The following is a 121,896-nucleotide window of genomic DNA, read 5'->3' on the forward strand; positions in this document are numbered from 1 at the left end:
GTGCCAGCCTCAGATGTCATACTCAGGTCCATGACAGCGCATGCAGGTCCCTGGAGCAGTTTTAGTGGGTGCAGTGCACTTCAGACAGGTGGACCCAGGCCCATACCCCCCCCTACCTGTTACATTTGTGGAAGAAACAGCGAGCCTTCCAAACCCACCAGAAACCCTCTGTACCCACATATAGGTGCCCCCCTTCACCCGTAAGGGCTATGGTAGTGGTGTACAGTTGGGGGTAGTGGGTTTTGGGGGCTCAGCATACAAGGTAAGGGAGCTATGTACCTGGGAGCAATTTATGAAATCCACTGCAGTGCCCAATTGCTGTCCTGGCATGTCAGGGGGTCCAGTGTACTACAAATGCAGGCTCTTCCCATGTCCAAATGGCTTGCATTTGGACGTTTTAGACTTGGACGTCTTTAGTTTCGAAAATCTCCAAAAATCAAAGACATCCAAATCTAAGGATGTCCAAGTCCAAGGACGTCCTTGGTATTTTCGAAACGAAAGATGGACGTCCATTTTTTTTTAAAATGACGTTTTCCCCGCCTCTGAATTTGAACGTTTTACAAAGACGTCCAAATTCCAACTTAGACGTTTCTTTCGAAAATGCCCCTCTATGTGTCTGCAATGGGCTGGTAGTATAACACAACCTTTATGGCATAAAGAGCAAAGGTGGATTTATCAGTAACAGAGAGTTTCCCCTGGAGGTTTAAACCAAGTTATTGAATGGCTCATAGGCGGTCGGTGGCCCAACTGTTTGGGGAAGCTAAAGGGAGCGGGGTTAGGGGTGGGGCCAGGGGTGGAGCTTAAATCCATAATTGTCTGATAACACACAGAAAAAATAAATAAATAAAAATAAAAGTCACAATTAATACCTTTTATTAAATTTAGATATTAGATGTGTATCATATGTCAAAGAATAAAGTGGTTGCTCAAAGCATATTCTAAGCACAATCGCTCAACTGCAAAACACTATGCACAACTTTGTGCAAAAACACACTCAGAACCTTACTGTACCATAAATATTACACTGGGCAGAACCTAATACACCGATATACCACCCATACGGAAAATGCAGACCGTCAACAATATGAAACCAGGGATCATAATATCACAATTCTCATGTAGAGCCACAAAACACCCTAATTCATGTTTAATGTGGGATAAAATGCCATAAATAAGTAAATTAATATAAACTTTTAATGTTGAGCACCTGATTCTCAAAGTGGACATATTCCAAACACTATAATGAAAATAAAATGATCTTTTCTACCTTTGTTTGGTGACTTTTTGTGATCATGCTGGCCCAGTATCCGATTCTGCTGCTATCTGTCCCCGTTAAATATCTCCCTGGCAACCCAAGACACCTCCAGCCAACCCCCCCCCCCCTGCTCTCCCAGCAGTAAGGTAAACAAATTAAACCATAAACCAATTTCTACAACTGGTTACACAAGGCTAGAGGGCTTTCACTGCAGCTCCTGCTATGAGGATGGAGGTAAATCAACAATTTAAACCCCTCAGAGCACAGCAGGGGAGGCTTAGCCTGTCCAAGCCTCTTATACCGGGCGCCTATGGAATGGCTGTTTTTTGTTTTAAAATTTCATAGGCTCTTTTTTAACATGTGACTTGATTATTTTTGAGCTGAATGAAGGGCTTCTGCTTGAGTCTTTATCGGTTACAATGAATGATGTCATTCTATCTCATTGCTTGATTGGCCAGTGTGGCATGTGATCTGTTTAAGTATGTCTTTTTTCATTGTGATAGTGCTTATAAACTGTTTGCTATGTGCAGTCTTAGGTCTCCCATTCTTTATATTTATATTAAAAAATGTTGTGATTCAATTGCCTTTTTTCAAGTTATTTTTTGTGTGCTCCTTGCACCTTCTGGGAAATGCCTACATTTGAAGACAGCGGTGTTTGAATCTACAATTTTTATGGGTCTCCTGATGTAACCTAATGTGAAACATGGTCTGTGTCGAGACCCAATTTGTGTGGACGAAGGAGCACTTTTGAGATAAGTACTGCAAATTTAAGCACTGAAGTATTTTTAAGATTCACTAAAGATACTTGGTATCACTTAGGGGCATGTTTACTAAGGCACATTAGCGTTTTTAACGTGCCTTTAGTTAAGGCGTGTTAAACACTAATGCGCCAATACCTTCCTTTAGGCGCATTACTGTTTGACACGCGTTAGTGTTTAACACACGTTAAAAACAGTAACGCGCCTTAGTAAACATACCCCTAAGTGATACCAACAGGCTTATTTTCAAAAGAGAAGGGCGCCCATCTTTTGACACAAATCGGAAGATGGGCGTCCTTCTCCCAGGGTTGCCCAAATCGGCATAATCGAAAGCCGATTTTGGGCGTCCTCAACTGCTTTCCGTCATGGGGACGACCAAAGTTCACAGAGGCGTGTCGGAAGCATAGCGAGGCGGGACTGGGGCGTGCATAACACATGGGCGTCCTCAACCAATAATGGGAAAAAAGAAGGGCGTCCCTGACGAGCACTTGGACGACTTTACTTGGTCCCTTTTTTTTACGACCAAGCCTCAAAAAGGTGCCCGAACTGACCAGATGACCACCGGAGGGAATTGGGGATGACCTCCCCTTACTCACCAACCCCCTCCTACCCTAAAAAAAACTTTTTAAATATTTTTTGCCAGCCTCAAATGTAATACCCAGCTCCATCACAGCAGAATGCAGGTCCCTGGAGCAGTTTTAGTGGGTGCAGTGCACTTCAGGCAGGTGGACCCAAGCCCACCCCCCCCCCTACCTGTTACATAGTAACATAGTAGATGACAGCAGAAAAAGACCTGCACGGTCCATCCAGTCTGCCCAACAAGATAACTCATATTTGCCGCTTTTTGTGTATACCCTACTTTGATTTGTACCTGTGCTCTTCAGGGCACAGACCGTATAAGTCTGCCCAGCACTATCCCCGCCTCCCAACCACCAGCCCCTCCTCCCAAGCACCGGCTCTGGCACAGACCGTATAAGTCTGCCCAGCACTATCCTCACCTCCCAACCACCAGCCCTGCCTCCCAACCACCGGCTCTGGCACAGACCGTACAAGTCTGTCCAGCACTATCCCTGCCTCCCAACCACCAGTCCCGCTGCCCAGCACCGGCTCTGGCACAGACCGTATAAGTCTGCCCAGCCCTATCCCCGCCTCCCAACCACCAGCCCCGCCTCCCGATCTTGACTAAGCTCCTGAGGATCCATTCCTTCGGCACAGGATTCCTTTATGCTTATCCCACGCATGTTTGAATTCCGTTACCGTTTTCATTTCCACCACCTCCCGCGGGAGTGCATTCCAAGCATCCACTACTCTCTCCGTGAAAAAATACTTCCTGACATTTTTCTTGAGTCTACCCCCCTTCAATCTCATTTCATGTCCTCTCGTTCTACCACCTTCCCATCTCCGGAAAAGGTTCGTTTGCGGATTAATACCTTTCAAATATTTGAACGTCTGTATCATATCACCCCTGTTTCTCCTTTCCTCCAGAGTATACATGTTTAGTTCAGCAAGTCTCTCCTCATACGTCTTGTAACGCAAATCCCATACCATTCTCGTAGCTTTTCTTTGCACTGCTTCAATTCTTTTTACATCCTTCGCAAGGTACGGCCTCCAAAACTGAACACAATACTCCAGGTGGGGCCTCACCAACGACTTATACAGGGGCATCAACACCCCCTTTCTTCTGCTTGTTACACTTGTGGTGGTAAATGTTAACCCATTCAAAACCCACCAGAAACCCACTGTACTCACATCTAGGTGCCCCCTTCACCCCTTGGGGCTATGGCTGGGTTTGGCAGTTAAAAGAAAGGAATATTACCAATCCGTGGTATCTCTGTCTTTTATGGATTTAGCATCTGTTTATTTTGGAACAACCATTCAACCGCTCACAAACAATATGTTAGCCAGTTCAACAATGAAATGGATACTTACCTGTTTACTTCTTGGGATTCTTGTCCATGTGAAGATATGGTCACAGAGTTTGGTTTTGGCTCCAGCCAGAGAGATAGCATACCTCTTCTAGAGTAGAACAAGCTACAGCAGCTGCTTGTCTGCTTGTAAGCCACACTGAGCCCGCAAAAAGGTGGGAAAATGTGGGATACAAATGAAATAAAATAAATAAATAAATAAATAAATACCTTATCTTTCATCGCTTGGGTGCTATTTTTCCATCTGTTGAATATGCACAAACTCTGGCAGCTAGAGGGCGCTGTAACCCACATGATCGTATATAAATATACTTTCACATAACCAGCTAAATCCTAGTTAGACACTAAAGAGGTGGATAACCATAATTACTCAACTAAAGGTTTGTCTGAAGAGCAAATAAGTATGTAGCCATGTATATTAGAAACATAGAAACATGACGGCAGATAAAGGCCATATGACCCATCCAGTCTGCCCATCCTCTGTAACCCCTAATTTGTACTGTTCCTAAGCGATCCCACATGCTTATCCCATGCCTTTTTAAATTCTAGAACAGTCCTCGACTCCACCACCTCCACCGGGAGGCCATTCCACGCCTCCACCAACCTTTCTGTGAAATAATACTTCCTTAGGTTACTCTTAAGCCTATTCCCTCTTAACCCCTCATTCCAGATCTCTCTTTCATTTGAAAAAGGCTCTCTTCCTGTACATAAATGCCCTTGAGATATTTAAACGTTTCTATCATATCTCCTCTCTCCCTCCTCTCTTCCAGCGTATACATGTTGAGGTTCATAAGCCTGTCCCTATGATTTTTGCATTCAAGACCGCTTACTAATTTCGTAGCCACCCTCTGGACCGACTCCATCCTGTTTATATCTTTCCGTAGGTGCTGTCTCCAGAACTACACGCAGTACTCCAAATGAGGTCTCACCAGAGACTTATACAACGGCACTATCACCTCCTTTTTCCTGCTGGTCATGCCTCTCTTTATGCACCCAAGCATCCTTTTGGCTTTGACCGTCACTTTTTCTACCTGTTTGAAAGCTTTAAGGTCGTCAGACACAATCACCCCCAAGTCCTGCTCTTCCTTCGCACACTTCCTTCTGTTAGCTGGATAAAGATTTGTCCACACATAACAGATATTTAGGAGGAAAGTTGTCAAAGTGGGCTACCTTTAAGAGGTGTTATTTTATTGTTAACCTGACTTATTAGTAACTAGGTCTGATTGCATAAAGTGGAACCAGTGCAAAATAGAACGAGTTAGTGGTAAAATAACACATCTTCATAGCCTCCCTAGCCTCAAATATAACCTTCCACGCTTCCCTCCTGTTGGATTATTTGTAGTAAATAATTAGCAGATTTTAGTACACACAGCTTCAGCTTTAGAAATGTTAATTTCTTTCTTCATCTCTCTCTCATTCACCCCAGAATAATTCACTGCTGAGTCACTTTAAAGTTGAAGTAACAAAACATCTGTTTACTCACAGTTTGTAGTTAGATTATAATCAGACAGGCTTATATATACATATTACTATACATTTGTATTATCAGCTCCTTCCATGTGCTTAGATGGTAATGGATGCTCACACCACCATAGATCCTCTCAGGTTAGGAGAGATCATGAGCTCCATGTGCTCCATGTGCTGCATCTGCTGCATCTAACCCCCACAGGAAGTTGCATAGCTGTGTGACCTCTCTAAGTAATTCACATCAGAGGTCACAGAGTAATCACAGAGAAATAATAGGTGACAGGCAATGCATGTAAAATACAATTACATTCCAACAAACCCCTTCTCATGCATAACTGTCATGCAATTATTTATTCATACAAAGTCCAAGCTTTATACGCAGATTCACAAAATGTTCTCTGGGTAACGGTTTGGTCATGATGTCAGCTGTCATCTCACTGGTGTGACAATAGTGTAGACTGATGACCCCTTCTTTTTCCAACTCTCGCACGTTGTGGTATTTCGTTGCGATGTGCTTGGTGCGTGACTGAACCTTGTCATTCTGTGACAGTCGGATGCAGCTCTGATTATCTTCCATTATCTGGATTGGTCTCTGTTCAGCTATTCCAAAATCCAGCAAAAGTTTTTCAATCCACATCAGTTCTCTGCACGCTTCCGATACGGCCACATATTCAGCTTCTGTAGAAGACAAACTCACAATACTTTGTTTATGACTGGCCCATGAAATGTGTACATTTCCATACATAAACACATATCCACTTGTGGATTTATAATCAGAATGATCCCCTGCCCAATCTGAATCACAGTAACATATTAGTTTTGGATTACTATTGGCTGAAATCTTTAATTTACAATCAATGGTACCCTTTAAATACCTTACCATCCTTTTAACTGCAGTCCAATCTGATTTGGTAGGTGAGCTGACCCTTCTGCTCAAAATTCCTACTGCATTTGCTATATCAGCCCTGTATGTGGTAGCTAGATATAAAAGCTTACCTATGGCTGATCTATATTGGATGTTATCTGGTAAAGGTTCTCTTACTGTTTCATCCTTCAGAAAATCAGTGATCATGGGAGTGCTTACAACTTGGGCATCTTGCATACCTAAACTTTCAATAAGCTCATTTATTTTCTGCTTCTGGCTTAGAAGATAAGAACCATCATTTTGTTTCTCAATTTCTATACCAAGATAGTATGACACATTTCCAAGTTCTTTTATCTCAACATTCTGGTTTAAACACTTTACAATGTCCTTGTACTCTTGCTCACTTTTGCTTGCAATGAGCAGATCATCAACAAAAGCTAAAATGTATGCATATTGTCCATTTGTGCACCTAGTGTACAAATATTTATCTGCTTCACCTTGCTTAAATCCTAAATTTGTCAATATTTCATGCAATTTGTCATTCCAACATTCTGCACTTTGCTTTAATCCATAAAGACCTTTGTTTAATTTACACACTAGCTGTCTTTGTTTTGTATTTATGAAACCTGTTGGTTGTTCCATGTACAAGTCTTCAGTTATATCTTCATGAAGAAACGCTGTTTTCACATCAATGTGTTTGACTTGCATGCCTTTTGAGACTGCAATGCTCAGAAGTGTTCTAATTGTCGTGTGTTTCACTACAGGTGCAAACACTTCATCAAAATCTTCTCCATATTTTTGAAGATATCCCTTTGCCACTAATCTGGCTTTATACCTTTCCACTTTTCCTTGTGCATTCCTTTTTAACTTGAATACCCATTTGCATCCTATAGCTTTCTTGCCAGGAGGTAATTTTGTAAGAATCCAAGTATTATTTTTATCCAATGCATCAATTTCTTCTTGTGCAGCTTTATGCCATTCAGCAGCTTCTTCTGCTGGCATTTTCTCAATCTCATCCCATGTTAAGGGCTCTTGAGCTTCTGCTGACTTTGTTAGGTAAGACAGTCTTGGGGGTGGAACACCTTTGTTTTCCCTGGATGAGCGTCTGACTACAGGTTGGTCCGACCTTTCCGCATCCTCTAAATCTGAGAGTCCTTCTCCAATTGATTCCCCTTCTCCAACTGTACTGTCTTCTTCAATGATCCTTTCTGTGTCTGTTTCCTCTGCCTGTTCCTCGTTAGATACAGATGAGTTGCTTTCAGACATCTGCCTTGGTATGGCATTTATATACACTGGCATGTCTATTATGGTTCTAGTTTCATATTCTGGATGATAAGGCTCATCTGGGATAATCCAGCCTTTATCAACCCTTTTGTTTTCATCAAAATATGTAACATGTCTTATGCCAACAATGCCAGTTTTCAGATTCAAAATTCTATATCCTTTGTATCCTGGAGCATAGCCAACTAAAATGCCCCTTTCTGTTATGGAATCCAGCTTATGCCTTCTTTGCTTTGGTACATGAGCATATGCTGTACTTCCAAATGTTCTTATGTGTGACAGGTTTGGCTTCCTACCATGCCATGTCTCATGTGGTGTGCGCTCAGCGCCTTTAGTTGGCATTCTGTTTTGTAGGTACACTGCTGTGAGAATGGTTTCCCCCCATAGTCTTTTAGGGAGATTGCTATCTGACAGCATACATCTGGTCATTTCCACAAGTGACCTAAATTTTCTCTCTGCAACAGAATTTTGCTCTGGTGTATAAGCTACTGTTGTGATATGCTGAATGCCTTCTTGTTCTAGAAATGTGCGCATGCTTTGTGAAGTGAACTCACCACCATTGTCGGTCTGAAGAACCTTTGGTTTTCTTTCAAATTTATTGCTCACCATGGCTACGTATTTCTTCAGCATGTCTGTGACTTGACTTTTCTCTTTCAGCAAATAGGCCACACAGTATCTAGAGAAATCATCCAAGAATATTAGCACAAATCTGTTATTTCCCAATGATGGGATATTAAACGGTCCACATAAGTCACTGTGTATTAAGTCCAGCACTTTATTACTCCTATTTCCTGTGTATGCAGGAAATGAGGGTCTCACACCTTTTTGAGTAACACAGTCTATGCATTTCTCCATATTACCAGCATCTGCACTTATCTGAATGCCGGTGGCCAGTTGCTTACTGTAAAGATCCTGGATCACCTTAGAATCACGATGTCCCAGGCGGCGATGCCAGATTTCCAGACTACATTTACCATCATTCTTCCTTACTTGCGCCATATGTGAGGCTTCACCTGAAATGTTCAGCTTATAAACATCATTATGCATAAAAGCTTCAGCATACACTTCATCATTTTTAGAGATTGTGCACTTACTATTTTCAAAATGAATCACAAATCCCTTCTTATCTAATGTAGATACACTAAGCATATTGCAAACTGCTTGGGGAATATACAAGACATCACTTACAGGAATTTCTTTAACTTCATTAGACACTTTGCATTTTAAGAATCCAATACCTTTTGCTTGGATCTTAGCAGTCCCTGCGTTTGCAGTTTTAAGAATACCTTCCTCTGGACACATTTCCTGAAAGAAATTCTTACAATTGGTTAAATGGCATGTGCTCCCTGAATCCAAAATCCAAGTACTTTCATTTGAATTATTATTTACCATAGTCAAAGATTTTTCTGCCATTAGAAAGCCCTTGTGTTTATCTTTGTCCTTCATACATTTCCTGGTTTGAAAATTCTTTAGTTCCATTGGCTTAGGTGAGCTAGAGGGAGTGTTTTGTGTTTCCTTACACCATTTAGATACATGTCCCTCCTTTCCACATGAGTAGCAAATCAGCTTGCCCTTGGGTGGAGTTTTCCCATAGCTCCGCCTTCCTCTGTTCTTTGCCAAGAAATTTGTTTCATTTCTCTCTGACTTGCTTTGAGAACACATCTCCTCAGAATCATTTATTATGCATTCCTGCCTTAGTTTTGATGTTGCCTGTTCAAAAGATTGCCCTTCAATGGCCTCATTTACAGACCTAAAAACATCAAACTTCTTTGATAGTGAGGTAAAAAGAAATGCTCTTTTCAATGCATCACACATGGGAATTCCAGAAAGTTCTAGCTTTTGAAATGAAGACATAAGATGCATAATGTGATCATTACATTTACTTTTATCCCTTAATTTGGTTTCATTCAACTCTGCTAACCAAATTGGTTGCTGCTTTGCATATGTAGTTGCATACATAGTTCTCAGTTTATATAAAATGTCCTTTGGTGTATCTTTTCCCTCCACTAATATGGCTTGTTTCTCTGAGAGAGCTTCCAAAAGCATGCACTTCACATAATAGTTTGCATTGTCCCATTCAGCCATATTTTCAGCTGTTCTGTCTTGGTCTAAGCATATATTTAATCCTTTTGCTCGAAGGAGACATATGAATCTTAGTTCCCACTGCTGATAATTAAACTCAGTTAATTTAGGCACCTTGAGAGAATAGAACAATGGTGAATTTCTTCCCTCAGCCATTTTCTTAGCCTTCTGTCTGCTGTGTGGGGGGAGAGAGAGACAGACTGAATCTTTCCTTTAAAACTTAAGAGAAAAATGTGGCCTTTTTTTCTGCCTGGTAATATTTCTCTTCTTTTTCAATTCCTGGACCCTGGGCCCATAACCCTTTTGTTGGATTATTTGTAGTAAATAATTAGCAGATTTTAGTACACACAGCTTCAGCTTTAGAAATGTTAATTTCTTTCTTCATCTCTCTCTCATTCACCCCAGAATAATTCACTGCTGAGTCACTTTAAAGTTGAAGTAACAAAACATCTGTTTACTCACAGTTTGTAGTTAGATTATAATCAGACAGGCTTATATATACATATTACTATACATTTGTATTATCAGCTCCTTCCATGTGCTTAGATGGTAATGGATGCTCACACCACCATAGATCCTCTCAGGTTAGGAGAGATCATGAGCTCCATGTGCTCCATGTGCTGCATCTGCTGCATCTGCTGTGTCTGACCCCCACAGGAAGTTGCATAGCTGTGTGACCTCTCTAAGTAATTCACATCAGAGGTCACAGAGTAATCACAGAGAAATAATAGGTGACAGGCAATGCATGTAAAATACAATTACATTCCAACACCTCCCACATCCGCTGCTGCTTCTTCTGACCTTCAGGAGCAGTGACAGCAAAACAAGAAGAAGCAGGCACAGGGCCACAGTTTTAGGCATGAGCTGACAGCTCTGCCAGTTCTCTGGCCCTCTGACATCAACTTTCTGTTCTGGGACAGAGGGCCAGCAGAGCCAACAGTGGGTTCCTGAAGACCATGGCCCTTTGCTTCCTTCTTCTTATTTTGTCATTGCTGCTGGTCAGAATAAGCAGCAGTGGTGGCTGCAGGAACAGAAGATGCTGAAGGTAGACCCAGGAACAAAGAGAAAAGACACCACATGGAAGAGGGGAGAAAGAGGTGGGAGATGCTGAGTGGAAGGGGAGGAGAAAAGGATGCATAGAAGAGGGGAGATGCTGGATAGAAGAGCGGTAAAGAAAGAGATGAGTGGAAAGATGGAGATAGAAAGAAGGGATATGTCAGATAGAAGGATGAAAGAAAGAGGGAACACAATGGGCAGAAAAGGGGGGGGGGACAGAATGCTGGCCATAAGGATGGTGAAAGAAAGGGGTGACCCTGGATAGGAGAAGAGAAAGACGCAGGCTGCAAGGATGGGCAGAGAAAGAGGGGACATGCTGGATTGAAAAGGAGAGTGAGAGAGGGAGGGAAGATGCTGGGTAGAAGGATGGGGAAAGAGAGAGAAGATCCTGGATAGAAGGGGGAGGAGAAAAAGAGGAGATGCTGGCTGGGTGGAGAGAAAAAGGGAGAAGATGCTGGCTAGAAGGGTGGAGATAGAAGAAAGATGCTGGCTGAAAGGATAAGGAGAGAAAGAGAGGAGATGCTGGATGGAAGGGAAGGGAGAGAAAGAGGGGACAAGCTGGTTGGATAGGGAGAGAAAGAGGGAAGACGCTGGCTGGAAGGGTGGAGAGAGAAAGAGGGGAAAGGCAGGCTTGAAAGATGTGAAGAGAGAGCGAGAGGAAACAAGATGGATGGAAAATGGGTAGAGAAAGAAAGAAAGACAGAGAGAGAGAAGATGCTTGGCGGAAGGATGGAGAAAGAGGTGGAGATGATATTTTGAAGTGTGAGGACAGAAAGTGGGGAGACACAAGATAGAAGGATGGGGAGAAAAAGAGAGGAAATGCTAGATGGAAGGGTGGAGAAGAAAAAGAGAAGATGCTGGATGGAAAGGGGAAGAGGACAAAGTTAGTGAAAGACTGGAGAATAAGATGAAGGGGGATAGGGCAGAACCATGGTGAGGGAAAGAGAAGGAAAGCTATAGGTAGGCAAAGTAAAATAAAAGGGAACAGGGCTCTATCAGACCTGAGAGGGGCAAGGATGGAGGAGTGGCCTAGTGGTTAGGGTGGTGGACTTTGGTCCTGGGGAACTGAGGAACTGAGTTCGATTCCCACTTCAGGCACAGGCAGCTCCTTGTGACTCTGGGCAAGTCACTTAACCCTCCATTGCCCCATGTAAGCCGCATTGAGCCTGCCGTGAGTGGGAAAGTGCAGGGTACAAATGTAACAAAAATAAAATAGATACTATTGGAGATTCTACATGGAATGTTGCTATTCCACTAGCAACATTCCATGTAGAAGCCTGCGCGGCCACATTGGTGATCTGCAAGGGCCGACTTCTACATGGAATGTTGCTAGTGGAATAGCAACATTCCATGTAGAATCTCAAATAGTAGCAACAGTGGAGGAGTGGCCTAGTGGTTAGTGGTGGACTTTGGTCCTGAGGAACTGAGTTCGATTCCCACTTCAGGCACAGGCAGCTCCTTGTGAGTCTGGGCAAGTCACTTAACCCTCCATTGCCTGCTGCATTGAACCTGCCATGAGTGGGAAAAAGCACGGGGTACAAATGTAACAAAAATAAAAATAAATAGCAAGGGGATGTGTTTGGGCAGGACTAGGAAGGGCCCAAATGGCCAACAGGGATTTTTGAATGGGAAGAAACGTCCATGGGAGCTGAACTGCCCAGGTTAAAAAAAAGAAAATTTTAGATTTAATATTATTGGGTTTCTCTTCTGGGTGGGAGCGGTCTCTGCACTGCCCAGGTTAAAAAAAAAAGTTTTAGATTTAATATTGGTGAGCTGCTCTTCTGAGTGGGAGTGGTCTCTGCACTGCCCAGGTTAAAAAAAGAAAATGTTAGATTTAATGTTATTGGGTTTCTCTTCTGGGTGGGAGTGGTCTCTGCACTGCCCAGGTAAAAAAAAAAAAAAAAAAAGCTTTAGATTTAATATTGGTGGGTCTCTGGGTGGGAGTGTGCTCTGCAGCACCCAGATTAAAAAAAAAAATGTTTTATATTTAATGCTGATTAATTTACTGTGTTCACTGCTGTGATACAACTGCCATTAGCGGTATGTCAAATTTACCCCCGTTTACAGCGCTAGTGAATGCCAGTGCGCTAATGCTGACACGGTCCATTCATTCTGAATGGGCTGTGTTCGCATTGCAGTACAGCTTTGTATGCGCGGGGGGGGGGGGGGGGGGGGTAATAAACATACACAGTAGCATAAATATTTGTAGCAGTACTTTTTTACTCAAAAATTAGTATATTAGGCACTTTTTTAAACTTTGAGTAAAATTTAAATGTGTTTTTAATTGTACTTTTTTTGACTTTAAGTATAAAAATATGCATTTATCTTTACTTTTACTTAAGTACTTTGACTTAGTACTTTAAACAACACTGCCCATTTCTCCTTCATCCTGTTCCCCACATTCTAGAACTTTCTTTCAATTGACAGAGATTTGTCTCCTGTGCATTCCACAGAAGTACTTAAATGTCTCTATCATATTTCCCCTCTTCCGCCTAGCTGGTGAGATCTGTTTGATAAGAAATTGGTCAGACATCACAGTTATATCCCTAAGTAATTCAAAACAGGTAAAACCCAGTTCAAACCTTTCAAGAAAATCACACATGATGCTTTTTGAATCTTACATTTTCATTTCAGCAATACATTTTTATCTCGCCAGTAAAGACATAAATGAACTAGAGTTCAGTCATTTGTAACAATAGTAAAGTAATGTAAGATGGACCGACTCCATCCTGTTTATTTTCATAGGTGCGGTCTCCAGAACTGCACACAGTACTCTAAATGGGGCCTCACCAGAGATTTATACAAAGGCACAATCACCTCCTTTGACATGTCTCCCCATCCTTGACCAGCAGAAGAAGAGAGGTTTTAATGCCCCTGTATAAGTCGTTGGTGAGGCCCCACCTGGAGTATTGTGTTCAGTTTTGGAGGCGGTATCTTGTGAAGGATGTTAAAAAAATGGAAGCGGTGCAAAGAAAAGCTACGAGAATGGTATGGGATTTGCGTTACAAGACGTATGAGGAGAGACTTGCTGACCTGAACATGTATACCCTGGAGGAAAGGAGAAACAGGGGTGATATGATACAGATGTTCAAATATTTGAAAGGTATTAATCCGCAAACGAACCTTTTCCGTAGATGGGAAGGCGGTAGACCCAGAGGACATGATATGAGATTGAAGGGGGGACAGACTCAAGAAAAATGTCAGGAAGTATTTTTTCATGGAGAGAGTGGTAGATACTTGGAATGCCCTCCCGCGGGAGGTGGCGGAGATGAAAATGGTAGCGGAATTCAAGCATGCGTGGGATAAACATAAAGGAAATCTGTTCAGAAGGAATGGATCCTCAGAAGCTTAGCCGAGATTGGGAGGCAGGGCTGGTGTTTGGGAGGCGGGGCTAGTGCTGGGCAAGACTTCTACGGTCTGTGCCCTGAAAATGGCAGATACAAATCAAGGTAAGGTATACACAAGAAGTCACACATATGAGTTTATCTTGTTGGGCAGACTAGATGGACCGTGCCAGTCTTTTTCTGCTGTCATCTACTATGTTACTATATCCTTGTTTTCCCCTCCCTCCATTTATGATTATTGGTGTGATTATTATGTGATTATTATGGTGTGATCAATATATGGTCACCCTGGAAACCAGATTGCAGAGTACCGCAAGGATCACCACTATCACCGATCCTTTTCAACCTCATGATGGTCCCACTAGCCAAAGCCTTATCCACCCAAGGCCTTAATCCATTTATTTACGCTGATGACGTTACATTATACATCCCCTACAAACATGATCTGGCAAAAATCACCAACAAAATCATTCTCAGCCTAAACATCATGAACTCATGGGCAAATGCATTCCAACTAAAATTCAATACAGAAAAAACACACTGTCTTGTAATCACCCCTCTGTGTTCCGTTGGGAAGGTGTGAAACCCCGAACCCTGATGGTTGTAGTCGCGCCAGGTAAGGGTCTTGCACCACAGAACACGGGGAGTGATACAGGTTCACTAACCTCGCTGTTCGCCCTGAAAGGGTGAACAGGGAAAAAAAAAACTAAAATTGGATTCAGTTTATGTTGGAAAGACACAAATTCAATTCAGTAGGTTCAGTAAGATTAACATTTATCTCATAAGCAACAAATGAAAAATTATTTAAAATATCTTTTAACAGTGAATAATTTTCTGCCTGTCTCCTCCTTTTACAGATACTGCACCAGAACTCAACTAATTATGCATTTCAGATAAGTATTTTTCCCTTCCCGAAATTCTACGCATCAAAAATATTCTTTTCTAAGTTTAAACTTCAACCTTTTATCACAAGAAATTGATTCTTTGTGTGCACTTTTTGTGTCTTGCAGGAGCCTCTGAACAGTGATCGCAACAGGTAAGTATAGATATTATTGTCTGTGCAATATAGTCACCACTCAGCTGCAGCCACCACCTCCGGTTGATTTTGCTCGAAATCTGTCTTGCGTTGGGGCCCAAGATGTTTCCAGGAACTCTCTTGCGACCGTCGCTCTGTACCCTACACCTCTCACTTAAACAAATAAACAGGAAGGAAAACCCTATCTACCTATCAATGTTCCCCCGCTTAGAACTAAATGTCATTAATTAGAATTGATTTTAAAACACTGGGCATCAACTAACTAGCAAAATTAAAATAACTATACCCTCGCTAACACCCCCTAGTCTTACTTATATAATCCCTAAACTAATGTGCACTACCATATATACACTACTTCTCTCACCAAACTCACCATTAACACCCACCTATTTCCTTTCATATAAGATTTCTTTGTTTTAGCCTGTGCTCTTCTCTCCTAGTCAGAGCGGTATAGAAAGTTCTGGAATAAATTCTCCGCAACAGGCAGTTTAAAATCCTTTCAGGCTTAAATCAAATCAGTTTGTAATCCAACTTAATATCAGATGCAAACAAATCAGAGCCAAACTCACGGATATGGTGTATCTTCTCCATTCAGTATTTTATAGACCTCTATCATATCTCCCCTCAGCTGCCTCTTCTCCAAGCTGAAGAGTCCTAGCCACTTTAACCTTTCTTCTTAGGTAAGTCATCCCATCCCCTTTATCATTTTCGCCACCCTTCTCTGTACCTTTTCTAATTCCGCTATATCTTTTGTGAGATGAGGTGACCAGAATTGCATACAGTATTCAAGATGCGGTCGCACCATAGAGTGATACAAAGGCATTATAACGTCCCCATTTTTGTTTTCCATTCCTTTCCTAATAATACCTAACATTCTATTTGCTTTCTTAGCCGCTGCTGCAAACTGAGAAGAGGGTTTCATTGTAGCATCAACGATGACACCTAGATCCTTTTCCTGGGCGGCGGCGACTCCTAATGTGCAACCTTGCATTACATAGCTATAGTTTGGGTTCTTCTTTACCACATGCATCACTTTGTACTTGCTCACATTAAAAGATATCTGCCATTTGGATGCCCAGTCTCATAAGGTCATCTTATAATTTTCATAATCCTCTTGCGATTTAACAACTTTGAATAACTTTGTGTCATCAGCAAATTTAATTACCTCACTAGTTATTCCCATCTCTAGATCTTTTATAAATATGTTAAAAAGTGGCGGTCTGTGCACAACCCCCTGGGGAGTCCCACTATCTACCCTTCTCCATTGAGAATACTGTCCATTTAACCCTACTCTCTGTTTTTCTATTTTTTTTAACCAGTTTTTAATCTACAATAGGACAGTATTTCCTATCCCATGACTTGCTAATTTCCTCAGGAGTCTTTCATGAGGTACTTTGTCAAATGCCTCCTGCCTGAAGTTACTGAGAATGTAAAAACATAAGAATTGCCAAACTAGGCCAGACCTCCAATCATCTAGCCCAGTATCCTGCTTCCACCAGGTCACAAGTACCTGGCAGAATCTCAAAGAGTAGCAAGATTTCATGCTACCAATCCCAATGTGTTGGAGGCAAAAACACATAGCAAAACTTTTTTTAGGTATATTAAAAGCAGGAAGCCGGCAAAAGAATCAGTTGGACCGCTACATGACCGAGGGGTAAAAGGGATGATCAGAGAAGACAAAGCCACAGCAGAGAGATTAAATGAATTCTTTGTTCAGTCTTCATCAAGGAAGATTTGGGAGAGATACCGGTGCCAGAAATGGTATTTGAAGCTGACAAGTCGGAGAAACTGAATTAAATCTCTATAGACATAGAGGATGTAATAGAGAAATTGCATGGAAATACTTTTAAAACAAATAGGAGGAAATATATATTTTACTCAAAGAATAGTTAAGTTCTGAGAGTTAAAGCAATTGGTGGTGGTCAGTGCTGTGACTCCAGAAGTGGTCTGGAGCTTTCTGTGTGGAGCCACACTGTGCATGGCTTGCCCCAATGCTTTGAGCTTTGGGTTTGGTGGGCCTCGCTCAGGTATGTGTGTGGGTGATGCAGAATTTAATTAGAGTGACCATCTCTAGTTTTATAGAAATTTATGATAAAAATCTGTAAATGTCTTTAAATGTGTGTTTAAAGTTATTTAAAAAAATGCACTTTATGTGTAGTTCGATGGCACTAATGATTATAGGATATTTTGATCAAATTGTATCGAGTGTAATACCGGAAGACTGGAGGGTAGCCAATGTTACTCCGATTTTTAAGAAGGGTTCCAGAGGAGATCCGGGAAATTATAGACCGGTGAGTCTGACGTCGGTGCCGGGCAAGATGGTGGAGGCTATTATTAAGAATAAAATTGCAGAGCATATACAAAAACATGGACTGATGAGACAAAGTCAGCACGGATTTAGTGAAGGGAAGTCTTGCCTCACCAATCTAATGCATTTTTTTGAGGGGGTAAGCAAACATGTGGACAATGGGGAGCCGGTTGATATTGTATATCTGGATTTTCAGAAGGCGTTTGACAAAGTGCCGCACGAAAGACTCCTGAAGAAATTGCAGAGTCATGGAATCGGAGGTAGGGTATTATTATGGATTAAGAACTGGTTGAAAGATAGGAAGCAGAGAGTAGGATTGCGTGGCCAGTATTCTCAGTGGAGGAGGGTAGTTAGTGGGGTCCCGCAGGGGTCTGTGCTGGGTCCGTTGCTTTTTAATGTATTTATAAATGACCTAGAGATGGGAGTAACTAGCGAGGTAATTAAATTCGCCGATGACACAAAATTATTCAGGGTCGTCAAGTCGCAGGAGGAATGTGAACGATTACAGGAGGACCTTGCGAGACTGGGAGAATGGGCGTGCAAGTGGCAGATGAAGTTCAATGTTGACAAGTGCAAAGTGATGCATGTGGGTAAGAGGAACCCGAATTATAGCTACGTCTTGCAAGGTTCCACGTTAGGAGTTACGGATCAAGAAAGGGATCTGGGTGTCGTCGTCGATGATACGCTGAAACCTTCTGCTCAGTGTGCTGCTGCGGCTAGGAAAGCGAATAGAATGTTGGGTGTTATTAGGAAGGGTATGGAGTCCAGGTGTGCGGATGTTATAATGCCGTTGTATCGCTCCATGGTGCGACCGCACCTGGAGTATTGTGTTCAGTACTGGTCTCCGTATCTCAAAAAAGATATAGTAGAATTGGAAAAGGTACAGCGAAGGGCGACGAAAATGATAGTGGGGATGGGACGACTTTCCTATGAAGAGAGGCTGAGAAGGCTAGGGCTTTTCAGCTTGGAGAAGAGACGGCTGAGGGGAGATATGATAGAAGTGTATAAAATAATGAGTGGAATGGATCGGGTGGATGTGAAGCGACTGTTCACGCTATCCAAAAATACTAGGACTAGAGGGCATGAGTTGAAGCTACAGTGTGGTAAATTTAAAACGAATCGGAGAAAATTTTTCTTCACCCAACGTGTAATTAGACTCTGGAATTCGTTGCCGGAGAACATGGTACGGGCGGTTAGCTTGACGGAGTTTAAAAAGGGGTTAGATAGATTCCTAAAGGACAAGTCCATAGACCGCTATTAAATGGACTTGGAAAAATTCCGCATTTTTAGGTATAACTTGTCTGGAATGTTTTTACGTTTGGGGAGCGTGCCAGGTGCCCTTGACCTGGATTGGCCACTGTCGGTGACAGGATGCTGGGCTAGATGGACCTTTGGTCTTTCCCAGTATGGCACTACTTATGTACTTATGTACTTATGTACTTATGAAATCTTATGTTTTTTTTCTAAAAATGTAACTTTTCTGCTATTTTCTATGGGAAATTATTTACAAAATGGAGACTGTGAAAAAAATGCTAATTAGGGTCCATTAGGCAAACACCCTGTGTTCTGAAACCTGATTGGCTGGCAGAGGCCAGCTGGTGATTCAGAGTCGCTGTCTCCCTTGACAACAGCTTGCCTGGAAGTGGGGAGATGTGTATGGGCACTCTTGACTGCATGACAGGATTTCTGAGACAGAAAGTATGTGAAAGTAAGTTTTTCTGCAAGTGTTTGAGCACTGAGTGCAGGTGAAGTGAGCTGGAGGTGAAAGGTGCTAGATTTGAGCAGAAAAAAAGTTCTAAAACGAATTTTTTTGATTGTGAGCTGTTTAAGTACAGTGGGGGAAATAAGTATTTGATCCCTTGCTGATTTTGTAAGTTTGCCCACTGACAAAGACATGAGCAGCCCATAATTGAAGGGTAGGTTATTGGTAACAGTGAGAGATAGCACATCACAAATTAAATCCGGAAAATCACATTGTGGAAAGTATATGAATTTATTTGCATTCTGCAGAGGGAAATAAGTATTTAATCCCTCTGGCAAACAAGACCTAATACTTGGTGGCAAAACCCTTGTTGGCAAGCACAGCGGTCAGACGTCTTCTGTAGTTGATGATGAGGTTTGCACACATGTCAGGAGGAATTTTGGTCCACTCCTCTTTGCAGATCATCTCTAAATCATTAAGAGTTCTGGGCTGTCGCTTGGCAACTCGCAGCTTCAGCTCCCTCCATAAGTTTTCAATGGGATTAAGGTCTGGTGACTGGCTAGGCCACTCCATGACCCTAATGTGCTTCTTCCTGAGCCACTCCTTTGTTGCCTTGGCTGTATGTTTTGGGTCATTGTCGTGCTGGAAGACCCAGCCACGACCCATTTTTAAGGCCCTGGCGGAGGGAAGGAGGTTGTCACTCAGAATTGTACGGTACATGGCCCCATCCATTCTCCCATTGATGCGGTGAAGTAGTCCTGTGCCCTTAGCAGAGAAACACCCCCAAAACATAACATTTCCACCTCCATGCTTGACAGTGGGGACGGTGTTCTTTGGGTCATAGGCAGCATTTCTCTTCCTCCAAACACGGCGAGTTGAGTTCATGCCAAAGAGCTCAATTTTTGTCTCATCTGACCACAGCACCTTCTCCCAATCACTCTCGGCATCATCCAGGTGTTCACTGGCAAACTTCAGACGGGCCGTCACATGTGCCTTCCGGAGCAGGGGGACCTTGCGGGCACTGCAGGATTGCAATCCGTTATGTCGTAATGTGTTACCAATGGTTTTCGTGGTGACAGTGGTCCCAGCTGCCTTGAGATCATTGACAAGTTCCCCCCTTGTAGTTGTAGGCTGATTTCTAACCTTCCTCATGATCAAGGATACCCCACGAGGTGAGATTTTGCGTGGAGCCCCAGATCTTTGTCGATTGACAGTCATTTTGTACTTCTTCCATTTTCTTACTATGGCACCAACAGTTGTCTCCTTCTCGCCCAGCGTCTTACTGATGGTTTTGTAGCCCATTCCAGCCTTGTGCAGGTGTATGATCTTGTCCCTGACATCCTTAGACAGCTCCTTGCTCTTGGCCATTTTGTAGAGGTTAGAGTCTGACTGATTCACTGAGTCTGTGGACAGGTGTCTTTCATACAGGTGACCATTGCCGACAGCTGTCTGTCATGCAGGTAACGAGTTGATTTGGAGCATCTACCTGGTCTGTAGGGGCCAGATCTCTTACTGGTTGGTGGGGGATCAAATACTTATTTCCCTCTGCAGAATGCAAATAAATTCATATACTTTCCACAATGTGATTTTCCGGATTTAATTTGTGATGTGCTATCTCTCACTGTTACCAATAACCTACCCTTCAATTATGGGCTGCTCATGTCTTTGTCAGTGGGCAAACTTACAAAATCAGCAAGGGATCAAATACTTATTTCCCCCACTGTATGTGAAAGTAAGTTTTTCTGCATGTGTTTGAGAACTGAGTGCAGGTGAAGTGAGCTTGAGGAGAAAGGTGTTGGATTTGAGCAGTGAAAAGAAGTTCTAAAACTGATTTTTTCTGTTTAAAAGTTTTGCACTTAAGACTGAGGTAGAGAGACCAAGTGTATAATTGTGTAAAACAAATTTGTGCAAGTGAATTAATCCCAGTTAAGCCACTAGGAAACCGGGTCTCCAGACTTAACGTTGGGCTTGCAGCATGTGTGTTCTGCATGGTCTGCTGGTGTGCTAGTGTGAAAGATTGCATGATTTTGAAGATACCAAGTTGCTGTGGGCAGTGTGACTACAGGATCCAATGAAGAGTGCCCTTCCTTGGTTAGGGTACTCAGTAAAAGAATAGAAAAACTGTTTAAGGTTACAAAATGATTATTTATTTTGTTAGTTAGAAAGCCAGCATTATCCCTGTATCCCAGCTAGGGCTGTTCCTGCTGTTAGTCAGGAAGGAAGGTTTTTTTTTTGTTGATTTTCTTTAAAGTGTAAGGCAGTAGGTTCCTGAACTGGAAGAGAAGAACCTGAGCTTCAACGTACAAGCAAGGAGAAGAAAGAAGCTCCAAGAAAGACTAAAGATAAGTCTGCACTCCCATGCACAGCTAAAGAAAGGACACTGAAAGATCACCGAGTTTAATCTGACTTACCTGTTCTAGAGACTGGATCTGGGTGTTCGCACCTGAAAGACATAAATTAGTTCAAAAAGAATCAATTCTTGAGATAATACACTATAAAGGAAAGCTATAACTATAGAGTAAGAGAGAGCAAATAAGATACTTTGGTTAATACTTATCTGATGGTTTCACTGTTTGTTCTTAAGCTATACTACTGCACCCGTTAGAAAATTTCTGTTGTTAATTTATGTTTTGATGTATATTTATGCAACAAAATAACCTAATGTGTTAACACCACATTTTCCATACTCCAAATTGGGTTTAAATAAACAACTAGTAACTTGTACTTACCATCTGTCTGGTTACTGGGTCTTAAAATCCTTTTAGTTTTCTTTCCCTAGTTTAGGACTTTGGAGACGAGGTTAGTTTAATTGTCTCTGAGCTCAGAGGTGAACTGCAAGCTTGAGGTATTTGGCTACGGGTAATAGTAAGCTTGCAGGGCCTTCTTATTAGAGATCCTCTGTGTTCATCCCACGCCATTTTGAATTCCGCCACAGTTTTTTTTCTCCACCACCTCCCTCAGGAGGTCAATCCAGGCATGAACCACCTTCTCCATGAAAAAGAATTTTATGACATTACTCCTAAATCTACTTCTCCGCAGCCATCTTTTTACATCTTTAGCAAGATATAGCCTCCAAAACTGAACACAATACTCCAGGAGGCATCAACACCTCCTTTCTTCTGCTGGTTACACCTCTCTGTGTATAGCCTAGCATCCTTCTGGCTAAAACTACCGCCTTGTCAAATTATTTCATTGCCTTTAGATCCTCAGATACTATCACTCCAAGGTCCCTCTCCTTGTCTGTGCATATCAGCCTCTCACTGCCTAACACTTGTGTCTCTCTTGGATTTCTACTCCCTAGGCGCATCATTCTGCACTTCTTTGCATTGAATTTTAATTGCCAAACATTAGACCATTCTTCTAACTTTTGCAGATCCTTTTTCATGTTTTCCACTCCCTCCAGGTGGCCATTGTGTTACAAATCTTGGTATCATCCACAAAAAGGAAAACCTTACCTTCTAACCCTTCAGCAATGTCGCTCACAAATATATTGAACAGAATCTGCCCCTCCACTGATTCTTGAGGCACTCCACTACTCACCTTTCGTTCCTCCGGGTGAATTCCATTAACCACCACCCTCTGGCATCTGTCCGTCAACCAGTTCCTAATTCAGTTCATCACTTTGGGTCCTAACTTCAACCTGTCAAGTTTATTCAAGAGCCTCCTATGAGGAACCGTGTCAAAGGCTTTGCTGAAATCTAAGTAGATTACGCACATCCTATATCAAATTCTCTGGTCACCCCATCAAAGAATTCAATCAGATTTGTTTGGCATGATTTACCTTTGGTAAAACCATGTTGTCTCTATTGGATTCCAGGAAATTCACTAGCCTTTCTTTCAGCATCGCTTCCATTACTTTTCCAATAGCCAAAGTGAGGCTTACCAGCCTGTAGTTTCCAGGTTCCTCTCTGTCACCTCTTTTGTGAATAGGGACCACATCCGCTCTTCTCCAATCCCATGGAACCTCTCCTGTTTCCAAGTATTTATTAAACAAATCTTTTTTAGAGGACCCGCAAGAACCTCTCTGAGCTCCTTGTGGTTAGAGTACACGTACTTGAACATTGCAATCATTTACGTACTCAATCAGTGACATCTCTTATGGTACTTCATTGAATTGCCCTGGGACACATTCTCTGAGTTGCAATGGCTCATCATTGAACAAGTTTCTGACAACTACCAGGGCAATAGAGAGTCCTTTCTACAGTTCTGAGAGCAACGGTGGAATTTTGAATTACAGGCTGTGAAACCTCAAGGACTGAATGGCATACACTGTTGTAGATGTTTGAGCTGCAATAAAGTTTGTTTAGTGAAGTTTATGACATCATGGAGTGTATCATTTTTCCACAGGCACACAGGACGACATCCTTGCTTGGACCACCATTTTGCATTGAAGTTTGTGCTCACATTGGCAGTTGCTGCTTGTGGTGTAGCCCCTGAAGAAGGGTGTTTTCCGAAATAGAGCTCTGTAGAACCCTTCTGCTGTATGGAGATAATGCGACTTGATCAAGATAACTGTTTAATTGATTAGTTGTTACGGATAATGTAGAGACCGAGGATATCATGACTTTTTTGAAATTTTGTCGCAATTATTTAAGGACCTGTTTGGTTTCAGCACATGTTTTTCTAAATAATCTGATAAAGCACATTTATTTTCATTGTTTCAAACACATCACATTATTATTTAGTGTAGGGAGCCATATGACGGTTTGTGAGCATGAATGATTTGCCTATGTATCAGGCTGTATTCGTTAGCAATTTATGCTCATACCACCAAGTGCTGCTTCCCACAGTGTATGAATTGAAGGCTCCCACGCTACATACAATAAGTTTTAATATAGAGTGATATGGGAGTATTTTTTGATTATTCATTGGACCTTTAGAGTTAGTTGGCATGACATGTGATGAATACCTTTTTTTAGGGAAATTCTTATCTTTATTGAGAGTCTTCCTTAAAGCACAACTTCCCACCAATACCGAAAAGAAGAGATAAACAATCTTGAGCATTCTTTTTTTTTAATTGAATTTCAATTTTTTTTTAATTTAAATCATTTATTTATAATTTTCCATTTTACAAGGGTCACTTGCAAACAGTAATACAGAGATGATTGCACATTAATACAATATAAGAAGAAAACAATCCCAACTAGATATATGGATTATATACAATCTTTCTCTTTCTTAGACCACAAAGTGAAGAAAAATAGGGAGCGTGAAATAAGACAAGGAGATCAATTAAACAGTAAAAGAAAACATGGTATTAACTTGATTATCCCCAGATATTACTCATCTAATTCATTATTCCACATTGATCATCTGGTTGGCTTCATCAAGAACAAATAAGGTGTATAGTCAATTCATTTCATTGAGAACATACTTATTGTCCAGACTTTAGTTAGAAATAAAACATCTGATTACATTCTCTCTCTTTTAAAAACCAGAAATTATTTAACGATACATATACTTAAGTCTCTAATTCAAATCCCACTGATTAAAGCAATCCCAGTCTTCACAGGCTTCATTCGTTTCAAAGTAATAATTAAGGAAATATTTCTGAGGAAAACTTTTGGAGTCATACCTGGAACTCTGGGAAAAACAATAATCTCGACATCAATCATCCACAAAAACATCCACCTTATTATTCAAAGTTTCTGGTCCATTATCATTTTCAAGATCATAACCACTTCTTGCTTGTACAAAATTTTTCCACTCTCAGAGGGTTCAGCCAAATTGTCCATGCAACTCTCCAATAAGATCATATCTGAAACAAAGTTATTTACTACCGCCGTTAGGTCCCGAAGCGCCTTCCAGATGGTATTCAATATAACCTCCACGGAAGCCGAAAACTCCAAGATGATTTCTCTTGAGGTGTTTAGGAGTGGTTCCGCCGATTCGGGTTCTGCTGTAAACGTCCTTCGTTTCAGCATATGCCTCTAACTCACTCCTCCACTCCTTTGGACATGGTGGTTGAATAATTCGGGAGCGATGGAGTTATTTTTCCAGGTCCAAGATCGTCGACGCTCCTTCACTGGCGCTGAATTTCAAATTTTAATGTATACATAAATATATCATGCAAAAGACACATAACAGAAAAAAAAGATTAAAAAAAAAAGGGAAGCAGAAAATTTATTCTCAAGATATCCAAAAGTCCACATCACGAGGAGAGATCAGGAATCCAACTGGAACATTTCCCCATAAGAAACCTAAATCACTTTAAATCTAAGCCTATATCTACTCTTTTAAACCCCTTAGATCTCCCTCTCCAAAACAGATTTCTTCAGCTGTGAAGGATCAAAAAATATGAACTTCTTATCCTTGTAGTGCACAAAGCATCTACATGCAAAACTCAGAAAATAAGAAGCTTCCAGAGCTAGAACTCTGGATTTCAAAAGTAAACATTTTCTCTGACGATCTTAAGTGACTCTCATCACATCTGGTAAAACCTGCATGAATTGCCCACAAATCACTTTTACTTTACAGTATAATTTCAATATCATTAATTGCTTTCAGTAGCAAATGTCACTAATAATGTAGCTCTAGCGGTAATTATATAGCAGGCTAACATTTGCCACTGAAGTTTGTAAAGTTTTAACCTGAACTTGCATTGCATTTTTTTTTTGTTACATTTGTACTCCACACTTTCCCACTCATGGCAGGCTCAATGCAGATTACATGGGGCAATGGAGGGTTAAGTGACTTGCCCAGAGTCACAAGGAGCTGCCTGTGCCTGAAGTGGGAATTGAACTCAGTTCCTCAGGACCAAAGTCTACCACCCTAACCACTAGGCCACTCATCGTATTTAAATTAATGATCTTACTTTGCATATCTGAAATATAAGAGACAACATTTGAAGAAAAGGAACATAATTGAACTATGGCCATTAGGGAATCACCAGTACGCTGAATGGTTTGTCAGTAACCCTGCTTGATCTTGTTTCACTTTGTCACATGAAGACTGAAAAATCTCCAGTGAAGTGTTTGATCTGGCAGAGTCAGTTGAAGTACACAGCCAAATTGTACAGTTGAAAGTTACTAGGCAGCAGCAGAAACTATGGTGCAAGAGTTAGTCTGTAAATATCATTATCAGTACAATTATTATTATTTATTACTTGGATTTTGCTCACACCTTTTTCAGTAGCCGCTCAAGGTGGATTACATTCAGGTACACTGGATACTTCTCTGTCCCAGGAGGGCTCACAATCTAAGCTTGTACCTGAGACAATGGAGGGTTAAGTGACTTGCCCAAGGTCACAAGGAGCAGCAGTGGGATTTGAACCAACCACCTCTGGATTGCAAGACCGGTGCTCTAACCACTAGCCCACTCCTCATGGATGGAGGGGTGGGAAGAAAGAAGAAAGAGATGCATATTGATGTAGATGAGGGCAAGGGAAGAGAGGAGAAAAACTGCACATGGATGGAGAAAATAGGCAAAAGCTGGATCCACTCTATACCTCCTTCAGTCAAGTCCGTGGAGGACCCAGCTTTTACTTATGGATGTAGGGCAAGAAATGAAGAAGAAAGGAGGAGAGTAAAATAAATTATATACTGCATAACTCCCATAAAGGGGTCCGGTGCGGTTTACATCACATAAAAACATACAATTAAATTATAATAAACCTACTATCATAATACAATATGAAAATTAGAACTCACTAATCAATAAAAAAAAGAGAAACAATCATCCATAATATGCATTTAGGCAAACAGTAGGAACAGCTGTGGCCAGAAGGATGCTAGGCTGCGTAGAGAGGGGCGTAACCAGCAGAAGAAAGGAGGTGTTGATACCCCCCTACAAGTCATTGGTGAGGCCTCACTTGGAGTATGGTGTTCAGTTTTGGAGGCCGTATCTTGCTAAAGATGTAAAAACACTGGAAGCGGTGCAAAGAAAAGCTACAAAAATGGTATGAGATTTGCGTTGCAAACTGTATGAGGACAGACTTGCTGACCTGAACGTGTATACCTTGGAGGAAAGGAGAAACAGGGGTGACATGATACAGACGTTCAAATATTTGAAAGGTATTAATCCGCAAATGAACCTTTTTTGGAGCCGGGAAGGCGGTAGAACTAGAGGACATGAATTCAGGTTGAAGGGGGGCAGACTCGGGACTAATGTCGGGAAGTATTTTTTCAAAGAGAGGATAGTGGATATGTGGAATGCCCTCCCACGGGAGGTGGTGGAGATGAAAATGGTAATGGAATTCAAGCATGCGTGGGATACATACAAAGGAATCCTGTTTAGAAGGAATGGTTCCATGGAATCTTAGCGGAGATTGGGTGGCAACGCCAGTAATTGGGAAACAAAATGGGAGCTGGGCAGACTTCTACAGTCTATGCCCTGATTGTGTCTGAATAGATAGGGATGGGCTGGAGTGTAAATTTTAAGGGGCTTCAACGTTAGCTCCAGTATTTAGTACAAGAACAGTACTGTGCAGACTTCTACGGTCTGTGCCCTGAGGAAGGTGAGGACAAATCAAACTTGGGTATACATATAAAGTATCACATACCATGTAAAATGAGTTTATCTTGTTCGGCAGACTGGATGGACCATACAGGTCTTTATCTGCCGTCATTTACTATGTTACTATGTTACTCTTTGGGGTTCTACATGGAATGTTGCTACTCATATTGGATTGCGGAATCTTGTAACTCTTTAGGATTCTAGAATCTTCAGAACTTTTAGTACAAGAACAGTGCTGGGCAGACTTCTACGGTCTGTGCCCTGAGAAAGGCAAGGACAAATCAAACTTGGGTATACATATAAAGTATCACATACCATGTAAATGAGTTTATCTTGTTCGGCAGACTGGATGGACCATACAGGTCTTTATCTGCCGTCATTTACTATGTTACTATGAATTCCAATAAGGAATCATGAAAATAGTATTGGATATTTTAAAGAACCAAACCCCATTCAGAGCCACAGATGGTAAAATCAATAGATTATTCAACCGCCTAGAAAGCCTGTTCATAGAAATACCGACTAAATAACTAACTAAAGATGATGAAAGACCAGGTAAAGTAAAAGTTTCCCATCCCTGTGCCTTTTATTTTTTCATGGTTAGGGAGTAGTAGGCTGACCCTCAATCTGTCAAGAGTAAGGAGAGAGAAATCTTACTGAGGAACTGGACAACAGAGGAGGTACAACATACAAGATTATTCCTCTTGGGAAGAATCTGTGTGAAAGTGAATCCCAGGGAGGAAAGACTGTGTGGTTGACTCAAGAGGGGATAGGTTGCCTCAGAAACTAGGAGCCAGTTATCCAAAAGACTGCTTACAAAAAGGAGAACACAGAGGAAGAGTGTGGAGTACTAAAAAATAATTCTACGCATGCCCAAAACACGAGTCTACACTACCGCGGGCCTTTTTCAGCGCACCTTAGTAAAAGGACCCCTTAATGCTGTACAACCCCAAATACTAAAATACTACCTCAGAATTGTATTGTTTTGTACTTAAGTTTTTATTTATTTATTTATAACATTTGTACCCCACATTTTCCCACCTGTTTGCAGGCTCAATGTGGCTTACATAGTACCGTAGAGGCATTTGCCAATTCGGTTGATAACAAATACAAGTTATGTTGTGTTCAGATGAGGTAGGTGTGGATCAGGCGTCACAGGGTTGAAGGAAGTGAAGATTATAAGTTGTCTAGTACGATCATTAGTTATGCTGTGTTGCAGGGTGTGAGGATTTACGTTGGATCTGTGGGATAGGCCTTTTTGAAGAGGTCAGATTTTAGTGATTTCCTGAAATTTAAGTGGTGGTGGATTGTTCTCACAGCATTTGGGAGTCCATTCCATAGTTGTGTGCTTATGTAAGAGAAGCTAGATGTGTAAGTTGTTTTATATCTTAGTCCTTTACAGTTTGGGTAACATAGGCAGGGCCGTGCTGATGCAGTAAGTGAGGTAAGCGCTTGCCTTTGAGGGGCGCCACTGCCCTGCCGTCCGTCTGCTCACTTGCAAAACCTTTCACCTGAACGTGTGATTCTCCTGTCTCCGCTGCCCTCCCTTTTTCATACAAAGGAGCAGTATTAATTGAGGCAGGCACTCTCTTCAAGTTACGTGAGAATACAACCAGATTGCTATTTATGCTTCAGTTTGGGGCTAGCTCCTCAGTCAGGGTGAGTTTCAGAGCTTGAAACAGCATTCAAATTAAAGAGAACCTGAAATTTTAAAAGTGCTAAAAATAAGTTTTAAAAGTATTTGCCTTAAATCTAATTGCAGAATTCAGGTGCTGGGAGTCTGTACTTGGTTGTCATATGCTCAGATTTGTTTAAATCATATGCAAATTAGTCCGGTGTTTTTCACTAAACATTCCCATGAGTGTCTGTATGTTAATCTGCATTCAAATAGAGCTCTCTGATTGGATGATCAGCTTCTGTTAAGAAATCTGCCCGGGAAGTGAACAGAGTGAGAGCTGTCCTTTGCCAAGAGAGACATCCAGCTGTGACTTCCTGTGTTTGTTGACTGAAGTTATAAAAGAGTGCCTGATTGTGGTAAATGAGAAAATATAAGTGAAAAGAGATTGGTGGCGATTGAAGTTTCTCTAGTGAGAAAAGGATCTGAATATTTCAGGATTACTTGAAGTTTATGAAGAATAGAAAAGGGTGAATTTCAGTTTAAGAGTGTTTAAATCCTATAAGCTATATAAAGGCTAGGTAGATTTAAGTGACTGTAAGCAAGGAAACCTTAATATTTGATCTGAAATAAATATTTGATCTGAGATAGTTGATCAGAGATAAATGTTTGATCTGAATTATATCATTTGGTGCAAAGGAGATTAGAATGCAATAGAGTATTTCTTTCTGTTTACCAGTACAGTCAAATAATTCCATTCCACTTAAATAATTTTTTGTTATATACAGTGGTGGAAATAAGTATTTGATCCCTTGCTGATTTTGTAAGTTTGCCCACTGACAAAGACATGAGCAGCCCATAATTGAAGGGTAGGTTATTGGTAACAGTGAGAGATAGCACATCACAAATTAAATCCGGAAAATCACATTGTGGAAAGTATATGAATTTATTTGCATTCTGCAGAGGGAAATAAGTATTTGATCCCCCACCAACCAGTAAGAGATCTGGCCCCTACAGACCAGGTAGATGCTCCAAATCAACTCGTTACCTGCATGACAGACAGCTGTCGGCAATGGTCACCTGTATGAAAGACACCTGTCCACAGACTCAGTGAATCAGTCAGACTCTAACCTCTACAAAATGGCCAAGAGCAAGGAGCTGTCTAAGGATGTCAGGGACAAGATCATACACCTGCACAAGGCTGGAATGGGCTACAAAACCATCAGTAAGACGCTGGGCGAGAAGGAGACAACTGTTGGTGCCATAGTAAGAAAATGGAAGAAGTACAAAATGACTGTCAATCGACAAAGATCTGGGGCTCCACGCAAAATCTCACCTCGTGGGGTATCCTTGATCATGAGGAAGGTTAGAAATCAGCCTACAACTACAAGGGGGGAACTTGTCAATGATCTCAAGGCAGCTGGGACCACTGTCACCACGAAAACCATTGGTAACACATTACGACATAACGGATTGCAATCCTGCAGTGCCCGCAAGGTCCCCCTGCTCCGGAAGGCACATGTGACGGCCCGTCTGAAGTTTGCCAGTGAACACCTGGATGATGCCGAGAGTGATTGGGAGAAGGTGCTGTGGTCAGATGAGACAAAAATTGAGCTCTTTGGCATGAACTCAACTCGCCGTGTTTGGAGGAAGAGAAATGCTGCCTATGACCCAAAGAACACCGTCCCCACTGTCAAGCATGGAGGTGGAAATGTTATGTTTTGGGGGTGTTTCTCTGCTAAGGGCACAGGACTACTTCACCGCATCAATGGGAGAATGGATGGGGCCATGTACCGTACAATTCTGAGTGACAACCTCCTTCCCTCCGCCAGGGCCTTAAAAATGGGTCGTGGCTGGGTCTTCCAGCACGACAATGACCCAAAACATACAGCCAAGGCAACAAAGGAGTGGCTCAGGAAGAAGCACATTAGGGTCATGGAGTGGCCTAGCCAGTCACCAGACCTTAATCCCATTGAAAACTTATGGAGGGAGCTGAAGCTGCGAGTTGCCAAGCGACAGCCCAGAACTCTTAATGATTTAGAGATGATCTGCAAAGAGGAGTGGACCAAAATTCCTCCTGACATGTGTGCAAACCTCATCATCAACTACAGAAGACGTCTGACCGCTGTGCTTGCCAACAAGGGTTTTGCCACCAAGTATTAGGTCTTGTTTGCCAGAGGGATTAAATACTTATTTCCCTCTGCAGAATGCAAATAAATTCATATACTTTCCACAATGTGATTTTCCGGATTTAATTTGTGATGTGCTATCTCTCACTGTTACCAATAACCTACCCTTCAATTATGGGCTGCTCATGTCTTTGTCAGTGGGCAAACTTACAAAATCAGCAAGGGATCAAATACTTATTTCCACCACTGTATATAGTTATAGTAAATCAAATTGATTCCATTCACAGGAATTCATATTCACCTTCATGCATTCATCCGATATTATCTTTTAAGGATGAAGTTTTATTTTATGTTCACTCTGTCTCTTGTGAGCTGAGCACAGTTAGTTTCCTCGGCTGGCACGATTACATATTAGAGGTATTTTGATACTGTGTGAAGTTTTACCACAGACGGGTGACATATATAAAACATTCTCCTTGGATAGGATGTGATATGTGAAAATACATTTTGCTTTAATGAAATTGCTAAACTTTAGAGTCAGAGACTTATCAATGAGGGATACATACAGTGCTATTTTTTCCTGAGGTCCGGCTTACTTGCCTGCTCCCTTCTGTTCCTGCTCTGCTGGACGGGGGGGCGCCAACCGATAGTCTGCAGGGGGGCACCAGAGACCCTAGGCACGGCCCTGAATGTAGGTTTAAGTATGATAGTGATGATCCGATTCTATTTCTGGTTGGTAGATCTATGAGGTCCATCATGTAACCTGGGACTATGCCGTAGATATTTTGTGGACCAAAGTGCAGATTTTGAAGCTGATCCGTTCTTTGATTGGGAGCCAGTGCAGCTTTTCTCGCAGGGGTTTAGCACTTTCGAATCGTGTTTTACCATATATCAATCTGGCTGCTGTATTTTGGGCAGTCTGGAGTTTTTTTGTGAGTTGTAGTTTACATCCCGCGTAGATTCCATTACAGTAATCTGCATGGCTTAGGACCATTGATTGTATTAGGTTTCAGAAAGTTTCCCTCGGGAAGAAAGGTTTTATTCGCTTGAGTTTCTACATTGTATACAACATTTTCTTTATTACGGTATTTACTTGTTCAGTAAAAAAGTTGGAGCACCTCATACCTGCCTCTGATGGAACTTCTATACCAAGCACAACAACACAGTGGACAAAGTACTAAAACCAGGCCGTAGTTGGTGCCAGTTATGCCCTGTTTTCACTTTCTCTGCAGTGTTGTGCTTTGCGCTCCTGGTGAAGATTTGTTCTTCTGTGTTGTGTGTGGGGTTTTTTTTTTTTACTTCTATACCAGGGCCTTGAAGGGAAATCCGTTTCCCCCAGAGAAAGCCTGCTCCCTAGAAGAAGTAGGGAGAGGACCAGGAAGAAAGAAGTGTTCTGTGGGAATCCTGGAGTGCAAATCCAGTAATGTACATAAGTACGTAAGTATTGCCACACTGGGACAGACCAAAGGTCCATCAAGCGCAGCATCCTGTTTCCAACAGTGGCCAATCCAGGTCACAAATACCTGGCAAGATCCCAAAAATGTTCCATACATTTTATGCTGCTTATCCCAGAAATAAGCAGTGGATTTTCCCCAAGTCAGTTTAATAATGGTCTAGGGAATTTTCCATTAGGAAGATGTCTAGACCTTTTTTAAACCTCATTAAACTAACTGCCTTTACCACATTCTCTGGCAATGAATTCCAGAGTTTAATTACACGTTGAGTGAAGAAATATTTTCTCTCATTTGTATTAAATTTACTACTTTGTAGCTTCATCGCATGCCCCCTAGTCCTAGTATTTTTAGAAAGAATAAACAAACGATTCATGTCTACCTGTTCCACTCTACTCATTATTTTATTTATTTATTTATTGCATTTGTACCCCACATTTTCCCACCTATTTGCAGGCTCAATGTGGCTTACATAGTACCAGAGAAGCGTTTGCAGACTCCGGTGTAAACAAATACAGATAATAGCAACATTCCATGTAGAACCTCATATAGTAGCAACATTCCATTTTCCACTGCACTAACCACTAGGCTACCCCTCCACTAGCAACATTCCATGTAGAACCTCAAATAGTAGCAACATTCCATGTAGAATCTCAGATAGTAGCAACGTTCCATGTAGAATCTCAGATTGATTTATTTATTTGTTACATTTGTACCCCACATTTTCCCACCTATTTGCAGGCTCAATGTGGCTTACATAGTACTGTGAGGTGTTAGCCACCTCCGGTGATGAAACAAATACAAAGTGATGTAATTGCCAATAAGATAAATATGTTACAGACACATTAGGGAATCGTAGAGAAAGGAGTTATATAGTGATCATAGTGTTCATTATAAGTTTTGGTTTCCTTTTGTTGCTGGGTTTAGGCATTTAAGTTGGGTCAGTAGGGTATGCCTTTTCGAACGGATTGGTCTTTAGTGATTTCCAGAATTTGAGGTGGTCATACGTTGTTTTTACGGTTTTTGGTAGTGCATTCCAGAGTTGCGTGCTTATATAGGAGAAGTTGGATCTATAAATTGATTTGTACTTGAGTCCTTTGCAGCTAGGGTAGTGAAGATTTAAGTATGTTCGTGATGATTTGGTTGAGTTTCTGGTTGGCAGGTCTATGAGGTCAATCATATATCCGTGGACGTTGCCATAGATAATTTTGTGGACCAGGGTGCAGATTTTGAAAGTAATACATTCTTTGATTGGGAGCCAATGTAGTTTCTCTCGAAGGAGTTTGGCACTTTAGAATTGCAATTTTCCAAATATAAGCCTGGCTACTGTGTTTTGAGCGTTCTGTAGCTTCTTTATGAGTTGCTCTTTGCATCCCGCATAAATTCTGTTGCTTTAGTCGGCATGGCTTAGTACCATTGATTGTATCAGGTTGCGGATGTTGCCCTCGGGAAGAATGGTTTCACACGTTTAAGTTTCCACAGTGAGTGGAACATTTTCTTGATTGTAGAGTTAACTTGGTTCTCGAGTGTAAGGTTCCTGTCGATTGTGACACCAAGGATTTTTAGGTTATCTGAGATACGGAGGGTGTAATCTGGGGTGATTAAATTTGTGGGTATGTTCGTATTCTATTGGGAAGAGAGGATGAGGCAGTGTGTTTTTTCTATATTGAGTTTTAGTTGGAATGCATTTGCCCATGAGTTCATGGTATGCAAGCTGAGATTGATTTCGCTGGTGATTTCTGTCAAATCATGTTTGAAAGGGATGTATATAGTAACATTGTCTGCATAGATGAACGGGTTGAGGCCCTAGGTGCATAAGGACTTGACTAATGTGGTCATCATTAAGTTGAAAAGGATCGGTGATAATGGTGATCCTTGAGGTACTCCACAGTCTGCTTTCCACGGCGATGATATATTTGAGTTTGATTTCACTTGGTATGTTCTGGTCGTTAGGAAACCCTTGATCTAACTGAGTATATTTCCACCGATCCCAAAGTAGTCTCGGAGTCTTAGTAGTATATTATGGTTGACCATGTAGAATGCTCTAGCCATGTCGAATTGGAGGACAAGTATGCTATTGCCTGTAGCTATTTCCTGCTTGAATTTGGCCAGAAGGGTGATTAACACAGTTTTGGTGCTGTGGCGGGGTCGAAATCCTGATTGTGATTCATGTAGTATAGAGAACTTGTGTATGTAATCGGTAAGCTTTTGGTTACCATACTTTCCATCAGCTTGACTGCTAATGGAATAGATGCTACTGGGCGGTAATTGGTGAGTTCATTTGTTTTTTTCTTGGTGTCTTTTGGTATGGGGGTGAGTAGGATGTTGCCATTTTCCTTGGGGAAGAGACCTTGTTGGAGCATGAAGTTTAAGTGGGAAGTGAAATCTGTTGTGAAGCGATCGGGGGCAGATTTTAGTAGGTAGCTGGGACAGGTGTCCAATTTGCAGTGAGTGTCAGAGGCTTTGTTAATCGCCTGGATAATTGTTTCGGCAGTGAGGAGAGAGAATTTTGACCAGGTTTGATCCACTGGGTATTCTCCTGAGGTTGGGTCCAGGCCATTGATGAAGTTTTCGATATCAGTGGTGTTCTGAGGAAGATTGTTTCGTAGTTTTACAATTTTTTCATTGAAGTAATTGGCAAGTTCGACTGCCGATGGGATGTCTGATTTGGTTGTGGTGACTGAAGTAGTGTCCAGTAATTTATGTACGAGTTGGTATAGTTTCTTTGTGTCTTTGTGATTTGGTCCTGTTTTGGTTTTATAGTATGACCTTTTGGTTTGTCTTATTGCATATTTATATTTCCTTTGTATTTGATTCCAAGCATTGAGTGTGTGATCGTCTTTTATTTTTGTCCGTGCTCGATATGATAGACCTCTGTCATATCTCCCCTCAGCCGTCTCTTCTTCAAGCTGAAGAGCCCTAGACGCCTTTCCTCATAGGGAAGTCGTCCCATCCCTTTATCATTTCTGTCGCCCTTTTCTGTACCTTTTCTAATTCCACTATATCTTTTTTGAGATGCGGTGACCAGAATTGATCACAATATTCGAGGTGCGGTCGCACCATGGACCGATACAAAGGCATTATGACGTCCTCACTTTTGTTTTCCATTCCTTTCCTAATAATACCTAACATTCTATTTTCTAATGGACCATCCCGAAACCAGCACAGCCCTTTTTACAGCTGTCTAGATAGCTCAGTAACCGCATCAGGGAAAGTAAAGCAGAAAATCTAGGTTCTTCTTTGAACTCAGATCCTGAACCTCAGGCAGGTGAGGAACACCAGGGGGCTTAGTTGATTACTGCTCTTACAGTCATATCTGCTGGCTGGCATTGAATATCCAGGTTTATGTGGTCAGCTTTCTCTTATGCAGTTAAGTGCAATATTCAGCACTTAATTGCATAAGCGGCACCACATAAAGATACGACTGATTTTATATGTTCCTACTTGCCTTGAGTGTAACTAACCATCAAATTATCCCAACTCACTCTGTACCATGCATCTTGTTTCCATCACATATCTGCTCTTGATCCCTCAGCTATATGGTAAACCATATTGTAGAAAATCTTTAGCATCATATCTATATTAGTTGAATGCTCTAATGCATGCTTATTAGGTGTATCATTAGTATTATGCTAACATTGTATTATATCTCTGGTATTTGAATTCTAGTGCTGTTAGATGTGTATATTTTTGACACTCATGGTAGTTCTATTGTTAGGTTTCAGTTTACTATTTTCAAGTTTTCTTCATTTATTGCATTTATGTTTATACGTGGTCATTTTACTATTGTTATGCTGTTAACAAAATTGTAAGTTTTATGTTAAACTGCTGTACACTGCCTTGGGTGAATCTCTTCATAAAGGCGGTTCATAAATCCCAGTCAGCCAATCAATCAATAATTAAAAATGTGACCGCTCATCTTAGGCTGTTAAGTGCTGAATATTGGCGCTTAACTGCGTAAGTGCTGACTCTATCCACAGACCGCCCACAAAATAGCCAGCTTTGAGTTTAGCGGTCTGTGGTGATATTCAGTGGTACTAAGCAGTTCAGTGCCACTGACTATCAGTAGGTAGCCCAAACAAGTGATTTAACTGGTCAAGAGCCATTTCTGGCTGGTTAAATCAGTTTGAATATCAACTCCCTGGAAGATTCTGCAGTAGGCTGCAGCTGAGATCGGGAAGATAGCAAAAAGTGGAAAAGGTCTTTCCTAGGACGATGAAAATTAAGCAACCTCAGGACCTCTCTTCTCCCATCTGTGATCAACTAGGTTTGCTTACTCAGTGTTAGGTAGCCTGGTTCTCAAGAAACGAAGGTGAAATGGGTATTGGGCTCCCCTATTTTATGGGCACAAATTAAGCTTTATCCCCTGTTTTTGTCATGGAGATTTCTGCTTTATGGTTAATAAATGATGGTGGGAGGAGGGGTGGATTCTAAAAATGGCCTCGGAACAGTTTGTCCTCTGGACTCTTCTTCATACTTTTATCTGGTAACATAAGCTGAATTTAAGGGCCCCAAGTGATAATTTCTGAGAGGGCCACAGGAGCTAGGGAATGTCCCCCTCAGAAAATCTGGGATCAAGAAAACTAGCTCTTCCCCTCTTGAAGCTGCAGCAGTGGGTGAAAAAGCAATCAGATATTTTTTCCAGATTGGCATTTTCCAATCGCAGTTCTACCATGTGCTAATGTGCAACCTTGAGCAAGCAATACGTCAACTTAATTAGTGCACTGATACAGGGCAGGGGACTTTGCAACCACCTGAATAATCTTGTATAGTATGGCTGATAATGACATTTATGTTTCAATCATTTTTTTTTATTAAGTTGACACAATCAGCTATAACATTTCACATTACACAAGTAAGTACCATAACAGCAGTTGGCATATCTTCACATTTTGTATTTTTATTAATATTAGTAGTTTCCCCCCCTAAACTACTCCCCCTCTCCTCCCCGTTCCTACCCCCTTCCCCCCCCCCCCCCAAAGCCTCCCCCCCTTTTTCCCTCTATGCCCCATAACAAGCAGAGGTTACAGGAACAGCAGCAGCAGGGATTATAAGTTCAATATCTGGCTCCGGACCATTGGGGTCAAGGTTTCCCAAAGGGGCGCCCAGCTGCATTCAAATTGTTGTTGTCTTATCGGTGGCTGGTTCCGCATTGCCAGATGCTCTGTACGTAAAAATATAAGCATTTGAGTTCGCCAATATTGCAGTGATGGTGGTCTGTTCCCCAGCCACTCCTGCAGGATTGCTTTTTTCGCAACTACTGTGGCTCTTTTTACAAAGTCTGTGAATCCCTTCGGCGTTGGCTTGCTTAGCCTTGGGTGTCCAAAAAGCAACTTTGGATCATATGTCCATCTTCGAGACCAGTGTTCTGTTACTTGTCGCAGTATACTTTTCCAAAACTAATGACATTTATGTGAATGATAAGTACTGTATTTCATGGTACCTTGTCTTCTCCTCCAGGTCTATCCTTTTAGAGAGCTTCCTACTGAGCATGTGGAATGGGAAGAGCTCAACTCAGCCATAAAACACCTTTGCTGCTTCTTTCAGGAAAACTCCCAGAGTTGTTAAAGCAGCAACAAGATGAGAACTGACAAAGTGACTGAATCACTTCAAGTGTTAGCATGCCAAGGTAAAGAGGAGACGAAAAAGTCAGCTGTAAAAAAAAATATATATACAAGCAGATTGCCACGGTGATTACTATGTCAGGCATATTGTATTTATCTATGTTTAAATTACAGCTCTCACTTATTATCTTTTAAATAACTCACACCCTGGGTGGATGAAGACTGATGTAGCCTAGGACTGACCGAGTGGGCGGCTTACAGCTGCATAACCCACAAGCTGACAAGGATAATAGGTGAAGTACATCATTTTAACTTCCTTCTGACTCTGCACTGAGCTATCCCGGACAATTAAATTCTTTAAACTTAGAAGTCAAGGAGCTGTGTAAAATCTCACTATACCAGCAGAGAGTTTGTTTACAGCTCTGCTTTGCTAGCAATAGAGAGTACACATTGGACCTTGGAGTCATCAAGACGTGGAAGACACTTTACAATAGAAAATTACAGCCTGATATTTCATTTCATTAATACTTGTCTGCAATTGCCAAGGTTGTTTTTTTTTTTTTCTCTCTCTCTCTCTTTTAAACAAAGAAAACTAACATTGTAAGGGGCTGTTTCTTTCTCCCTTGGATTTGTCAGCCTTTAACCAATGGCATCAGCTGGGACACAGTGCTGAAGGCATGCCCAGGTCGAAGCGTAACTTGGATCTCCTGCAAATACACCATCTTGTGTAAAGTGCCAACTGACCTCGCCTCCCTAGAATGAAGACAGAAAAGAAACAGCTCATGAAAATGAAGAAGAAATGTATCATCAAGAACGGAACGGTCAGGGAGATGCTGGCCGAGGCCCTGGGGACCTTTGTAATGATGGTAAGAGAATTCCTTCCCCCCAAACACTTTGCTGATTCAGTGATCTGCCCTTTCTGGACTGATCACCTGTTCAGTTAATGCACCATGTGTACCTGTCAATGGTTAAGCTGTGTACACACTCGTCTCAGACAGGCATGGTGTCGACTGCGCCTCTGACAAAGCTGCTGAAATAACACATAGAAAGTGTATCGACAGGAAAGCACAATGGCAGAGAAAAATGGACCTCTTTAGATGAACTTTCTGTTTCTTATCTTTCTGCTTATAGTTACTGAGTTTGCACTTATACAGAAACATAGTATTTTCAGACTCCGTTAACTGCACAGGGAAAAAAATAAAAAAAGAGAGTATGAAGCTTGCTCCGAGTTCTTTCCTGAGCAGATATAATGGTCTGGGAATGGCAAGTGGTTCTCTGCTCTCTAGGCAAATCAAAGGTCTAATGGCTTCTCTCCAAGGGCCACATGAGCGGGACAAACATTATTATGTATTTTCTTAAATGTGCTGTTGGAGGCTGGTGAATGACGGCTGCAGTCTGATTGGTTGGTAAGATTATTTTATGATGATCATAATCAGTGTGTTGTAATAGTCAGCTAGTGGAACTGGTGCTACATTGAACACATGTCAGCTCATATAAGACTTTTAAAAATCTATATGCTAGAAGGATTGTGTGGATGCTTATAATGGGCATTACATATAAGGTTAAAAGTGCTTTATAAAGTGATCATTTTGCTATAAATGTAAAGCCCAAAACAGAGCAAAAACAAATCTATGCAGCGGCCGTTGTAAAAATGACTGCTCTTGGGCTAATTTCTGCAAAATCAGTTCATTTTGCGTATACCACGAGAGGAATAAATGTCACCCTTTTGCAGGATATGTTGGAGATGATTTGAGTTTCTCTAATTTACTGCTAGTGCTCGTCTCAGCACTTGAATTGTGCCATAAGGAGTTTCCTTCTATTTTATTTATTTGTTACATTTGTGTCCCATAGTTTCCCACCTATTTGTAGGCTCAATGTGGCTTACATAGTACCAGAGAGGCATTTGCAGACTCCGGTGTAAACAAATACAAAGTGGTCCATAAAATCATTCACGGAGATGCCCCAGCCTACATGTTAGACCTTATTGACTTGCCACCCAGAAATGCTAAAAGATCAGCACGCACATTCCTGGATCTTCACTTCCCCAGCTGTAAGGGACTAAAATACAGATTAACACATGCGTCCAGCTTTCCCTACATGAGCACGCAGCTATGGAACACATTGCCACTTAACCTGAAAACAATTTACGACCTAATCAACTTTCTTAAATCACTGAAGACTTATCTCTTCAACAAGGCATACCACAATGATCCATAATAGGAACTGTATCGCATCTCCACTTTCCTATTATTCTGAATGTTTTCTTTACATATCTGATTGCTTAATTCTATTATGTTATCCATGTTCTTTATGTAATACCAATTGTATCTTTTAATCTGGAATGGCGAATGCCATAACGAAACACTGTAAGCCACATTGAGCCTGCAAATAGGTGGGAAAATGTGGGTTACAAATGCAACAAATAAATAAATAAATAAATAAATATTGTGGTAAGATAAAGTTCATGTGGCTCAGCCACATTAGGGAATCGTACAACGGAAGAGTTGTGTTACGTCCATTACGTACTTTAGTTTTGTTGTGTTGCAGAGATCTGGCATTTATGTACGGTTGGTAGGGTAGAGTTCTAGAGTTCACGAGGTGTAGTATGCACTAGCAACATAACAAAATGTACTTGAAAATTATTTTTAGTCCAGCCAGTGACAGCTTATACAATTGAAACAATCGTCTGTATCCTTTCTTGGCCTCCGCACCAGTTTAGTATCTGCATTCTTGAGCTTTTCTCTTTTGCTACTGTGTCCAGTTTTCTTGCTTCAAGCCTTGTATCACCCGGTCTGCACTGACCTAGGAATCTTTTCTCCAAACTATGGGAGAGAGAGAAAGATACTGAGTGCCGTCCTAGGGCTCTTCTGTGTGGGTTATGGAAGAAAAGAGATAAAACACTGAGCATGGGACCAGGGGACTCCTTTCTTGAGGCACCTGACAGATAACAGAAGTGAAACAAGGTCTGGGATCCCTGTTTCTGGGGCTTGACTAGGTGTAGGCATTAGCACAGACATTGCAAAACAAAATCAGAGCAATGTACATTAAAAAACAAAAAACAAAGTCTAAAAGGCAGAAAGGAACTCCATTAAAAATATAGGACAGAGACCATCATTCATCACAGTCATTCAGAAAGAGAGAGGAGAAAACATAGTAACACAGTAGATGATGGCAGAAAAAGACCTGCACGGTCCATCCAGTCTGCCCAACAAGACAACTCATGTGTGCTACTTTTTGTGTATACCCTACTTTGATTTGTACCTGTGCTCTTCAGGGCACAGACAGTCTGCCCAGCACTATCCCTGCCTTCCACCACCGGCTCTGGCACAGACCGTATAAGTCTGCCCAGCACTATCCCCACCTCCCAACCACCAGCCCCGCCTCCCAACCACCGGCTCTGGCACAGACCGTATAAGTCTGCCCAGCACTATCCCCGCCTCCCAACCACCAGCCCCGCCTCCCAACCACCGGCTCTGGCACAGACCGTATAAGTCTGCCCAGCACTATCCCCGCCTCCCAACCACCAGCCCCGCCTCCCAACCACTGGCTCTGGCACAGACCATATAAGTCTGCCCAGCACTATCCCTGCCTCCTAACCACCAGCCCCGCCTCCCAACCACCGGCTCTGGCACAGACCATATACGTCTGCCCAGCACTATCCCCGCCTCCCAACCACCGGCTCTGGCACAGACCGTATAAGTCTGCCCAGCACTATCCCTGCCTCCTAACCACCAGCCCCGCCTCCCAACCACCGGCTCTGGCACAGACCGTATAAGTCTGCCCAGCACTATCCCCGCCTCCCAACCACCAGCCCCGCCTCCCAACCACCGGCTCTGGCACAGACCGTATAAGTCTGCCCAGCACTATCCCCGCCTCCCAACCACCAGCCCCGCCTCTCACCACCGGCTCTGGCACAGACCATATAAGTCTGCCCAGCACTATCCCTGCCTCCCAACCACTAGCCCCACCTCACAGCCTTGTCAGTTCCGCTAGCTAACCGCTACATTCTCTTTAAAGCTAAAATTAATCAAAAAAGCTGTTGCAAAAAGATGAGTTTTTCGGCCCATCTTGAAATCTCCAAACTCTGGAGTAGATCACAGTGAAAGAGGGAGGCTATTCCATAGAAATGGAGCTAAAAAAAACAACCCAGAAAGCACTCTTGCAAGTCAACTACCAGTGCACTTGAAATGGATTAGGGAGGACAAGTCAGTCTGTCTCTTCCCCAGTGGCTGTGAGAGGAGAAATATTAAGAATGGGACTGGGGATCCCCCTCAGAGGATCCTAGGAACAGACAGTAATAAACACAGGAAAGATATTACAAAAAATCACTTTCACTTGTCATATCTATTAGAATAACTAAGGGCCTGATATTTAACAGATTTATGCTTCTTTTTATTTAAGTTTTAGAGGTCTTTTTATTAATATTATCCAGCTTATTTTCGAACGAGATCGCCGCGTCGATCTCCAGAAATTGGCCAAATCGGCATAATTGAAAGCCGATTTTGGCCGGCTTCAAGTGCTTTCCGTCACGGGGCCGGTGAAAGTTCAAAGGGGGCTTGTGGCATGGTAGCGAAGGCGGGACGGGGCATGCGTTTAGATGGCCGGCTTCGCCCGATAATGGAAAAAAGAGCCGGCTGTCATGAGAATTTGGTCCGCTTTATATGGACCCTTTTTTTTCAGGTCCAAGTCCCTAAAAAGGGCTCCAACTGACCAGATGACCACCGGAGGGAATCGGGGATGACCTCCCCTGACTCCCCCAGTGGTCACTAACCCCCTCCCACCCTCAAAACAACAACTTTAAAAACTTTTTTTGCCAGCCTGTATGCTGTATGTCATACTCAGCTCCCTGACAGCAATATGCAGATCCCTGGAGCAGTTTGTAGTGGGTGCAGTGCACTTCAGGCAAGAGGACCCAGGCCCATCCCCCCTACCTGTTCCACTTGTGGTGGTAAATGTGAGCCCTCCAAAACCCCCCAAAACCCTCTGTACCCACATGTAGGTGCCCCCCTTCAGCCCTTAGGGCTATGGTAATGCTGTAGAGTTGTGGCCAGTGGGTTTTGGGGGGGGATTTGGGGGGCTCAGCACCCAAGGGAAGGGTGCTATGCACCTGGAAGCTAATTGTTTTATTTTTTTTTAATTTTTTAAAAGTGCCCCCTAGGGTGCCCGGTTGGTGTCCTGGCATGTCAGAGGGACCAGTGCACTAGAAATGCTGGCTCCTCCCAATCCCAAATGCCTTACATTTCACCAGGTTTGAGATGGCCGGCTCCGGTTTCCATTATGGCTGAAAATCGGAGTCGGCCATATCATCTAACCCCGGCGAGCAATTTGGCCGGCGCCAAACGTATTTCGAAAATACGCTTGGTTCCACCCCTTCGCGGAGCCGGCCCCGAAGATGGCCGCCCATCGATTTGGCCGGCACCGTTCGATTATGCCCCTCCACGACAAATAAACAAATGACAGCACACGAACAAGATATGTCAAGTACAAAGTTGTAATCAGAATCACAAACTCAAACCGCCCCAACAAGTCAGTGACTCTATTGATAGCAAAAATGTCACCAGACTGTGGGAATACAGGTCTGTTACCCTTAATTATTTTAAATCTTTACATTGTTTACCCTTAAAATACAAGATTTAATAACTAACAGATACAGACTGAACAACAGGAGGAAAAGGAAATGATGACAATAATAATATAACTAAAACCCTACCCCCCCCCCCCTCCCCCAAAGCCGGATAAGGCAGAGAATTACCAATCAAAACAATCTAACTCTGATAAGAAAAAGGGATTAAGTTATGGGGGGCAATTCTAGAACTAGGTGCCTCCATTTAGGCACCCCCGGATGCGTGGTAGAGTCCTATTCTATACTGGGGAGCCCAAGCTCCATTATAGAATACTAGTAAAACAGGCCCGTTTCTGACACAAATGAAACGGGCGCTAGCAAGGTTTTACTCGGAGTGTGTACATTTGAGAGAGTGTGTGTGAGAGTGACTGTGTGTGTGAGAGAGAGTGAATGTGCGAGTGTGTGTGTGTGACAGAGAGAGAGTGAGACTGGGTGCGAGTGTGTCTGTGAGAGAGAGAGTGTGTGTGTGAGAATGAGAGTGTGTGCCATGGGCACCCCCTCCCTCCCTTCCTCCGAGTTCCAGGGTCGTCCCCCTCCCTCCCTCCGAGTTCCAGGGTCATCCCCCCTCCCTCTCTCCCTCCGAGTTCCAGGGTTGTCCCCTCCCTCCGAGTTCCAGGGTCATCCGTCCCCTCCCTCCCTCCGAGTGCCAAGGTCATCCCCTACGTCCATCCCCTCCCTCCCTTCAAGTGCCAGGGTCGTCCCCTACCTCCCTCTGAGTTCCAAGGTCGTCCCCCCTCCCTCCCTCCGAGTTCCAGGCTCGTCCCCCCTCCCTCCTTCACTCTGAGTTCCAGGGTCATCCCCTCCCTCCTTCACTCTGAGTTCCAGGGTCGTCCTCCCCCTTCCTCCCTCCCTCCCTGCCGAGTTTCAGGTTCCCCCCTCCCTCTGAGTTTCACGGTCCCCCTCCTTCCCTCCCTCCCTCCCAGTTCCAGGATTCCCCCCCATCCCTCCCTCCTTCCTCCCTCCCAGTTCAAGGATTCCCCCCTCCCTCCCAGTTCCAGGATCATCGTCCCTCCCTCCCTCCCTTCCTCCCTCCCTCCGAATTTTAGAAGTCATCTTCACTTACTAAGTCAGGGTTACGACGGCCGTCAGCAGCGGTAAAAGGCATGCAGGCTCGGCCCTTCTCTCTCTCTCAGCTCTGGTCCCGCCCTCATTTCCTGTTTCTGCAAGGGCTGAGAGAAGGGCTGAGCCTACAAACCTTTTACCGCTGCTGACGGCCACCGTAAACCCGATTTGGTAAGTGAAGATGACTTTTAAAATTTGGAGGGAGGGGGCCTGGAACTGGAAGGGAGGAAGGGAGGGACGACAACACCCTCATGCGTGTGACGTCGCGTTCCGTGGCCTTGCAGCTCTGCAGCGTTTCCTTCCAGTGATTGGTCACTGCTGTTTGTGACGAACCCGGAAGTACGTGACGTCAATTTAGGAGATGGATACAGCAGGAGCACGAATGCTTCAAGGCTTCACTTTCACGGAGTCAGCTTCAGAACGTTGGAGGTGCTTTTTATTATATAGGATTAGCATAAGTTGATACCAATGCACCTAACATTGCCAGAAGGATGCTAGGCTGCATAGAGAGGGGCATAACCAGCAGGAGGTGTTGATGCCCCTCTACAAGTTATTAATTAGGCCCCACTTGGAGTATTGTGTTCAGTTTTGGAGGCCGTATCTTGCTAAAGATGTAAAAAGACTGGAAGGGCTGCAAAGAAAAGCTACAAAAATGGTACGGGATTTGCGTTGCAAACTGTACGAGGACAGACTTGCTGACCTGAGCATGTATACCCTGGAGGAAAGGAGAAACAGGGGTGACATGATACAGATGTTCAAATATTTGAAAGGTATTAATCCGCAAATGAACCTTTTCCGGAGACGGGAAGGCAGTAGAACTAGAGGACATGAATTGAGGTTGAAGGGGGGCAGACTCAGGACTAATGTCAGGAAGTATTTTTTCACAGAGAGGGTGGTGGATATGTGGAATGCCCTCCTGCGGGAGGTGGTGGAGATGAAAACGGTAATGGATTTCAAACATGCGTGGGATAAACACAAAGGAATCCTGTTTAGAAGGAATTGTTCCATGGAATCTTAGTGGAGATTGGGTGGCGACGTCGGTAATTGGGAAACAAAATGGGAGCTGGGCAGACTTCTACAGTCTACGCCCTGATCGTGACTAAATAGATAGGGATGGGCTGGAGTGTAAATTTTAAGGGGCTTCAACGTTAGCTTCAGAACTTTGTACAAGAACAGTACTGGGCAGACTTCTACGGTCTGTGCCCTGAGAAAGGCAAGGACAAATCAAACTCAGGTATACATATAAAGTATCACATACCGTGTAAAATGAGTTTATCTTGTTGGGCAGACTGGATGGACCATACAGTTCTTTATCTGCCGTCATTTACTATGTTACTATGTAACATTATGCACCCACAGTTACATCAGCCATGGCTCTGGAGTCACTGTGGAGATGTAAATATGGCATGGACACATATTGTTATGTATGTAATTGTCGGCTCCGCCCACGCTTCATCCATGTATACACCCCCCTGCATTAAGTGCTTTGTTAATGTTTAAGTGCTCTGCTGGTACTTTCACATGTAAACTGGCCTCTTTGAAAATTTACTAAGGCTGAGTGCTTAAGTTTATACTCAAATTTTCTTTGAACTCTTTGAGCATCAAAAGTGGGTGGAAACAGGGGTGGATTTAGGGTGGGGAAAGAAAGTTAGAAGCTTAGCACTGGTTTTCATCACTAGGGTCATAAATTAGGCAAATGAATGGAAGGCCTAGATTTATAAGCATCATTTTTATAACCCTTTGAGTAGTTTTAGTCATCTAATTCATTAAAATGTAGACAATTAGATTAGAAAACCGGAGAGTCATTGAGACCAACCCTTGTTTGCTTGCTTTACAACCAGGACGGGATTAAGGCATAGGCAAATCAGGAAGGAGCCTAGGGCAGAAAGGTTTAGGGAGGCCCTGTTAGAGAAGCTAAAAAGTGGTTCCCAGGTTGAGTTTTGATCTTGTGAGTGAGCTGTCAGTAGACAGAGCAGGAACAGGTCAGAATCAGCACTGCCTGCAAAAATCTGTCTACCTTCCCCACTGAGAGCAATTGTATAACTTTAGTGATAACATTTATATACCCATTACATACATAAATATTTAGAATAATGTATTTACACATGTATGAGTGCACATACATGCATAACTGTTAAAATTCCACCTAAGCACTATAGTGTAAATACCCACCTAACTTACATAGCATGTATTTGCAAGGGGGCAGTAGTGTAGCCAGAAATTTTTTACAGGGGATGTGTCTTGCTGCATCCCCTGTGCCACCCCCCCCCCTCCCGTAACACCACTGCTGCTGCTGTTCCCTGTCTCCCCTCCATTCTGCCACCGCCCCCCCCCCACCTTAAAATTCTCTCTGCTTAAGTCTTCACCCAGGTTGGAGCAGCGGCACTCATAGGCTGCCTGCGGCCTGCTGTGGGACTTCCTCTCTGAATCATCCCACCCCTTCTGATGCAACTTCCTGTTTTGTGAAGGGTAGGATGGTTCAGGGAGGAAGTCCCGAAGCAGGCCGCCTATGAGTGCCGCTGCTCAGGAGAAGACTAACACCGAGAGGATTTTAAGGAGGGGGGCTGGGTCTGACCACAGATCTGTGACTTCAGTTTCAGCATCCTCTCCTTGGTTAGAAACACCTTGTCCAAACAAGTGTTGAACTGAGCCCCCAAGTACTCCAGTGACTGGAATGGAATCAAACTGCTCTTGGCAAAAATGATGACCCATCCCAACTCCTGAAGCTATAGCACCGCCTGTGCCATGGTCTCCTCACTTTCCTGGAAAGACTTTGAATTAACCAGTCATCGAAATAGGGGTGGACCAACACTCCCTGCATCCTCAAGATGGCCGCAACTATAGCCATCACTTTAGTAGAGGTACTCAGGGTTGTGGCTAGACCAAACACAAAGGTTGAGAACTGAAAAGTGCTTCCCCAGAGCCATCAAACATAAGAACCTCTGGTATTGTGAATGAATAGTGATATGCAGATAGGCTTCTGTGAGATTCATGGAGCTCAGAAGTTCTCTTTACTGCACTGCCACAATCACCGCCCTTAAGATCTCCATTCTAAATTTCAGAGCCTTCAAGTTCTTGTTGACGTGCTTTAAGTCCAAAATTGAACAAAATGATCATTCCTTCTTGGGAAACTCAAAATAAATGGAGTACCTGTCAAGACCCCATTTTCCTGATAGAACTGGGACTATGGCCTCCATCAGAAGCAATCTTTCTAGAGTTGATCTGACTACCTCTACCTTCTGAGGAGACTTTCAGGGGAATTCCATAAAAGTATCAGAAAGGGGACTGGTATGAAGTGATTTGGACCCATCTCCAGAAAAAGAGCCACAGGTACTCACCCACCTGAGACACAAAACTAGAGCTTCCAAGGCTTCATTGGGAATTACAGGCACCTCCTGTGTCCTCCTTTTCAATTTCCCTTCTTATAACCCTGAAAAGACTTTCCTCTGGATAAAAATCTACTCTGCTGGGACACTGCTGACTTCCCTGGATGATACTTATGAGTGTCTCTAAAGTGTTCTTTAATAGCCAAAAAGCTACCGGTTCCTTGTGGGTTTTTTTTTAATGGAAGCCTTAGCACTGTTATGATTCTGTTAGAATTCTGCTAGTCAGACAGGGGAATGCTTGGAACCACTCCTGATTGGTCCGTCAGGGGCTGAGCTGATGTCAGTCTGATCTACTTAAGCTCACCTCTCCCGCCAACCCCTGCTTTGGCGTTTTCTCCAATTCTGCTGAAGCCTTACCTTTGCTCTGTCTGAGCTATTAGCTCTGTGCTTGTGTGGAGTTGTTACTCCTTTCCTGGCTTGCAGTTTTCTATTGCTCTGACTCTGTCTGCTGGCTGCTGCCTGCGTGTGTCTAATTACCTCTCTCACTACACCTGTGTTTGCTCTGGTACTGTGTGGTGAGTTCCTCCTCATTCTTTTCCAGTTCTTTTGTTTTGCTTCCCTTCCTCCAGAGTTCCCTTCCTGATTTGTTTATTTTCTGTTTGGCAGGTCCTGCCCTTTGTTTCTCTCAGTGGGGGTTGTTTGTTTGTTTTTCATTGTACTCCAGATTAACCGGTTGTCTGCAGTGTTCCCTGCCTCTGGTTGCTGTCTTTGTGCTGAGCTTGGTTTAACCCTTTGTCTGTAGAGCTTCTCTGCTTCTGGCAGTTGTCTGTTTACTGCAGTCTTCCCTTTGTGACTGTTTCAGTCCTTTCTTTGCTGTACTACCTCCTGTATTACAGAGCACTGTCCCTTTCTGTGCTGGTTTGTGTGTTAGGCTCCGCACTCCGTTTTGTGGACTTTTCCCTTCCCTGTTTGCTGAGGGTCTCTGCCTACAGTATCTTATATTACAGTCCCTCACTTTCTTTGTGTGTGGTGGGCTACGGCTTGACGTGTTTCTGTGTATGCTTCCCTTTCTCCTTGATTACCAGCACCGAGGGTGTTGCTGATGCTTCAGTCCGCGTGGGGGACCCCTCATTTATTCTCTTTCTCCCCTCCCTAAGTATGAGTCAGTTCCAGTTAGGCCGTGAGGCCCGCATGCTTGAATTCTGAGTGAATCGGTTCCAGATAGGCCGTGAGGCCCACCTGATTGCCCTATCTTCCCTTTTCTGAGGTGCAAGTTGGTTGCTGCATGTGTGTGTACAGGGCTTGGTAGCTGGGGTAGTGTGTAGTGCCTACTCGACCTACCCTCGGCCTAACCCCTATACTAGGCCTCGGCCGGGGCCCAAGGGCTCACAACCAGACTAACAAGCACCTTGTACTCCCCCCAAATCCTTTACCAATGTATCTAGCTCGTCAACAAATGAGCAGCTTCCTTTTATAGGGAAGTTTACTGAGCTGTGTCTTGAACACTACATAGACTGACCAATTCCTGAGTCAGAGCAGATGGCAAGCTTCCACCACAATTTCTATATTCTTTGCTAATGCTTGAATCAAGTCATACAAGGCCAGAAAGGCTATACCTGCCTCCAAACATGATACCTCTGAGAGTCCCTCTGAAAAACCTGCAAGACATCCTTAAGGCAACTGCAGATCTAGTTAAAACTACATAACCACCACAGATCAACACTTGCAAGGCCAACATGGATATTTCAAATGACTGTTTCAATAAGGCCTTCTTCCAACTGTCCTGAGGGTTTTTGAGTGCTGTTCCACCTTCCATTGGGATGGTCATTTTCTTGGCCTCTGCAGACACCATAGCAATTACTTTAGGAAGGCATAATCCCTTTTTCTTCTGACCATGAATCTACTCACCTTTGCACTGGCATTATGCATGTCCCACTCCTCCAGTATGATCTTAATCACCTTGTGGACCAAAAATGCATTGATAGGCTTCTAGATACCTCCAGCAAATAGTCCTCTGTAGCTCCAGTATCGATTGGCCATTCCTCTGAGATCTTCAATTTTACTAGCACCTCTGTAGTTAGGAAAATGAACTAATCCCAGCAAAAGATCCTAACCATTGATGTGTCCTCTTCTGGGATATCCCCTTCTTCCAGCGCTCTTCCCCAGGGTCCATCAGGGCCCCTGAACTCCCTCCAGGAAATTAAAGAATCTGCTGATGCTGAGAGGCCATATCATCCAGCTTATTCTTCAGGTCCCTTCTGGGCTTCTTAGTTGATGGGAGCCTGACTTTCAGCTGCCCTGCAGAGGAGGGGTCCTTTTCTGAGGGACCAATGCCATCCCCTTCCTGAGGCAGTAGACATTTGACAAGCTGTGGTGCTCCAAGTCCAACAACTAAGAGGGACCCTGCCTCTAATCTCCCATTGGATTCAGTAGTGGGGCCCTCCATTTGATTATGCCCAGCTTCCAATACAATCGACATGGCAATGGTTCCCTCCAAAAATATTTTCTACATGCCCCCAGGCACTTCACTTGCCTTCCCCGCTCCTCTTGATATATTGCCACAGATGATCTCTCTCCTAATGCTGTCAAAGTAATCCATCCAACATTGCAATAGTGATTACTGTTGATCACACAACACTTGCTACACTTGGCCTATGCTGACATGCATTGTGCTCTGTTTTCACACCCAGAGCACTCCAGATCTGTTAGTTGGAGGCCAACCCACAAAACAGCTCACCTCTGCCTTTCATTGCTTTAGCAGCCCCAGAGATCTTTCTGTGCCCCTTCACTTCCTCTCTGGGCTCACAGCCTAGACTCCTCCCAAAACTAGGAGAGAAGAACAGAAGGCCCAGCAATAATCTCCCTTGATTTATTTTTATTTATTTATTTATTTATTGCATTTGTATCCCACATTATCCCACCTCTTTGCAGGCTCAATGTGGCTTACAATACATCATGGATAGTGGAAATAAGAAGAGAATCGACATTTGGTATTACAGAAGGATTTTGGGTTGCAAGGTAATGGAATACATGATAGTAATATAACAGAAGGCATTATTAAACATTTCTGGATATATGTGGGGAGTTTCAGATGTGTTGATCTTTGTGGTATATCTTGTCAAAGAGATGGGTCTTCAGTAGTTTGCGGAAGTTGGTCAGTTCATAGATCGCTTTTAGGTTGCGTGGCAGCACGTTCCAGAATTGCGTGCTCATATAGGAAAAGGTTGATGCGTGCATTAGTTTGTATTTTAGACCTTTGCAATTGGGGAAATGAAGATTAAGGAATGTGCGAGATGATTTTTTTTAGCATTCCTGGGTGGATGAGCATGAAAAAGGGGAAGGGGGTAGGAACCTGGCACCACCTAGGCTGTCAGACCAGCCCCAACCAATTGTAGCCCTCTTGTTACTCCTCTCTCTCTCTCTCTTTAACACAGACCTTTATTGAAAGGACCTTGGTCTCAACACTTGTTACCTCCTCAGACCAGATCCACACCACATAGGTCTATGTCAGAAAGAAATGCAAAAAACAATCCTCCCGCACATTCCTCAATCTTCATCCTCCCAAATGTAAAGGCTTGAAATACAAATCAATGCATGCATCAACCTTTTCCTGTACAAGCACACAGCTCTGCAACTCACTGCCACGTAACCTGAAATCGGTCTACGAAATGACCAATTTCCGCAAACTCCTGAAAACTTATCTCTTCGACAAAATATATCATAAAGAACAACACGCGTAACTCTACTTTCTTTAAGAGACCCAGGAATGTTCTTTAATGTCTTCTGCTTTCACACTATCATGTACCTAATGTCTATGGCTTTAACACTATCATGTATTTCACCATCATGTACCCAAAACGTCTGCAAAAACCAATGTACATTCTTTTCTATTTCCAGTATCCACGATGAATTATAAGCCACATTGAGCCTGCAAAAAGGTGGGATAATGTGGGATACAAATGTAATAATCTATATATATAAAAGGCACTTTGAAGCCTCAAGCCGGAAACTTGAGGCGCCCGAGATATCCGGTTTGGCCTGCAGGCTCCAGTCACTGTAGCTCCGACCCTCGCGTCAAAACGCGATGATGTTGAGGGCGGGGCGGCCCTCGCGTCACAACGCGATGACGTTGAGGGCGGGGCGGCCCTCGCAACCACGTCTCTGAGGGACGAAGGGACGAAGAGGAGAGCTCTGCAACTCGGAACGGAGGCACGGAGGGGGTGTCTGCAACTCGGGAGGGAGGGAGGACGGGGGGGGGGATTACCCTGCTAGCGCCCGTTTCATTTTTGCCAGAAACGGGCATTTCTTATTAGTAATAATAATAATTATCTGCTGGAAACAGAAATACTGACTAGTTGTGGACTGCACAGGACCCTATATAGGGGTAACATTATTTAACCAGACTCTCAGTCCATAACTACTACTACTACTTAACATTTCTAAAGCGCTACTAGGGTTACGCAGCGCTGTACAATTTAACATGGAAAGACAGTCCCTGCTCGAAGAGCTTACAATCTGGCAGAGGAGCGTAAACCCGCATGTCTAGAGTGAAAAAGAGAAAAATGTAAATGAGATCCTGGAGGATTTAGGAGAAAACCAACAAGAAGAAGTAGCAGCAGCAAAGAGAGATCAGGACCAACCAGACAAATGAAGGGATGAACAAAAAGTGTATTTCAGTTTTTAGAGAATGAAATATGTCAGTTTCATGTCCAGAAACTAAGTAAAGCAATGACATCTAAGCTACAACACCAGCTTCCTTCTGTGTGGGGCTGTTCTCATGCTATGAGCACGGTTCATGCTTATAAGACTGTCCATCCAGTCTGCCCAACAAGATACACTGATTACGTATGGTATGTGATACTTCATATGTATAATCTAACAATTACTGGAGAATTCAAACTCAAAATAAAATATTCCAACCTGGTAAGTGGAGTTTGATATACAAATGTAATTAGTTTAGAGGTGTCCCTTTAAAATAAAGGAAAAAACTCAAACCGTTGCAGAATTTATCTAACAAATGGAACCTCAAACCTCCAAACAAGGGACCATACCAAAGTACTCACCACACCTTGTATACACAGGAGTAGGTTACTATCATAGGTTCCTACTAAGAAGGAAGTAGAGAAAAAAAGCCCAAGCGCAAAAACTCATTATAAATGAGAACATCGCGTGGGATGAAAAACTCTCCTTCCCTCTTATAAAAATATATTAAAGGAACACCAAAAACCCAAATTGACCCCAGCCCAGAACCAGACTGCCTATAAGGAGACCCCTCGAGAGAAGAGAGCCCAAAGTAACCAACTAGAGAATTATAACAGTAAGGGTAAACCTACACCTACCCACTCTTACTTAGTAAACTTGGTAACCCCCTTCGCCAAGCATCCAAATATAAAGTTTTTTACTTAGCTTAATCCCAGCATGGAAGCTTCCAACGGAACCTGTGTTCTTGATTTGTTAAGAATGCTGGCAATCTACAATCCCCCAAGGGCTCCAGAGCCTTACAAAAATTATTAATCCGACGAAAAAACGCCAGCGTCGGGTCGGCGTTTTTTCGTCGGATTTTTATCCCACGCGATGTTCTCATTTATGAGTTTTTGCGCTTGGGCTTTTTTTCTCTACTTCCTTCTTAGTAGGAACCTATGATAGTAACCTACTCCTGTGTATACAAGGTGTGGTGAGTACTTTGGTATGGTCCCTTGTTTGGAGGTTTGAGGTTCCATTTGTTAGATAAATTCTGCAAAGGTTTGAGTTTTTTTCCTTTATTTTAAAGGGACACCTTTAAACTAATTACATTTGTATATCAAACTCCACTTACCAGGTTGGAATACTTCATATGTATACCATGTATCTGAATTTGACATCAAAGCCCCTGGACAGCTCCACTTCATCACATCCAAATCTATTCAGCCACAATTAGGGCACAGACCTTAGAAGTCTGCCCAGCGCTGGCCTTGTTCTCCAACTTCTGAAGCTGAATCTGTCTAACCACAATCAGAGCACAGACCATAGAAGTCTGCCCAGTATTGGCTTTGCTTCCCAATTACCGTTTTACTTCTTGATCTCCACTAATCTTCTTTGAATCCATTCCTTCTAAACCAGATTTCTTTATGTTTATCCCATGCTTTTTTGAATTCCGTTACCCTTTTCCTCTCTACCACCTCTCGCAGGACCACATGAGCTGGAGCTTGGAGAAGTGATCTATGTGGTTTTGAAATCTCATATATTACTATAGATTTTCTGTTGGTCCATTGCAAGGTAATGAAGCCAATTAATCCATTATACTGTAGATTTTTTATACACAAAAACAAGTGAGAAGTGGACCAATGACTTCAGGACGTAGAGACTATGATGGTGTGTAAAAGAGTAAACTTTATTGAAGACTCGACACAGTACCATGTTTCGGCCACAGGCCTGCCTCAGGAGTCTTAATTGGAGTAAAAAGTGTTTGGATACTTATCCGTCTTAAACGATACACAAAGAAGTATGCCAAGGAAGTGTCCAATACTTTCAGGTCTCAGCAATCATCAAACTCAAGTATAGTGAAACGACAAAATTAAAAAAATATGTTTACAAAACAATATATCAGATATAACATGCATTGCAAATCTTAAGCTACATAGTTGATATAACGACTGACAAGATTCATTATACTACATTACTTTTCAACTCATATGCTGCCCTCCCCCAAAATGAACCCAGAGCAATTTATACCTAGAAAAATGCAATAAAAATAAATCAAAACATACAATAGTATACTTCAAAAACCAAACAAAGCAAAAGTTACATTACTATACCTGCAATTCAGGATAAAATGGCAGTGAATACTAGTGAGAAATAATGCACTTTTTCAGTTTTTAGGCAGGTAAAAAAGAAAGCTAGAACACTAACCCTGGACCCTGTTCTCAGTTATTGTTGTTTTAGTGTGTGATATTTATAGTAAGGAGGAATGTAGCTTAACCTCAGTGTGTAGATTGTTTTGCTTCCAAAACCCTTCCAAAAATGAGGCATCCATTCATGATCCCTAATGTAACACCACTTGTATCTCTCGCTCCGGAAATGGCGATCGCCATGACGGAACATTGTAAGCCACATTGAGCCTGCAAATAGGTGGGAAAATGCGGGATACAAATGCAACAAATAAATACATAAATTTACAAATTGAAATGCTGTGTCTCCTACCCCAAAACATAAAAGGATCTAGGTTTGGACATGTGGGATTTTATTTTTTGACTCCTCATAATTTTGCATGTAAACAAACCTCAGCTGAGCAAACCAGAGTAATTTTGTAAGGCTGAAAGTGCTTTACAGTTGTGCAGGGGAGTGATTAAATTTAAGGGTGTAACCTCTTGCAGAAGAGTGAATAGAGAGGAACCCTACAAGGTTATAAAAGCATCAACTAATCCGGGTCAGTGGTGTTGCCGCATTAGTCAGATATATTTGGCAATGACTGCAATAAGAAGAGCTTGGAATAATGACTCATCTTGAGCCCAGAGTCCAAAGATTGCACCATATTGCCTTACTGTAATAGGATGCAACCAGCTTTCACTAATAAGACATTCAAAGCAGGAAATACAACAACATTTAACAACTCACAGTAACACAGAAACAAAAAGACCATTATCATATTCTACGGTATTAAAGCAAGGTGTTCCTATTAGTGATAAAAGTGATATATTTTTGTAAGATTAAACTTCTTTGGTCATGGAGTTCATAAGGATAGTCACCAAAACTGGTGCAGAGTGAAGGCTGCAAGAAATTCATCTGCAAATGTGAAATATTTATTTATTTATTTAGATTTTGCTCACACCTTTTTCAGTAGTAGCTCAAGGTGAGTTACATTCAGGTACTCTGGCTATTTCTCTGTCCCAGGAGGACTCACAATCTAAGTTTGTACCTGAGGCAATGAAGGGTTAAGTGACTTGCCCAAGATCACAAGGAGCAGCAGCAGAACCGGCCACCTCTGGATTGCAAGACTGGTGCTCTAACCACTAGGCCACTCCTCCACTCCAATCATTTTCTGCTCCAGTTCATACTATTATTGTAGGGGAATGGCTTCTGCAAGAGAATCCTGCTGTTTTGCTCATGCACAGATCCATCTACCCACCATTATAGAGCAGCTGACATGACTGGCCGGGCACAAACCATATTATCGAAAAAAAAGATGGGCGTCCATTTTTTTTTGAAAATACGATCTGTCCCGCCCCTTCACGTACCCGTTCTCGGACATAGATGCCCATGGAAATGGGCGCTCACCTTCGATTATGCCCCTCCATGTAAACCACTTTGAATGTAGTTGCAAAAACCACAGAAAGGCAGTATAACAAGTCCCATTTCCCTTCCCTTTCCCTTAAATCACTTTTGATAGGTGGTTAGGGGCCCATGACCCTTATTGCCTGAAGGCCCAGATCGCCATCAGTCCACCCCTGCTTGTCCTAATTTAAAAAAAAAACGCTATCGACAACAACTCACTCAGAGTGTAATATTTTTTCCAAATTCTATATGCCCACAGCTATGAAACAAAACATCTGGAACGTGAAACTAAGTGTTGATAAACGGACTTTAGAATATGGAATATAATGAAGTTTCATGTTATTGCTTTATAATCTTTGGAAAGTCCTCAGTTTAATCATTGGTCCACAATTTTACAATGTCTCAAAAAGAGTTCATAGATTTGTTTTGCGTTATCTTGCACATAAAAATAGTTTCTAAAAGCATCAAATTACTTATCTTGATCAAAGGCCCCATAGGCGCCCGGTATAAGATGCTTGGAGAGGCTAAGCCTCCCCTGCTGTGCTCTGAGGGGTTTAAATTGTTGATTTACCTCCATCCTCACAACAGGAGCTGCAGTGAAAGCCCTCTAGCCTTGTGTAACCAGTTGTAGAAATTGGGTTAGGGTTTGTGTACCTTACTGCTGAGAGAGCAGGGGGGATTGGCTGGAGGTGTCCTGGGTTGCCAGGGAGATATTTAACAAGGATGACTTCCTGACCTGCACTGAGGACAGATAGCAGCAGAACGGATACTGGGCCAGCATGATCAGAAAAAGTCACCAGACAACAAAGGTAGAAAAGATCATTTTATTTTCATTATAGTGTTTGGAATATGTCCACTTTGAGAATCAGGTGCTCAACATTGTTTATATTTATTTACTTATTTATGGCATTTTATCCCACATTAATTAGGGTGTTTTGTGGCTCTACATGAGAATTGTGATGATATGATCTCTTGTTTCATATTGTTGACGGTCTGCATTTTCCGTATGGGTGGTATATTGGTGTATTAGGTTCTACCCAGTGTAATATTTATGGTACAGTAAGGTTCTGAGTGTGTTTTTGCACAAAGTTGTGCTTAGTGTTTTGTAGTTGAGCGATTGTGGTTAGAATATGCTTTGAGCAACCACTTTATTCTTTGACATATGATACATATCTAATATCTAAATTTAATAAAAGGTATTCATTGTGATTATTTTATTTTTATTTATTTTTTCTGTGTTATCGGACAATTATGTATATAAGCTCCACCCCTGGCCCCACCCCTAACCCTGCCCCCTTTAGCCTCCCCAAACAGTTGGGCCACCGACCGCCTATGAAAGGCCCCAGATGTTAGTGCTAATGCTGTTCCTTTCCTTCTACTGGACTCCAGTTTAATCAAATTGCAAACTGCAGCAGCTACTGAAGACGCCGATAATGAAGGCACTGTCGTAGGATACCAGTAGGGATTTTTGCATGAGCATTGGTTAGATTGGGCATGGGGGATGGCACACCATCCTCCCTCCCCCCAAAAATGTTACAGTTGCTAATGCAAACTTGGTCCCTCTCCCCTCACTGCCAATATCACTTCCTTGCCCTTTGCTTAAGGTCATAAGAATAGCCATACTGGGTCAGACCGATGGTCCATCTAGCCCAGTGTTCTGCTTCCAACAGTGGTCAATCCAGGTCACAAGTACCTGGCAGAAGCCCAATTATTTATTTATTTATTTGAGATCATTTATACCCCGCCTTTTGCCACATGTTTGCAGCCCCAAAGCGGCTTACAATGAGCTAATAAAATAAATACAATTACAGGTACATTACATTAGTGAGGGGCGGGAAGACAGGGTGAGAAGGGAGAGGGAATGGGAAGGGAGACAAAGATGGACGGCAGGAGGCCAAAGGAAAGATGGAGATCCAGGCAGAGGTGATTGACACGAACAGGGCCAGCAAGGCGATCCTCACACGGGAGCTGCAACAGTGCCCTGCTGCAACACATGAAGCACAGAAGAAACAGCAACAGAGTCAGCTGTGCAGGAATCAAAATGGTGGAACAAACGGTCGTCCTCCGCGGCTCCAACCGTCGGGCTCTCCAGACCAAGGACCTCCTCCACTGTCCCTCCATCAGGCCGACAGAAGAGGAAAACTCCAACACGACGGGCAGAAGAGCGAGAAGGCAGCAGACTCCCAACGAAAAATATGAAGAACGAGGGAGAGGCAACAGTGCAGCAACCAGCGGTCAATGGTTGGCAGGCCGTACGACAGGAGGCTCGGGCAGAGCACGCCGAGGACGGTCCTGTAGAGCGATGGAGACCGACAGCAACGACGAACCGAAGAAAGCCCGTGCCAGGAAACACCGGCCCGAGCAAGCACCCCATACTGACCTGGCACCCGCTACCGCACCGACAGAGCAAAACAGGCCACCCGCTGGCACCGAAACACCGACTGCAGCCAGCCGCTCCCCGAATCAACTTGCTCCAAAGCAGATGGCAAAAGGAGCCACAGATCACCACGGACCCCGAAGATCAAAATTGGGCCAGATCCCTGGCAAACAGCGGGCCACTCCGAGATGGTGACAGGAGCCGATGGATCGTCAGCCCGTTAAGCAGCGGCCATTTTGCATTCCATTCTACCAATCCCGGGGCAAGCAGTGGCTTCCCCATGTCCACCTCTATAGCAGACTATGGACTTTTCCTCCAGGAACTATTGCTGTTACCACATCCTCCGGCAACGAGTTCCAGAGCTTGACTATTCTTTGAGTGAAAAATATTTCCTCCTATTTGTTTTTAAAGTATTTCCATGTATAGGGTGGAAGTGTTACTGTATGTATACAGCATCAAGATAACAGGTACAGTACTGGGCGCTAGTGAAAAGGAAGTGCCAGAAATATATCTGAAGAGAAAACGCTCCAAATGACAACATAAATTGTGAATTTTTGATCTCTTATGAGTGAGGGAGAGAGACAGAATTTGAGCACATAAACAGTCAGGTAGAAACAAATTCATTATAATTCTTCAAATGTACTACCCCGTTTCCCCGAAAGTAAGACATCCCCCGAAAATAAGACCTAGTAGAGGTTTTCCTGAATTGGTAGATATAAGGCCTCCCCCGAAAGTAAGACCTAGCAAATTTTTGTTTGAAAGCAGGGCCACCGAGAGCCAGACAAGGCCGCCCCCGGGCCGCCCCCCCCCCCCACCCGAGGTCGCCGGGCCCCCCCCCCTCCACCCACCCTCCGTCGCTCCTGGAACTAACCTTAAACGCCTCCTTTCACCTTCGCAGCAGCAGGGCAGACCTCTTCTTCCTTCCGTGCCCTGCCCTTGCGGACGTTACGTCAGGCGAGGGCAGGACACGGAAGGAAGGAGTGGCCTGCCCTGCTGCTGCGAAGGTGAAAGGAGGCGTTTAAGGTTAGTTCCGGGAGCGACGGAGGGCGGGCGGGCCAACACCGATGTTTCCCCTGAAAAATAAGACAGCCCCTGAAAATAAGACCTAGCGCATTTTGGGGGGCAAAAATTAATGTAAGACAGTGTCTTATTTTCGGGGAAACACGGTATCTACAAGGTACAGCATTAATAGTAAACTGGTAAATTTTGGCAAAATGAGTAGCAGCCACAGCAGAAAGCAAGCAATACATATTGAGAAAAAATAAAGATTCTGAGAGTAAAAAAAAAAAGAATCTGAAGCTGACTGCATGGCTGAGGCATTCCTGCTCTCTGTATCCATCTCCTGAATTGACATCACGTACTTCCGGGTTCATCACAAGCAGAAGTGACCAACCACACGAGGTTTCTCGGCTTCAGAATGTTGGAGGTGCATTCTATTAAATAGGATTGGTCAGTTCCTTTCCTATATAATAAAACGCACCTCCAACATTCTGAAGCTGACTGCATGGCTGAGGCATTCCTGCTCTCTGTATCCATCTCCTGAATTGACATCACATACTTCCGGGTTCGTCACAAGCAGAAGTGACCAACCACACGATGTTTCTCGGCTTCAGAATGTTGGAGGTGCATTCCATTAAATAGGATTGGTCAGTTCCTTGAAGCACAGCCAGAGCTCAGCGTCCTGCACAGTAACGCTCAGACACCAGAGAGAGAGAGTGGGGGGGGGGGGGGGGGGGGGGCTGACACCAGAGAGAGGGAGGGAGGGGAGCCTGACACCAGAGGGGGGGCATCTCTGTCACACACACACTCTCTCTCTCTCTCACACACTCTCTCTCTCTCTCTCTCATAGTCAATGTCTTTCTCTCTCTCACTCTCACACACTGTCTCTCACACACTCTATGTCTCACACTGTATCACGTTCACTCTCTATGTGCCACACAGTCACTCACACACTCTCTTGGTCTCATACACTCAGTCTCACAGAGAGTCTGTGTCTCACACACACTCTCTCTCTCGCACACACTGTATCTGTGTGAAACACACTCTCTCTCACTGTGTCTCACATACGCACTTGAACACACTCTCATTCTCACACACACACTCTCTCTCTCAAACACACACTCGCACCCAGACTCACTCTCTCTCTCTCTGTCACACACACACACACTCGCACATTCACTCTCTCTCTCACACACAGTCACTCTCACATACACTCTCTCAAACATACACACTCCGAGGAAAACCTTGCTAGCGCCCGTTTCATTTGTGTCAGAAACGGGCCTTTTTTACTAGTAAGTAGAATAAGATGTGGCTTAACTCACAGCTGCTGTGTTGCAATAGGTAATTCTCCAAAATGTCCAACAAAAATCTTAGAGGTCCTTTTACTAAGGTGCGCTGAAAAATTGCCTGCGCTAGTGTAGGCACATGTTTTGGACATGCGCAGATCCATTTTTCAGCATGCCTGTAAAAATGCCTTATTGGGGGGGGGGGGCAGAAAATGGATGTGCAGCAAAATAAAAATTGGCGTTCATCCATTTTGGGTCTGAGAACTTACCACCACCCATTCACTTAGTGGTAAGGTTTCATGAGTTAACCGTATGGTAATCGACTACGTGCGTACAGTACGATTACCACCCGGTTAGCACTTTCGCGCCAGAAAATAAAATATATTTTCCGGCGCACATAGCGGATTCACGTAAAAAATGGGCTTGAACCAACGCGGCTTAGTAAAAGGGCCTCTTAGTCTTCCCATGTCTCCTGGGGCTGGGGCGGGACAGGAGGAGAGTGAGGCATCCCACAGTTCCTTGGGGCCAAACAGGGAGGGAAGAAGCCTTCAATGATTTCTCAGAGCTGAATGCGAAGGGACACAAGCCTTTTCTTGGCTTCTCAGGTCAGGGTGGGGAGAGGCACAGATCTTCCAATTAGTTTGACAGGGTCGGTAGGGACAGGCCTTCCCATGGCTACTTGGGCCTAGACTGACAGAGTTACAAATCTTCCTGCAGCTTGTTGAAGTCAAGAGGGATGGGAGGCAGACTATTCCCAGTTCTTCAGGGCTAAATAAGGAGGGAAGCAGACCATCTATTTTTCCTTAGGGGTGGATGGAGAGGGAGGGAGGTAGACCTGCTGGTAGCTCTCGTTTTGTACACCAAGAGGCTTTAAACATTTTTTTAAAATGCTATATTCCTGGATACAATGGACAGGATACACTAAACCAGGGCTTTTTTTTGAGGGGGTACTCGGGGATACTGAGTACCGGCACCTTTTCCAGTGTCTGCTAAAATTGACCCATGGACCCCACGTTTTAATGAAAGAGCTCAGGCTCTACACACAAATTCTGCCTTGCCATAGATTCTGTGACTGGTTGCAGGGGGCCTGGCTATTGTGGGGTGGGTCGCTCGGTGATCACCCCACCCCTGAAGGGTGGTCTGGCATTTGAGTACCGGCACCTTTTTTGCTAAGTATGCTTAAATTATGTTACTATTTCTATTATGTTTTGAAATGTGTTCCTTGTTTAGAGCTTTATAATGGAAGATATGTCTTTTAAATAAACATAACCCAATAGTGATACTTTCCAATTAGTTTAGTGCAGTGCAATTTTTCTAGCAAAAAAGGTGCCGGTACTCAAATGCCAGACCACCCTTCAGGGGTGGGGTGATCACCGAGGGACCCACCCCACAATAGCCAGGCCCCCTGCAACCAGTCACAGAATCTCTGACAAGGTAGAATTGGTGTGTAGAGCCTTTAAACTTGAGGTCCATGGGTCAATTTTAACAGACAACGGAAAAGGTGCCGGTACTCAGTACCCCCTCAAACAAAAGCCCTGGATACAGAAGGCAGGTAGTAAGGCTGGAGAAAAGAGAAATGGGGGAACAGAGGGGAACCCTAGGTACTGAACAAGTTGTAGTGGTGAATGAGCTGCAGACTGCCTTGGTTACACTTCACAGCTAAAGGGAAGGGGGAAGGGAAATGGGACTTGACATACCGCCTTTCTGAGGTTTTTGCAACTACATTCAAAGCGGTTTACATATATTCAGGTACTTATTCTAAAGAGAGGGAATGGAGACATCCTCTGCTAGGAGCAATGTTGATAAGGGTAACTGGGCAGACTACCTGGGAGATGTGGTTCTTATCTGCTTATTTCTATTATGATACTATGATTGCTTTGGTTGCTAAGGGGTGGGGGGGGGAAGAGAATGCCAGTTTTTGAAGAAAAGGTCCATACTTATCACTAATGTACAGTGCTGAGTTTATTTATTTATTACATTTGTACCTCGCGCTTTCCCACACGTGGCAGGCTCAATGCGGCTTACATAGAGGGGCATAATTGAATGAAAACGTCTATCTCCATGGGCGTTTATCTCCGAGAACGGGTCCGTGAAGGGGCGGACCGAACCGTATTTTCGAAAAAAAATAGACGTCCATGTTTTATTCGACAATTTGTGAGCTGGGCGTTTTTGTTTTTCAACGATAATAGAAAATGAAAGCGCCCAGCTCAAAAACGAATAAATGCAAGGCATTTGTTCGTGGGAGGGGCCAGGATTCGTAGTGCACTGGTCCCCCTCACATGCCAGGACACCAACCGGGCACCCTAGGGGGCACTTTTACAAAAACAAAAAAAAAGGTCAAAGAGCTCCCAGGTGCATAGTACCCTTCCCTTGTGTGTTGAGCCACCCAAATCCCCCTCAAAACCCACTGCCCACAAGTCTACACCATTACTATAGCCCTAAGGAGTGAAGGGGGGCACCTACATGTGGGTACAGTGGGTTTGGGGGGGTTGGACGACTAAGCATTAAGCAGCACAATTGTAACAGGTAGGGGGGGATGGGCCTGGGTCCACCTGCCTGAAGTCCACTGCACCCCCTAACAACTGCTCCAGGGACCTGCATACTGCTGCCAGGGAGGTGGGTATGACATTTGAGGGTGAAAATAAAAAGTTGTGAAACATCATTTTTTGTGGTGGGAGGGGGTTAGTGACCACTGGGGGAGTCAGGGGAGGTCATCCCCGATTCCCTCTGGGGGTAATCTGGTCATTTAGGGCACTTTTTGGGGCCTTATTCGTGAAAAAACAGGGTCCAGGAAAAGTGCCCTAAATTCTAGCTACAAGCGCATACGTTTTTTCCATTATCGGCAAAAGGCGCCCATCTCTGTTTGGGTGATAACCACGCCCCAGTCCCGCCTTCACCACGCCTCCGACACGCCCCCGTCAACTTTGTACGCTTCCGCGATGGAGTGCAGTTGAAAACGTCCAAGTTCGGCTTTCGATTATACCGCGTTATTCGTTTTTGGGAGATAAACGCCTATCTCCAGATTTAGGTCGCAATATAGGCGTTTTTGTCTTTCGATTATAAACTGGATAGTAACAAGTAAAAAAGAAAAAGAAATAACAAGGTATTTAAGAAGATTGTACAAATTGTAGAAAACATAATAATAATGTGGTTAATGAATAAGTAAGAAGTAATAGGAGGGATTAAGTGTAGTAAGGAATGAATATAGGGAGATGGGCGTAGGAAGGATGGAGAGGAAAACGATGGGGGATGAACATAAGGAGAATAGAAGGTATGGTCGATGCATAACAGTCATCGGTACAGAATCATGTGGGTGGACTTTAGTTAAGTTGGATCATTGAGGTAGGCTTTTCTAAAGAGATGGGTCTTCAACGCTTTTCTGAAGGGTAAATGGCCGTCGATTGTTCGGATGGGTCTTGGTAAAGCGTTCCAAAGCTGGCTTCCCAAAAAGGAAAAATTGGATGCATAGGAGGATCTGTACTTGATACCTTTGCAGTTGGGAAGGTGTAAGTTGAGGTAAGTACGGGAAGACGCCAAACTGTTTCTGGTTGGGAGGTCGATGAGGTTCTTTATGTAGCTAGGGGCTTCTCCATGTATTATCTTGTGGATCAGTGTATAAACTTTAAAATTTATTCTCTCTCTGATGGGGAGCCAGTGAAGCTTCTCTCGAAGAGGTGTTGCGCCATCGAATCTTGACCTGCCAAAAATAAGTCTGGCTGCCTTGTTTTGGGTAGTCTGGAGTTTTTTCAATATTAGGGACTTACATCCTAAAAAAACACTGTTGCAGTAATCTGCAAGAGTAAGTACTGTGGATTGTACTAGGTTTCGGAAGGTGTCCAAGGGAAGATACGATTTTACTCGCTTCAAAATCCATATTGTGTTAAACATTTTTTTTAGTAATGGATTTAGCATGATAAATGGCTATCAATCGTTATTCTAAGGATTTTCAGGTTATCTGATATGGGGAGTTTAACTTAGAGTTCATTCTCTAGCACCATAAAAATGATAAATAGTAAGTTATAAGAAAATGTATCTTTCACCATTACCTCCATATGCTTTCTACTTCATTCAGATCTTAACCATTTTTTCATGTCATTATCTTTGACTGCTCTCTCCTTTCCTCTACCATATCCTGCAGTTTTTAATTAGTTACCTTACTAGTGACACTGCTGCTAATTTGTTACCACTGAGGCGTGGGAGCAAGTTCTGCCAGACAAGTTTTCTGCTTGTTTTTTTTAGCAACTTCGGGTGCTTCTATGATCTTAGCTATCGAGGCATGGGACAAGCTCCACCCAGTTTGTGCTCATGTCAGATGCTACAGGCTTTAAAATCCAGCCTGAATCTACCACTTCATCATGACGTTTGATTATACCAGTGACACTGCTGCTAATTTGTTACCATTGAGGCGTGGGAGCAAGCTCCACCAGACAAATTTTCTACTTGTTTTTTAGGAACTTCAGGTGCTTCTATGATCTTAGCTATCGAGGCGTGGGAGCAAGCTCCGCCTAATTTAAGTTGTCATCAGATGTTGAGGGATTATCCTGTGGAACCTAGCGATGCCAGTAGCATACACAATTGTGCAGTGTCTTTACTTAGTTCTTTTTGTTGATTAAGTCATTGTCTTATTTTATAGTTTGTTGTTTTTATTTTAGTAGGGCATCTTACCCTTATGATAGCGTGAGTAGAAGTCTATTGATGATAAATGGCCACAACTTTAAGCTTATTCGAACAGCCGTTCAGCCCTCAGTTGATAAGCCCTCAGTAGACTCTGAGCTGTTGATTGGTTCTGCTAATCGTCGTTCTCAATTACAATTTGCTATTGATCCACTTCAACCTTCTAATACACATAGTACATCTCAACGTCATAAAAAAAACAGGGACTAGAACCACAACACATAATAAGTTTAATCTTAGATATATTAACCATGAAACATTTGAAACTACTTATTCATCACTTTCCTACCACTACATAAATATTTGTTCAGTAGGCAATAAAACCCGCCTACATGTTAAACCTCATAGACCTACCAACTAGAAACACAAGATCAACACGCTCGTACCTAAACCTTCACCACCCAAGCTGCAAAGGACTCAAATACAAATCAACCTATGCATCCAGCTTTTCCGATATTTATTTATTTATTTGTTGCATTTGCATCCCACATTTTCCCACCTTTTTGCAGGCTCAATATAAGCACACAACTTTGGAACGCACTACCAAACGTCGCGAAAACAACGTATGACCTACCAAACTTCCAGAAATCACTAAAGACTATCTTGTTCAAAAAGGCATACCCTAACGATCCAACTTAAATGCCTGAATCCTGCAACACAACGATACTAATACTTGAACTGGACATAACTTAACGCTTCCTCCTTTCTATTCCCTTATGTGATTGTCACACACGCACCTTATTATACCATAATATCATTCTGTATTTGTCATACCGGAAAGGCGATCACCTCACGGTACTACACGTAAGCCACATTGAGCCTGCAAATAGGCGGCAAAATGTGGGATACAAATGCAACAAATAAATAAATACTTAAAGATTGGCTCAATGATCATCAACCCGAATGTCTATTCTTAACTGAGACTTGGTTTTTTTCAGAGGAAGATTCTCGTATTAAAGAAATTTGTCCAGTAGGTTACAAAGTATTATCCTTATCAAGAAGTGGGAAGAAAAGAGGTGGAATAGTGAAGATACTGTATATAAAACCACATTAGAAGTGACCTTAATTGATGCATTTTCTTCCTCTTATCGTAAAATCTTTTCGTATCAGTTGAAAGGTTCTTTGTTAACTAATAACTTAGGCTGTATTCTATGTTACTGGCCTCCTGGTAATTGGCCCAAAGCTTGTCCTTTTTTATGATTTCGTAACTATTATTAATTCTTACAATTTGTTATTAGATGATCTTAATCTACATTTAGAACAAGCAAAAGATAAACAAACAACTGATTTTTACTCATTTTTGTCTTCTTTAAATTATTCTAAACCCACTGCTTTAGCAACACATGAGAAGGGTCACCAACTGGACATTATTTCCTTTTCTGATACTACTTCAAATTCATCAAAACATGTTATACTAATGGATATAGATTGGAAACAATCGTTGTGGTCAGATCACTACCTTTGCTCATTTAAAATCTATTGGGAAAAATTTAAGGGTTTTTTGAAACCTCAATCAATAGTTTCTACTGTGGAGGAGTGGCCTAGTGGTTAGGGTGGTGGACTTTGATCCTGAGGAACTGAGTTTGATTCCCACTTCAGGCACAGGCAGCTCCTTGTGACTCTGGGCAAGTCACTTAACCCTCCATTGCCCCATGTAAGCCGCATTGAGCCTGCCATGAGTGGGAAAGCGCAGGGTACAAATGTAACAAAAATAAAATAGATACTATTGGAGATTCTACATGGAATGTTGCTATTCCACTAGCAACATTCCATGTAGAAGGCTGCGCAGGCTTCTGTTTCTGTGAGTCTGACGTCCTGCACGTATGTGCAGGACGTCAGACTCGCAGAAGCCTGCGCAGCCACATTGGTGATCTGCAAGGGCCGACTTCTACATGGAATGTTGCTAGTGGAATAGCAACATTCCATGTAGAATCTCTCAAAGAGTAGCAACAGTGGAGGAGTGGCCTAGTGGTTAGGGTGGTGGACTTTGATCCTGGGGAACTGAGGAACTGAGTTTGATTCCCACTTCAGGCACAGGCAGCTCCTTGTGACTCTGGGCAAGTCACTTAACCCTCCATTGCCCCATGTAAGCCGCATTGAGCCTGCCATGAGTGGGAAAGCGCAGGGTACAAATGTAACAAAAATAAAATAGATACTATTGGAGATTCTACATGGAATGTTGCTATTCCACTAGCAACATTCCATGTAGAAGGCTGCGCAGGCTTCTGTTTCTGTGAGTCTGACGTCCTGCACGTATGTGCAGGACGTCAGACTCGCAGAAGCCTGCGCAGCCACATTGGTGATCTGCAAGGGCCGACTTCTACATGGAATGTTGCTAGTGGAATAGCAACATTCCATGTAGAATCTCTCAAAGAGTAGCAACAGTGGAGGAGTGGCCTAGTGGTTAGGGTGGTGGACTTTGATCCTGGGGAACTGAGGAACTGAGTTTGATTCCCACTTCAGGCACAGGCAGCTCCTTGTGACTCTGGGCAAGTCACTTAACCCTCCATTGCCCCATGTAAGCCGCATTGAGCCTGCCATGAGTGGGAAAGCGCAGGGTACAAATGTAACAAAAATAAAATAGATACTATTGGAGATTCTACATGGAATGTTGCTATTCCACTAGCAACATTCCATGTAGAAGGCTGCGCAGGCTTCTGTTTCTGTGAGTCTGACGTCCTGCACGTATGTGCAGGACGTCAGACTCGCAGAAGCCTGCGCAGCCACATTGGTGATCTGCAAGGGCCGACTTCTACATGGAATGTTGCTAGTGGAATAGCAACATTCCATGTAGAATCTCTCAAAGAGTAGCAACAGTGGAGGAGTGGCCTAGTGGTTAGGGTGGTGGACTTTGATCCTGGGGAACTGAGGAACTGAGTTTGATTCCCACTTCAGGCACAGGCAGCTCCTTGTGACTCTGGGCAAGTCACTTAACCCTCCATTGCCCCATGTAAGCCGCATTGAGCTTGCCATGAGTGGGAAAGCGCAGGGTACAAATGTAACAAAAAAAATAATAAATACTTTTAGGAGTAAAATTGAACCTTGTAATTTCTGGAATCAAATGTCAACATCTTGCTCTCAGAATAATCATAATTATATTAATGATTGGACCCAGGTTAGCACTAATATTTTAGACAATATAGCTCCCCTTCATACGAAAGCAAGATTAGTAAGACAAAGTGACAAATGGTATACACCAGAATTAAGGAAAATAAAATGTATTTGTAGAAAATGGGAATGTAAGTGGCATAAATTAAAAACTGCCCAATCAAAGGAAAATTGAAAAATGGGTAGGAAAATTTATTTATTTATTTATTTTAGCACATTTATACCCCACTTTATCCCACACAAGTGTAGGCTCAAAGTGGCTTACAATGCACCGAAAAGGCTATTCCCTGACCAGTGGTTACACAAATACAATAAAATTTGTAGCAATCAGATAGGACAGAAGGAACAGGGTAAGAAAGAAAAAGGGAAAACGGTAAAGATGGAGAGTCCAAAATGGTCCGCGAAGGACTACAGGATGAATGATGAGGCCTGGGTACGAGTGGTGTTAACAGCTTTCGGCAAGGCAATCCATAAGTGGGTGCTGTTGAAATACCCATCCTGAACAGGTGAGAAAAGTTTGCCGCGAGTAAAACCTTGAGTGAATAAAGATGATTTCTGGCAGGAAGTGATGGGAATCGTCTTAACAGTCCATGTTGATTTTGTAAGGAAGGAAAGAAGGGGAAATCTGCTCTTGCCATCCGTCTACACCAGCCCCCGAGACAACTGTTGCAGTGATCAGGCCACTCTCTGGTAGTTAACGATAAACAGCTGGTTGAAAGATGGAAGCCAACAAACAGTAGCATTAAAATCCGGCTGCTTGCGTCAGTTGGGATCAGCAAGGTAGGAGGCAGTGAGGCTCCCATCTATGAGACGTAGTGTCGAAGAGGTCCCAGCGGCGCTGCCGCAAAGATCAACGAGTGGAGATCGGGGGGCAGGAGGCCCAAGCGATCAAGCGGCAAGGCTGAGTGGCAGTAGGCGCAGATGGAGACCGTCGGGAGGAGACCCGCAGTGCAAAGAGGCTAGCGGCCAGGAGGATCAAATGGTTGCCAGCGGTCATTGGCCCGAAAAAGTTTCCTGAAATGTGTTAGACCCGGCTGGGTGAACGAGAGCCGGCCCATGCGCCCTGACACCTATCACAACACCTTCAACGCAAGTGCGCCAATCCACTGTCAGATGCTGGTGGTGAGGAAGGTCGGATGATTGTGAAATGAATGAGAGACAGGGGCACAGGTGATGGTTGTAGGTCCGCGGCACCTAACGAGGCATCAAACGAAAAGATTGGGCCAGTTTACAGCCAAACAATGGTCGGTTTCTTTGATGGTGTCAGGAGCTAACGGCTCTTGAGTCCTCTATTTGGCGGCCATTTTAATCATTTTACTCTAATCTAATTAGTAAAGACCAGCCTAATACAAGGCAATTATTTCAGATAATTAATTGTCTCATTAAAGTACCTTCTCAAAATGATTTATTACCATCTCCAAACCAATTAGCTGATTATTTTCAGAATAAGGTCAAAATCTACAAATAGAGTTGAATTACAGGATGAGCCCTTATTGTCTATTTCTGAAGGGATTCCAGGTGATAGAATTTGGAGCAATTTTCTCCCTATAAAGTGGAACAATTTTATTAGGAACTGGTTGACGGACAGACGCCAGAGGGTGGTGGTAAATGGAGTTCGCTCGGAGGAGAGAAAGGTGAGTAGTGGAGTGCCTCAGGGATCGGTGCTGGGGCCCATTCTGTTCAATATATTTGTGAGTGACATTGCCGAAGGGTTACAAGGTAAAGTTTGCCTTTTTGCGGATGACACCAAGATTTCCAACAGAGTGGACACCCCGGAGGGAGTGGAAAACATGAAAAAAGATCTGAAGAAGCTAGAAGAATGGTCTAACGTTTGGCAATTAAAATTCAATGTGAAGAAATGCAAAGTGATGCACTTAGGGAGTAGAAATCCAAGGGAGACGTATGTGTTAGGTGGGGAGAGTCTGATAGGCACGGACGGGGAGAGGGATCTTGGGGTGATAGTATCTGAGGACCTGAAGGCGATGAAACAGTGCGACAAGGCGGTGGCAGTAGCTAGAAGATTGCTAGGCTGTATAGAGAGAGGAGTGACCAGTAGAAGAAAGGAGGTTTTAATGCCCCTGTATAAGACATTGGTGAGGCCCCACCTGGAGTATTGTGTACAGTTTTGGAGGCCGTATCTTGCGAAGGATGTTAAAAAAATGGAAGCGGTGCAAAGAAAAGCTACGAGGATGTATGGGATTTACGTTCCAAGACGTATGAAGAGAGGCTTGCTGACCTGAACATGTACACCCTGGAGGAAAGGAGGAACAGGGGTGATATGATACAGACGTTCAAATATTTGAAAGGTATTAATCCGCAAACGAATCTTTTCCGGAGATGGGAAGGCGGTAGAACGAGAGGACATGAAATGAGATTGAAGGGAGGCAGACTCAGGAAAGATGTCAGGAAGTATTTTTTCACGGAGAGGGTGGTGGACGTTTGGAATGCCCTCCCACGGGAGGTGGTGGAGATGAAAACGGTAACGGAGTTCAAACATGCGTGGGGTATGCATAGAGGAATCCTGTGCAGAAGGAATGGATCCTCAGAAGCTTAGCTGAAATTGGGTGGCAGAGCAGTTGGGGGGAAGAGGGGGTGGTGGTTGGGAGGCGAGGATAGGGGAGGGCAGACTTATACGGTCTGTACCAAAGTCGCTGATGGGAGGCGGAACTGGTGGTTGGGAGACGGGAAATACTGCTGGGCAGACTTATATGGTCTGTGCACTGAAAAGGACAGGTACAAATTTAAGGTAAGGTATACACATATGAGTTTGTCATGGGCAGACTGGATGGACCATGCAGGTCTTTTTCTGCCGTCATCTACTATGTTACTGTATTAGTCTGTTTCATAAATATGATGCTTCCTATTGTCCTCTGGATAGTTGTTACCCTTATTTAATAAAAGCATCACCACCTTTCTTTCAATTAGCACTATACGATTGGATTCAAGAACAATTGTTTCTAGGCATTTTTCCCAAAACATTATGTCGAATAATCATTACTCCACTCCTGAAAGACTCAAAACTGCCTGCTAACAACAGCTCGAATTATAGACCTGTAGCCTCAATTCCTTTCTTTGCTAAACTGATGGAGGGTCTTGTTGCTTGACAAATAACACATTATCTAGAAAATAATTCGATTTTATGTTCTTCTCAATCGGGATTTCGATCTTTTCATAGTAGAGAAACGGTAGTGGGTTCAATGATTGATAAAGTCAGAGGTATGCTGAGTGAAGGAAAGTGTGCAGCATTGTTGCAATACGATCTTTCGTTGGCATTTGACCTGGTGGACCATGAAATTCTGCAGCAGTTACTTGAAAATATTGGAATTGTTGGTAAAGTGCTACATCTTCCAGGTTTATAGAGATTTCATTCAGTTTCTAAGACAGCAGTTAGTGTATCTGGGTTTAAAGGAAGTTTGGAATGTTGCTACTAATTAGGTTTCTGCCAGGTACTTGTGACCTGGATTGGCCACTAATGGAAGCAGGATACTGGGCTAGATTCTACATGGAATGTTGCTACTATTGGAGATTCTACATGGAATGTTGCTATTCCACTAGCAACATTCCATGTAGAAGGCTGCACAGGCTTCTGTTTCTGTGAGTCTGTCAGACTCACAGAAGCAGAAGCCTGCGTGGCCACATTGGTGATCTGCAAGGGCCGACTTCAAATAGTAGCAACAGTGGAGGAGTGGCCTAGTGGTTAGGGTGGTGGACTGTATATGTAAGCCGCATTGAGCCTGCCATGAGTGGGAAAGCGCGGGGTAAAAATGTAGCAAAATAAAAAAATAATAAATATGTTCTTTCATGCAGATCTCTCATTTGTTTAAATGGGCTATAAGCCCCTAAAGCAGTCCACTGATTTTCTTATATTTTATCCTTGTGATGACGTACACTGTGCCAAAACTGGAAATGTAATGATACAGAATTCAGTAACATCCAAATGACACACTGATTACGATTTATAACACATTTTTACTCTACCTATGAAAAGTTATTGTTATTATACTTCCTTTGTGTACATCTGTACGCTGCACAAGCCGGCACGTTTAAAAATATAAGTGAGATTAAATAAAAATGCTACCAGCAATGAGAAACGACAACATGGGTGCAGCAGCTCGTCTCCTGTTTTTATTCAGCCTCCTTGGGTTCCTGCAGCCGGCAGCGTTTCAGTCAGACTGTCAGAGGCCGTCTTCGTGGCTTTCCTTCTGCCACGTCTTGCCCTCTCTACTGCAGCTTCCTTTTTGACGCTAAACTGGAAATTGCAGTAGAGAGCAGGACAAGGCAGGAGGAAGGCCACGGAGACAGTCTCTTACTGTGAATCGCTGCCGGGCTGGCCGCAGGATCCTACAAGAACTGCGGGGATGAAGACGGGAAGGGAGGAAAGGATTTCTTTACTGCGGTAGCAAAACCTTTTACCGTTCCCACGGAGTGGCAAAATGTTTTGTTACCGCATCCCTCTGAAGTGAGCACACATTGATCTTAAGTGAGCGACATGCCTTAGAGGAAACACTGGTAGTGGTGTGAGGGAGAGAAATGATATTTTTTTTTGTTACATTTGTACCCCGCGCTTTCCCACTCATGGCAGGCTCAATGCGGCTTACATGGGGCAATGGAGGGTTAAGTGACTTGCCCAGAGTCACAAGGAGCTGCCTGTGCCTGAAGTGGGAATCCAACTCAGTTCCTCAGTTCCCCAGGACCAAAGTCCACCACCCTATATGGGGTGGGGAGCTGGTACTGGTTTGCTTTGGTGACTCTATGCTCACCTATCAAGAACAGGGCTGTGCAAGAGTATTAAGCACCCTAGGCGATTCTTCAAACTTGTCACCTCACCTCCCCAATTAAGTTAATGGCTATGTCGCTTCCCTGAGATTTTAATAATTATAACCCCACCACTGCTCCTCCCAGAATAATCCTGTAAAAATACATAATTGGACACAAGAATGACTATTCTCAAACTGCTCCCCCTAAAAGCATCTAAAAGTTTGCAGTGTTTAAATGAAAAATATGTTTATATTTTCCCTTTCACACACACACACATATATATATATATATATATATATATATATATATATATATATATTTGAACTTTTTTGAAGCAGCAGTGTTCTCAAGATTTTTTTCAGAGGGTGCAATATTTGCAAAAAAAGATTTTAGGCTTTTATAGGCCTACATAATTTAATTGTGATCATATGAGGATCTAATTTTTTCCTATTATGGTATCATTTAAGGGCCTACCTACTAACCTGTGTTAGTTATTTAAGGAGTGTCACGAAATGCCTAGCCACCCACCTGGGGTTACCTCGTGGCCACTTGGTCTATCCCCAGCACAGCTCAGGTCTGCCTGAACCTGCCACTTGTGCTCTACACTAGTACCCTCCTCCCACCCACTGTGTCACAACACAACCGCCTATGGGCGAGTCTCCTGCTCTCCAGCTATCCCCAGTGATATCTAGGTTATCAGAGCCACACTCCCAGTGGTCCCACAGTTCCAAGAAAACATTCACAGAACCAACACACAAACCACCAGGATTCTTTATCAGTCCAGACAAACGGGGCAAACAAACAATTATGTTTATTCTCTTAAAAAATATTGAACAGTGAAACAAAATAGTGCAATTGGCAAACAATAACAGGTAACTGAAATATGGATACATTGGATAAATTATAACTAACTAAATACTTGCATACTTCCTACAATGTGTCTGGGGAGATCAGGGCATACATCTTTTCATTGAGCTTCAGCAAAGAGATCTCTCTCTTCTTCTCCTGGACTGAAACTGAAGCAACAGTCAGTTACTGCTGGGTAATTTCAAAACGCCAAGCCACTCAGAGCCCAGAACAGTCAAGTTTCAAATAAAAACTGGTTACATCACTACAGGCACTTTCAATTATCTGTGTGCCAAATAAAAGAAAGAGAAGACAGTCCTCTGTAACAATTTTAAGCATAAATATACATCATCTACTGGCCAAACAGGAGAAATGCACTTCAGACATATTTAAGACAGGAAAATATCCAATATATTTTACAGGCTTAAAACACACAGTTACTTCACAAGGAGTAATTTTATAAGGAGCCACCTAGTTATAGGGGCTAAAAAACATATAAATAACAATATTTTGGCCACTTATGTATGTAAATAACTGCTTATGAAATACCAACTACCGACTGGCTAAAGCACTAAAGAGGGTTTTAAACTAAATGTTCTAGGGATGGGTCATTAATAACCCTCAGGAAGATAAGACATCAAATACCCTTATAGCAAGCGGAAAAAAGAGTAACATCTGGAGAGCTTTGTATGACAATGCCCGTAGTATGGGAAATCCATTTCTACATCTAGAGTCTGCAATGAAAGAAGAAGACTTGGATTTAGTGGCAGTCATTGGGAGAACCATGACTGGGATATAATTATATCCGGCTATAATCTATTCAGGAAGGACAGCTAGGAAAGGGAAAGTACTACTGACAGGTGATTTTAATATGCCGGATGTTGACTGGGGTGTCCCTGCTAAAGGGTCGTCTAGAAGCAAAGGAATCTTGGATTCTCTACAGGAAGAATCGTTTGAGCAGTGGGTAACGGAACCGACGTGGGATGGAGCTATTCTAGATCTGGTGCTTACAAACGGAGAAAATGGTGGGAGATCATTTGTCATCTAGTGATCACCGAATGGTGTGGTTCGATATTAAAACAAAGGAGGAGAGGGCTTACTCAAGATTGAAGGTCCTAGATTTAAAAAAAAACAAACTAACTTTGCCAAGATGATGGAATTTCTCAAAGAAGAGTTGGTTGGATGGGAGAAGCTGAAGGAAGTAGAACAGCAGTGGGCAAAACTGAAAGGAGCTATTTTAAAGGCGACAAACCTTTATGTTAGAAAATTACATAAAAGTAAGAGGAAACGAAGGCCGCTCTGGTTCTCAAACGTAGTAGCTGAAAAGGTAAGGGAAAGAAGGTTAGTTTCTCATGTTACAAGATGACTCAGAAAGAGGGAGACAGGCAAAAATACCTGGAAAAGCTAAGGGAAGCTGGAAAAGTTGTTAGGAAAGCGAAGAGGCAAATGCAAGAAAAGATACTCGATATGGTAAAATTGGGCGACAAAACCATTTTCAGATATGTAAGTGACAAGAGGAAGTGCCATAGTAGCATTGTGAGGCTCAAAGCTGAGGGGGAAGAATATGTAAAAACTGATAAGGATAAAGCTGAACTGCTTAACAATTATTTCCGTTCTGTGTTCACGGATGATAAGCGGGAAGGACCGCAGAAAACAAATGCAAATGGGGAAAAATGTATGGTAGACCAGGACCGATTCACAGAAGACTGTGTTCATGAGCAGCTAGCTAAACTAAAAGTAGATAAAAGCAATGGGGCCTGATAGGATACATCCGAGGGTATTCAAGGAACTTGGAGAAGTCCTGGCAGCTCCGCTGTCTGACCTCTTCTTCAATAGTTCCTTAGTGGCTGGAGTGGTCCCGGAGGAATGAAGAAGGGCATATATGATCCCCCTGCACAAGAGCGGAAATAAAGAGGAGTTTGGGAATTACAGACCTGTCAGTCAGACCTCGGTGGTGAGTAAACTAATAGAAATGTTTCTAAAGCGGAGGATTGTGAGGTTTCTCAAATTGAATGGACTGTAGAACCTGAGGCAGCATGGCTTAAACTAGAGGCAGGCCATGTCAGACAAATCTGATTGATATCTTTGACTGGGTGACCAAACAGCTGAACGTGGGAGGGGCGCTAGATGTGGTGTACTTAGATCATCTTGGTCCGTGACTCCTAACGTGGAACCTTCCATGACGTAGCTATAATTCGGGTTCCTCTTTCCCACATGCATCACTTTGCACTTGCTCACATTAAATGTCATCTGCCATTTAGACGCCCAGTCTCGTAAGTCCTCTTGTAATTTTTCACAATCCTCCCGCAATTTAACCACTTTGAATAACTTTGTGTCATCAGCAAATTTAATTACCTCACTAGTTACTCCCATCTCTAGGTCATCTATAAATATGTTAAAAAGCAGCGGTCCCAAGCACAGACCCCTGGGGAACCCCACTAACTACCCTTCTCCATTGAGAATACTGACCATTTAACCCTACTCTCTGTTTTCTTTCTTTTAACCAGTTTTTAATCCACAATAGAACACTACCTCCTATCCCATGACTCTCCAATTGTCTCTGGAGTCTTTCATGAGGTACTTTATCAAACGCCTTCTGAAAATCCAGATACACAATATCAACCGGCTCACCTTTATCCACATGTTTGTTCACACCTTCAAAGAAATGTAGTAGATTGGTGAGGCAAGATTTCCCTTCACTAAATCCATGTTGACTTTGTCTCATTAATCCATGCTTTTGAATATGCTCTGTAATTTTGTTCTTAATAATAGTTTCTATCATTTTGCCCGGTACTGACGTCAGACTCACCGGTCTATAATTTCCCGGATCTCCTCTGGAACCTTTTTTTAAAATCGGCGTTACATTGGTCACCCTCCAATCTTCCGGTACCACGCTCGATTTTAAGGATAAATTACATATTACTAATAATAGCTCCGCAAGCTCATTTTTCAGTTCTATCATTATTCTGGGATGAATACCATCCGGTCCAGGAGATTTGCTACTCTGCAGTTTGTAGAACTGCCCCATTACATCCGCCAGGTTTACAGAGAATTCATTAAGTTTCTCCGACTCGTCAGCTTCGAATACCATTTCTGGCACCGGTATCCCACCCAAATCTTCCTCGGTGAAGACTAAAGCAAAGTATTCATTTAATCTCTCCTCTACGGCTTTTTCTTCCCTGATCGCCCCTTTTACTCCTCGGTCATCTAGCGGTCCAACCGATTCTTTTGCCGGCTTCCTGCTTTTAATATACCTAAAAAAATTTTAGTATGTGTTTTTGCCTCCAACGCAATCTTTTTTTCGAAGTCCCTCTTAGCCTTCCTTATCAGCGCTTTGCATTTGAATTGACATTCCTTATGCTGTTTATTATTATTTTCAGTTGGTTCCTTCTTCCATTTTCTGAAGGATATTCTTTTAGCTCTAATAGCTTCCTTCACCTCACTTTTTAACCTCGCTGGCTGTCGTTTGGTCTTCCGTTCTCCTTTTTTAATGCACGGAATATATTTGGTCTGGGCTTCCAGGATGGTGTTTTTGAACAGCATCCACGCCTGATGTAAATTTTTGACCTTCGCAGTTGCTCCTCTAAGTTTTTTTTTCCCCCGTTCTTCTCATTTTATCATAGTCTCCTTTTTTGAAGTTAAACACTAACGTATTTGATTTCCTATGTATACTTACTTCAAAGCTAATATCAAATCTGATCATATTATGATCACTGTTACCAAGCGGCCCCAGCACCATTACCTCCCGCACCAGATCATGCGCTCCACTAAGGACTAGGTCTAGAATTTTTCCTTCTCTCGTCGGCTCCTGTACCAGCTGCTCCATAAAGCTGTCCTTGATTTCATCAAGGAATTTTACCTCCCTAGCGTGCCCCGATGTTACATTTACCCAGTCAATATCGGGGTAATTGAAATCACCCATTATTATTGTGTTGCCCAGTTTGTTTGCGTCCCTAATTTCCTTTAACATTTCTGCATCCGTCTGTTCATCCTGGCCAGGCGGACGTTAGTAGCAGAATGTTGCTGCTAATCGGGTTTATGCCGGACGCTTGTGGCCTGGATTGGCCACTGTTGGAGGCAGGGTGCTGGGCTAGATGGACCATTGGTCTGACACAGTATGACTGTTCTTAGAGAGTGGAGCAGAGTATCAGTCCTGAGCCCTACTGATCTGTGTGGTAAGACTTGTGGAAATTGTGAGCTTGGGGGGAGCAGCTGGCAGTCATACTGTAAGTCCAACTAAAGTTTGACTTGGAACCACTTGGAGGGCTATATGCTGCACAAGTGACAGGGTGAATGGTGACTCTCACGGAGGCAGTTAAGCGGTGTTCCCACTGTGGGACTCACCAGCTAGTGTCGGGATGTTGCAGTGCCTGCAAGCCAGGAATCCCATGGCTTTTAAACCAGGCCTATTTACTGAAGCAGGGACAGTCAGAGTTGCTGCAAGGTGCTTCACTTTCTCACCTTGCTGCCCCTCCAGCACCTAAGAGATCTTGTTTAGACCTCCAGGAGTGGGCACATGAAGCCATCCCTGCTTCTCCCTCCTTATCTGATGTGGCCTCTGTCTGTTCAGGGGCACCATCATTGAAGGAGCCATTAGAGGAGGGAGAGCTCCCTCCTGAGGAGAGGGATGACCCAAAAGTACTGAGATTGTTTCATAAAGGACTCAAAATACAAATCAACTTACGCGTCCAGTTTTTCCTACATAAGCACACAACTGTGGAACGCATTACCAAAAGCCTTGAAAACTACGGACGACCACCTAAACTTCCGGAAAACACTAAAAACTAACCTGTTTGAAAAGGCAATCCCTACCGATCCAACATACTTACTGCTACTACTACTTAACATTTCTAAAGCGCTACTAGGGTTACGCAGCGCTGTACAATTTAACATGGAAAGACAGTCCTTGCTCGAAGAGCTTACAATCTAAAAGACAAATGTACAGTTAATCTGAAAGGTCAGACAGATTGGGGCAACCTATATGTTCGAAAGGTTAGGTTCCGAAAGCAGCATTGAAGAGGTGAGCTTTAAGCAAGGATTTGAAGATGGGTAGGGAGGGGGCTTGGCGTAGGGATTCAGGAAGACTGTTCCAGGCATAGGGTGAGGCAAGGCAAAATGAGTGGAGCCTGGAGTTGGCAGTGGTGGAGAAGGGTACTGAGAGGAGCGATTTGTCGTGTGAGCAGAGGTTACGGGCAGGAACGTAGGGGGAGATGAGGGTAGAGAGGTAGTGAGGAGCAGCAGACCGGGTGCATTTGTAAGTAAGGAGGAGAAGCTTGAATTGGATAAATGCCTGATCTCTGCAATACAACAAAACTAAAGTACGTAATGGACATAACACAACTCTTCCGTTGTATGATTCCCTAAGTGTGGCTGTGCCACATGAACTTTATCTTACCACACCATCACTTTGTATTTGTTTACACCGGAGTCTGCAAACGCCTCTCCAGTACTATGTAAGCCACATTGAGCCTACAAATAGGTGGGAAAATGTGGGATACAAATAAATAAATAAATAAATAAATAGGCGACTGATAAATAAATTGAGTGCCCTTGATATGGGACCTAAAGTGACTGACTGGGTCAAAAACTGGTTAAGTAAGAGAAGATAGAGGGTAGTAGTAAATTGAGTTTGCTCTGAGGAAAGGGATGTTATTAGTGGTGTGCCGCAGGAATTGGTCCTCAGGCCAGCTCTCTAACATCTTTGTGAGCAGAGGGACTGTCTGGTAAGGTCTGTCTCTTTACGGATAATACCAAACTCTGTAATAGGGTTGACACACCGGAGGGTGTGGATGGCATGAGGAAGGAATTGTCAACTCAGATTTAGTGCTAAGAAATGCAGGGTCATGCACTTAGGTTACAAGAATCCAAGGGAACGGTACAATACAGGGTGTGAAGTGTTTCTGTGTACGGAAGAAGAAGGAGACTTGGGAGTGATTGTGTCTGATGACCTTAAGGTAATAGCCAAACAGAGAGGGTAACCAGCATACATAAAAAGCACACAAACAAAAAAAACAACACTGGGCCTTCAAGAATGAGATAACAGGAGTACTTATTTGACAAATAACCCGACCCGACGAGGCTAACACAGGAGCTTTTCTACTTCGCGGCTGTCCTTTCTGACAGCCTCGCTCGGTTTTAAAGATTTTTTCCATCTCCTTTCTCGGAGGCATTAGATACATATAAATTTCATACTATTTACACCCAAACCTTGACCCCCGAGGCAGGCGATATTTAACGCCGAAACACAGTCCGTGTCAGGTCATTTATCAAATAAATACTCCTGCTGTCTCATTCTTGAAGGCCCAGTGTTGCTTTTTTTGTTTGTGACCTTAAAGTAACCAAACAGGTAGAAAACATATAAGGACAGGCTTATGAACCTCAACATGTCTACGCTGGAAGAGAGGGGGCAGCAGAGAGGGGTTATGATAGAGAGGTTTAAATACCTCAGTGGCGTTAATGTACAGGAGGAGAGCCCTTTTCTAATGAAGCAAAAACTCTGGAATTAGTAAGCATAGGACGAAATTAAGAGGAAATAGGTTTAGGAGGAATCTAAGAAAATACTCATTCACAGAAAGGGTGGTGGATGCATGGAATGGCCTCCTGGTGGAGGTTGTGGAGACAAGGACTGTGTCAGAATTTAAGAAAGCATAGGACAGATACATGGGATCTTTTAGGAAAAGGAGGAGTTCTGGATGAGCCATTTGGCCCTTATCTGCTGTCATGTTTCTATGAAAGTATGCATGTACTCCGCAGAAGCCCGGCAGTAGTTACCATCCCTAGCGCGAACCATTTCCAGAGCTAGAAAAATGTCCTATTTTTGTAGTGCCGCAACTTAATTGGCGGTAATGGTGCTGTCCGGCTACCACCAGGTTAGCGAGGGAGCCCTTAGCACCATCGAAATGGCCGTGCAGTAAGTGCTTCACTTACCACATGCCTTTTACCTGCTGCGGTAAAAGGAGACCTCAGCTTGTGTCAAAAACACGCGCTGACACTAGCCCAGGCCCTCTTTTACCGCACTTAGTAAAAGGACCCCTTAGCATGCAGTAATGTAGCTATACTGATTAGGGCATGAATGCCCACTCTTTGTCCCAGACACGCCCCCTCAAAAAAAATTAAATGAATTTTTTAGCGCATGGATCATGGACGTACATTTCACTCTCACAGCAGAACGCCTGAACATGTCCCATGGTACGCCATTTTAAGCTGCATAAGGCATGCATTAATGCCTATGTATACACAGAAGAAACAAATCTCTGCAGAACACCATGTGTAGCAAAAACAGCGAAGATGACCAAGAAAGGGTGGACAACGAGTTCACTCTTAGTGTTACGCTGCTCATAAGCCTTTGCACTTCTTGAGCGCACGGAGCACATGATTTATTATTCCTATACATCTGCAATGTCCAATTTATCAAGTGGATGACCTTATTTTATCTAAGAGACTCCTGATGCAGGCCTTGTCGGCCGAAACACAGCTGTGTCGAGTCTCGATTCTCTTTTAATAAAATGTTTTATCGACTGGAGTGTTGTCCACCCTTTCTTGGTCGTCTTCACTGTTTTTGCTGTACGTTAATGCCTAATCAAGGTGCCTTAGTTAAAAGGGCACCTTGATTAGCTCCACACCAGACGACCCTCTTTCAAAATCTTCTCGTGGGCTACATTAATGCCAGATCGGTGGTTAACAAAGCAACTATTATCTCTGACTGGATCTCAGTGGAACGCCTTGACTTGCTTTTTATCAGTGAAACATGGATTCCTATCCAACAAGATCCCATTCTTCTCGATTTATGTCCTCCAGGTTACAAACTAACACATTGGTCTCGTCAGGGAAGAAGAGGAGGTGGCATTGCTTTGATCTATCGCTCCCTGTCAAACATCGTATCACCTTTAAACTCTTCTTTCATACAAATTAGCCTATGATAATAATTTTTGCATAAAAAAATTAAAATGGACAGAAACTCCGTGGTCCGATCACTACAAGTTAAACATAACCCTTTCATGGCGAAAAAAGGGTCCCCAACCCTCACCAGGACATATACCTTACAGTTTTAGAAATAAGATTGACCCAAGGGACTTTTGGAAAATAGTTTATGACATTCAATGGACAGCTAGTACGGATTCTAACTCCTTCCACTTTGACTGGGATGCTAGGTGCAGAACCGTCTTAGATGTTTTAGCTCCTGTACACACTCGCACGACTCACCGACTGAACTTGACACCTTGGTATAATGAAGAACTTCGAACACTTAAAATACTTACTCGACGTGCTGAGCGGTCCTGGAGAAAAAATAAAAATGAGCATACTCTTCACACGTGGAAACAAGTGCAGCGAAAGTATAAATATTCAATACGACAGTCTAAACGGCAGTACTACAAAACCAAAATAGGTCCAAACTTTAAAAACTTAAGGAAACTATTTTACTTTGTTAATAAATTAACAGATTCTAATTCACTGACCACCACTTGCACAGATATTCCACCTGCTGACGATCTTGCAACATACTTTCAGGAAAAGATTACTAATTTGCAGAAAACAATCCCACAGACCACTGCTGACATTGATTCCTTTCTCCAATGTCTCACACCTATCCCTAGTGAACATCCTGCAGACCGTTTCTTGTCAAACTTTGCCCCACTCACCTTGGAGGCTGTCACCCAGGGGTTTCACAAATTTTCCAAGAAGTACTGTCGACTAGACCGTTGCCCTAATTACTTGCTCAAATCGGCACCATCATGCTTTCTTGCAGACCTTACTACCTACCTCAACTTTATGCTCGAGCACGGTCTATTCCCTGTAACCCATGGCAACATATTACTTACGCCAATTCCAAAGGATTCCAAGCAAAAAAGTGACCTTACCAACTATCGCCCTATTGCTTCAATACCACTTTTTGTAAAACTGATGGAGAGCATGGTGATGAAACAACTTACAGACTATCTTGAAAAGTTTTCTGTTTTTCACGAATCTCAGTCTGGGTTTCGTTCCCTTCACAGCACCGAAACCGTGCTCATCACTTTACTTAACAGCTTTTGGCAGGAACTAGCTCACGGCAAAAGTCTATTGTTATTACAGTTCGATATGTCAAGTGCTTTTGACATGGTTGATCATACCATACTGCTGAACCTTCTTGACAGCCTAGGAATCTGCGGATATGTTCATAACTGGATCAAGGGCTTTCTCTCTTCCAGAACTTACCAAGTAATCGCTAATTCAGATTTATCGCAGTCGTGGAAAGCAACTTGTGGAGTCCCTCAAGGCTCTCCGCCATCACCAACTCTCTTCAATGTTATGATGATTCCACTGGCCAAGACCTTAAGTAACTTAGGACTTAGCCCGCATACTTATGCTGATGATATTACTATTTCTATTCCCTTCAAAAATGACTTGTCCGAGATCTCTAGAGAAGTTAACCACTGTTTAAATATGATGTACTTTTGGGCATCTTCTTTCAAATTCAAGCTGAATGCTGACAAAACACACTGCCTACTATTATCATCTCAGCACAACAAGTACAGACCTCCCACATTAATTACCCCCACCTTACGCCTTCCCATACTGGATAGCCTCAAAATTTTAGGAGTCATCCTTGACCGCTCACTTTCACTCGAACAACACGTTAATGCCACCACAAAGAAGATGTTCTTCTCGCTGTGGAAACTAAAAAGAATAAAACCATTTTCCCCCTGAGAGGTCTTTCGCAACCTCATACAGTCCGTCGTATTATGCCATCTGGATTACTGTAACGGAGTGTATGCTGGATGTAAACAGCAGCTAATTAAGAAACTGCAGAAGGCCCAAAATACAGCAGCCAGATTGGTTTGTGGAAAGTCCAAGTTTGAGAGTGCCACGCTCCTCTGAAAGACACTGCATTGGCTCCCTGTCAAACATCGTATCATCTTTAAACTTTGCTCTCTAGTTCACCAAATCCTATATGGTGAAGTACCTGGCTATATGATAGATCTCATCATCCTACCGCTTCGGAATACGTTCCGACTCTCCCGTTCATATCTTACCCTTCATTATCCAAACTGCTACCTCCTTCTCTTTCATTAGCACTCAGCTTTGGAATTCTTTGCTGAAGACCATAAAAACCATCACAGATCATCTAACTTTCAGGAAATCTCTAAAGACCATGTTGTTCAGCAGTGCTTATCCCATGACCTCTTCCAGTGTCTCCACTGCTGGAAGCGCATCGATCTAGAGACACTTGGACACATCCCCCTTCCCTCAAAGTTTCCCTTCACCTTCTGTCCATTCCTGCTCGTCCCCATTATCTCTTGTAGGTTTTCTGCTGTATTAGCTTCGTTTTACTGCATTGGTGTCTGCCTCTGTGGTGCATTGTAAGCCACATTGAGCCTGACGCTGTTGGGAAACTGTGGGGTACAAATGAGATAATAAATAAAAATAATGCACGATGCAGTTAACTAGACCTCTCAAGGTGATGTTAACTGCTAGGCCGGGTTAGATAAGGGCATACTTACGCTATTTTTTACTACAGCATCATATTTATTTTGATATACCACTTTAATAAATATCTGAGCAATTTACAATATAATAAAATTAAAATGTGGTTTACAATAAAGTTAAAATTATGATGCAACTAAAAATAAAGAATAGAGTAAAACAACAGGAGTGCATTTTTCCTAAATGGGACCAGTGTAACTGTTTAATGTAGAATTCTTATGGCTTCTTAAATGCTCAGTCTACAAATGAATGCAGAAAACATATCACTGTGTAAATACCGAAATATCTGAATGCCATCCTTTTTTCTGTTTTCTAAAAGCCAGCCTTCAGCAGACTGTGTTAAGACTACATAAATCCTGAAAGTCCGATACTTTTTGGATACTTTTGCTTTGGCTGCTTTTGAAAGCCTAAAACCCTGCTAAACGTGAAGTCTGCGTATTGGACTATATAAGAAGTCTGCAAACCATGATACCTGAGGCTACAGAGACTTACCTCTGGATTCCATATATGGTGCCAAGATTTCTGCACCAAAATCTGGGCATGCTCCCAAGATGTGCATGCAAATTAATTGGTTAATAAGCCAATTTACATTAACAATTGGGTGCTAACAACCAATTACTGATGTTAATTGGCACCCATTAAAATTTGTGCACACATCTGGCTGTATGCTATTCTATAAGGCATGGCGCCTAATTCTAATAGAGGACAACTCAAAAGGGGGCGTGGCCACAGACATTCCGAAAAGTTACACACAGAGGAGCATAATTGAATGGGGTGCCCAAGTTGTCATGAGGGCGTCCTTGCAGGACGGCCACATAAAGGGGCGGGGCAACCCGTATTATCGAAACAAGATGGGCGTCCATCTTTTGTTTCGATAATACGGTCGGGGACGCCCAAATCATGAAATTTAGGTTGACCTTAGAGATGGTCGTCCCCGGTTTTCGGCGATAATGGAAACCGAGGACGCCCATCTCAGAAACGACCAAATCCAAGCTATTTGGTCGTGGGATTTGCCAGCATTCGTAGTGCATTGGTCCCCCTCACATGCCAGGACACCAACCGGGCACCCTAGGGGGCACTGCATTGGACTTCACAAATTGCTCCCAGGTGCATAGCTTCCTTACCTTTGGTGCTGAGCCCCCCAAACTCCACTCCCCACAACTGTACACCACTACCATAGTCCTAAGGGGTGAAGGGGGCGGGGCACCTACATGTGGGTACAGTGGGTTTTGGGGGGGGGTTGGAGGGCTCAACATTTACCACCACAAGTGTAACAGGTAGGGGGGTGATGGGCCTGGGTCCGCCTGCCTGAAGTGCACTGCACCCACTAAAAACTGCTCCAGGGACCTGCATACTGCTGTCATGAAGCTGGGTATGACATTTGAGGCTGGCATAGAGGCTGGCAAGAAATGTTTTTAATATTTTTTTTTGTGTGGGAGGGGGTTGGTGACCACTGGGGGAGTAAGGGGAGGTCATCCCCAATTCTCTCCGGTGGTCATCTGGTCAGTTCGGGCACCTTTTCGAGCCTTGGTCGTGAAAAAAAAAAGGACCAAGTAAAGTTGGCCAAATGCTCGTCAGGGACGCCCTTCTTTTTTCCATTATCGGCCGAGGACGCCCATCTCTAAATCACGCCCCAGTCCCGCCTTTCAGACGATGCCGACACGCCCCCGTGAATTTTGGTCGTCCCCGCAATGGAAAGCAGTTGAAGATGCCTAAAATCAGCTTTCCATTATGCCGATTTTTGCGACCGAGAGGACGCCCATCTCCCGATTTGTGTCGGAAGATGGGCGTCCTTCTCTTTCGAAAATTCACCTGACATTCTTACAGAATACTGCCTCAGTGTACCTAACTCGGGAACCAGGATTTACACTGGGTTTCAGCAGGGGCGTGTGCCCTTTATGGAATTGCATTTCATGCTGATTTTTGCTGGCACAGATTATTGAGTGCCATTTTTAGAAGTCCCCACCCCCCCGTAATGTGTGGTGACAAATTTTTTTATTCTCTGTGTTAACTGCTCAACAGCCCTCCCAAAGATGCTGTGAAATCCCCAAACAGTTATTGCAGGTGCTTTTAGTTACCAGGTGTTCATTTTGGCAACCGCTGTATAGTAACAACTAAAGCCATCCAGTCTGCAGATTTACACTTCCTGAGGATATAACCCAGTTGCCAGTCACTGAAGCTTGATTGAGGGTATTACTTCTTATCTAAGTCACTTCTTGTCTTCCTACTACTGCCACTTATCATTTCTGTAGCGCTACTAGACATACGCAGCGCTGTACATTGGACATAACTACTACTACTACTAGTTAACATTTCTAAAGCGCTACCAGGGTTACGCAGCGCTGTACAATCTAACAAAGAAGGCCAGTGTCTGCTCAAAGGAGCTTACAATCTAAAGGACAAAAAGTGCAGTCAATCAAATTGGGGGGGCAGTCTAGATTTCCTGGATAGAGGTACAATGGTGAGGTGCCAAAAGCGACATTGAAGAGGTGGGCTTTGAGCAAGGATTTGAAGATGGGCAGGGAGTTTACAATTTAATCAGGACAGACAAACAGGACTTCCCTCACCCGTAGCTGTCTTGTCTGTCTGTATTATTTAGATTGTAAGCTCTTTTGAGCAGGGACTGTCTCTTTGTATCAGGTGTTCAGCGCTGCGTGCGTCTGGGTAGCACTATACAAATGCTAATAATACTAAGGTGGGTTTGGTTGTCTATCATCTTGGGAAAATGATCATACAGGTTTTCATACTTAATCTAATAACTAGGCCCTGACAACCCCTTTGTTATCATCCTTAACATAGTAAATGACGGCAGATAAAGACCCGAATGGTCCATCCAGTCTGCCCAACAAGGTAAATTCATTTTACATGGTATGTGATACTTTATATGTATACCCGAGTTTGATTTGTCCTTGCCTTTCTCAGGGCACAGAGCATAGATGTCTGCCCAATACTGTTCTTGTACTAAGTTCTGAAGCTAACATCGAAGCCCCTTAAAATTTACACTCCAGCCCATCCATATCTATTCAGTTACGATCAGGGCATAGACCGTAGAAGTCTGCCCAGCACCGGTTTTGCTTCCCAATTACCGGCGTTGCCACCCAATCTCCGATAAGATTCCATAGATCCATTCCTTCTAAACAGGATTCCTTTGTGTGTATCCCACGCGTGATTGAATTCCATTACTGTTTTCATCTCCACCACCTCCCACGGGAGGGCATTCCACGTATCTACCAGCCTTTCTGTGAAAAAATACTTCCTGACATTGTTGCTGAGTCTTTCCCCCTTCAACCTCAATTCATGCCCTCTAGTTCTACTACCTTCCCGTCTCCAGAAAAGGTTTATTTGCGGATTAATACGTTTCAAATATTTGAATGTCTGTATCATATCACCCCTGTTTCTCCTTTCCTCCAAGGTATACCTGTTCAGGTCAGCAAGTCTCTCCTCGTACGGTTTGCAACGTAAATCCCATACCATTTTTGTAGCTTTTCTTTGCACTGCTTCCAGTCTTTTTACATCTTTAGCAAGTTACGGCCTCCAAAACTGAACACAATACTCCAAGTTTTGTAATAATTTAAACAGCAAAATTAGTGCATTTTGGGATTCTTTTACTAAAGTGCGGTACAGTTTTGCAATTATCACATGGTAGGTGCAAAATTGTGTGTGTGTGTGTGATGGTGGTGGTGGTGGGAGGGAGGGTCCCAACACACACACAGAACAAAAATCATTTCCATATGGTACATATATTGACAGTGTGGATACCCTTACTGCCTTTTTCGGAGGTGGTAAGTGCACTTGCGCAATGTGCACCAGTGACAGAGTGCCAAAAGTTACCATGCACTAAGTGCAGTGCACAGCTCATGTCCATTTCCTTCCTCCTAATAATTAAGGCATGAATTAGTGCACAACAAGGGCTACATTCAGTAAATAGCACCTAAAGTTAGGCTCTTTTAAGATCCAAGTTAAGCAACAATTCTATAAAGGTCTTTAGTGTTAAACAACCTTTATAGAAAAGCACTTAGCATGGATTCCCACACCCAATTTTGGGTGCGAGGAGTTAGGCTTGGTGTAACCTGGTGTAAATACTAGTACGCAACCAATGGCAATTGGGCGCATAAATGTCCCTATCAGGGGCGTAGCCAGACTTCAGCGGGAGGGGGGGTCCAGAGCCCGAGGTGATGGGGCACATTTTAGCCCCCCCCAGCACTGCCGACCCCCCCCCGCCATTGCCGACCCCCTCCGTCGCCGCCGCCGCCGCCACCAACAACAACAACTTTGACCATCCCTTGCCGACAACCCTCTTGACCCCCCCTCCTGCTGCCAACCCGCCGTCGCCTACCTTTGCTGGCAGGGGACCCCAACCCCCGCCAGCCGAGGTCCTCTTCTTCCTGCGCAAAGCTTCATTGTACGTGCAGGACGTCAGAAACAGTCAGAACGAAGCCTTGCGTGGGAAGAAGAGGACCTCGGCTGGTGGGGGTTGGGGTTCTCCACCAGCAAAGGTAGGCAACGGCGGGTTGGCAGCGGGAGGGGGGTCGAGAGGGTTGTCGGCAGGGGGGTCCAGGGCCAAATCTACAGGTGCCCAGGCCCCACGTGGCTACGCCACTGATCCCTATTCTATAACACTGCGCCTAAATTTTAGGAACGCCCCAAGCCACCCATGCTCCTTTCCTGTCTGCGCTTCCTTTTGAATTGCGCACTAGACAATTTAGGTGCACAGTTTTCTTGAATAGCGTATAGGCAGGTCCGTGTATAAGTCCTAATTACTGCCAGTTAACACCAATAATAGGCTCATCGATTCATTAGTTTGCATGCAGATCTGGGATCCATGCCCAAATGTGTGCGCCCAAATTTGTGCGACCTTTACAGAATCCGGGGTAACTGCCATGCCAGCACAATAATGGTTACCATGTCTGTGTACTAAGAGTTTATTTTGCACTCACCATGCACTCTTGAGAGTGCACTAGTAAAATGGCCCCTTTATTTTCAAGGGTTTTGAAGCCACGGTTTTGGCAGCACCGGAAACTGGTTTCCAGAGCCATAGAACTGGGATTGGGATGATCTCCAAAATTTGTAGTCTTATGTGTTTTTAACCCAGCGTAGTTTATTTATGTGCTTCCTGATACATATCTGGAAGGATGCTAGGAAGCATAGGGGAAAAGATTACTACTACTACTTAACATTTCTAAAGCGCTACTAGGGTTACGCAGCGCTGTACAATTTAACATAGAGGGACGGTCCCTACTCAAGGAGCTTACAATCTAAGAGACAAGTGAACGGACAGTCCGATAGGGGCGGTCAAATTGGGGCAGTCTGGATTTAGTGAACGGTAAGAGTTAGGTGCCGAATGCAGCATTGAAGAGGTGGGCTTTAAGCAAAGACTTGAAGATGGGCAGGGAGGGGGCTTGGCGTAAGGGCTCAGGAAGGTTGTTCCAAGCATAGGGTGAGGCGAGGCAGAATGAGCGGAGCCTGGAGTTGGCGGTGTTGGAGAAGGGTACAGAGTGGACATTTCTAAAGCGCTACTAGGGTTACGCAGTGCTGTACAATTTAACATAGAGGGACGGTCCCTGCTCAAGGAGCTTACAATCTAAGAGACAAGTGAACGGACAGTCCGATAGGGGCGGTCAAATTGGGGCAGTCTGGATTTAGTGAACGGTAAGAGTTAGGTGCCGAATGCAGCATTGAAGAGGTGGGTTTTAACTAAGCAAAGACTTGAAGATGGGCAGGGAGGGGGCTTGGCGTAAGGGCTCAGGAAGGTTGTTCCAAGCATAGGGTGAGGCGAGGCAGAATGAGCGGAGCCTGGAGTTGGCGGTGTTGGAGAAGGGTACAGAGTGGACATTTCTAAAGCGCTACTAGGGTTACGCAGTGCTGTACAATTTAACATAGAGGGACGGTCCCTGCTCAAGGAGCTTACAATCTAAGAGACAAGTGAACGGACAGTCCGATAGGGGCGGTCAAATTGGGGCAGTCTGGATTTAGTGAACGGTAAGAGTTAGGTGCCGAATGCAGCATTGAAGAGGTGGGTTTTAACTAAGCAAAGACTTGAAGATGGGCAGGGAGGGGGCTTGGCGTAAGGGCTCAGGAAGGTTGTTCCAAGCATAGGGTGAGGCGAGGCAGAATGAGCGGAGCCTGGAGTTGGCGGTGTTGGAGAAGGGTACAGAGTGGACATTTCTAAAGCACTACTAGGGTTACGCAGTGCTGTACAATTTAACATAGAGGGACGGTCCCTGCTCAAGGAGCTTACAATCTAAGAGACAAGTGAACGGACAGTCCGATAGGGGCGGTCAAATTGGGGCAGTCTGGATTTACTGAACGGTAAGAGTTAGGTGCCGAATGCAGCATTGAAGAGGTGAGTTTTAAGCAAAGACTTGAAGATGGGCAGGGAGGGGGCTTGGCGTAAGGGCTCAGGAAGGTTGTTCCAAGCATAGGGTGAGGCGAGGCAGAATGAGCGGAGCCTGGAGTTGGCGGTGTTGGAGAGAGGAGGGATTTGTCCTGTGAACGGAGGTTACGGGCGGGAACATAGGGGGAGATGAGGGAGGAGAGGTAGTGAGGGGTGGCAGACTGAATGCATTTGTAGGTAAGAAGGAGAAGCTTGAATTGAATGCGGTATCCGATTGGAAGCCAGTAGAAAAAGAGAGAGATGACAGTCCATATCTCTGAAAGGATACAGATGAAGGAGAAGCAGAGTCTGCATCCAAAGCCCAGTAAAATGAGAATTAAAGATTTAAATATGTATTGTTGGGCAGACTGGATGGACCGTGCAGGTCTTTTTCTGCCGTCATCTACTATGTTACTATGTTACTATCATAGAAAAGAGGAGGGCAAGGCGAGATACAGTAGAGCCGTTCAAATATCTTAAAGATATAAATAACTCACAAGAAACAAGCACTGTCCAGTAGGAAGGAAATTCTAAAATCAGAAAGAGGTCATGATGTGAAACTGAAAGGGGGAGGGGTAGACTCTAAAGTAACATTAGAAAACATCTCTTCAAGTAAACATGGTGGATGCATAGAACAACCTTCCAGGAGATGTGGAATAATCACAGAGGATGCTGGGATGTGAGGTTAAAAGTTCCTAGTATAGCATTGCATCAGGAATGGACAGACTAGATGGGCCCTTGTGGGTCCTGTCTGCCATTAGTCTCTACATCTTTCTTGAGTAGAGAGATGTGGTAGCCGTGTTAGTCCACTTTTAAAGGTAATCAATAGAAAAAGAACATTTGCTTATTTCCGATCTGACGAAGAAGGGCTACCTTCGAAAGCTAATCAAAAAGTGTATTAAGTTATGTCGAAGCGGCAGATGCAGTCCCCGGTCTCACCTGCCTGCCTCCATGGCTCCAGGCCCCCTGCATTCAAAGCGGCAGTCGCAGATTGCCTCTCTTGAGTCGCAGATCACCTCTCTTCTGGCCTTACCTCCCTGTGTCCCGCCCTCATCTGATGTAACTTCTGGTTTCCGTGAGGGCGGGACACAGGGAGGGAAGCTCTTTGAGCAGGGACTGTCTTTTATGTTTGTGCAGGGCTGCGTACGCCTTGTAGCGCTATAGCAATGCTAAATAGTAGTAGTAGTAAGGCCCGAAGGGAGACGATCTGTGACTGCCGCTTCAAATGCAGGGGGCCTGGAGCCAAGAAGACAGGCAGGTGAGACCGGGAATTGCAGCGTCGGCGGCCTGACCCCGGCAATTAAAAAAAGATATCGTCTTATTTTCTTTTCCATGTTTTATTTTGTTCTGTTTCTATTGATTACGTCTTTCTTGAAACATGCACACATTATAGAAGCTCAGGAATAGCAGCTTGCAGCTGGTTAGTAGTTGCGTGCAAAGCGCATTTGATTAGATGAGTATGCTTGAGCTCTTGCGGTAGCCATTCGGCTCAATTAAAAGATGATAATGAAGCTCTGTTTGAAGTCTGTCCAGCTTCTCTGCCTAAAGGAAATTCAGTGCCATCATCCATGTCGGAAAGGGTGAGGTTTCCTTAGAAGTAAATTATGCTGTCTGGCTGGTCAATGTAATGTCATGTTATTATTCCAGGCGTGCACTATGATGGCATGGCTGTAAAGTGAAGAGTCCTGAGGGAAACTGAATTTGGAGACGTCATGCTTGTCAATAAAAATGTTGTACCTTCCGTAAATGAATAACTGACTCTTTTCTTTTCCTTGATTAGAGTTTTGGTTTAGGTTCTGTTGCACAGGTTGTCCTTGGAAAAAAGGAATATGGACAGTATTTGAGCATTAATCTCTCGTTTGGATTTGGTGTCACCATGGGGATTCATGTAGCTGGAGGAATTTCCGGTATGTACAATAGTAGCTGCTGTATCTGTATGAGAAAAAAACTAGGTCAATGCGTACTGCAAAATCAAGAGGCCTGGTCTCTGAGCTTCAGAAGAACCATGAACAAAGGTAAGGGACTCTTTTACTAAAGGGCATTAACCCCGGGATTCTGTATAGATTCCCCCAAATTTGGGCATGGATCCAGGGGTGTGCTGGTAAATTTTTAACAACAGGCTGTTTCTTCGGACGTAGCCAGCTCTGCAGTTGGAAGGGCCAGGGGTGGCCAGGGGGGGAGCAACACTGGCCTCTCTCTCCTCCCTCCTTTCGTGTGGGCACACTAGGCATACCTTTGCTAGCAGCCAATAAATGGACTGCCACCACTCCCAACATCTTGCTCTGAGCAGCATGCTGGAACTTCTCTCACATGCTCGAGAAGTCCCAGCCTGCTGCCCAGAGCTGGAAACAAGGAGTGGGGAGCAGCAGTAGTCTATTTACTTGGCTGGCAGGGCTCAGCATCCCCACCAGCAAAATAAAAGATAATTCAGCAGGGGGCCCAAGCCCACATGTTGGGAGCCAGTTGTTAAAGTAGCCATGGAGGGCCCCACTTTAACAACCGGCTCCCAAAATTCTTAAAAACTTAACAACCGGCTCTTGCGAGCCTGTGAGAGCCTGCTCCAGCATACCACTGCATGGATCCCAGATTCACACATACACTAATCAGGCAATTAAGCGCTAACAATCAGTTCCTGGAGTTAACAAGAACGTAATTGACAGTAATTAGGAGTTATGAGTGGATCCCCCTGTGCCCTATTCTATAACATGCGTCCCTAAATTTCATAGTGCACAACTCAAAAGGGGGCATGAGCAGGTCAGGTGTGTTCCCAGAAATTATATGTGATGTTATAGAATACTTGTATTTGCACATCTTACTGCCATCAGTTGGGCGCCAGCTTTTACACCAGCCTTTGGGAGGCGTAAATGTTCATGGCCAGGGCTGCTGAGAGACTAGGCCAGGCCCGGGGCAAGGCCGCCCCCATCGCTCCCCCCGCCACTGCCACCCCCCGTCGCACCCCCGCCAAGTATGGTGGACTTCTCATGTCTAACTTTGGGCATGAGCAGGGCCACCGAGAGGGGGACGGGGGGGGGGCAAAATTCCCTGGGCCTGGGCCTCCAAGGGGGGCCCGGTGCCGGGGTCAAGCCGCCGGCGCTGCAGTCCCCGGTCTCACCTGCCTGCCTCCATGGCTCCAGGCCCCCTGCATTCAAAGCAGCAGTCGCAGATCGCCTCTCTTCTGGCCTTACCTCCCTGTGTCCCGCCCTCATCTGATGTAACTTCTGGTTTCCACGAGGGCGGGACACAGGGAGGGAAGGCCCAAAGGGAGGCGATCTGTGACTGCCGCTTCGAAAGCAGGGGGCCTGGAGTTGTGCGCATAAGTTCTAATTATTGCCAATTAGTGCTCATTACTGGTTGTTAAGTGCTGCTATCAATGCTGATTAGCTTGTTAAGCCAATTAAATTATGCATATTGTTATAGAATACGCCTGGATTTCGGCACGGATCTCGAGGCGCACTATACAGAAACTTACTTAAAGCCAGGTCCAGGGATTGAATCTAGTTTCCCTCAGACTTTCATACCGCACTGGTGTTGAGCCATGGTCTGAGTAGCAGTGAGTAATGCAATTGTTGGAATCTATATAAACTCTGAAAAATAAGGGCCCAGTATTAAAAAAAAAAAGCTGAGGTCCTAAATTTAGTATTCTAAGGGGTCCTTTTACTAAGCCGCGGTAAAAGGTGGCCTGCGGTAGTGTAGGCAAGTGCATCGGTCGCGCACTGGGCCAGTTTTTACCCCATCTACAAAAAATGTTGTGCTTTTTTTAATGGGACGGGAAAAGGGTCTGAGGTAAAACTGAAATCAGTGCACGCCCAAAACTGGCCTGAGCCCTTAACACCACCCATTGATCTAGTGGTAAAGGGTGCGTAAAATTTAGGCATGGCTACTGCACCTAAATTTACATGCATAAGTTCTAATTCCATCTAATTACTGCTAATAATTGTTTGTTAGAAAGCCAATTATTGGCACTAATTAGCTTGTTATTCAAACAAATTGAGCTTGCAAATTAGGCACCTGCCCAAATTTGCACGCTCAATTTTTGGCAATTTTATAGAATTAGGTGGTGTCTGGATAAGTCCTTTTGATTATCAAGTCCTATGTTTTCAGTTGAAAATGCTCCTAAATTTAGGCCTGGCATTCATTTGCCTAAATTTAAGAGCCTAGTGTAAGCGCCTAGTAGTGAAAATGAGTGCTAAGCTCCTAACTTCTTTAACCTGCCCTAAATCCCCCTCTGTTTCCAGCCACTTTGTGTGCTCCTAAATTTAAGGTATAGTGAAATTTTGAGGATAAATTTGGCACTCAACCCTAGAAATTTTTCTCAGAGGCTAATTTAGGAGCCTAATCCTTTGAATAATTGTTGTCACAGAGCTGTAGATCTGTTTACAGTTGAACTGAAACTTTATTCACCTTTCCTTTGAATTGTACTAGAGAAAACGTTGTTAGGCAATCAGAAGAATGCTGGACTTAATGGATTTCCTTGTAATTGTTCAGCCTAACCCACTAGGTAATTACATAATTACTGAAATTAACGATACAGTAGAAGATACTTAGTACTGTAACTGGAGTGGATGAATAGTTTAGACGTTAGAGTAATGGGGCCGAAAGCCAGAGTTCAAATCCCACTAATGCTCCTTGTGACCTTGACTAAATCCCTTGCCTCACATACAAACTTAAGAACCCTTTTACTAAAATGTTGTTAAGCCCTAATGCGATCGTAAGTGTGTGAAAAACAGGCTACCGCAAAATGTGTTTTTTTTCTCAGCACACACTACCTATTTTTAAAAAAATATTTTGGGGAGGGGGTGCGCCATAGCTGAAGAGTGGCCATGGAAGCGTAAACCAGTAGTGAATTAGCTTGTTACAGGTATGGAGCCAGTTTCTGTATATAGTGTCTAAAAAATCTGCGTGGAAAACATTTCTGATTAAGTGTATTCTAAAAGTAGTTGGCCAGATTTAGGTGGAATATATGGAATACGCTTAGTTGATATCCCAGGGTCGAAAACCACATGCCTCCATTTACACCAACGAAAACATGGCACACATAGATTTAGGAACAAAAGGGGTTCGCAGTTTCCACAAAAATTCAACAAAAGAAGGAAGTGGAAAACACAACTTCAAGAGATCAATCCGAGACACCAGGGTGAGATGCTCCAGGAAAGCTTTATTAGGACCCTACACGGTCCGTGTTTCGGCTTTTAAAAAAGCCTTCATCAGGGGTCGATCAGTGGATGCACAAAGTATATACTGATTGACAATGGAGCACATGAAATATCGTCTCTGGATAAAATGAAGTGTACTGCCTCGCACCGACAGATTCAATTTGAAATAGTTTGAAAAAGATAGATTTAGGTACAGAGGGCTATATTCTATAACTATGTATGTAAATTTCAGAATGCCAACAAAACACCCATTACCCCGCTTATAACCACACCCATTTTTGCTTTAGATGTTAGGCGCACTGCGTTATAGAATACCCTTAGTGAGTTGTGCGCAAAAATTCTAATTATTGCCAATTAGTGCTCATTATTGCCTGTTAAGTGCTGTTATCAATGCTAATTAGCTTGTTAAGCCAATTAATTGATGCGCATTGTTATAGATTTCGGCGCGGATCTCTAGGTGCACTATATAGAATCCTAAAGCCCCTCTAACTACTTCAATAGATATGCTGCGTAAATATTTTCAAGATATATTAAAAATTCCATTAGAGGGTCTACCACCTATTACTAAAGCACAATATTTATCTGGGACCAAGAAATCTACCTCTCTGAATGCCCAGAATCAACCTGAATTAAACTTAACAGAGTTTTTAGAGAGCTCTCTGGACACTGTAACAGAAAGGACTACCCTTTTGGTATCTTTCGCGTTAGAGTTAGATAGAAATAACGTCTTTAAATTATATTTCAAACACTTAAATGAAATATTTCTAGGGGAACAAGTTCGTATTTACCCTGATTTGAATAAAGATACTCAAATGCGGAGACGGGACTTTTTTAGTCTTAAATCTAGGAGCCTTGCTTTAGGGGGTTTGTTTGTATTGAAATTTCCATGTCGATGCATTGTATCATTAGATTACTACTACTACTATTTAGCATTTCTATAGCGCTACAAGGCATACGCAGCGCTGCACAAACATAGAAGAAAGACAGTCCCTGCTCAAAGAGCTTACAATCTAATAGACAAAAAATAAAGTAAGCAAATCAAATCAATTAATGTGTACAGGAAGGAGAAGAGGAGGGTAGGTGGAGGCGAGTGGTTACGAGTCAAAAGCAATGTTAAAGAGGTGGGCTTTCAGTCTAGATTTAAAGGTGGCCAAGGATGGGGCAAGACGTAGGGGCTCAGGAAGTTTATTCCAGGCGTAGGGTGCAGCGAGACAGAAGGCGCGAAGTCTGGAGTTGGCAGTAGTGGAGAACGGAACAGATAAGAAGGATTTATCCATGGAGCGGAGTGCACGGGAAGGGGTGTAGGGAAGGACGAGTGTGGAGAGATACTGGGGAGCAGCAGAGTGAGTACATTTATAGGTTAGTAGAAGAAGTTTGAACAGGATGCGAAAACGGATAGGGAGCCAGTGAAGGGTCTTGAGGAGAGGGGTAGTATGAGTAAAGCGACCCTGGCGGAAGATGAGACGGGCAGCAGAGTTTTGAACCGACTGGAGAGGGGAGAGGTGACTAAGTGGGAGGCCAGCAAGAAGCAGATTGCAGTAGTCTAAACGAGAGGTGACAAGGGTGTGGATGAGGGTTTTGGTAGAGTGCTCGGAAAGAAAGGGGCGGATTTTACGGATGTTGTAAAGAAAGAAACGACAGGTCTTGGCGGTCTGCTGGATATGAGCAGAGAAGGAGAGAGAAGAGTCAAAGATGACCCCAAGGTTTCGAGCTGAGGAGACAGGGAGAATGAGAGAGCCATCAACAGAAACATGTTTATAGATCCTCAAAAAAATGAAAGTTTTTATAAGTGCTCAAGAAAGTGTTCGAGCTCAAAACCAGATAGTCTCATAGGATGGTAACGCTGATATTCGGCTGTGAGTGTTTTGCATGGCACTGTTCTCAGTTTAATTTCTTTTTCTTTATATTTGATTATTTTTCCTTGTTTCTTGTCCGAAATTTAGATAAATTGTGGACTAAATTGTATAATAATTTTCTTGAGTATTTGATTGATATGTAAATTTCCTTTTTCTGACATTTAAGTTGTTTGACTAAATGTAAATTTAAATCTAATAAAAATAAAATTAAAAAAAAAAAGAATCCGGGGACTGTACACTGAGAAAGAAAATTGTGTCATGTTAAATCTGGGCTTAGTGCACGGGAACGTCCTGCATTTGGATATGTTAAACCCAGATTTCGGCACACTTAAGGGGCCCCTTAGATTGTAAGCTCTCTAGGGACAAAGAAATACCTACCATACTGGAATGTAACTCACCTTGAGCTACTACCAAAAAGGCACGAGTTAAATTTAAAACAAAAACAGAAAAACCACAGAAAAATTGTGTACCTCAAGTCTCTACAGACCTGATGAAGGGAGGATAACTTTGACAAGTTCACTAGAAAATATTTCAAATTTTAAAGTAATGAAAATGTAGCTTCCATAACATTCCCTAACACATTTTACTATATCTTCAACAACATTTTCCCTCTGGTAGTATAAGTAAATTTAAAAGAAAGCTTGCAGTGGTACATGAAGCTAAGGAGGGAAGTTATCCATGTGGGTTACTGTTAACATGGTGCGACCGCACCTTGAATATTGTGTTCAATTCTGGTCGCCGCATCTCAAAAATGATATAGTGGAATTAGAAAAAGTGCTGAGAAGGGCGACGAAAATGGTAAAGGGGACGGGACGACTTCCCTATGAGAAAAGGCTAAAGCGGCTAGGGCTCTTCAGCTTGGAGAAAAGGCGGCTGAGGGGAGATATCATAGAGGTCTATAAAATAATGAGTTGAACGGGTAGATGTGAAGCATCTGTTCACGCTTTCCAAAAATACTAGGACTAGGGGGCATGCGATGAAGCTACAATGTAGTAAATTTAAAACGAATCGGAGAAAATGTTTCTTCACTCAACGTGTAATTAAACTCTGGAATTCGTTGCCAGAGAATGTGGTAAAGGCGGTTAGCTTAGCGGAGTTTAAAAAAGGTTTGGATGGCTTCCTAAAGGGAAAGTCCATAGACCGTTATTAAATGGACTTGGGGAAAATCCACTATTTCTGGGGTAAGCAGTATAAAATGTTTTGTACATTTTGGGGATCTTGCCGGGTATTTGTGACCTGGATTGGCCACTGTTGGAAACAGGATGCTGGGCTCGATGGACCTTTGGTTTTTCCCAGTATGGCAATACTTATGTACTAACACTGGTTATTTTACCACAAGTCGGGCTATTTTAGCACAGGGTCTCATTGCCTAAAATGGGACCCTGTGCTAAAATCAGCTGATTTAAGAGTAGCCCATGTCGATAACTTCCCCCCTAAATCATGAATCTTCACTTCCAACCTCCTCCAATTCTATCTTGTTATAACGGAAAAGAAGAGGAGTGGGGGAAAGTAGGCTCTTTCCAAACAAAGGAGGAGACGTTTAATTGGATAAAAATATATTTATTATAAACAGGTTGACTCAACACAGCCGTGTTTCAGCACCGGAGCACCTTCTTCAGGAGTCTTCCAAGGATGTATCAAGTGCTTAAATCGTTGACACACCAAAAAGGCAAAATAAAAAAGAACAAGCAGTTCCACTACTACTACTTGACATTTCTAAAGAGCTACTAGGGTTACGCAGCGCTGTACAATTTAACATAGAAGGACAGTCCCTGCTCAAAGGAGCTTACAATCTAAAGGACCAATGTACAGTCAGTCAAATTGGGGCAGTCTAGATTTCCTGAAAGGTCTAAAGGTTAGGTGCCGAAAGCAACATTGAAGAGGTGGGCTTTGAGCAAGGATTTGAAGATGGGTAGGGAGGGGGCTTGGCGTAAGGGCTCAGGAAGTTTATTCCAAGCATAGGGTGAGGCAAGGCAGAATGAGCGGAGCCTGGAGTTGGCGGTGGTGGAGAAGGGTACTGAGAGGAGGGATTTGTCCTGTGAGCGGAGGTTACGGGCGGGAACGTAAGGGGAAATGAGGGTAGAGAGGTAATGAGAGGCTGCAGTTCCTTCTCTTTCTAAGTAATGGCATAGATAATAAATATATTTTATAATATATGTTTTTAATAAATAAATTTTTTTATCCAATTATACGTCTCCTCCTTTGTTTGGAAAGAGCCTACTTTCCCCCACTCCTTTTCTGTGTATTTTGTTTCGTGGGGATTGAGCGCACCTCCACACTCCCGTGTGGTAGTCTTTCGTATCTTGTTATAACCAAATTTAAAGTGATCAGATCCTAAAGATACATCCCCAAGAAATTGACGCTCCAAGCTGAAAATATTGTAAATTGTACATGTATATGTGTGTGTGTGTGTGTGTGTGTGTGTGACTAATATGACTTTCTCACTGCTTGTGATTTGATTGTTCATTTCGTGAAAGCAAACAGAAGTCAACACTGAATCAAAATATATATGTGAAGCAAGAGAATGAAGGGGATAAGTCTAAAATTTGAATTTAACATTTCATATAATTAAAGTTCAGAGACTGCTCATAACTATAATTTCTCAACAGCTGGTTTAAGCTCAGGGCTGGATTTGCTTCTTAAACCCCCCCCCCCCCCCCCCTGGGTGCAGGAGCCTCCAGCCCAAGGGACCCAAAGGCAGACCCTGTGGGCCCTGTTAGGCAATCACGCTTTTGTTTCTTAAAGGTTAACTGAGTAGCCAGGCATTGTTTCTGCTAATGAAGCTGTTTGTTTGGTTTCATTTAGGTGCCCATATGAATACTTCTGTATCACTAACAAACTGCATTTTGGGACACCTGCCCTGGAGAAAATTACCGTTTTATGCCTTAGGACAATTCATTGGCTCCTTCCTCGCAGCCGCGTTGGTGTATTGTGTATATTATGGTACTGTCATTAATTAAAAGATTGATAGTTTATTTTTTTTAATGTTGCTTAACAATGGATCTGATAACATACTATTCCAAAAATGATTTATTTTAATGCAATTATTGTTACAGAATGGAGAATGATCAATTCCCTGTCCATGTCTGCACACAGTTCAAAGTTTTTCTCACTGGCGTACAAGTGCATTAATTTTGCAGCAACTCCTTACCTCTTCTCTCTTTCGCAGCTTACATCCCTCCTCATCTGTGCCCTTTTCCTCCGTCTCCATTTCCCAACTCTGTGCTTTCTACCTTATTGCTATACCAGGGGAGTAGCCAGACAACAGATTTTGGGTGGGCCTAGGCAAGAAGTGGGTGGGCACCAAGTGTTCTCCCCCCCACCCCCTCCCCTCAACCACCACCCAAAAAATATCTCAGCTGGTGAGAAAACGCTTCTTTCCATCTTGGCAGTCTGCAGCAGGCATGCGCTGAAAACTGAGCATGCGCAGGTGCCGTTATCGTGGACAGTAGCGTTTTCGTTACCATCGGGGGAAGTCTTCAGCTGGCGGAGCTTGGGATCCCCACCAGCTACTACTACTACTACTACTATTTAGCATTTCTATAGCGCTACAAGGCATACGCAGCGCTGCACAAACATAGAAGAAAGACAGTCCCTGCTCAAAGAGCTTACAATCTAATAGACAAAAAATAAATAAAGTAAGCAAATCAAATCAATTAATGTGAACGGGAAGGAAGAGAGGAGGGTAGGTGGAGGCGAGTGGTTACAAGTGGTTACGAGTCAAAAGCAATGTTAAAGAGGTGGGCTTTCAGTCTAGATTTAAAGGTGGCCAAGGATGGGGCAAGACGTAGGGGCTCAGGAAGTTTATTCCAGGCGTAGGGTGCAGCGAGACAGAAGGCGTGTGCTACTGTTGGATGGGCCTGAGCCCTAAGTGGGTGGGCCCTGGCCCACCCAGGCCCACCTGTGGCTACGCCAATACCGTATGCTAGGGTCAGACTTCCTGAGTTGATGCTCCTGTTCCCTCTGTGACTTTATTCAAATCCCATCTAAAACAGCCACCTTTTTTGAGACTGTTTTCGGATCTTAAGCCCTGTTACTTCTGATCACAGCTTTGTTGGTTCTAATCATTTTATTAACCCATTCGGTGCCCTACTAAAGGTCATTGAGCCCTTTACACACAGCAGGCGCCAACAGACGTTTTGAAGTATTTTTCCTGTTAGCCTGCGCTGTGTTACTGATTTATTTTTAGAAATATTTTTGGGAAGGGGTGTCAGTAACGTGGTAACATAGTAAATGATGGCAGATAAAGACCTGTACGGTCCATCCAGTCTGCCCAACAAGATAAACTCATTTTACATGGTATGTGATACGTTATATGTATACCCGAGTTTGATTTGTCCTAGCCTTTATCCCCTTTATCATTTTTGTCACCCTTCTCTGTACCATTTCTTATTCCACTATATCTTTTTTGAGATGATTCGATCAGAACTGCACACAGTATTCAAGGTGTGATTGCACTATGGAGTGATACAAAGGCATTATAACATTCTCATTTTTGTTTTCCATTCCTTTCCTAATAATACCTAACATTCTATTTGATTTCTTAACTGCCGCTGTACACTGAGCAGAGGGTTTCAAAGTATCTTCAACAATGACACCTAGATCCTTTTCCTGGAAGATCGTTTAGACTACGCAGGTCTTTTTCTGCCAACATTTTCTATGTTACTATGATATTCCTTGAGCCATCCCGCTCTAGAGGTGATGGACTGGCTCACTGTGTCCGTTCTCTGAGTCATCCAGCTCTAGGGGTGATGAACTCTGAATCACTATCCATCTAGCTCTCGAGGCGACAAGCTCTGTATCCATGCACCCCATTCCCTGTGCCATCAGGCTGTAGAATTTACAGGTCCTGTGTCAGCTGTAACCATTTCCTGAGCCGTCCAGCTGTAGAGGTGATGCATTCTGAATCACTGTATCCCTTCCTTTAGTCATCCAGCTCTAGAGGTGATGGACTGTATCACTCTATCAATTCCTCAAGCCCTTCAGTCTTAAAGGTAGCAGGCTCTGTATCCTTGGAATAAGGGCAAAGCTTCCTCCACTTAAAAAAGAGTTTTGTAGTTTAAAAAAAAAAGAGCCTTTTGGTTTCTAAAGATCTTGCTTCCTCTCTTCACCATCCCTACAAACTCAAAGCTATTAGATCAACTGAAAGGAAAGCTAGAGAGTAGCTATAGATAACCATGATAGGAATCCAAGACATGAATCCTTTGAGGAGACTATCGCGGACTAGAAGGCATCAAATAGATTAGCATAGAATATATTTGAACACATGAGAGATTTTGGTCAGGGAAGATGTAAGATGATGCTGCCAAAAAATTTAATCTACAACATTGTTTTTTTTTTGTTTTTTTTTAAAGATTCCCTTTGAATCTCTTTATTCCTTTTTATCTCTTCACTTGCTATCTCTTTCTATCAGGATAGTTACAATGCTGACTTCAAATATAAGATTACTACTACTACTATTTAGCATTTCTATAGCGCTGCAAGGCATACGCAGCGCTGCACAAACATAGAAGAAAGACAGTCCCTGCTCAAAGAGCTTACAATCTAGTAGACAAAAAATAAAGTAAGCAAATCAAATCAATTAATATGTATGGGAAGGAAGAGAGAAGGGTAGGTGGGGGCGAGTGGTTACAAGTGGTTACGAGTCAACAGCAATGTTAAAGAGGTGGGCTTTCAGTCTAGATTTAAAGGTGGCCAAGGATGGGGCAAAACGTAGCGGCTCAGGAAGTTTATTCCAGGCGTAGGGTACAGTGAGACAGAAGGTGGGAAGTCTGGAGTTGGCAGTAGTGGAGAGGGGAACAGATAAGAAGGATTTATCCATGGAGTGGAGTGCACGGGAAGGGATGTAGGGAAGGACAAGTGTGGAGAGATACTGGGGAGCACCAGAGTGAGTACATTTATAGGTTAGTAGAAGAAGTTTGAACAGGATGCGAAAACGGATAGGGAGCCAGTGAAACGACTTGAGGAGAGGGGTAGTATGAGTAAAGCGACCCTGGCGGAAGACGAGATGGGCAGCAGAGTTTTGAACCGACTGGAGAGGGGAGAGGTGACTAAGTGGGAGGCCAGCAAGAAGCAGATTGCAGTAGTCTAAATGAGAGGTGACAATGGTGTGGATGAGGGTTTCGGTAGAGTGCTCGGAAAGAAAGGGGCAGATTTTACGGATGTTGTAAAGAAAGAAACGACAGGACTTGGCAATCTGCTGGATATGAGCAGAGAAGGAAAGAGAAGAGTCAAAGATGACCCCAAGGTTTCGAGCTGAGGAGACAGGGAGAATGAGAGAGCCATCAACAGAAATAGAAAACAGGGGGAGCGGGGAGGTGGGTTTGGGGGGGACAATGAGAAGCTCGGTTTTGGTCATATTTAATTTCAGGTGGCGTTGAGACATCCAGACAGCAATGTCAGACAAGCATGCTGAAACTTTGGTTTGGATGCAAGGTGAGATATCAGGGGTAGAAAGGTAGATTTGGGAGTCATCAGCATAGAGATGGTAGGAAAAGCCATGGGATGAGATTAATGAACCAAGGGAAGAAGTGTAGATAAAATTAGAAAACCTATCCTATTCACATGATCTTATTTCACTCTCTCTCTCTACCTTTCCTTCCATACCCAGACCTTATCCAGACCTCATTCTTCCATCTTCTCCTAGATATTATCCTACCCTGTCCCCCTATCACCTGATCACTGAAGCTTCTGCGGGAGCTCAGGAAATGTGAGCATGTGCAGACTCACTCTCTGCATTGTCTCCATAGGTGCTTCTCATGCTGTCACCGCTGGGCCAAGAACAGTGCCAAAATTTTCAATGATGGGGTCTGGGGGAAGGGAAGGAGGAAAGATACAGTTCTCATGGGAAGTGGAGATAAGGGCACCGGAGAGGTGAGGAGAAGAGAAGAAGCAGTGGTGTAGCCATAGGTGGGCCAAGTTTGGACTCAGGCCCATCCAAAATTCTGGCACCCTTATGGCTGGCGGAGATCCCCAAGCCCTGCCAGCTGAAATATCCTCCAGTGGCCAGAACAAGTGGGTTCTCTACCTGCTACAGCCGGCGGCACTTTCCACTCATTGCCACCACACCAATCCCCCACCCCACACGCATGCACAAAAACCGAGTGTGTGCAGGTGGTGAGAAGTTGGTGTAGTGACAATGGGTGGAAAGTGCCGCTGACTGTAGCAGGTAGAGAAATCGCTTGTTCTGGCTGCCAGAGGACATCGTCAACTGGTGGGGCTTAGCTTAAAGATCCCCGACAGCTCAGGTAGTTATTTTATTCTTTGGGGTCATTGGTGCAGGGACAGGGGTGGAAAATGGGGGGGGGGGGGGGGATTGTGTGCCTACCCAGTTTGAGCCCAGACCCACCCAAAATACTATATCTGGCTATGCCACTGAGAAGAAGAATATGATTTGCAGGGAGATGACAGGGAAAAGTAATGTCTGGGTGAAGTAAGTTGGGCTGAGAGAGAGAAAGAACATCTGTAGGCGATGGAGGAAGGAGAAATGAAAACTGACTGGATAGTTCAGGTGAGGATGGGAGAGACAAATGAGGTCCATAAAGGCAGGGCTTGCTGGCAACCATAGCACTTACCCCCTACCAGAACAAAATCGTTTCCATTCTTTAGGCTGCAATTAATTTATTGAATAACTTTTATAAACTGCCTTGGTACACTGCCTAGAATGGTCAACGACCATTCTAGGCAGTGTACCAAAAGAATTGAGCCAGCAATGTAATACAATAATAATAATAGTAATAATAATGTAATGTAATCCACTCCTACCCTAGCTGAGATAATCTCTCTGACCTCATGTGCAACTTTCTTTAAATCAATCACCTTACTTTCTAACTCTTCCTACTTTCTTACCCTTCTATATGTTACATCTTTGCTTTACCCTTCGCTATCACCTATAATGTTCTATTACGTATTGTGTTGACATTGTAAGTAGTATACCGTGCCATACTTTGTTATTTGAATATTTTGACTGCTGTAATTGCCTATTTTCTTATGTTTGAGCTATTCTTACTGTACACTGTCTTGAGTGAATTCCTTCAAAAAGGCAGTAAATAAATCCTAATAAATAAATACATTTGTTAATGCATACTAAGGCTCTAAATATTCACACTGATATGTTTCTGCTCTGTACCGGCTACAGCATTCATACTTTTCAAAGCATGTTAGACTGCAGAGAAGGAGACTGATTACTACTACTACTATTTAGCATTTCTATAGCGCTACAAGGCATACGCAGCGCTGCACAAACATAGAAGAAAGACAGTCCCTGCTCAAAGAGCTTACAATCTAATAGACAAAAAATAAATAAAGTAAGCAAATCAAATCAATTAATGTGAACGGGAAGGAAGAGAGGAGGGTAGGTGGAGGCGAGTGGTTACAAGTGGTTACGAGTCAAAAGCAATGTTAAAGAGGTGGGCTTTCAGTCTAGATTTAAAGGTGGCCAAGGATGGGGCAAGACGTAGGGGCTCAGGAAGTTTATTCCAGGCGTAGGGTGCAGCGAGACAGAAGGTGCGAAGTCTGGAGTTGGCAGTAGTGGAGAAGGGAACAGATAAGAAGGATTTATCCATGGAGCGGAGTGCATGGGAAGGGGTGTAGGGAAGGACGAGTGTGGAGAGATACTGGGGAGCAGCAGAGTGAGTACATTTATAGGTTAGTAGAAGAAGTTTGAACAGGATGCGAAAACGGATAGGGAGCCAGTGAAGGGTTTTGAGGAGAGGGGTAGTATAAGTAAAGCGACCCTGGCGGAAGATGAGACGGGCAGCAGAGTTTTGAACCGACTGGAGAGGGGAGAGGTGACTAAGTGGGAGGCCAGCAAGAAGCAGATTGCAGTAGTCTAAACGAGAGGTGACAAGGGTGTGGATGAGGGTTTTGGTAGAGTGCTCGGAAAGAAAGGGGCGGATTTTACGGATGTTGTAAAGAAAGAAACGACAGGTCTTGGCGGTCTGCTGGATATGAGCAGAGAAGGAGAGAGAAGAGTCAAAGATAACCCCAAGGTTTCGAGCCGAGGAGACAGGGAGAATGAGAGAGCCATCAACAGAAATAGAAAACGGGGGTTTAATCATCTCTGCTTAGAATGGCTCTTCTTTTGTTTAAGCATTGTAATACAGATGAAGCATAGAGGATACTAGAATGCAAAGCTGATGTTACATTTCATATATCATTAAATCTTACAGACGCGTTGTATGATTACTGTGGCGGTAACCTGACTGTAACAGGACCTTATGCAACAGCAGGGATATTTTCCACCTATCCTGCAGCCTACATGACTCCAGGAGGAGGATTTCTAACTGAGGTTAGTAACGCTTTCACATAATTAAACCCTCTACAAGAGTCAATAAAATCATTACATGTCATTTTATAAACAAAGAGTTTGAAGACCAAGAGAAGGTAATAATCTAAAGCAGTGATCGGCACTATTTTTCAAGCCGGAGCCACATTGGCCAAAAGAACTTCAGTGTGAGAGCTAGGACTGATGCTGGATAAAGTGGATGGTGTTCTGAACCCTGGGTTATAGATGGGTTGGGGTGGGTCGTTCCTCTCCAATGATGTTGCTAGTTTATTTATTTATTTATAGCATTTATACCCCGCTCTTTCCCGCTCGATAGCAGGTTCAGTGCGGCTTACAAGGTATGGTACAGAGTACCACAAGGATAACTCAGTTATAGAGAGTAGGACAATAGGACGATACGTGGGGGAGAGGATTGGAGTATGGGTGGTTCTAGTGTTGTGGATTAGGTTCGAGATTTAAGTGGAGGAGTGGCCTAGTGGTTAGGGTGGTGGACTTTGGTCCTGGGGAACTGAGGAACTGAGTTCGATTCCTGGCACAGGCAGCTCCTTGTGACTCTAGGCAAGTCACTTAACCCTCCATTGCCCCATGTAAGCCGCATTGAGCCTGCCATGAGTGGGAAAGTGTGGGGTACAAATGTAACAAACAAATAAATAAAAAGTTGGGTTGTTGGGGTAGTCTTGTTTGAAGAGGTAAGTTTTCAGCAGCTTTCGGAAGGGTGGTTGTTCAGATGTGTTGAGGTATTGCATTCCAGAGTTTGCTGCCTATAATGGAGAAGTTGGATGCATAATAGGTTTTGTATTTGAGGCCTTTGCAATTGGGAAGATGAAGATTGAGTTATGTTCGAGAAGATTTGGACCCGTTCCTGGCTGGTAGGTCGATCAAGTCGGCCATGTAGCTTGGAGATTCGCCATGGAGGATCTTGTGGATCATTGTGTGGGCTTTGAAGTTTAGCTGCTCAGACCCACTCAGTGGGCTAGATTCAGTAAACGGCACTCAAAAATCAGAGGTGAAAGAAAATCGGCATTCAAAGATAAGCACCCATTATAGAATAGCATTGAGTGCTGATTTTGGCAAATTTGGGTGCCAGGACTTGTTCCCACTGAAACCAGATATAATTTCCAGTGCTCAATTTGGGTGCACATCCCTGCCATTCTAGAACACTGTGCACCAATTTTAGGAATGCCCCTGACCCACTCATGCACCTCCTAAGACCACACCCCCTTTTGGGTTGCACGCTATGGGATTTGGGTGCACAATGTTATAGAATAGCTCGTTACAAGATGTGCACAAATCTAAATTGGTACCAGTTAACACCCAATTATTGGCACTAACTGGCTTGTTAGCCAATTTATTTAGGTGCATATTTTGGATCAGCACCCAATTTTGGGCATCATAAATAGAACCCAGAGGAAAATGTGTAAATAAAATGAAGTTTGCTTCTCCAGACTCCCTCATCCCCTCCTGTCTCCCCAATCCAGATTTCCCCCAACAGTCTCTTCTCCCAATACACATTCTCCTCCAACTCTATCCCAGTCGGTCTCAGTTCCCACCAACCTCTCCTTCCAACCACCCAATACCATCCTGTCCCTAGTTCCTCCAAGCTACATCTTCCCCCCGGGTGGTTAATGCCCTTGACCTTTCCCAGAGTCTTGCTTCAGGCACCGCCTCTAGGACAGCTGTTCTGTTTTCTTCTAGCATCATGTGGTTCTCGGTAAGTTTGATCCGGATGGTGTCCAAACTTCTTCAATGGATGCACAGTCTTGCAAGAAAAGCGTTGGGATTTTTATGTGTTGTATAACTCCAACTCACTAAGAGTTGCACAGTCCTGAAGTAAAACAGAGCCGTTGTTCTGGAGACAGTGTTAACACAAAGCCTCTGGACAAGGTGGGGGAAGTATGTATTATGGAGAGAGTTAGGGAGCCACACTTAGAGGCAGTGGCGTAGCAGGGGGGGCTGCCACCTGAGGCGGGGCGGTTCGCCTTTGCACCCCCCCCCGGGTGCAGCACGATGATGTCCTCCTCCCCCCCCCCCCCCTCCCGACCAGTTCCCGCACCCTACCTTTAAAAAGAATATCGGGAGGCGAGGCGCAGTGCCTCGTGCCTGCCCTGCACCTAAAAGAAATGTGGACCGTCGGGTCTTCTCTTCTCTCGCTCTGTCTGTCCCGCCCTTGCGGAAATAGGAAGTTGTGTCAGCGGAGGGCGGGACAGATGCCCCAGTTTATTTTATTTGCAGCATCTAACTTGTCTTTGTGTATGTTAGATTTGTTATATATTTTGCATGCTTTGCTATTGAATATATTTTATTAAATTTAATTTCTTGTATGTTGATTTTATGGCTATGGATTAAGTAATTCACATTAAGGGAGGAAGTAATCAACGTGTACTACTGTTACATCATTTTACCACAATCAGGTTATTTTAGCATAGGGTCCCATTATATGCAATGAGATTTTGTGGCCTAGTGGTTAGAGTACCGGTCTTGTAATCCAGAGGTGGCTGGTTCAAATCCTGCTGCTGCTCCTTGTGATCTTGGGCAAGTCACTTAACCCTCCATTGCTTCAGGTACAAACTTAGATTGTGAGCCCTCCTGGGACAGAGAAATATCCACTCACCTTGAACTACTACTGAAAAAGGTGTGAGCAAAATCCAAATAAATTATTTGAGATTCTGTTGCTACTATTTGAGATTCTACATAGAATGTTGCTAATGGAGGAGTGGCCTAGTGGTTAGAGCACCGGTCTTGACAGCCAGAGGGGGCCAGTTCAAATCCCACTCCTGCTCCTTGTGATCTTGGACAAGTCACTTAACCCTCCACTGCCTCAGGTACAAACTTAGATTGTGAGCCCTCCTGGGACAGAGAAATGTCCAGAGTACCTGAATGTAACTCACCTTGAACCACTACTGAAAAAGGTGTGAGCAAAATCTAAATAAATAAATATGGTAAAATAACTCAACAGTAGTACACGTTGATAATTTCCATCTTAAATCCCAACCATGGGGTAAAGGTAGAACATAAATGTCTGTTTAAATTAAATGAAGCAGTTCAAAGAATAGGTAGATTGAAGAGACATAAACCGATTGGAAGAGAATTCTAGGGAGGAAAGAAAGATAGAAAAAAGCTGGAGAAAAGCATAGAGAGAAAGAAAGGTTGGGAAGGGTGGGGCAGAGAGGTATGAGGAAAGAAGGAGAGGCTAGTGGGGAGTGCTGGGAGACAGAGTGGGAATGGCAGAAGCAGATGGTGTGTGAGAGAGAAGGAGAAGCTTGTGATGTTGGGAGGCTTTTTGAGGAGTGGTGAGAGGGAAAAGCTGGGAGGAACGAGCAATGAGGGAAAAGGGGTGGGAGAGGTTGAAGGGGACAAATTGGGAGGTCACTGACCCCCCTCCCACCCTAAAAAAATTTGAATAAAAATAGGATGGAAAGATGGGACGGAAAGTAGTGGGCTTATTATTACAATGATCCTTGGGTAATTCGGCAACAGAAAACTTAACTTCTGAACTTTCTGATGCCAAATTACCCAAGGATCATTGTAACAATAAGTCTACTGCTTTCTCTGCCATCATTTACTATGTTACTATCAGGCTCATTTTCAAAAGAGATAGATGTAAAAAAAAGTGACATAAGTCAGCATTAGTCAGCGGAACACGGTTCTGCACAGGCGACTGTTAAATAAATTGAGTGCCCTTGGTATGGGACCTAGAGTAACTAATTGGGTTAAAAATTGGTTGAATGGTAGGAGACAGAGGGTAGTGGTAAATGGAGCTTGCTCTGAAGAAAAGGATGTCGTCAGTGAAATACCACAGGGATCGGTCCTAGGGCCAGCTCTTTTTAACATCTTTGTAAGCGCTATTGCGGAAGGGCTGTCTGGTAAGGTTTGTCTCTTTGTGGATGATACTAAACTCTGCAACAGGGTGGACACCCTGGAGGGTGTGAATGACATGAGGAAGGACCTAGCGAAGCTAGAGGAATGGACCAATATTTGGCAACTAAGGTTTAATCCCAAAAAATGCAGGGTCATGCACTTGAGTCGCAAAAATCCGAGGGAACAGTACAGTATAGGGGGTGTAGTGCTTCAGTGTGTGAAGGAAGAGCGGGACTTGGGGTGATTGTGTCTGATGACCTTAAAGCTTCCAAACAGGTAGAAAAAGCAATGGCCAAAGCCAGAAGGATGCTTGGGTGCATAAAGAGAGGCATGACCAGCAGGAAAAAGGAGGTGATAGTGCCGTTGTATAAGTCTCTGGTGAGGCCCCATTTGGAGTACTGCGTGCAGTTCTGGAGACCGCACCTACGGAAAGATATAAACAGGATGGTCCAGAGGGTGGCTACGAAATTAGTAAGCTGTCTTGAATGCAAAAATTATAAGGACAGGCTTATGAACCTCAACATGTATATGCTGGAAGAGAGGAGGGAGAGAGGAGACATGATAGAAATGTTTAAATATTTCAAGGGCATTTATGTACAGGAAGAGAGCCTTTTTCAAATGAAGGAGAGCTCTGGAATGAGGGGGCATATGACAAAGTTAAGAGGGAATAGGCTTAGGAGTAATCTAAGGAAGTACTATTTCACAGAAAGGGTGGTGGAGGCGTGGAATGGCCTCCTGGTGGAGTCGAGGACTGTTCTAAATGTCGGCTCTCTCCTTATAGAATTACCCCATAAAATCTTGTCTAAAAGCGGCCACCTGCTCCTTGTGCAAACAGCTTAACAGGACAAATAAGCATGCATACATTTGAAAACTGAATGTGCATATACCATTTGGCTTCACTGACCTACAACCAAAAGAACACCTCTCTTTCATTATATCTATTTACAATAATAGAACAGTACTTCTCAATCCAAGCCTTAGGGCACACCCAGATAATTGAGTTTTTAGGATATTCACGATGAATATGCAGTGATAGTTTTGCACAAGGAGGTATGATGGCATTTTATTTGTTGCATTTGTATCCCACATTTTCCCACCTATTTGCAGGCTCAATGTGGCTTACATATTACCGTGATGGCGATCGCCAGTTTCGATATAAGAAATACAGAGTGGTATTGCGTTAGAGTTCATGAGTGACAGAGTAAATTAGATAATGAAGCAGGAAGAGAAAAGTTTATGATGTCACAAGGCTGAAGCCGGTCTCCACCCAAGGAGGTTTTAATTCTCCACAGTGCAGCTGCCGCCATCTTGGTACACCCAAAACAATGCAATTGCTAGGGCAACAAGCTCCACCTACTGGCTTCAGCCCCCATAATGGGCCAGATAGGCTCAGGCTCCTATCATTAAATCTCCTTGGTTTTGCATACACCACCTCCTTGGCATGCAGATCTCTCTCATGCATATTCATTGTACATATCCTGAAAACCTGATTGGCTGGGTGTGCCCTGAGGACTGGGTTGAGAAGCCCTGGCCTAAGCAACAGAAAGACAAGACTACTCAATGAAAGAAAACAGGACTGCTTTCTATGTGGATCTCTTCCGTTTTTGAGCTTATTTGAGTTTTTTGTTTGTTTGTTTTTTGCTTCTATATTGTAGTTTGTTGCCACTGGAATGCTTTTGCTCTGCATCCTTGCCATCAACGACAAGAAAAACTTTGCCACCCTGGATGGAACTCAAGCTCTTCTGGTTGGAATCCTTGTTATAGTAATTGGTATGGCAATGGGAATGAATACTGGATATGCCATAAATCCAGCCAGGGATCTTCCTCCCAGAATCTTTACCGCAATAGCAGGTTGGGGAGTGGAGGTCTTCAGGTATAGTAGCAAAATACAAAAATGTATGTTTGAAAACTTTTTTTTTCACAATGTCCTTTGTAGGCAATTTAAGTGTGCCCATCAGTGCACATGAAAAAAGGAGGGAGAGAGGGGTGGTTCTGTAGAAATCACTGCTTTTAGATCTGATACAGGAAAGAAATGACCTGAACTTCAGGAAAAAGACAAAAATGTGATACAATGTAATAAATAAATACAAATGCAGTGGGATGGTGAATTTTAGGTGTAGATCCCATGGTCTCTAGTTCCTGACTGGGTATGGATTTGTCTGAAGGGAAAATGGGGATGGGAGTATATACTTTACATGAGGCTGTCCTGTCCCATTCAGGTCTACCAAGGTTCTGGGATAGGATCAGCTAGGTGCTGGGAGGCTGTGGCCCCTTGGATCGCTCACTCTACCCCTTGCTTCCACTTCCACCGATTCATGGCCCAGTCCAGGTTTTGTTCTGAACTATATAATGGTGGCTCATCCCAGCCAAACTTGCAACCTTTTCAAGCTCCACATCCCCAAACACCTAACCATAGATGCACACATGAATGTCTGGGGATCACATCTCTTCCATCTAAGCACAGAAGGGGAGTGGTGCCAACGAGAGCATACACGGCATGTCAATTTCCTACATGCATGGCAATTTTCATTGTCCTCAGGGTATTCATATCTTGGATATAAGGGAAAGTCATGCTCGTCAGGACAGTCAAACAGGTAGTCATTTTCTATATCAACAAGCATGGTGGATCAAGATTCCTCAGTCTATGTCAGTACATGCTGAAGATATAGCACCTTGTACGCATGCTGCAAGTATTTGTTGCGAACAATTTATCTGCCAGGGCAGCAGGAACAAGTTGCAGACTCTGTCGAAAACAGGATCCTTATGAACGGTCCCTCAACTCAACAGGTATTTGACCATTGGGAGGGCCTCAGAAACAGATCTATTCCCACCTGCAGTAAATGCAAGTATCTTCTTTTCTGCCCTATTCTTCTCAGCCTCCGCAGACTTGCACATGATGCTTTATCCATGTTATAGAGCAGATGCCTGATGAAAATATTTCCTCTGCTCCCCGTACTCTCTAAAGCGCTTTAGAAAATACACAGAAACAAAGTCCTATTTATCTTAAACACCCCACAGTGGCCCAGGAATATTTATTATTATTATTAGCATTTGTAAAGCGCTACCAGACGCACGCAGCGCTGAACATCTGACACAGAGAGAGACAGTCCCTGCTCAATAGAGCTTACAATCTAAAGATACAGACAGACAAGACAATTAAGGGCGAGGGAAGTACTGGGTGAGAAAGGAACAAGGGGAGGGCAATTGAGTAGTGGCTAGGAGCCAAAACATTCCATCTGGAATCTCCAATAGTAGCAACATTCCGTGTAGAACCTCCAATAGTAGCAACATTCCATGTTCCACTGCACTAACCACTAGGCTACTCCTCCACTAGCAACATTCCATGTAGAATCTCCAATAGTAGCAACATTCCATGTTCCACTGCACTAACCACTAGACTACTCCTCCACTAGCAACATTCCATGTACAAGCCTGCCCTTGCAGATGAGCAACGTGGCCGCGCAGGCGAAGCCTGCCCTTGTAGATGAGCAACGCGGCCGCACAGGCTTCTGTTTCTGTGAGTCTGACGTCCTGCACGTATGTGCAGGACGTCAGACTCACAGAAACAGAAGCCTGCGCGGCCGCGTTGCTCATCTGCAAGGGTGGGCTTCTAAATGGAATGTTATTATTATTATTAACATTTGTATAGCGCTACCAGACGCACGCAGCGCTGAACACCTGATATAGAGAGAGACAGTCCCTGCTCAATAGAGCTTACAATCTAAAAATAATATACACAGACAAGACAGTTACAGGTGAGGGAAGTAATGGGTGAGAAGGAAGGAAGGGACAAGGGGAGGGCAATTGAGTAGTAGCTAGGAGCCAAAAGCAGTGGTGAAAAGGTGGGTTTTCAGCATAGATTTGAAAACAGGTAGAGATGGAGCTTAGACGTACAGGCTCAGGAAGTCTATTCCAGGCATAAGGTGCCGCGAGGGAAAAGGAACCAAGTCTGGAGTTAGCAGTGGAGGAGAAGGGGGACGACAAGAGAGATTTGTCCAGTGAGCGGAGTTCACGGGGAGGAATGTAGGGAGAGATGAGAGTGGAGAGGTAATGGGGGGCTGCAGAATGGATGCATTTAAAGGTCAGTAAGAGAAGTTTGAACTGTATGCGGAAGCGGACAGGGAGTCAGTGAAGTGACTTGAGGAGTGGGCTAGTGTGGGTATAACGATTTTGGCAGAAAATAAGTCAGAAATATCTGATTTCCTTGATTCTTGCTCTCTCAGCAGGTCAACCAATGTCCCTTGGACACCATTGACACTACTGACAACATCAAAGCTTCATACATCCCAATCTGAGCAATGTTTCCCTCATAGCCTATATATTGAGTGGCATACGATTAACCACCTCCTGCTACTCAAAGGAATAAAGGAAATCATACTAGGTTCTAGGAAACCTGCAATGAGACAATCAGCTCAAATGGATCTTTCATTTGATGGGCTAAGACTCTTTTCTATGTCTTATATACCGACCGTTATACTAGAATGGATTCACAGTGGTTCACAATCTAAAAAATTCTCAACAATAGAGACAGATTATAAAAACACCCTCAAGAACATTAATAGTATTATAACTTAAGACTTTAATCAATTATTATATAAATATGTTTTCAGACCCTTCCTAAAAAGTAAATAAGCTGCTAGTGTTTTCAAGTTCACAGGTAAGGCAATTCAATAACGTGTACCCAAGAAAGGAAAGGAATCCTCATAAATTGATTTTAATCTAACGCTCTTCAAAAACAGAAAACCCAGTGCTAGGGTTTGTTGAAAACATGTTCTCCCAGAAGATGGAATTACCAACAGATCGCTGAATTTAGCCCAAAAATTGATATATAAATTAGGCATAAAATTTTAAACCTGATACATTGTTGAATGGGCAACCAGTGGAGATCTTTCAAGATAGGTGACACAATTTCAAAATGGCTCAATCCAAAAATTAATCTGGCAGCAGTGTTCTGCAAAAGCTGTAAACGCTACTCAATTTTACTAGTTACCTGAGAATACAGTGAATTACAATTATCCAATTGAGGTAACAGAATTGCTTATGCCAAGACCCTGTGGAGGGGCATAATCGAACGGGGCACTCAAGTTTTCCTGAGGATGACCCCGCGAAGGGGCGGGGAAACCCGTATTATCAAAACAAGATGGGTGTCCATCTTTCATTTCGATAATACGGTCGGGGACGCCCAATTCTCAACATTTAGGTCGACCTTAGAGATGGTCGTCCCTGATTTTCAGCGATAATGGAAACCGAGGGCGCCCATCTCAGAAACGACCAAATCCATGCCATTTGGTCATGGGAGGAGCCAACATTGGTAGTACACTGGTCCCCATTGCATGCCAGGACACCAACTGGGCACCCTAGGGGGCACTGCAGTGGACTTCAGAAAAAGCTCCCAGGTGCATAGCTCCCTTATCTTGTGTGCTGAGCTCCCCAACCCCCCCCCCCTCAAAACCCACTCCCCACAACTGTACACCACTACCATAGCCCTTAGGGATGAAGGGGGGCACCTACATGTGGGTACAGTGGATTTGTGGTGGGTTTTGGAGGGCTCACATTTACCACCATGTTTAACAGGTAGGGGAGGATGGGCCTAGGTCCGCCTGCCTGAAGTGCACTGCAGAACCCACTAAAACTGCTCCAGGGACCTGCATACTGCTGTCATGGAGCTGGGTATGATATTTGAGGCTGGCATAGAGGCTAGCAAAAAATATATTAAAAAAAAATTTTTTTTTTAGGGTGGAAGGGGTTTAGTGACCACTGGGGGAGTAAGGGGAGGTCAGCTTAGCAGAAACTAGGTGGCAACACTGGTAATTGGGAAGCAAAGCCAGTGCTTGGCAGACTTCTACGGTCTGTGCCCTGATTGTGGCCTGGATAGATATGAATGGGCTAGACTGGAGCTCTTCAAGGGCTTCCATAACATCTAAAGAAGTTTTAGAACAAGGACAGTGCCGGATAGACTTCTACAGTCTATGCCCTGAAAATAGCATGAACAAATCAAGATATGGTGTATCACCTCATACCTTTATGTAATGAGTTTAATCGGGCAGACTAGATGGATCGTACAGGTCTTTATCTTTAATCATCTATTAGGTTACAAAGTGGTATAAAAAGTTGTCTAATTTTATTCACCTTATCCTGGAAAAATTGAGCCAAATTTTCAGCCTTAAGTTGTAAGATATTAGGAATTATTAATATAGCATCTGTGTTAACCAAATTATCGAATAATTTAAAAAGAGTTTTGGAGGGATTGTTCGAACTCTTAATTTCCTGACTGAAAAACTTGTTTTGCTTGAACTATACAATGCTTACGGTTCCTCACTTCCTTCCTCCAGTTAACATACGATTGCTTATCTCTATTTTTTTTTCCATATTCAGTCCAGTCTTCTACAAGAATGTTTGACAATTGCAAGGGATTCATTAAACCAAGGATTGTTCTTCTTCTTAATCCTTTTTTCCTTAAAAGGGAATATACAGTGGTGGAAATAAGTATTTGATCCCTTGCTGATTTTGTAAGTTTGCCCACTGACAAAGACATGAGCAGCCCATAATTGAAGGGTAGGTTATTGGTAACAGTGAGAGATAGCACATCACAAATTAAATCCGGAAAATCACATTGTGGAAAGTATATGAATTTATTTGCATTCTGCAGAGGGAAATAAGTATTTAATCCCTCTGGCAAACAAGACCTAATACTTGGTGGCAAAACCCTTGTTGGCAAGCACAGCGGTCAGACGTCTTCTGTAGTTGATGATGAGGTTTGCACACATGTCAGGAGGAATTTTGGTCCACTCCTCTTTGCAGATCATCTCTAAATCATTAAGAGTTCTGGGCTGTCGCTTGGCAACTCGCAGCTTCAGCTCCCTCCATAAGTTTTCAATGGGATTAAGGTCTGGTGACTGGCTAGGCCACTCCATGACCCTAATGTGCTTCTTCCTGAGCCACTCCTTTGTTGCCTTGGCTGTATGTTTTGGGTCATTGTCGTGCTGGAAGACCCAGCCACGACCCATTTTTAAGGCCCTGGCGGAGGGAAGGAGGTTGTCACTCAGAATTGTACGGTACATGGCCCCATCCATTCTCCCATTGATGCGGTGAAGTAGTCCTGTGCCCTTAGCAGAGAAACACCCCCAAAACATAACATTTCCACCTCCATGCTTGACAGTGGGGACGGTGTTCTTTGGGTCATAGGCAGCATTTCTCTTCCTCCAAACACGGCGAGTTGAGTTCATGCCAAAGAGCTCAATTTTTGTCTCATCTGACCACAGCACCTTCTCCCAATCACTCTCGGCATCATCCAGGTGTTCACTGGCAAACTTCAGACGGGCCGTCACATGTGCCTTCCGGAGCAGGGGGACCTTGCGGGCACTGCAGGATTGCAATCCGTTATGTCGTAATGTGTTACCAATGGTTTTCGTGGTGACAGTGGTCCCAGCTGCCTTGAGATCATTGACAAGTTCCCCCCTTGTAGTTGTAGGCTGATTTCTAACCTTCCTCATGATCAAGGATACCCCACGAGGTGAGATTTTGCGTGGAGCCCCAGATCTTTGTCGATTGACAGTCATTTTGTACTTCTTCCATTTTCTTACTATGGCACCAACAGTTGTCTCCTTCTCGCCCAGCGTCTTACTGATGGTTTTGTAGCCCATTCCAGCCTTGTGCAGGTGTATGATCTTGTCCCTGACATCCTTAGACAGCTCCTTGCTCTTGGCCATTTTGTAGAGGTTAGAGTCTGACTGATTCACTGAGTCTGTGGACAGGTGTCTTTCATACAGGTGACCATTGTCGACAGCTGTCTGTCATGCAGGTAACGAGTTGATTTGGAGCATCTACCTGGTCTGTAGGGGCCAGATCTCTTACTGGTTGGTGGGGGATCAAATACTTATTTCCCTCTGCAGAATGCAAATAAATTCATATACTTTCCACAATGTGATTTTCCGGATTTAATTTGTGATGTGCTATCTCTCACTGTTACCAATAACCTACCCTTCAATTATGGGCTGCTCATGTCTTTGTCAGTGGGCAAACTTACAAAATCAGCAAGGGATCAAATACTTATTTCCACCACTGTATTATCAAGAACTCTACTAACCTTATCATCCCATACTCTTAGTTCAAAGTTTTGGGGTTAATTGTCTAATTTTGGTAAAATCATATTCCAAAATTTGGATGGATCAACCTACTTTCTCTGCATCTTAACTCCACCAACTTAAGCTGAACCTGTTTTTAAGTAGAAGGTGATCTGATCAAATTATCAGTTCCCAGTTGAAATGATCCAAACTAATTCTCTCGGAACTAACAGAGTAAGCTAAGAAATCCAACTTATGACCCTTTTCATGTGTTGGAATAAAAGAATCTAAAACCAAATTTAAGGACTTTAAAAATTGCAGAAATTGTAACACATTCGGATCAGAAGGATCTTCTAAATATAAATTAAGATCACCCAATATAATTAGATCCGTAAAGTGAATAGAACAATATAAGGTTCTCTGAAATAGTTTTTTGGGGGGCTTCTTGCCATTGTTTCGGGGGTCTATAAATCAGCAGCAGTCCAAGAGACCCAATCTTTCCCACACACTTCTCAACCTACACTTCCCGGGATGCAAAGGATTAAAATACAGACTAACACATGCTACCAGCTTTTCTTACTTGAGCACGAAGATGTGGAATGCACTACCTACAAATTTGAAAACAATTAACGAAATCTCCAACTTTTGCACATCTCTGAAAACCTCTCTCTTCAACAAAGCCCATCACGAGAACCCATAGCGTAACTGTAACGCTTCACCACTCCACCATACTCTGAACAAGGCCTTTCTATAACTGTCTGTTTAGCTCTTCTATGTTAACCTCGATCTCATTGTAATACCAAATGTATCTTTTACCCTGGAATGGCGATGCCATCACAGGTCTTTGTAAGCCACATTGAGCCTGCAAATAGGTGGGAAAAAGTGGGATACAAGTGCAATAAATAAATAAAAAAGCAGAACCCTTTTTCCTGCCTGATCTTGTGTTAAAATGTGTTAAGCCCAGATCTTAACGTGTTGTAGTAGAAGTGCCCGTAAGTCACTAATTGAGCTTGTTGCATCAATGATTGGATCGTTTTGCAATATTTTATTGTCCCTGCGTAAGCTGAATACAAATCGTTCTCTCTTTCAGGGCTGGAAATTATTGGTGCTGGATCCCAGTAGTAGCTCCCTTGGCAGGAAGTATTACTGGCGCCTTTATCTATAAACTTGTAATAGCTTTGCACAATCAGACTGTGTCAGACGACGCGGAGTGTGAAGACACAAAAGAAAATTCAGATATTAACGTGTCAAGTCAGTATATGTGACATCTTCAATGGCATGAATTATGCAAATGAGAGGAAAGTTACAACTCTCACAAGAGACTGGCGAAAACTGTCATTGCAGAGGACCGTATGGGGCATCAAGTGGATTCATATCGCTCTCGAATGATCCTTATAATTTATTCCAGTGAAGTGAATGTGTGTAAATCAGTTCACAAACACTGCAGCTCACTACTGAAGACAGAAGAATGAAGTATTCTACTGGTTTTTGATTTCACGGTATTAAGGAAGAGTTGTAACGCAAACTGTACAGAACATTTTTAATGTAGCTTTTGCTCTGTATGACTGAGATACCGAATAACATTTTTTTTCACGTTTCTTAGGCAGGTGAGTGTTGCAAAGAAAATATATATTCACACTTTTCAAGTTCATTAAAGACCTTTTTATTTCAAAATAAATGAACCTTCTTGAGCTTGACATTTCTCTTACTTTTTAATTTATTTCTAGCAAGTGTAATGGCTCCCTTGGCTGTACTACTGGTAAGACGGCTGCTCGGAGTCTTTTCTGGGCTTTGAGGAGGCGACTGCTGAAAAAAGCTAGCCTCTAACACAAAATAAACAACAACAAAAATTGAGCAATCCCAATCCTTAAATCCTGTCCAGGATTTCAATTTTGCTCCTCAAAAAAAAAAAAATTAGCTCCCACTACTGCTTGGTAGAAACAGTTCTGCCACAGAGCACAGTACTTGGCTGTTTATATTTCTAATATGTAACATGAAAAAGGAAAGGCAGACTTCACCCTTTCAGTAAAGTTCTCTGGTAAACAGTTTGTCTAACCTTTTCCCTGGGCAGGGCTTGAAAAACTCCAAGGGAACTTTAAATATCTCCCTCCCCTCTCAGAGCTCAGTCTTATCTCCAGGACAAACACACCAAATGGCATCCAAAGCACAGCTACTGTTCAGCAATTAAAGTTCATTTCACAGTTCAAAATAGTCTATAGCTTTTTACACTGTTTGCTAAAAC

The 121,896-nt window shown here is 43.4% G+C and overlaps 1 protein-coding gene across 1 annotated transcript; it reads left to right on the forward strand.

Annotated features, from left to right (window-relative positions):
* Window positions 1–38,493: 38,493 nt before the first annotated feature.
* LOC115461833 (aquaporin-7-like) lies at window positions 38,494–121,332 on the forward strand. Its single transcript, XM_030191892.1, has 7 exons — window positions 38,494–38,585; window positions 38,929–39,158; window positions 93,219–93,345; window positions 101,253–101,390; window positions 107,618–107,736; window positions 113,247–113,464; window positions 120,745–121,332. The coding sequence occupies exons 2-7, from the start codon at window positions 39,051–39,053 to the stop codon at window positions 120,917–120,919; spliced, it is 885 nt and encodes a 294-aa protein (XP_030047752.1). The 5' UTR covers window positions 38,494–38,585; window positions 38,929–39,050; the 3' UTR covers window positions 120,920–121,332.
* The last annotated feature ends 564 nt before the right edge of the window (window positions 121,333–121,896 follow it).

The sequence above is a fragment of the Microcaecilia unicolor genome, chromosome 2 (genome assembly GCF_901765095.1).
Source record: "Microcaecilia unicolor chromosome 2, aMicUni1.1, whole genome shotgun sequence".
Lineage (NCBI taxonomy): Eukaryota > Metazoa > Chordata > Amphibia > Gymnophiona > Siphonopidae > Microcaecilia > Microcaecilia unicolor.

Bases quoted from the DNA above. Each gene is read 5' to 3' on its own strand.
- LOC115461833 (XM_030191892.1), top strand. From the start codon at position 39,051: ATGAAGACAGAAAAGAAACAGCTCATGAAAATGAAGAAGAAATGTATC. The intron at 93,346-101,252 runs GTATGTACAATA...GGTTTCATTTAG, and splicing joins TGTAGCTGGAGGAATTTCCG to GTGCCCATATGAATACTTCT. The intron at 107,737-113,246 runs GTTAGTAACGCT...TCTATATTGTAG, and splicing joins GAGGAGGATTTCTAACTGAG to TTTGTTGCCACTGGAATGCT.